Here is a 112,897-nt window from a genome sequence, read left to right as displayed (position 1 = left end):
TCACTTCAGTGAGATCAGGTGCTGAAGGCAACTTGCATAGCGGAATGAGGTGGGTCATCTTGGAGAATCTGTCAACCACAGTGAGGAATACAGTGTTGCCTTGAGAGGGAGGCCGGTGACAAAATCAATAGAGAGGTGGGACCATGGTCAATGTGGAATAGGCAGAGGCCTCAGTAGACCAGCTGGGTGGCATCTGGAGGGCTTTACTCTGGAACAGGTGGCACTTGCTGACACAAACTCTCGTGTGTCCTTTCTGAGTGTGGGCCACCAGAATCCTGACTGGACCACTGCTAGAGTCTTGGTTATAGAGTCTAGGTGACAGAAAAGTTTAGAGCCATGACAGAACTGAAGGACTTTAGACACCATTTCTTCAGGAACAAACAGAAGACCCTTAGGACACTGAACTGGAGGTGGTTGTTTCTGATTACTCCTCTCGAGCAAGGTCTCAATACTAGTAAGAGCTAGCCTAGTCTTGGAGGGAAGGATGTAGTCATGGTCAACAGAATCAGAAGGACAGACAGAAGACTGATGAAGTCTAGAAATGGCATCTGGTTTGACATTCTTGCTGCCAGGTCGATAGGCCAGGGTGAAGTCAAATCTGCTAAAGAATAGTGCCCAAGTGCTTGAAGTTTGGAGGGGATGCATTTTACGGCAAAGCCTATTATAAGCCTGCCAATATTTGCATACCCTATCTATTTTCCTCAAATATCAACCTATTGATATAAAACTAATCTCAGCAGTTCATAGAACTGCTCTGATAATGTAGAAAAGGTGAAATTCCTCTTAATTCTTTATTTCTCCATGTTAGCAGGAGGATGCATTTTTTGGCAATATGGATTATGAGCCTACCGATACATGCATGCCCTATCTAGTTTCCTCAAATGTTATCCGATTGATATAAAACTCATCCCAGCAAGTTCGTAGAACTACTCTGATTTTGTAGAAAAGGTAAACTTCCTCTTTACTCTTTATTTTTCCATGTTAGCAGGGGGATACATTTTACGGCAAAGCCTAATATTAGCCTGCCAATATCTGCATGCCCTCTCTATTTTCCTCAAATATTATCCTATTGATATAAAACTCTTGCCAACAGTTTAGGGAACAAATGTGATTATGTAGAAAAAGCTATTTCACTCATCACTGTTTGTTTCTTCAAGTTTGGAGGGGACGCATTTTCATCAGACACTAACAAAAATCTGTCAGTGTCTGACATTTTACTTAAGTGTCTCAGTAAAGACATTCACCTTTACTGAGACTCATATGTCTCAGTAAAGGTGCAAAAACCTTATTTATTTCAATTAATCTGCAAAATAAAACCCTCCATTTTAGGTCTTACATGGTTAAGCAATGTTATAATGTTACGAATATCTTTAAAAGTTTCCTCTTTGGTCATATTTCAGTCCACTTTCTCATCAATATGCGAGAGTTTAGCAATGCGCTTTCTTGCAATGGGATGTAATTCTCGGCAGGCATGCATTTCTTGGCATAAGACTTGTTACACAGTTTTATGTTATTTTTAATGACCAAGAGGATCTTTTTTTTCAACTTTTGTCACTTAAGCCTGACAAAAAACAGTTAGTAACCAAATAGTTTTTCAACACATTTTGTGTATTTATGATTTTTCATTGCCAATATAATAGGAGGAAATGTGGCTGGTAGCAGGGCACAAAGATTAGACTTTCTGAAAAGATGAGTTAGGCTTTCTGCAAAATCCCATTCTAATATTAAATATGGCAGATTACTGGATAAGAGAAATTTCTGGTTAATTATTTTTTCACAAAATCTGTAACTGTGCTTATTCCTCTCTTCATCAACAGCATATCCTGTGATTTTGGACACTCTTGCTCATCTTTTGCTGAAGTTATTAGGGTGGACCATTTGTTTTAGCTTCCAGAAATAATCCGTTCCCCCTCCACAACAAATAACAAGAAATTAATTTACCTGCAAATCTTTAACTGCATTTATTCTTCTCATTATCAACAACAAATCCTATGAATTTGGAAACAGTTGCTCTTTATTTTTCAAAATAATGTTGTAGAAAATGATCATTTGATATTTTCAAATCCAAAATCACTTAAATATGCATTTTGTTTGTTGATCTTTATGAAACTTATTTTTCCGTCTAAATGTTTATCTACCGATTTACAAATATTTTGTAGATATTAAACAGAGCACCTTACAACCATGGCAAGGAATAGATAATTATTCTGTTGCTGTATATCCAATTGTGACTGAAATTGTCGTTATTACTGTTATGTATCCATAGATTTTCTTGTCTTATGAGTTAGTTTGTAACCATTTTGTCTATGTAGTATAATTTATTTGTTGGCTCTTTAGCACAGTATATTAAACAGGAACATGAACAATATAACATAGTTTTAATTACTAATTTTTGATAATTAGGGCATTGTAAGTATGTCATTAAATTGAGACAAGGTATCCATGTTCTTACCACTCCTTTTCAACTGGAAAAGGAGTGGTAAGTTTATTATTTTTGTTCTTGGTTCTGTATGCACGATTTTTTTTTCTGTCCTACAGATTGCTTGTTTTTAAAAACCTGTTGGAAATAAATCAAATATTTGTTAGTTTGAGCACGCTAACTTGGAGAATAGTGCTGCTGTAATTGTTTATGTACTAGAAGTGAGCTAAGGTGGAATAACATATTTGTGTCAGGTTTTAAATATTTATTATGAAGCAGAACAAAGAGAATTCAGGGCATCGGCTAATTAATGTATGCTCATTGTTGCTCTCATATCTTGTCTGTTAACAGACGTCCTCGATAAAGAAACCCGTAAAACCCTGCATTCATTAATCTTAGTGTGCTAAATAGAGCATGTTGGTAGCGTGGGATATTGAAGCTGTGTAATAGCGATGTAATATTAATGTATATTAACCATAACTTATCATTTCAGGAGTACAGTGACCTGCGCAGTTCGGTGGACACGTTGTGGCTGCGCTGCATTTGAGAAAGACTGACATACAATGTATTAGTGCGCAAAAAAGAATTTGCAGTGATCTGTGTAGATGTCTATTTAATTTAATTTCAATACAAACGTGTTTCCCTGTCTGATACTGTTTCATTCTTTTAAACACCTCCGTATTTAAAATATTTTTTAAAAGGCAGGCTATTCTAATAAAAAGAATTGTGCATGCACCTGCCATAGCTTTCCATTTTAAACGAATAGGATATTCTGAAAGGAAGTGATATTTTTGTAGTTTTGCCGTGTATATAAATTGTTCCAATGATATGCTGAGCATAAAAGATTCGGTCTCGTCACTCAAAGAATGTTATCCGATGATAATAGTTAACATTAACACAACCCGCTATAGTTTTCGATTTGTAAACACGACGGAAGACAGACAGCTATCTATCCGTGTTACGGTAGGAACGTCTGACGAGGTAGCACAGATAGTCAGTATGGACCTAATGCTCTACCGTGGGATTTTGACACTGCTCACTAATGACGAACTAAAGCAGACTGGACGAGTGGTTCCAATAGGAGGCGTGTCACTGGGCTTCAGAGGGGGAGAGCGGTCTCACAGCAGTAGCAGGGAAGATGGCAACTCTCGCATCTCTCACCCAGGTAACGACGCTGCAATTTCCCCCATCATCTGACTCAACAGAAAGCACTACATAGCAGTAGTCAGGCATCAACAAATAATAGCATAAGTGGAGTTTACAGAAAATACGAGGAGACATTCTTATAATGCAGATAGATTGTGATACTAGGCCTGTTCCTTGAGCGTTTGTTAGCGGATTGATTAGCATCCACTGACACTGGGTTCTACTGTTTATGTACATACACACGGCGTTTTTCAAAAAAGATGATAGCTGCTCATGTAAGAAAAAGTGTCACCATAGACACCAAGCCTGTCCCAAGGTTAAAGGCTAACACAGTTGTACTGCTGACTCCTAAAGTTAGCGTTGCTCAGAGGCTAGGTTAAAAGGATGGAGTAACATACCAGGAAGGGTTAAATATGATACGGATGGGAGTTGAATGTGTGCTGTACATGATGCTTCATTTCATATCTATTATGCTGATGCATCTTAAAAATATGTATTAACAGTGAACTGTCGTCTCATCTTGATAGAGTGAAGTGAGACTCGGTTAAACTTGCTAGTTGCGTTGCAGCTGCATTTGTGCCTATATAAACAAAGAAACAAAAGAGTGAAAAGAAGAATGTGGAATATGGCCACATAATGGAGATCATATCAGAACCAAATAATGTGGTTTGAATGCTAAATTAAGAATATCCAAGTCAAGTTATTTTGAATTGCTTTTGCGCTTGTGATACTATTACAGTAGATTAGCATAAACCATATGTCCTCCAAATAATGAGTAAATAAAGCCTGTAAGTGATGCTGAAGATGACTATTCCTAAGCTGCAATGATCACCCAGATAACACAATATGAGTGAAACAACATTGAATCTATGTTGAAGCCTAACATTGAAATGAAATTGATACTTACATGTTGAGTCAATGTTAAGAGTTTCAACCATAACTGACACTATATCAATGTTGATTCAACGGCTATCTGATTGTGGAACTGCTTGCAGGTTTGAGTTGATTTTACGTTGAATCAGTAAGAAATCAAAGTTGATTCAACCATCATTTGACTGTGGATCTACATGCACATTTGGGCTGATGGTGGTCTGAAAGCTAAACAAAATAACCCGAAACTTTAAGTCAACGAGCTAGCGGTAGACGCTGGGTCTGCTCCCGCTGTTGGGCCGCCGCTAAACGCCACTGGTCGTGATATTTCTCAGACGGAGCTTCGCTTCTGCTCCACCCGCAGTGAACTCTGACACCGAACGTCTGCTTAAAGCTGTAGCATGCAATTTAAGCAAACAAAATATTTTATATATGTATTAAAATTTTCGCTATGTAATAACGTAAGATAGATAATCTCTGGAAAAAAATATCGATGCCTCTTCCCTGTTTTCTGCAGAATTACTCCGCTCGGTCAAAAACAACCAATCAGAACCGACATCAATCCACTAGCTGTTCTCTCAGGAAGTTTTGATTCAGTAACTCGGGATTGTTTATTTTGATGCAACCTGGATTTGACTCTGAATGAATAGTTCGTTTTTCTTGCTTTTTCTTACGTTTCACTGTAATAAAATGTTCTGATCCAGAGCTCAAGGAGGGGATCGGGAAGGGAGGGGGGCAGGAGGGAGTAAAGAGGGGAAGGTTGGGAGGACTGGGGTGAGGGAGGAGGGTTTAAGACCAGGTGAGTGGGGGGAGGAGGTGAAAAGTGGGGGAAGGCTTGGGCTGGGCGGCTTCCCTTTGCTGTGAGCACAGCACGAAATTAATAACATCTACATGTCCAAGTTTGATTAAGTTAACGGAATTATTCTGCGGCGGTAGCGCAGCTTTTTACAGGTTATGCATATGACCTGTAAAAGAAAAGTCTTTTGCCCTCCAGCGTTGTTCGCATGCACAAAATTTCCTTATGTAAACAATAACATGCAGGTGGTATATATTTGTAAATATGATTATGATTAAGTTAGTGCCTCACCAGCTACGAACCTCACCGCACGTCACTGATATATGTAAATGTAAGTGTCTTTGTGTGTATGTATGCATAGTATTAGCCTATTCAGCTTTAACATCACAAATGTTGTTATTGATTGTCAAAACATTTTGCGATAGGTGGTGAGTGGGAATCCTGTTTATGAAAACTTCTACAGACAGGTAAGATGATGACCTTGCTAATGTGACTAAGCTTGTTACTACTTTTGAGAAATAAAAGAACATAGCTTATGGTGCGTTCACAACAAATACATTATGCGAGTCAAAAACGCAGCCGACCCTTCACGCATCTGCAGTTTGACGCAGACACTTGACATTTTGCTCTACACATAGCGTTTCATACGTCAGGTTGAAACGAGGCAGGTGGAGGCGTCATCAGATGCGTCAAAATCACCCATTTGTTGGACATATTTGATGTGTCAATTGCTCAAAATGCTTCAAATTGCGCTGCGCTAGATAACGCGCCGTTATCCCTCAAGGCGCCTCCACATAGGCTGTCAATGTAAACCAGACGCGCAAAATGCGTTTGTTGTGAATGCACCATTACATGACTGACTAAAATTTCTGTGGATATTTTTTAAGGTGGATCCTGAAAACACTGGCAGAGTAGGACCAACAGAAGCAGCACTATTTCTCAAAAAGTCTGGACTACCTGACAGTACATTGGGGAAGGTAAGCTATGTTATGCAGTTAAGCTATGCAGTTAAGGGGAACACACATCAGAAGCGCAGCAGTGAAATTAACACCTCTTCATAAGAGCCTTTAACAAAGATCAGACATGTAATGCTGAGTCTGCTGAGACAGCGCAGCTTACCGGACTCCATCCCAGAACGGTCCAAAGAGTTCTGTATGTTCTGTCACTATATGCCGTGCTATGGAGTTTCATCTGCTGTCCTTACACTGCTGGTGTAGGTTGTTGTGTACAAAAATATAGGGGTGCATTTTACATAGAGTTGGGAGAATAAATATTTGATACACAACTGATTTTGAAAATGTTCTTACTTGTAAAGCATTTAGAATTCTATAATTTTTTATCATCGGTACTCTTCAACTGTGAGTGACAGAATCTAAAACAAAAATCCAGAAAATCACATTGTGTAATTTTTAAAATTATGTAATTGCATTTTATTTCATGACAGCAGAAAAACAACTTATATTTGGTACAGATATCTTTGTTGCAAATTGCAGAAATCAGGCATTTCTTTTACTTGCTAACTAGGTTTGCACACAAGGCAGCAATGATTTTGAACGAGTCCTCCAATCAGATCTTCTCCACATCCTTCAGATTTTGGGTCTGTCACTGGGCAATATGGATTTTCAGCTTCCTCCAAAGATTATTTGTTAGGTTCAGGTCTGGAGACTATCTAAGCCTGTCATGATGGGTTCAAGTTTCTTTGCCCACATACAGAACACACTCAGGAGAACAGGAAATCAGATAAATAAAGTTTATTGTTACAATGATGAAAATGTGAGAATGTGTAGTTCATAATCCTGTAGAAGAAAGCCGGGTTTGTCTGTACTCTGGAGAGCAGTGAGGGTGAGATGGTGAGTTTGAGGTATGTCAGACCATTGAGGTTTAGAGAAGAATGGATTGATCTTACTTGAGCTGATGAAGATTTTCCGCCATGGGGGGGAAAGTACTGTGGTCTCTGAGGGAATGGTCTCCTGTAGGGGTCTTTGAGATGACCCAGGTTCTGATGAGGTTCAGACGGTGAGTTTGTTGGAGGTGGATGGCGAAAGTTGTGGTGGAGGGTGGACAGGTAAGTTCAGGTGAGGAGGTTGAGGAACAATCCGACTGCCAGCTGAGAATCCAGGAACAGTTTATGGTTCAACTACAGAGGCGAAGAAGGGACTCGGGTAACCAGTGGGTAACAGTCCACAGCGTCACGAGGGGAATATCCAGAAAACCAGGAACTCGGGCTTCACTGAGGTTAAATCCAAGGCATCACTAGGAAACATCAGAAGGAGAGGAAACAAGACTATATTACTAGAAGTAATGTCAGAAACATACAGGGAACAAACTCAGAGGAGTACCATAACTGGCTAACACTCAGGTGTCGAAGTGCTGGCAGCCTGCTCTCCAAATACTCCTAGATCAGTGGTCCCCAACCCCCGGGGTGGACCAATTGGTACCAGGAAATAATTAAATATTTCCGTTTTATATGTTTTATGTATTATTTGAGTCTGGAGGAAATTTTATTTTGAAACTCTTTTGACCAGATTCTCTCATTTACGTATTGTGCGCCAACATTGAGCCACAAGCAGCAAAAAGAGTAAGAAACAGATCAGATTATTTGGAAAGTTTCTTTGTGAAGGGAAAAGTCCCAGAGAGGAGACAGGAGAATGGATTTATCCCGGTATGTTATTCCCACATTCCAAGCCCGCACTGAAGCTTCAAACTGCTTCTCCACTAGAGACCAAGCACCCTGTGCATAAGCAACACTTCAGGTGTCATTGTTTCTCATCACTCCCAGATGGGACCGTCTCGTTGCAGAAAAACAAGTGAAACACTCCCATTAATTTGTCGTTATTGTGAGTTAAATTTTTCACGAAAATAAAACGTTTGTTTTTGTGGCGCATCTGTATCTTATTTTGAAGGGATGTGTAAACGTTACCATAGCGACCCGAGTCAGAGAGCGTTAGGGCAGTGGTCGAGACAAGGTGAGTAGAGCTCATGAGTCCTAAGTCTGGTTCACACAGCACGATTTAAGGATCGTCGGCCGATTTTCCAAACCTCTGTGACCACAGAGCTGATAAAAGTCCAACAGATTCGATCGGTTCGTGTGTCCAGCCACACGGCAGGAGCAACACACCACACACAAACCAATTCCACTCACGAACATCCCGATTCCTGAAGAAAATCCCGTAAAACCCCCAACATACCATATGTGAATTTAGAGTAACAAACATGTCTGACGATATAGAAGAAGTAGTGATAGTTTGTGGACTCATTTTAAGTGATAAAAGACGAAACAAAAAGAAAAGGTGTTTGATAAAAGATGGCTGGAGCAGCCACTCTATTTGCTGCACTAAGATTTGGAGGCGAGTTATGTTTTCGTACTTAACATTTTTAACTGAATAAACATAACCGCATATAGTAAACATATATGAAATGACCTTTACATATAGTAATAAACATTTCTACATATCACCTCCAATGTCCACCGGACTCTCGGTTGCGCCAGGTCAACTGTTTGGGATTCCCCTCTGTTCTTACGTGACCCCGCTTTCTGATTGGCTACCTGTCACATTAAACATTCAACAGGCTGCGTTCTCGATCCCAGTCAGGGAAAACCCCACAGGCTGCAATAATCGAATCAATACAACGCACCACCACGTAACACGCCACACACTGCAGGACATTGTAAGATTGTTGTAAAGGCAAAATTGTGGCAAAAAATAAAATAAATAAATAAAAGGCTTTAGCAGGAATACCAACATGCAGTGGCTTTAACCGACAGCCACTACCAGAGGATTCCTCTGGTCATTATCTTTCATTAGAGCCTCATTGATGACTGTATGTTGAAGCACTGAGGAGTTACAGTCATGAGAAATTTGTATATCAGGTGTCCAAATGACATTTCTTTTTTGATCAATCTTGAAATCCATGAGCAGAATACTTTATTGTACAGATTTATTGTATTTTCCAGATCATCCATTCAACATTCAAATGTGGATTTACAAGAAATAAAAAAAAAAATCTAGGTGAAGCAAAATGTTTCAATTTCTTTTGTGTTACAAACATATAAGCTACAAACTACTTACAGTTAAAGTATTTTTGACTGAAAAAATAGAAAATTTGGCTTTTCATCTTCATAAAGAGACCAAGCTTTGTATGTTGTCCAAATTGTTCAGATCAGCAGCTGATTTGATTTGGGTTTACCTTTTCAGGTGTTTTTGGTGATTTTGGAGGTGAGGGGTAATGTTGCTTGTGTTCCTGGTCGATTAGTTTGTAGACGGTAAGGCCAGAGAGTATGTATTGCCATTCAAAAACCTGCCCTACTGCCTTCATTTTCCAAAGCTCATCTGTGAACCAGGGTGCTGAGCGGGTGAAGGTGACTGCTCTGGTTTTTACAGGAGCATGATTGTATAGGAGGCTACTCAAATGGTTGTTGTATAATACACAGCTTCATGTGGGCCTCATGCATAAATTGGCATGAGTGGCAAAAAATGTGCGGCCTCATATTATTATTAGATTTTATTATTACAGACTCAGACTCCAGATTACATAAAAAAGAAAACAAAGACAACATAAGAATAAAAAGTACAAAAAATAAAAAATACAAATAAATGACTCCTAGCCTTACAGAAGGCAATCATACCAATGTCTCCAGAGTACAAATGAGTATTTTACTGCACTATATTTAACATTTGTCAACAGTAGTATAATTCTATTATTAGACTGATTTAAGCGACAAATAAATTTATACATAAGCTTTCTTGTTAATCAAAGTGCAGATACAAACAGTTCACTGGCTCTGGACCATCTGGGTTTATTTAACAAAAGTCTTAATGCATCATTATAAGCCACCTTCAATCTTTGAAGACTGGCTTTTTAAAGCTGCACCACAAATGTGCAGAATACAATGATGTACAATATGATCTAAACAAGTTCAGTTTCACTTCATCAGAACAGAATCCACATTTACGGACAAGAATATTTGCCTGAGCGTATAACATTCGAACCTCATCATCAGACAGACAATCTGTCAACACATGGCCAAGATATTTCACTTTAGTTGAGACATTCAATAAAGTCCCAGACAGTTTGAAATTTGGAAATAGTCTATTTTTGTCCTTAGTGCAACAGATCAAGATGGTGCTTTTTGAAGGATTGAATTTGACATCAAGTAATTCACCATATGCTGAACAGACATTAAGCAGCTTCTGAAGACTTGGACTAAAAACCACTAGGTCATCAGCATACATTAAATGATTAACAATAGTATCACCAACCATGCAGCTGGTTCTGCACAGGTTTAGTTGCTTAGAAAGATCCTTCATATAAAAGTTAAACAAAATAGTAGATAAAATGCTTCCTTGTCTGACTCCATTGCTGACATGAAAGGATGCAGACACACAGTTGCCTCATTTCACTTGCATAGTTTGATTAGCATACCAGTAGGACAGACATCTTACTATATACTTAGGAACACCAGCTTGGCACAATTTTAAAAATAATTTTCTATGATTAACACGATCAAAAGCCTCAGTGGCGTCTAAAAAACACAGAAAAACTGTAGAATTTTTGCTGTTATAATTTTTCAGTAATTCTTTTAGGCCATATATACAAATATAGGTCCCTTGTTTGGACTTGAACGCAAATTGATTGTCAGTAGACATTACTATCTTTGCAAATTTTGGCAAAAGAATTAGTTCAAAGACTTTAGACTATTAGCTAGGGCTATAGGTCTGTAATTATCAGAACTGCAAATTTTACCAGCTTTGTTTTTAATCACAGGAAGTAAAAGAACCTTCATCAAGGATTCAGGAATAAAACCAGGCATAATAAAACCAGTGAAACACAAGGCAAGCAGAGGGACAACCCTTGAACTGGCAAATTTGAGATGTTCAGCTGAAATAAGATCCATTCCTATAGATTTATTTACAGACAGTTCTTTAATTGCTTGATAGACCTCGTGTGTTTTGATAGTTTCTACAGTGCTAACTTTGTCAACTTGGAAGGGTTCACTCTGTACACAGGTGAATAACTTGCTGTAGTGGTGTTGCCAAAAATCTACAATCATATTCACCCCAGAAACACCATCAACAGTGTAAGGGAGAGAGGATTTATTGTTATTGATAGTTTTAACCTCGTTCCAAAAGGTTTTTGTATCCTTTCCTAAAAGATTTTTTGCCAAGGAATCAGCCCTCATGGTTTGCTCATTCTGTTTAATGAAGCGTAGTGCATATTTGTATTTTGAAGTGGACAGCTTTTTCTGCTCAAATATAGGGCCCTGTCTAGGTTTACCTGCTAGAGCCCAAGATGTAGTAGCTTCGTGGGCTTCATGGTGGAATTTAGACACATATTTATTCCAACCTGGTCTATTTTTAATCTTTACATTACTTTTATTATAAGGCAGACTGGCTCCCATTAGCGCTTCAATTGTGTCAGAATATAAACTAGTTATATTGATCCTATGTTCAATTTTAGAGCAGTTACAGTCTGTACAAGTAACTGCCTTTCTTGGTAAGTTAATGATAGATAACAGTTGATCAGTTTGGGCATAATAACAGGCTCTTTGTTCAGTAGATAAAGAAGACCAGTCTATATGCATCTGTTTTTGAATACTGTTCTTATTTACAGTTGCAGGTATATGATGAAATCTAATTGATACGTCGAAGGGGATGTGATCAACAGTGGACACATTGTATAAGATATTAATATATATCAAAGCAGCATGAGCATCTGCTGTAGTGATACAATGGTCCATCCAAGACAGTATACCAGGCTTCACTTATAGAAGTGTAACTTGCAGCTGGCAAAAGTTCTTTACTTGACAATATTAAATTAAAGTCTGTAAAAAAATGAATCACGTGTTTAGCAAACAGCGAGTTTTTATCTGAGATGTCTGCATTCATGTCACCCAGGACATAGATTCTTTTTGACTTCTCATTTTGCATAAAAGAGCTAATATAAGCAGGTTTACTAAGGTATTCTTCTTCATTATGATGACATTCATATGTAGCATAGACATTTAAAATAATAAACTCTTTGTCAAGTTGTTTCACGTGTACTGCAACACACCAGTCCACACCTAATCTCATGACATTTATCACTGAGTCCAGGCTTTTTTTCCATAATGTAGCCACCCCTCCTGGTATCCTTCCTCTTTTAATTCCCAAACTGAGGTCAGTAGTAGATTCTTCAGCACCCAGGAAACTGTCATTGATAGAGTTTAGTCCTTTTAAATCCTGTTTGGCTAAAAAAGTTTCTTGCAAGCACAAGATGTTGCAATGTAGCAACAACTGGTCGACAACCAACCGGCGAGCTTTATCATCTGCACTCTGCCCTAAGCGCAGGCCACGACAGTTGTAAGAGATGACTTTAATGTCCATAAATTTTTTATGACTTTGTGCTCACACCAGCAGTAGGCGCGCATATGTCCATGGATAAAAGGGCAGCATTTGCACCGATCATATTATACGCACAAGTAAGCATGTATAAAAATTAACTTTGTGTCAAAGTTTGCTCAAATATACAAACACTCTTTCCCTGGTGTGAAAATGTGTGGCAGCCACAACAAACTCCAAAACGTCAGAACTCACCTAAATACACTGAAATCTGACTAGATTCAGTTATTTAGACCAAGAAGCACCAAACCTGATGTTTATTTTATGACTTTAATGTTTTATTGTTTAAACGTAAACTATAAAACTGGACCGCATTTATCCTCCGACAATAAGCTAACACGCACACAAAATAAAAATAAAAGGATGTGAAAACCTCACAAGAATGTAAATAGCACTTTTCCTCAGTTTCTGTCTCATAAGGATGTATCGCATTGGTCTGTACGCCAAAGAGCATGAAATGCATCTATGGGGTCATTTCATTGTGACTGAACAAGGAAACAGGGTTGGATGAGCAGATTAACTCCAAACAGGTTTGATTATTTTAAGGTGATCAAGGTGTGGAGATTCAAGTAGCTGTGCAAAGGTGTGCAGCGTAAATGAGGAGAGCTTTGGCTCTGATGGAGAACATCACCAAGAGAAGGATTCAGAGGGAGCGATTGATCAGAGATCATATTGATCTGCTGGGAAATGTTGATGAGGGTTTATGAGCGTCTAGATTAATCCAGACTGATCATCCTGGAGCTCTGAGCAGAACTTAAAGAAGGAGCCGTGTGGTACTGGTACCGGTCCAGCTACAGTCATCCTTCAGTCCAGCCAGGCCTGCTTTGTAAATGCGCCTTATGGACAGAAAGCATCTCTATTCTGTAAATGAACAACTTATCCACATGATTCCACTATTCAGAATAAACGTCCACATTCCTCACTCAAAGACTCTCTGACTCTCTGCCTGTCTTTAAATCCTGGCAGAACGCTCTGCTGTTCAAACAGGCATTTGCATGATCTCTTTATTTCAATTCTTTTTTTATTTGGATTGTTTTTCTTTAAAATGTATTATTTTTATTTTTGTGAGGTGACCTTACGTGTCATGAAAGCACCTTTTAACTCAAATATATAGTTATTATTACTATTAGAAATATTTATACTGCTACAAACCAGGACGTTGCCATGGTTATTGCTTCACCTGGTGACAGACCTCTAGGTATTTATATTAATTATATATTTATGGGTGGTGACAGGGCGGACCAGCAGTTGTGCTCAATTTCCTGCAAATTAGGATTTAGAAAGAAAAGGTGTGTGTGCACGGCTTTATGCATCTGAATTAGTTTGCACGCTGCATTTTCTAAATTTACACCAAATACACCAAGTTTTAGTGTGAAAACCTCACACTCTTTTATGCATGAGGCCCCTGGGGATGAAGAATGCATGAAAGATGCCGAATGTCCACTGCCCAAAGATCTGTGTTGATTTTGTTTAGATTTCTGAAACCAATATTAAGCTTATGCTTGCTTGCATAGACTGCATGATGATGTCGACGCCATGGAAATGACATTGTGGTCGGATACCCCTTAGTCATATATACGCATATAATGTGTCACAAGGTGTGTGGTAAAGAGAACATTTTTTCACCTTCCCCTCAGGACAGAGAGGCAGTGAAGTAACAACCAATTCAGTTAATTATTTTGTTTTATTTTGTGTGTTTTGTCTTACAGATTTGGGATTTGGCTGATCCTGAAGGAAAAGGCTATTTGGACAAACAGGTGAGGAAGGAAGTCTGTACTTTTTAAAAAAGTGGTAACACTTTATTTGAAGGGGTGTGAATAAGACTGACATGACACTGTCATAAACATGACAAGTGTCTTGTCTTCATGAATATTTATGACTGTTGTCATAAAGTGTCATTCAGTAAATCATGACATTTTTAATACAAAGTTGACATTCAAAATGTCTTTGTTATGACAACTTGACATTAACCAAGAATCATCAGATGTCATAATAGTAGTCATATTAATGTCATTAAGTGTTATGACACTGTCAAAAGCTTTAACAAAACAGTAATAAATATTTCCCCCTACCTGAAATAAAGCGGAACAAGTAGGACCAACAATAAAGCTTTCAATAAGCTTTATTACACTGTCAGATGATTTAATAACAGTCATTAATAATTCCTTTTCCATAAAGTGGAACAAACAGCACCAGTTATCAAGGTGTCTTTAAGAGTTATTACAGTGTCATTAATGTTAACTCTTACCTCAAGTAAAGTGGAACAAGTAGGAATAGTTATAAAGATGCCATTAATTGTCATTACAGTGTCAAGTGCTATGTTAACATAGTCATTAATATGAAGTTTTATCTCAAGTGAAGTGGAAAACACTGTACAACTTATAACTACCATCATAGCTGTAGAACAAACCCTGTGTACATTGGAATAAAACAAAACATTGCTTGTTCTTCAAACAGAAGGTTTAACTTCTGGTCAGTTTATTGTAACTCTGAAATACTAATTGAAAAACTAAAACAGAATTACTTATTCTTTAACTTAAGAAAATAGGTTCTTTAAACAGTCCTAACATGTTTTGCTTTGATTGCGTCAGCCATCTCCTTCGTTATAGCCTTCCTGTAAGCTCTGAAAACAAGGAGATCTTCTTGTTGTCTTCATTGCCTGGAAACAGCTCTTTGAAGGTGTCCGGAAATGCTCAAATTACAGCTGTTCTTGCAATAGTTAATCATGGTGAAAGCCTTTTCATGAATTCAAACTTGGTGAATCTCTCCTGGACATTCTCATAGTGGGTGATGACTCAACCCACTGTGGTCACTTCAAAAAAGGAACAAAAACAATAAACAAAAACTGTAATGTGATCTTAATTCAGCATTTATTTAAATGCCATTCCAAAAATGTCCCTTGCAGCACACTGTCAGAATGGTAGACTGGCAGACAAATGTCTAAGTAACATGACTGGTTGTTATAAAGTGCAATACAAGTATTTCTTAATGCAAATAGCATAATGACTAGAGCACATCAAAATTATTCTGATCAAATATTTGTTTGGCAGAAATACATACAGCCTGTTGTTATTCAAAATGCATCATTTAATGTATAGTTTTAGGTACATGAATGGATCTTTTCACTTAATGAGCATTTGAAATGATCTCCTACCAGATACTCTGGTTTATGGCTTAAGAAGTTTATTAATAAATAATAAGTAGATTAAACACCAGTTTTTCATTTGACAACAATCAGCTGTCTAAAATGTAACTTGTTAATTGAACTGGTGGATGTTGATTCCTGCTCCCCCTTCCCCACTTACCTGTCCCCTCACCCTCCTACACCTGGAGAAAATAGTAGCACAAAAATGACTTATCTTGGGGAATATTTTATCTGCTTCTTTCTCTTTGGTCAAACAGGGACTTCTTTCTCCCGTGGCTGGTCCTCATTATCACCCTCCACTCCTGTAGCATGCACTGTAAAAAGTAATAAGTTCACTTTACTTAAAAAAAGTTAGGAAACCGATTGCCTCAAAATCTTCAAGTAAAGTAGCTAATTCATTTTAAGGTGTTATTGCTAAAAATAACTATGTTTAGACCACTCAGATAAAGGCAGTAAACTTGAGTGCCGTTAACTCAAAATCATTAGTAAAGTTTACTATAAAATGTCAATTATGACTACTTCAAATTGTGAGTTATGTCAATTAAGCAGTACTCATAAAAATAAGTTATACTTACACGTTTAAGAGTTCACATTACTTGCAAAATATCAGGAAACCAATTGCCTTGATATGTTCAAGTAAGATGAACCAAAAGTGTTAAGTTATTGGAACGAAGAGCCAACAGACAACAGTTTGAATGGAAAAATTTTTTTAATAATTAAACAAGTTTACCTTAAATACAAGGTTCTCAAGTGTGGTTACATACACACTAACCTGGAAACAAAGTTTTCCAAAGACTTTTTTAAGGAAAAAAAATGACACAACTTTTTTTCTAGGGTAGCCTTCAATCTAATATTGAATCCTTCAAATGGCCCTCAGTCTTTAAAACTTTGAGAATCCCTGCTTAAATGTCTTTGTTGACTGGTGTGAAACAAAAACTCAATTCTCAATACTAGAGCCCAACATTTATCATAACATTGATAAAGTAAATAATGAAGTAGTGAAGTGAAGTAATGTTTCTCCTCATTAACATAAAACCATTTAGTAGTCTGCAAATGCAATGATGCTCTCTCCAACAAAAAAAGAATCAAACAAGAAATAAAAATCACTTTTCCAATAAGGGTAAAGGTATCAACGTTGATCCATAATGTCACATCACATTCACTCATTGCATCAGAAGATTTTTGAGTGATTGTATTTTTGGTTTTAGGGATTTATGTCAAGTGACAGAAGCACCCTTTGGATGAAGTCAAAGGTGTACTTCAGTTGTTGAGGGTACTCCAAATTCAGAGAATAAATAAGTCCAAAGAGCAAGCACATGGCATGTGGAAGATTCCCAAGATCATTCATGACAAGACTTCCTTCCAAAATGATGGCAGTACTTGAAGACTGGAGGTGCAGTGAGTCAGTGGAGGCCTGCCTGTCCTCAGGAATGATGGTCAGGATCCCAATGGGGGTGTGAGACACGTCTGGGTCTTCGCAGTCCTAACAACAATAGAAGCAACACCACAATTACATATCAACATAACACTTCTTTAGGGTGACCAGACGTCCTCTTTTTCCCGGACATGTCCTACTTTTCAGACCTAAAAAAATGTCCGGGGGGAATTTAAAAATCGTTAGGGATTTTGGTCAACTGCCTCAAAACACATTACATAGCTTACAGTGCATTGTGATTACATTGCCACTCCGTTCCACTACTCCATTCCAGGTTTCTTTGTATGGCAAAGAAATCGGTAGCACATGTACACACATGTTCCCCCCCGCCCCCCGTCTCCCCCATCTCCACCCCCCGTTGGCGCATGTGTGTCCGCCGATTCTACCCCCCCCCCCGCAAACAAAAAAAGAAGTGTCCTCCTTTTCAGAAACCCAAATCTGGTGACCCTACACTTCTTCATCATGGCTGCTTCTCCTACAGTTTACAGCTGTCCCACCTATGGCAGTCTACTCATCATAAGCCTTCTATAACAGTACAGCGGCTTTTTTAACCCGTCAACATCTTTATCCTTATCCCTTTTCCTTTTTTTGTTTTGCGCGGACAGCTTTTTGCTCTGCCGCTCCATCTTGTTGCCACTAAATAAACATGATATTTTCGACTAACGTTAGTCCCAGGCATCGCTAAATCATTACACATAAAGTTAACCTCAAAACCTGGACTTACGGATGAATTATACGGCCGAGATAACGAATATAAGTTTGCTAAAAAACAGTGGGACTTACCGTGACAAAACTTAGCTGCAGCAACCGCCGTATTGTTGACAGTTTGGCGTTTCTTTCAAACACGTCATCACTCGTCAGTGTCCAATGCGCATGTGCATTCAACGAGAGCTGCCGAATGATGCCGAGTTTTTTGCTGGTTATGCAGATGCGTTTTGCTCACTCATAACTCCAAGTTCGGGTTACTTGCTGCTGATGAGTTTCATTACTTGCCTCAGTAGAAAGTTGTCTTTGCTAAGTTTAAGTTAGTATAGTCAACAGAATAAGCTGGAATGAGTTCAGGTCACTTTTCTTTTTGAGTACACTTTACTTTTACATTTTACAGTGTGTCTTCATAACCCACCTTGGCCTATCCCACTCCCCACCACGTGTCCTTAGACTAAAATGGGTCTTCATGTGGCTAAAGTTGCCAAAGCAAACAACACAAATACACCATCTCACATCAGTCAAGTTGCTAAATAAAACACATAAATGACAACTTTGACTAACATATTAGCTTTTAATTTGTTAGATTAAAATTGGAGGGAATAAACCTATTTACCTGCCTTTAAAATATGTTTAATATTAAACGCTAACCCTACAGTAATGGATTTTAATAACTTGTGTTAGGTTGGCCCCACAAGATGGAAGATTTCTTCTTCACCAACACACTGCACACCTGTTCATGCACTGCTGCCTCTCACTGGTGAATATGGTGTATTGCACTACTTTAAATAGCCTTAAATAATGTTTCAAATGCAAAGTTCACAGGGCTGTGCAGAGACCTGTGGAGGGGCAGGGGCTCAAATTTAAAAAGGGGCCACATTGGACAAAAACTCTGTACAACAACACAGCAACAACCCATATTAATCAAGAATCTAATTGGATCCTACTACATCATTGCCATCATGTGGGGAAATCCAAAGTAAATATAGTCTAAAATTTCCCCAACAGGTATAAAGTTTCTGTTTCTGCTGCTGACAGTCCTGGAGGGCTGAACTGATCTGAGACTGTAGCTGTTAAACAGATCAGAGGAGAGAAAGTCTCTGGTTATAAAGTTATGAAATAAGCAAAATTTCTGCCATTTTGCTAATTAAGCCCTAATAATATCTATTTAACCTCTACAACAACTTGGCTGCAGACTGATTTATAGATCCAAAAACTCAAAGAGGTTAACTCTATATAATAGTTTGAAGTTAGTACCTCTGAGACCTAGAATTATAAGACTGGGATATCAAGGCAAAGAAAACTCAGTAGCTGCTGGTAGGGGCCATTCAGGGGCCTCCAGACACTCAGGGGCCCCTAGAAATTGTAAGACAGGCCATAGATCTAAACCTGTAGCATCATTTATAGAGAATGACAATGTTATTACATTTTATTTAATGCATTCAGCTGGGAAAAATAAATAGTACATTTAGAATTGAATTAAGAAGTTTACTTTGTAAAAGTTTAAAGAATCATCTTGATAGTTTGATTGTTGTGTTACCAAGGCTACAATATGGTGTAATCTTTGTGTTTGAATTGGGTTTGTTCACAAATACATTACAGCAAATAACCAATAATCAGTGATTGATTTTAAACTGGCCAATAAACCTGGTCTCCATCTCACAGACTTCACTTTATCTATATTTAAACATGTTAGTGATGCTGAGGTTCTTAGTAGGATGGGTTCCGGGGCCAGGGACGTTCTGTCTAAGGCCCCATATTACTTTGGGCCGGCCCTCCATGAACAGCTGCAGCGATGCGCATCTCTGGAATCTACCTGGAATCCCCCTGGTGGCCCCTGTCAGTCCTCCGATGCTTTGGAGACATTTTGATTCATCTCATTGTGGCATGTTTGGCTTTTTGCTGCGGTTCTAGTTATTGCTACAATATTTTGTCTGATGTTTATTTTGTGAACTCTAAATGCTCTGGGCCGAATCTTCCTTTAACACTTGAGGTTTTGCAATAACTTCTATTTACAGCTGCGAACCTCCAGCCCAGATCCCGTCAGCAGCGGCTTTAAACCGCCTGGTAATGACGTGAAGGAAAAGCAGAGTCAGCAGGTGGTACCACATGGTACCGGGTGGTACTGGGGCTTTGAGCTGCGTTGCGACTCGTGGTGACAGTCGGTACCGTGTCTTATATCAGGATGTCTGATATAAAGACAGACATTCTTTATATCTGTCAGTGGGACCGACTCAAGCTGGCTGTAGCGAACCGGGCTTTTAGCAGAATGATAAAGTTAAAGTCAGAAGTTTTCTCTGCAGCTGAAGCATTTCTATGTTTAGGGGTGAGGCGGGTTTTGTCCCACTATTGACGATTATAAAAATATAAATAGAAAGAGTTTTTCTAATGTCAACATCAGACCTACGTTTTTATTCACAAACCAGTACTATATTAAAAAATACTCTTGTCAATAATTTGATAGTTAGAGGACACAGATCCGCCCCCCGTCTCACCATGGAGCCGGTGTCTGAACAACGTGGAGGCTCTGAGAGTCATTATTAGACAGAGGGCATTTTTACTATTTTTACTAAATTATTATATTTAGCTAAATATTATTGCTGAGGGGCACAAACAGGCCTTCTGACATACAGATTAAAAATAAATTATTTTTTTTTTGAAAAATAATTAAAAAAAAAACCTCAAAAAGGGCACTAGGGGCATCAAGAATAAAAAGGGCAGGGGCTCAAGCCCCTTTTGCCCCCCCACGTGCCTGAAAGTTCGTAAGTGCTTTGTAGACATCTTGCTGTGAAACTTCAGATCAATTAGAAATTTAACACTAAACAAAATGGCAGAGCAAGATAATATTACCAGATAAAGCTACATAATTTTTTGTTTAATTAGTAAAACCTTTATAACAAATTTATGACAGATCACAATTTCTTGGTTGATGTTAAGTTGTCATAACAAAGATATTTTGAATAATATCAACTTTGTATTAAAAGGAGCTGGATGAATCTGGGCAACCAATCGGGAGGTCAGAGGTAAGTGTCTCCGACAGGAATGAAATGTGGGCTGGAGCGGGCAGGCAGGTGAGGTTCGGAGCTGCAGGTTGGATTACGGGTTTAGGAGCCAGGTTTATACCATGAGGGAGTAATCATTCGGTGGAGAGGTGAGGTCTGAGAGCTCCTTAAATCCTCTCTGGCTGATGATCCCACAAGCTGCAGGTGCTCTGTTCCAGGCCGCTCCCAGCAGAGAGCCAATGGGGAGAGACACTTTCAGAAACCCAGATCCTGACAATGTATTTCTTATTCAAATACACATTCCAGTAAGATATGTGCAATCTGTTTTTCTTTTGGCAATATCATTATTAGGTTGCGTCTGATACAATTTTTTTTCTCATTCAGGGATTTTATGTTGCTCTCCGTTTGGTGGCCTGTGCGCAGAGTGGTCAGGAAGTCAGTGTTTCTAACATCAACCAAACTGTCCCTCCTCCACAGTTTGTAAGTGAAAAGATCTTCATAGCACACTATTTTTCATTCTTTTGTTATGACTAAGTCTTCAGCCTTGTTTGAATCGGAAGGTTTAGATGTTAAGAATTGTAATGGTCTTCCACAAGGTGTAAAAGGAGATAAGAAAAAATACCTGACATATCAACCCACCTCTGCATGAAAAGACCGGATAAAATCTACAGAAACAACCCTGTTTTATTTCACTAATAAAAAGTTATTTATTAAAGCTCAAGATGTGCCAGTACAATCAATTATTGTCTTAAAACTAATGCGGTCAATCAATTACAAAATTTTGTCAGATTCACCACACTCTGGCACTGTGATTAATCATGATTAATCACTATGAGTAACTTTGTAAGTGTAACCTGGTTGTTGTTATAATTACACAAAATGTCTTTTTTTGTTGTTGTTTGTATTGTTCTCTACCTGACCGAAAAGCTGTCATTGTTTTGAATGTGTTACTTTAAGAACGGTAGCCCCTCCTTTTTATTTCTTCTTCTATGGTTTTGTCTTTAAAATGTTTGCGTCTCTTAGCCCCTCCCCTTTTGTCATGTTGTCCTGCGGGAGAGGTGTGTCCTATTTATTTTCTATCTAAATACTTCCAGTTTATTTGTAGATTTATTAAGTTAATTTCTGTTATGTATTTTTGTTTGTGTAGGACTTGGAGCGGGCAGCTTGTAACAATTGTTTTTCTGTTGAATATTTTCGTCAGGTATGTTGTATAAAAAAGATTTATTTTATTTAATGTGAGACATGATCGCGCCCTTTTGTCATGTTGTCCTGCGGGAGAGGACTTGGAGCGGGCAGCTTGTAACAATTGTTTTTCTGTTGAATATTTTCGTCAGATTTTCGTCAGAATAAATCGTTGAAAGCCAAAAAGAGTCACGGCCTGAATAACATCTAATAACCTGCACAACGCAGAAGGGATCCGGTTACATAAGCTTGAAATGTAAATATGGTCACAGTTAAGGGTTGTTGCTGGAATAGTGCCCTGGACAAGACCCTTTTCTACTGCACGCCAATCATTTAAAAGTAATTATAATATTTTTTGCAGCATAAAATAGGTAATGCAGTCTCCTAGTAGTCAACAGCAACTTAGAGAAACTTACTTCACTATTCATGTATACAAGTAGTAGCAAACTTTTTCAGCGGGCTATTGATAGATAATATATATTTTATTTTCTAGTTCTTGGGTGCCCCAGACCTTTCTGATGTCACCCTGGGCAACTGCCCATAAAGCCCATACTAAAAACCCCAACTGTATGGACGTTTCCAAAACATGTTTTGTTGCTCAAACCAAACATGTCAGAAGATTCTCAGTTTTCCAGGTTTTTGTGTTCGGGAAGGTTTAAAAGAAGTCATTTTGTTTATACAATTAACAAAATTCTTGTGTTCTGGACTGGCCACAAGAATCTTTTTAGGTTCTTGTGGCCAGGGGTAGTAGTTAAACTACTACCCCTCTCCCAGATTTCACTAAATCTAAGACTTCTGTCAGCTGGTGCTGATGTTTTTAATAGCAAGAGGGGCCCTGGGGTCAAATTCTGGTCAAGGCCTCATTCAGCCTTGGACAATTGATCAATTCGGATTAATCACAAATAGGGTGTTTGGGTATTTTATGAGCAAATCTTGCTCATCTATATGGGATTAATTACTACGGAGCCCTTTAGAGCAGTGGCCCCAACCATTGGGCTGCGGACCAGTACCGGTCCGTGGACCAATTAGTCCCGGGCCGTGCAGGAAATAATCATCCGTTCTATGTATTGAGTCTGGAGGAGCTTTTATTTTGAAAATCCTAAACCGGATGCGGTTACGTATTGCGTGCCAACATGCAGCAGAATGAGTAAGCAACAGCAACAGTAACAACAGTATCGGTGTCGATCCTCACAACACGCACCTCCTCCTCCCCACGTAAGAAACAACGACATCTGTCTAGATCCGTACAGCGCCCCCCCGCCTCCCCCACCCCCCAGCCCGCAGGTCGACCGGTCCGCTGTAGTAAAGAGTTTGGGGGCCGCTGCTCTAGAATACATGGAAAAGAATTTCTTTTGCGTTACCTTGCAAAACTTCTGCATTCCCTCGCAATACATTTACTGCAGTATTTGGCAGTCTACTCTGTATACAGTGACAAATGTCAATTTAAAATGTTGAATATATACATGTATTAAGAGCATCATCAGTGAAAAGATGTTTTTACTGACAGTAAGGTGTAGATTGTAATGGTGAACAATGGGCTTGTCTGTTTCCCTCGTGTTTCTTCGTTCTTTTACACATAAAAATAAATGAAAATTTAAATAAGAGAAAAATTGCATACCACGGATTATGCAAATGAGTTGTATGTTTTTGTTGTTGCATAATCTGAATGTGAATTTGTGCATTAAAGACAAAGACTATTTACAATACATGCAAAGCCTCTTGACATGTGTTTGTCTGATTACAGAAGGATACCAGCAGTCCGTCTTTGAGCAGCACAACCTCTTTGTCTTGTGAATTGCTGTGGGCTGTTAAGGTATGTAAAGACAACAACATAGTCGTGTTAACAGAATATTTTCCGTATTTGGCTGGTTTTCTTTTTAAACAACAAAAGATTTCATAACAGAGGCAACTAAAATCAATCAATTAAAAAAGTTCTTTCTGAATATCATCTCATGGACACTAAACTAAATGCGTCTTTCTGGCCGGGAGCTGAGAGCGTGTTGAAGAGTTATGGTTAGGAAGTGCATTCCAAACTTTGGTTAAAATTTCACGTTTAATTCCAGACTCCATTACATACAGAACAGAGAAAAGAGAATGCAATGTTGAGATAATCAGCTTACAGTCTAAACAGAGGAGCCAACAGTTTATCTTGAGGAAATAAATAAAAGTACAGAAGTTAATTAGATCGTTACATACGCAGTGCGCTGCAGAACTAATGCAGATTTGGCTCCTCCACTTCCAAGAATTAAACTTAACTCACCTGCAGTTTTGACAAACAGTTTTAACAGTTCTATACATAATGGAGTCTGGAAATAAAGGCGCAATTTCAGCCAAAGCTTCCTAACCAGATGCTCCAAAGAGCCTGGACCATAACTCTTTAGCATGCTGACAACTCCTGGTAAGAAAGACGCATTTAGTGCAGTGTCCATGAGATGATATTCAGAAAGGATTGATTTTAGTTGCCTCTGAAATGTACTCTGTGTGGAAAATCTATGATGCCTGCCCTTGTGTACCAGTGAATGTTGTGAATTATAACATGAAGGACGGGCTTAAAATGTTTCCGTGATTTAAAATAACACGGTCAAACATTCCGTTATATATATATATATGTTACAGGGTTTCAGATGATGTAGCACCGTCACCCAATGCAGATGAAGGGCTGGAAATAAATGCTGCCCATTTATTTCTGTTGATCCAGCATCAAAATGTTATTTTGATGTTGTTGATCCAACATTTTGATGTTGTTATTTGCAGAAAATGAGAAATGGTCTAAACAACAAAAAAGATGCAGTGCTTTCAGACCTCAAATAATGCAATCATTATTAGAACGGTTGAAGCAACCGTTCTAATAGAGAGAAAGATAAATTTTTCTAAGATAGTTGGTCACAAGGGAGTTAATAAAAAAAAAAAAAACTGCCAGAAAAGCAGAGAAAAGTGGATCAACAATCTACAGCTAAAAACAGGAGGTGTGAAAACTAACAACATTGTTTGCCGTGACACTTTCTAACATGTAACGATCGCATTGTTTAAATTGTATTTTCAGATGTTTTATTGGACAGTTACTTAGAAAGCCAAGCATTCATATGTAAGGTAAAATATGTTATTTTTATGCCTTAGCTCAGGGGTCACCAACATGGAGCCCGCGGGCACCCGGTCGCCCGAGGGGACCTTGTCAGTCGCCTGCGGAGCAAGTACTAAAAACAGCCATTGTCCTTAGGCAGCACTGCCAAAGAAATGATTTAATTTAATGTTTTTACATTTAGTTAATAACATTTGTTTATATTTAGAGTTACAAAAAACATTTAAAATAAATTGCTTTATGCAGAAAACTCTATTCTCTGGTTAAAGTTCAGAACTGCGCAGAAGCCTGCAGGATTTTATCGGAGGGCAGCAGCGCCTACTGCTGTATGGCTGCTCCAACTCTGGTACCTTAAGATTTTCCTTGAAGTAAAAAAGAAAAGAATAATTTCTGATTTTTTTATTATCGAACCCTCTTTACGGTTAACAAAAATGTGGATAAAAAAAAAAAGATCTAATGTGCCAAAACATCTGACTCTGTGGAGGTCAAAGGTCACGCCAAAGCTTAAATCTTATTGGTCAGTTTGCTTTTGTTTATTTGGCGGCTTGGTGCTTTTTCTGTAAGCTAAAAATGAATGAGCAGAGTTTGAACCTCCCGTAGTTCTAAGAGCTGTTTGGATCCCGGTTGAGCTTTTTACCGTGTCGGTTCTGGAGGGTCGCTGGTTTATGAGCTTCTTTAATGTTTCCTGAACTGGAGAGCTGATGGGTCACCTGTTAACTAACATCTGCTGCTCTTCCTGAGCGTCGTGCTAAGACTGTGGGTTAAACAATTTAATCTAGTTGAAACGCTCCCCAAAAGAGTAGAAATTAATCAAACATTGTTGCTTCACCTTCTCCTTTGGACGTCTGACACCACCTGAACCTGGGAATCAACATCCTCCTCTTTCCGTGGATCTACCAGGTAGGCTTCGCTTCCATGTCATTATTATTTAGCATAGTTTGTGTAAACAAAATAAAAAAAAAGATGCGCTGCTTTAGTGGTTTAGGTTTGTGCGATGCGCACATGATGTGCGTTGCAGAGGTGGTTGTGCTCTTGCAGGTCAGGTGCAGTGATTGTTTTATACATACCTGAAGATCTGTCTGACTTTTTTTTTTTTACATCTGCTGGTGTCAGCCAACAGGTGACCTGTCAGCTTTTAAGTTTGCGAAACCACGAAAAAAGCTAAGAACCCGGCGAACCACCAGAACCGCACACTGTAAAAAACTCAGGTGGGATCTTAGAACTACGGGAGATTCAAACTCCACTCATTCCTTTTTAGCTCACAGAAAAAGTAAACTGACCAATAAGATTTAGGCTTTGGCTGCCTTTGACCTCTACAAACTCACACTGATATGGGCTACATACAAGATGTTTTGGCAAAAAGAACTTTTTCTTCTCTCCACAATTTTGTTAATAGTAAAGAGGGTTGGATAATAAAAAATACAATAACTTTTATTTTCTTTGTTTATTTAAAGGAAAATCTCACAGTGCGTCCAGCTGTACAGCTGCACCAATCCAGACTCTTAGTCTCTAGTGGGAAATTTAGAAGACACACAGAAGAGCTCCAAAAGGGAATCAAACTTAAAACTCTGAATTAAGAACTTCTGATCACATAATAGCAATTAACCATATCTGCCATGGTAAATCATTACGTATAAATATTGTCAGTAGTCCCTAACATTAATATGATCAGGCAGCATGTAATCATATATACATATATGTATTATTGTTATAAAGGCTGAGCCAAGAAGATTTATGTCTGTATCAAACAAGTAGCCCTTCATGTTGCTCTGGACCCGTGAAGTAGCTCCCAGTCTCAAAAAGGTTGGTGACCCCTGCCCTAGTGTGATTGTCCTCAGAGTGCTACTGTTGTTACCAGCTAGCTCAGTGCTGAGTCCCGAACAGAAAAGGTAATGTTTATTCAGTGGGACTTTCATGCTCGAAGAAACAAAAAGCTAAATAAATTAAATATAACCTACCCAGCCATACAGTCACAGTGACCTGTGACTGGTCCCCCACATGGTCCATGTCTGGCCACAAATATGAGGTTTCTTTAGATCTGTGTGAATTGTTGACCTACATTGGTCCCGAATCCTACAGCGACTCAACAGTAATGTATAACTCCAGCATGAATTTGGGTTTACAGAAGCTAAATAAATTATTTACCAGGAGATCTAAGGACATAGAAATAACATGGGTTAGTTCGTTGTTAGCAATAGCATCGTTATCATAGGCTAATTACTTAAAATAGCACAATTCACTATTCACTCGGCAGAAACAAGTTGACAGCCATTTAATGGTTCTTTTGATCCTAAATTTGACCCAACTTGAGACTAAATGATTGTATTCTCCAGGCTTCTGAAAGCTTTCTTTAGGCTCATTGTATAATATTGACTCTTCAGCTCCAGATAGTTAGTTATGTGAATCGCCTCGACACCAGGTAAATCCTCAAGATTATAAGAGAGATCTTTTTTACCAAGATAATACGGATCATATCCTAAATATATGCATAATTTTTTTAGATGTCTTGTCTGGTTCAGCCTATTTAGGACATTAGCTACTCATTGTGACCAATTTGGCTTTGTTTTGAACAGGAGAAATCCCTTTCCTGACCTCCATCTAAATGTTGTGCGTCATCCAGGTCACGTATCTGAGGACAACCACCCTAGGGCATAAAAATAATATATTTTACCTTACAAATTTTACCTTACACACAAATAAATAAATAAATAAATCCAGGTCACGTGTCTGGCTATCAGAGTGCCAAAAAAGCACTCTGAGGACAGAGTGCTCAGAGTGCACACTTGAATCCATAAGTTTGCATACCCCAAATAAAAACATTGACATTTTTGTCACTGTCTGAAGTTAAATCCAGCCAAACATTTTATTTCAGATTCATTAGAAAAACAAAAATGACACCAGAGAACTTAGCAAGAATATTGTTGGAGAATTTTTTTGTAACTTTCTTCAAATGATTGTCTTGAAATAGTATGTCTTCATTTTGCGTTAACCTCCGCAAACTTCTCACAAGTTTGCTGGAGTTTTGGTTCTTTCCTTCTGATCAAACTTAAGGTTTATAGACCAGCTGACGTACATGCGCGTTTTCAGTTCTACCTACTACTTCTCAATAGGCTTGAGATCAGGCCGTTGTGATATAAAGCTTTTTTCCACAATGTCGTATTGGGGTGCTATAACAATACCCTATAATTGTCATAATTATAGCATTATTTTGGCATAATTATGGCTATACTTTTGTGTTAGCTTGGCCATCACAAAGGCCATGCCAGAAAATGTACTTTCTTGTCTTTAAGTGACTTTATGACAACTTTGACTATATATTAAAGATCATTTTCCATTTGGAAGACCGATCTGTGCTCAAGCCTATGCCTTTATGACTGATCTCTTTAGATGTTACTTTAATAGTTCTACATAATATTCTTTTCTCATGATGTCATCTATATTATGAGGTTTACCAGTTTGTCCTTTCCCTCATAGTCAGGATGGTACAAGCATCTCTGTTTTTCCTTCAAATGTAACAATGATCAATATGGCCAAACAGTTCCACTGTAGTTTCATAGACACGGAACATGTCTTCAAAAATGAAGGTGTTTGTTCCTGTGTGCATTTAGAAACTGCTATCTGGCTTTTGATGTAAAGGCTTCTTTCTTGCCTCTTTGGAGATAACACACATTTCAATATGGATACTGACAATGTCTTACCAGCTTCAGCCAGCATCTTCACAAGGTCATTGGTTTTTGTTCTGGGGTCAATCTGCACATTTTGGACCAAAATACTTTCTTTTCCAGAAGCCATGGTACAGCGTGCTGGAGTTCTGCTTGTGTTGCTATAGGTCAGTGATTTAGCAACCCTGGTCCTCAAGAAACACTGCCCTGCATATTTTAGATTTTCCCTGCTTTAATACACCTGATTCAACTGATTGCAGTTCAGCAATTGCCTGTTAACCTGCCATCATTTCAAATCAGCTGGGCTGAAGCATGGAACACCTAAAATGTGTAGGGCAGTGTGTCTTGAGGACCGGGGTTAGGAAATACTACTATACTACCAGACTTCGCTGGCCCTTCACCAGCTAGCTGGGCTTTGCTGGGGTTACTAGGTGAGGTGCAGTGCTTGCTGATTTGTGACATTACACCCAGAAGGTTTTTGAAACAGCACATTTTCCAGACAGAAAAATCCCCCAAAAAACTCACTGGCCAAAAACAAGAAAGGTTTTCTCTGATTTAACTTCAGAAAGTGAGCAAATGGTGAGGTATATGTCCTTATTTGGTGTAGCTGGTTTCACCTTGATATATAAATATATATGTAACCAGTTGATTGTCTGAAATGTGGTGTTCTTACCCCTTTAGCCTGAGGAGAAGAATAAATTTGATGGGATTTTTGAAAGTCTGGTGCCCGTCAACGGCCTTCTGTCAGGAGAGAAGGTCAGACCAGTCCTCATCAATTCCAAGCTACCTCTTGATGTCCTTGGCAAGGTATATATGGCAGTTCTGAATAGCTTTAGTTCTAATCTATTTGGAGTGTCCATTCTATGGAAAGACATGTTTAAAAGTCACAATCAAGGTGGAAGCCCATCCCTCGTGGCATGGAAGCAGCAGCTATATACTGGCTGATCAGACCATGAAGACACAATAGAGGTAACTAAACAGAATACAGTCACTAACAAAAAATTACAGTACAGCTAAGTTTGGCTAAACTAAACACCCAAAAATAAAGAAATAAAATAAGAAATAAATTGTGCATTCTTAGGTCTTACTGACTTAAGAATGTGGCCATGGGTTTGGCCATCACACTAACCTTCTATGTAATTTTCTGTGCAGTGGTTTCCCAGCTAGGCATTGAAAGCATTTGTCTTTAATGTATTAATGACATTAAAGGCTAAAAATAAAAATTACCTTATTTTGCCATAGATGTACAGTGGGGAAAAAAGTAATTAATCAGCCACTAATTGTGCAAGTTCTCTCAGTTAAAAAGTTGAGAGAGGCCTGTAATTGACATCATAGATAGGCCTCAACTATGAGAAAACATATTTGGAAAATCACCTTTTCTGATTTTTTTCCCCTCCCCTCCAGGGGGTCTTTTGTGGGCTCTAGTGTCCCTTATATGACGGTGGGCTGACAGAGGAGGGGGAAGAGGGGGGAAGACATGCGGCAAATGTTGCCGGGTCCGGGAATCAAGCCAGCGACGGCCACGTGGAGGGCTCAGGGCCTCCAAGTGTGGGCCGCGTTATCGCCTACGCCACCACAACACGCCCCCTTTTCTGAAATGAAAAAAAATGGTCAGCATAGAAGCCTTCAGGGGGGATCTAGATTCAGCAGGGCCTGGAGAGAACACTGGGTAAATAATGGCAGGGTGAAGATGAGAATCCTATTAAAGGTGAAATCAAAAGTTATCTTACGGTTTTGCGGTGAGAACCGTAAGAGATTGTAGGGATGTTGGATTCTGCTGGTGAGATCATTCTAGGTTTCAATAGTCCATGGAGTTTGACTTGAAGGAGTTTTGAACCAGGAGTTGCTTGCAGGATCTTTTCATGGAAGAGCAGGCAGGCAGTTATCACTGAGGCTGGAGAATGAGAATGTTCTCAGGTAAGTGGACAGCCACCTGAATACACAGGGGACACACAGGTAAAATAGCTTTGGAAAACACAGAGAGAAACTTAGATCTCAGAGGGCTTGAGATTACCAGAATAGATTAATAATCAGGCGTCAAACGCTTCTCCAACACTTTTTTATATCCAGGAGTCTGCTGCCAATTGTCTACAGTTGGCAGCAGCAGCTCTGCTCTCTGCAGCAAAGATCCTAAAGGAAACAGGAGGTCTCACACATGCACACAAACACTTACGCAGCCTCACCAACACCACCCCCTACCCCTCAACAGCTGCCACCTGGCAGTCAAGCCGAACAAGATGGCTAAGTCTTCAATAAGGGAAGGATTCAAAATAAATGAACGAGGAACCCAAAAGCATTCCTTGGGACCGTATTCCTCCCAGTTCACTAAATATTGGAAGCCCCTGGCCCGACGGGTACATCAAAAATCTTCTTGACCAGCTTAGCCGGATGTCCATCAATATCCAATGCTGGTGGAGGAGGTTTGGAAGGTGGACATAATGGACTGGTAGCCACAGGTTTGAGCAAAGAGACATGGAAGACAGGGTGAATCTGCAGGCCATCAGGCAGTTTAAGGCAAACAGATGGGGCTGAGGACAGATTGAATTTCAAAGGGACCAATAAACCTGGGCGAAAGCTTGCTAGAAGATGCTTTGAGGTGAATGTCCCCAGTGGAAAGCCAAACCTTTTGTCCAGGTTGATACAAGGGTGCAGGAACCCCTTTGCGGTCAGCCAGACAGCAATTCTGAACAGAAGTGCGGTCTAGAGTGGCAGAGACATTGTTCCACGTGTGCCTACATTTGCGAATGAAATGACGAACAGAGGTGACAGACAATTCTTTTTCATCAGCGGGAAACAATGGTGGATGATACCCCAATGAGGCTTCAAAAAGGGAGAAGCCAGTTGCTGAGGAGACATGAGCATTGGGCGCATATTCCACCCACAGAAGTTGTGAGCTCCAGGAGGAGTGTTGGAAGCACACAGACAACACAATGTAGATTCAAGCTCTTGGTTTATCCTCTCAGTTTGGCCATTGGTTTGAGGATGAAAACTCAGGGCCACATTGGCATCAAGGGCATTGCAAAATTCCTTCCATAAATTGGAGATGAACTAGAGACCCCTGTGTCAGAGGACTTCACATGGAATGTCATGAAGGCGAAAGACGTGTTTCAGGAGGAGTTCACCTGTCTCAAAAGAGGATGGCAACTTCTAGAGTGGAACTAGGTGACAGGCCTTAGAGGCTGGATGGCTTATACCAAAAATCAAGGGCCACATGAGTCCAGGGGTGTTTGGGTATAGGAAGGGAGTGAAGAAGACCACTCGAAAGCTGGCAAGTGCTCCTGGCGCAGACAGGACAGCCCAAAATCCAGCAGCCTGCTGATGAGCCAATTGTCTACAGCTGGCAGCAACAGCTATCCACTTTCTGCAGCAAAGAACCTAAAGAGAACAGGAGGCATAAATACTCACGCAACAGTTCCCAACAGACAGAGGCTAAACGCTTCCTGTAAGTCTTCATAAGTCTGGCACACATTGTAGCTGGTATGTTAGCCCATTCCTCCATGCAGATCTCATCTATAGCAGTGATTTCATATGGGCTAGAGATCTGGAGACTGGCTTGGGCACTCCGGGACCATGAAATGCTTCTTACTAACCCACTACTTTGTTGCAAGGGCAGTGTGCTTGGGATCGTGGTCACATTTAATCTTCAATGCACTTGCTGTTGGAAGGAGGTTTGCACTAAAAATCTCACTATACATGGCCCCATTTATTCTTTCATGTACACAAATTAGTCGTCCTGGTCCCTTTGCAGAGAAACAGCCCCAAAGCATGATGTTCTCATCCCCTTGCTTCGATCAATTATGGTGTTCTTTGAATGCAACTCAGCACTGTCCTCCAAACACGACAAGTTGTGTTTCTACCAAACAGTTCTACTTTGCCTTGACCATATGACATTTTCGCAGTACTCTTTTGGAGCACCCAAAAGAGTACTGGGTGTGCTCTTTTGCAAACTTTAGACAGGCCCGGGTATGTACCAGCTTAAGCAGAGGAACATATTTGACGCTACAGGATTTGAGTCCCTGGCAGCAGCCTTTGTTATGTTAGCCTCCACAGTGACCTGAAGTGACCCAATTACAATTTTTTTGAGATAATGTAACCTGTATCTGACCTTTTCATGATAGTCTGAAAAGTACAGGTCAGATTTTTTTTCAAATGCGACCCAGGCCACTTGAATATTCGATACGTATCCGATCTTTTCAAATGTGACCTAAATCCTAATGGCCAGAACTTTCCTGAACATCACTGATACTCAACAAATGTCCCTATTCTGCATCCTGATATTCACAAGTGGGAAGAAAAACAACAAGTATGATAATCCATACTTGGATTACCTAAGTAATCCATACACAGGAAGATACCAAAACATATAAGTTCAGATATTAAGATATGTGTAACAAATATGAGATGCCACAGATAAGGCCTGCTTAAGATGTTGAGGAACTATTCCAGTAGCAAATTGGCTACTGGAATAAGACATCAATGGGCATGGGAAGAGAATAAGGAACTGTTGGAATGCTGCAACTCTGTTAACCCTAGCCAGTGGGTTACATGAAAAGACTGTGGGAAACATGGATGCTTCGATACCAACAGTCTAAACTAACACTAAAAAATCTAGTAGTTCAGTGTTCCAACATCCACAAATGAAAATTTATTTTAATATTAGGAATCCAGGAGATGCAATACATAAATGGTAAGGAGCTAGGACACAAGGTCACATGGAGGAGATCAGAAGTTGCCACTTCCTCCCACCCTCTGCCCACATCTCAGTGAAAGCTCTGTCACCTCATTGCCATTGTTGATACTTTGGCGCCAATCCTGCACACCTCCCATTGGCGATGCATTTGGGAAATCTTCTAAATTACCTTTAGTCCAGTTCAGTATGAGTCCAGTGGCAAGTTTTATGAAGTTTTGCCAAAATCTGACCTACCAGACAGGAGTCATTGTCACTTCCTGTTTTGTGGCGAAACAGGAAGGACTTTCTCTAGGCTTTTGAACATACCATTTGTGGTTATTAAGAGTTAGTGGATAATGTTTTAATTTTAAATCATACACAGGGAGAAGCTGAAGGAATCATCCAATAATGCTCAGTTTCTTCTCTGAGCTTTGGTTGCCTGACTGAATATTTCTTGGTTAAGCTGTCACCATTCTGATTACTCACCTCTAACTGTTGGGAACTGGGGTTTATGCTCTTTGTGGGGATCTTCTGTTTGCCTGCTATTTCCCTTGTCATCTACTAGATGGTGCCTATCGGCTGCATTTACCTGGAGGGTGTGCCTGCTGTCCGGATTCAGCGTGATCAATTACCTTGTCATCTAGGAGTATATGAGGAGTGGGCTGCCAACACTTTGACACCTGATTGTTTGCCAGTTATGGTACTCTGAGCCTCTATGCGTCTGCTCTCTGAGTTTTCTAAGATTATCTTGAGCGATACTTTCCTGCTGAATTGCCCTCAGGTATTTTCTTGTGGCGCTTTGGATTCAACCCACTGTGTATCTTGAGTTCCTGGCTTTCTGGTTTCCCCTCGTGATGCAGTAGATCTTACCCAGTGGTTGCCTGAGTCTCTCTTCACCTCAGGTCAGCTGTAGAATCATTGACAGTTCCTGGTTTCTTTGCTGGCTATCGGGACCACTCCTTGCTTCTTCTCACAAGAACTTACCTGTCTGTCCTTCACCGCAAGACTCTTCCATCTACCTCCAAAGAACTCTCTGTCAAGATCACACTGTAACTTGGATTATCTCAAGATTCCCTGCAAAGAGACCACAACCCTAAAGACCACAGTACTTCTCCCCCTGGTAGAAGCTAACCACTTCATCAAGTAAGATCATTCCAGTTCCTCATAATTCAACTTGTCCAACTTGCCATCAATCTCACCATCTCTCTCCCACTGTCTTCAGAGTTCAGAAGACTCCGGCTTCCCGTCCACAGGAGAAGAATCACACAATCTTATATTTCATCATTATTAAAATAAACTTTATCTATCTGATTTCCTGTTCTCCTCATTGTGTTCCTAATCCTAAAAGACATGACACTAAGTCTTTTTTTCTCGTCTTTTTCTTTTTACAGTTTTGCTTTCAACAAATTTTAATCCCGGATCTCATTGACTCTCCTCCTGTTTATTTCACATCATTAGGTTTGGGATTTGAGTGACATTGATAAAGATGGCCATCTGGATAAGGATGAATTTGCAGTGGTGAGTATTACTAATGTCTTTAACTTACAAACAGTAATTATAATGGGAACAATGGCGGCAACGGTGGTAGGAGTTTGTCCCTCAATCAGTGAATTGCTGGTTCGATTTCTGTTCTCCTGCCGTTGTGTCCTTGGTCCCACCTTGCCTTTCTGGTGGTCAGAAGGGCCAATGACACAAAATGGCTTCTGTCAGACTGCGACAGGACAGCTGTGGCTACTATCAAGTAGCTTGCAATCATCAATGTGTAATTGTGCCCATTGAGATCTGTTTGATATAAAAACGGCATAAATAAAATTGATAACTTTCATGTTTCTTCAGAACTTTTAGAAGGGGGAAGGGCAGAGTGAGAAAAATTGTCAGTATGTCCTCCAGCAGTTACATGTGTGACACAATGACTACAGTGCCAGCTCAGGATAACCCAAGCTACTCTAATAATAAGCTTTATCAAAAAGTATCAAAGTTTTTAATCTTAGTTAAAAACTGTATATGAGTGTCTTTGTTCTTATGTACAGACATTTTGACAGCCCTAAAGGTTTTTTGATACTTGTGCCTATGTGTAGACTTGAAGCATTTTTTGATGTCTGTGGTGCATTTGCTGTTACAGAAAAACTCTTTATGCAACTATTAAAGAAGATTATGTTCTTTCAGGCCATGCACCTTGTGTATCGGGCCTTAGAGAAGGAGGCCATTCCCGCCCTCCTCCCCTCTGCCCTCATCCCTCCATCAAAGAGGAAGAAGAGCCTCTGCTCAGTGCAAGGTCCTATTTCTGGACTACCAGCCAGCCCCCCACCACTAAAAGACTCACTACATTCCACACCCTCCCATGGCAGCATGACATCACTCAACAGCACCGGCAGCCTGTCACCCAAACACACTCTCAAGTCAGGACTGGTAATAAACTCTCTCACACTAATGTACCAATACTAGGCACCATAGCAAGTAAATGTACATTAACCTTTGTGACATACTTGACTGAACAAAGAGAAACAAAAACTTCTGTGCATTATAGATTGTAGTGAACATTGCAATCTTCACTACAACCTATAATGCAAGATTGCAGTGAAGATTGTAAATGAGAGCAGCAGGCAGAACTAAATTAAGCCCATTATAGAATAAAAGCAAGCAGATAGTATTTTATTAATTGCTCTACATTTTTTAAGTGCAAATTGAAGATTCTGTCTGTAAAAGGTGCCAGACAACAAATCCAATTATGCCTCCATTATGAAATCTGTCAGTTTTCTATTGTATAAAGCTATACAACAGAAAACGTAAGTAACTTAACTTAAGTAACTTAAGTAAACTCTTTAAAACTTAAGTAAAAAATGCCACTGAGTTGTTTGTGGAGCTGTATTGCCTATGGAACTACCTTGGTCAAACTTCCAAAAATGAACTGCTACAAACCTTCTGTCAAATGGATCAGAAATGTAATGTCAAACAACTGGGAAAGAGGAGGGAGAATTGATATTTGTTTAAACACTGCAAATTACAGAAACAAAAATCCTCTTCTGCACCATGAGATATAAAAACTTAAATTAAACAATTTTAAATAAAATAAAAATAACAATAGTTGTTGATGTGTGAGCAGAGCATTTTACCACGAAGGATTAAAGCAGTGCTGAAGGTGAAAGGCGGTCCAACTCGGTACAAGCAAAATGTACCTAATAAAGTGGCTGGTAAGTGTATTACTGGCATAATAATCAACTCTAGCTGAGCAACCCTAGGCGCAGCTAGACAGGCAGGAGAAGGTGGTAGTTTTTCAAAATAAAGTAAAATTTAATGTTTTATGACATTTAAATTCATTTCAAACTCTGATTATGGTTAGTAAAAGTGCAGAAATATAGAATATATTTATGTATATGTATATTATGCACTTTACATTGTTTTAATAAATAAGAACAACAAAAAAAGCTTAATTCTGAAGGTGTGGGGCTTTCATTTTGTAGTGGTGGTGCGCCGCCCGCAGCATAGAATTAGATCGAATAGATCGGCTTTTATGGATCGACGCATTGTCACTGATACCCAATCTAGAATTTTTATAATATTGGGATGATGCAGATATTAACAGCAAATCGGTGCAGATCTAATTTTGAGGCAATTTTCCACTTGTGTGACAATATTCTGGGTTCAATCTGGGTTTTGCCTTAATCATGTGTCATTCAGGAGTCAGACTTGTGTACTGTGTGAACACAACTGAAAATATAGTGCTGTGTATGCTCAGTAGTATGTAAAGAATTTGATTTATAAGGACCTAGAACAAACTGCAATCATGGCATTTCAACAATACAGCACAGCAGTGATTGTCAGTCAATGAAGGTCTTCAGACAGAGTTTACCTTACAAATGTTTTGGGTATCACTAATAGTCTACATATAATAATCAGATCCCCAAAACATTCAGGTGCCATTTTTGGTATGGTATTAAAAAAATTTTTTTGTTGCTTTTCAAATTGTCTTTTTCCTCTGAATTTTCTGTTTAATGTTTTTCACCTTTAGATGTATGTTGAGCATTCACAACTATGGAGAATAATTTGGTCAGTGCTTATAGAACTTTTATGTTGAAATCTGAGATGCACAAGATTAAGAAACAACACCTATGTTGTTCTGTTGAGGGAGGCACAACATAACAAAAGAATAAACAAATGCAAAACGTTAAGCATCCTATGCAACAAACAATGAGTGACTATTTAAATGACAAAATTAACTAATTAAAATCAACTTGAAACAACAAAGTCTCCTCCCTTCAGTCTTTTATAAAAAGCAAACAGTATGCAAAAGGCAAAGAACTTTGCACAGTTTTTCCCCACAAAACAACCTTTGATAGTTCATTAATGCTGTTGGTTGCAAGTAATGATTGCTAAATAATCACTAGCTAATGCTATACTTGTTAACCAGTATAGGCTATCAATTTTGTTTATCTATGTTCAAAAGTGGGTAGTACATTTACTTAAGCAAGTTTTTGTGAAAAAGGTACTTATAAGAGTAGTTTTACTGCATTCTACCTTTTCTTTTACTTGAGTAATATTATTATTGCTACTCTTACTTGAGTAGATTGAATTTGTATTTCAAGAAATACCCATTAGACCAGGGGTGTCAAAGTCAAATGGACGGAGGGCCAAATCATCAAAATTTATACATGTCACTGTTTAGGGCCGGACTGATCAATGTCCGCCCTCAGGATCGAACGGGTTGTGAGGATCGGACGGGCGGGGTGCACAGAGGATCGAACGGGTGGGTGGGGGCAGAGGATCGAACGGGGCACAGAGGATCAACGGGTGGGTGGGGGGCACAGAGGATCGAACGGGTGCGCTCAGAGGATCGAACGGGGGGAGGTGCATCTCGCATTTTTTCAGACCGGGTGCCGGCTTGCGGGCCGGTTCTAATAATAAATCAAGATCATCCCAGGGGCCGTAGAAAATCTTCTCGCGGGCCGGATGTGGCCCGCGGGCCTTGACTCTGACATATGTGCATTAGACACTGGAAACATTAGACTCTTAGATTTCTGCAACCTTTGAGGTAATGTTTAGGTAAAGTTGAGCATAATTCATCAAAATTTTATACATGTCACTGTTTATATTATTTTATTGGGTTTTTTAAATGATGGTTGTAAGAGCTTTGCTCTACTTCCTCATGGGGGCAGAGTGATCTTGCCATGGCATCATGTCAACTGAGTCTAAGATAGATATTAAAGGCTTTATTTAGATTGTGTCAACATGAACTCTAAAGTACCCACTATAATTACCTTATCAATATTTACTACTAAATAAAAAAGAAATCTGAGATATGACCTAAAAACTTAAAGTGCCTGGTCAAAGATGACACACAACAAAAGCTGTTTTAGTGCTTTGCAACTCAGATCAACATACTGGGCTTTATTGGTTATTCACTCCATTTTGTTATTGCTTTCGCCCAATAAGTTGAAAGTGTGAAGTAAACTCTTGGCTCATCAACATTGTCAACACATCACTTTTAATTTAATTGTTTAAGTATTGTTAATGTCTTCCAATAAGACATCATTACCTAGTTAAATTTCCTGTCAGTTATAAAACATTTTTACATAAAAATCAGTGGACTGCTCTAGCACCCCTTCCACCAGGCTTAGCAAGTTTTCTGGAGGAATCCCCCAGAAAACAAGAACATACTTTGGGTGTATTTTAGACCTGTTGAATATGCATTAATTTTGCTTAAAATAGATGGTTCTACTGTTTTGTGAATTTCACTCATAAATAATATTTTAGGGATAAAGTAACTTGTTCTTAGAAAAACGTAAACTTTCAAAAATATATCTTTTGAACAGGTGTTTGAAGGAAACCAAATCTCCTGGATCATTTCACTACAAAGAGCCATAAGTTCCATTGCTAATTGACAGTCGATGCTGGTGGGTGAGGTTATTGTAACGTAATGGAACAACTTTTGGTAACACCTCCAGGTTGTTCTTCATGGAAATAATTCTTCTGAAACTTTGAAAGCTGTTTTCTCGCTGATTTTTTTTTTTAAATTGTGGAAGAAGGGAAGTTGTATTATTTAGGAGAAATATATAGCTCTGTGTGAAAAGTGATTCCTCCTAAACTATATAACTGGTGTTGTCATCTTCAGCAGCAAAAACTGCAGTCAAGCATTTTGCGCTAACTTGCAATGAGCATTATGGAGGAATTTTGGGATACTCATCTTTGCAGAATTGTTGTAATTCAAACCTCAGGGCTCTGGATGGGGTGTATGGCTGCAAGATCTCACTTAAGTAAGAAAGGCCCATAGAGATTAAACACTTAAAATTAATCAACAAAACCTTAAATTTTATTCTAAAAGCAACAGGGAGCCAGTGAAGGGTGCGCAAAACCAGGATAATAGATTTACACCTCCTTGTTTTCGGGCATTTTGTACGCTCTGCAGTCGCTGCAGGGAGCTCTGGTTCAACCCTAAGTACAAAGAGTTACAATAAACTAAATGAATGCATGAATAGCCCTCTCAAAGACAGGCAGAGGAAGATTTTATCTTAGCAAGGTTCCTTATCTTAAAACATGTCCCTCCCACCCCCTGGAAATATACAATATATTGGTAGTTCAGGAGTGTGTATAGCCGAAATGTTTTTTTAAGTCATACTGAACATAAGTCCAATTTTCGAACATTAGTACAGCTTTGAAATAAGCCTTAAGCCTGACATATATCTTTCTATTTCTACAAAGAACCAGAGCGTTTCCTGGCCACAGCCAGACTGACAGCATCGACTATGAGGAAGACATTGTTGCACTGGAGTAAAAGAAAATTGGCACAGAATTTTTGAGAAGATGGTATTAAATACTCTACACCTACAATTATATATGTATTAATGTTTAAGTGTGCTACGCAATCAGTGTGTTCCCTTAATGCTGTTATGTTGTTGTCAGCATATCTAAGTAAAAATCTTAGAGGAGATTAATTCTGGACTCCCAGCATCAGAGTGGGGCCACCTACCCCCACTCTGATGGATGAGGTATCTGTGGTGAACGATGTCATCCAAGGTTTCTCTAGAGGTGTGTTACATTGATCAGGGGCCTCATGCATAAAAGAGTGTGAGGTTTTCACACTAAAACTTGGTGTACTTGGTGTAAATTTAGAAAATGCAGCGTGCAAACTAATTCAGATGCATAAAGCCGTGCACACACACCTTTTCTTTCTAAATCCTAATTTGCAGGAAATTGAGCACAACTGCTGGTCCGCCCTGTCACCACCCATAAATATATAATTAATATAAATACCTAGAAGTCTGTCACCAGGTGAAGCAATAACCATGGCAACGTCCTGGTTTGTAGCAGTATAAATATTTCTAATAGTAATAATAACTATATATTTGAGTTAAAAGGTGCTTTCATGACACGTAAGGTCACCTCACAAAAATAAAAATAATACATTTTAAAGAAAAACAATCCAAATAAAAAAAGAATTGAAATAAAGAGATCATGCAAATGCCTGTTTGAACAGCAGAGCGTTCTGCCAGGATTTAAAGACAGGCAGAGAGTCAGAGAGTCTTTGAGTGAGGAATGTGGACGTTTATTCTGAATAGTGGAATCATGTGGATAAGTTGTTCATTTACAGAATAGAGATGCTTTCTGTCCATAAGGCGCATTTACAAAGCAGGCCTGGCTCGACTGAAGGATGACTGTAGCTGGACCGGTACCAGTACCACACGGCTCCTTCTTTAAGTTCTGCTCAGAGCTCCAGGATGATCAGTCTGGATTAATCTAGACGCTCATAAACCCTCATCAACATTTCCCAGCAGATCAATATGATCTCTGATCAATCGCTCCCTCTGAATCCTTCTCTTGGTGATGTTCTCCATCAGAGCCAAAGCTCTCCTCATTTACGCTGCACACCTTTGCACAGCTACTTGAATCTCCACACCTTGATCACCTTAAAATAATCAAACCTGTTTGGAGTTAATCTGCTCATCCAACCCTGTTTCCTTGTTCAGTCACAATGAAATGACCCCATAGATGCATTTCATGCTCTTTGGCGTACAGACCAATGCGATACATCCTTATGAGACAGAAACTGAGGAAAAGTGCTATTTACATTCTTGTGAGGTTTTCACATCCTTTTATTTTTATTTTGTGTGCGTGTTAGCTTATTGTCGGAGGATAAATGCGGTCCAGTTTCATAGTTTACGTTTAAACAATAAAACATTAAAGTCATAAAATAAACATCAGGTTTGGTGCTTCTTGGTCTAAATAACTGAATCTAGTCAGATTTCAGTGTATTTAGGTGAGTTCTGACGTTTTGGAGTTTGTTGTGGCTGCCACACATTTTCACACCAGGGAAAGAGTGTTTGTATATTTGAGCAAACTTTGACACAAAGTTAATTTTTATACATGCTTACTTGTGCGTATAATATGAGGCTGCACATTTTTTTGCCACTCATGCCACTTTATGCATGAGGCCCCTAGAGACCAACCTGAAGCAGCCTGGTGGAATTGTTTCAACAAGTACCACACACTGCACTTGTGTGGTACTTGTGTGGTACACATCCGCTTTATGGGTGGAGTTCAAGAAAGACCCCATTGCTGAAGAAAAGACATAAAAAAGAACACTTGATCGTCGCAAAAGAGAACCTGGACAAAACTTAAGCCTTCTGGACAACGTTTTATGGACAGATGAAACAAAAGTGGAGCTTTTTGGTAATTCACACAAACAGTATGTTTACAGATGGCGCAATGAAGCCTTTAAAGAAAAAATACCACCATACCAACAGCCAAGCATGGTGGAGGATCCATAAAGACTGAGGGGCTGCTTTGCGGCATCTGGCTCTGAAGGCCTTGACCATATCACAGGCATCATGAAATCAGAAGATTATCAAGCAATTCTAGAGCGAAATGTCTTGCCCAGTGTAAGAAAACGTGATTTGAGGTGAAGATCCTGGGTCCTCCAGCAAGATAACGACCCAAAGCACACATCAAAAAGCATGCAGGCATGGTTGAAAGGGAAAAAATGGACTGTTTTAAAATGGTCAGCAATGAGTCCTCATCTCAATCCAATTGAAAATCTTTGGGTGGAGCAGAAATCTGACATTGGAAAAAGGAACCCTGCAAATGTACAAAGCATGAGCATACTACAAAAGAAGTGTGGGAGAAAATGCCACCCGAGAAGTGCAAGAAGCTTATAGATGAATACAAGAAACGTTTGGAGGCCGTCATTGCTGCCAAAGAGAGTGCATCCAAATATTAAAGAGGGGTGTCAATAATAGTGCTGGTTTTCTGTTTTGTCCTCTGGAATTAAAATATCTATGTTGCAAATTAAATTAATTACTTTGAATTGCTTTGTCAGCAGGATCTTTCAGTCAGAAGTCCAAACATTTTGAACATTTTCATTTATTTCTGAACATATTCACGAGGTTATGCAAAACAAGAACAAGTGCCAATAATTTTGAGCAGGGCTCTACCTGGCGTGTTACCTTGATTCTTTGATGCATGTTTAAGATATCTTTTAATCTCATGTGGCAAAACACCTGGGTGGACCAGGCTCCACCTTCAAGGCACATCTCCTCCTTGGAGCTGGATCATTACAACAGATGATTATAAGAGCTACTTCTTAGTAAAATGCTGGTAAAATTGTTCTTAAAGGGTTAAAAGAGGAGCAGTGTTATGATGACTTCCTGTATTTGGGGGTTTCAAAAGAAGCAGGAGTTTTTAAATTTTAAGGCATCAAATTTCTTTTAAGTCATATTTTACATATATAAATAGCATTTTCATAACAATTGAAGGGAACAGTTATAATAATGCCCCTTCAGGTTATTTTATTTGAAATACTAGACTTTTCTAAATAGTTGTGAACTTTAGCGATTGTTTTGTTCTGTATGTACAAACAAAACAAAACAGTGTTTTAGACTGATTGACACTTAGAAGTTCAAAAGATCATAAAATATGAAGTTACATGCATGTTTTCATGTTTTAGCATTCACTGAACTGGGTGGTGCCATTGTCAGAACGTGGTCGCTATGATGACATCTTTCTGAAGACGGACGCAGATCTGGATGGCTTTGTCAGTGGACAGGAAGTAAAGGATATCTTCATTCAATCTGGACTTTCTCAGAACATCCTTGCACATATATGGTAAGGATAGGTGGTCGCTATCGTGTGTTTGAAAATTGAATAGACACTGGCAGTCTAGCCCTCTCTACCAAGAAATTCCACTGTGGCAAATAACAGTTTTTAAACGTTATCTAAAAAACCTGGAAACCTGTTCATGTGAAGTAGATGAAATTTGGATGCTAGTTGGGACTTTAAGTCATATGTTCTTGCATTCTCAGTTATTTTCCGAACAATTTGGTTAAACTTGTAGTAACAACTACAACTACCATACATGCACCCTTCCAGACCCCCTCAAAAAAAGAAGAATATTATGAAAAAGTTTATTTTTTCTCACTCATTTCAGAAATTATTCTATAGATTATTTTGAATGAAGAATATTAAGCCTCAATTTCTTGTAGTTTTGATATAGTTTACAGATACAGAAAATCCTAAATTTGGTGTCTTACAAAATGAGAATATTATTAAAGAAATAAATATACAAATCCATGCTATAACACTCATTAGGTAGTATTAGGGTTATTCAATTAAGATGAATTGGGCTCTCCTTGGGCTGCCACCTTGTCATGGTGGAGGGGTTTGAGTGCTCCAATGATCCTGGGAGCTCTGCTGTCTGGGGCTCCATGCCCATGGTAGGGTCACCCAAGGCAGACAGGTCCCATGTGAAGGGTCAGACAAAGGGCAGCCTGAAGACCCTGATGATGTATAATAACTTTGGACTCGACGTTCCCTTGCCCGGACGTGGGTCACCGGGGCCCCACTCTGGAGCCAGGCCTGGAGGGGGAGCACGACGGCGAGCGTCTGGTGGCCGGGCTTTTACCCATGGAGCCTGGCCGGGCTCAGCCCGAAGAGGAATCATGGGCCCCACCTCCCATGGGCCCACCACCTGTGAGAGGGGCCAACGGGGTCGGGTGCATTGTGTTATGGGTGGCAGCCGAGGGAGGGGACCCTGGTGGTCCGATCCTCGGTTGCGGAAGCTAGCTCTTGGGATGTGGAATGTCACCTCTCTGGTGGGGAAGGAGCCGGAACTAGTGTGTGAGGCTGAGAGGTTCCGGCTAGAAATAGCCGGTCTCACCTCGACGCATGGCTCTGGTTCTGGAACCAGTCTTCTTGAGAGGGGCTGGACATACTTCCACTCTGGAGTTGCCCAAGGTGAGAGGCGTCGGGCAGGAGTGGGCATACTTGTTGCTCCCCATCTCGGCGCCTGTACGTTGGGGTTTACCCCAGTGAACGAGAGGGTAGCCTCCCTCCGCCTACGGGTGGGGGGACGGGTCCTGACTGTCATTTGTGCTTACGGGCTGAACGACAGTTCAGGTTACCCACCCTTTTTGGAGTCCCTAGAGGGGGTACTGGAGAGTGCTCCACCTGGGGACTCCCTTGTTCTGCTGGGGGACTCACGTGGGCAATCACAGTGAGGCCTGGTGGGGCGTGGTTGGGAGCGACGGCCCCCCCGATCTGAACTTGAGTGGTGTTCTGTTATTGGACTTCTGTGCTCGTCATGGATTGTCCATAACGAACAACATGTTCAAGCATAAGGGTGTCCATATGTGCACTTGGCACCAGGACACCCTAGGCCGCAGTTCGATGATCAACTTTGTCACCGTTTCATCGGACCTGCGGCCGTATGTCTTGGACACTCGGGTGAAGAGAGGTGCGGAGCTGTCCACTGACCACTACCTGGTGGTGAGTTGGCTCCGCTGGTGGGGGAGGATGCCGGTCAGACCTGGCAGGCCCAAACGTGTTGTGAGGGTCTGCTGGGAACGTTTGGCGGAATCCGCTGTGAGACGGAGCTTTAACTCCCACCTCCGGCAGAACTTCGAACACGTCCCGGGGGAGGTGGGGGACATGGAGTCTGAGTGGACTGTGTTCCGTGCCTCCATTGTCGAGGCGGCTCATCTGAGCTGTGGCCGCAAGGGTGTCGGTGCCTGTCACGGCGGCAACCCTCGAACCCGTTGGTGGACACCTTTGGTGAGGGAAGCCGTCAGGCTGAAGAAGGAGTCCCATCGGGCCTTTTTGGCCTGTGGGACTCCGGAAGCAGCTGATGGGTACCGGCGGGCGAAGCGGCATGCGGCTCGGGTGGTTGCTGAGGCAAAAACTCGGGTGTGGGAGGAGTTTGGAGAGGCCATGGAGAAAGACTTCCGTCCACCATGCGGCGTCTCAGGAGGGGGAAGCAGTGCAGCACCAACACTGTCTACAGTGGGGATGGTGTGCTGCTGACCTCAACTCGGGATGTTGTGGGCCGGTGGGCAGAATACTTCGAAGACCTCCTCAATCCCACCAACATGCCTTCCATTATGGAAGCTGCGCCTGGGGACTCTGGGTTGGGCTCTCCAATCTCTGGGGTCGAGGTCGCCGAGGTGGTTCCAGTTCCCCTGGATTGGCAGACCGGGGTGGTGGTCCCCCTGTTCAAAAAGGGGGACCGGAGGGTGTGCTCCAATTATAGGGGGGTCACACTCTTAAGCCTCCCTGGCAAGGTCTATTCGGGGGTTCTGGAGAGGAGGGTCCGTCGGATTGTCGAACCTCGGATTCAGGAAGAGCAGTGTGGTTTTCGTCCTGGTCGTGGAACACTGGACCAGCTCTACACCCTCAGCAGGGTCCTGGAGGATGCATGGGAGTTCGCCCAACCAGTCTACATGTGTTTTGTGGACTTGGAGAAGGCGTTCGACCGTGTCCCTCGGGGAGCCCTGTTGGGGGTTCTCCGGGAGTATGGGGTACCAGGCTCCTTGATACGGGCTGTCAGGTCCTTGCACGACCGGTGTCAGAGTCTGGTCCGCATTGCCGGCAGTAAGTCGGGCTTGTTTCTGGTGAGAGTTGGACTCCGCCAGGGCTGCCCTTTGTCACCTATTCTGTTCATTACTTTTATGGACAGAATTTCTAGGCGCAGCCAGGGTGTTGAGGGCATCTGTTTTGGTGGCCTTAGGATTGCATCTCTGCTTTTTACAGATGATGTGGTCCTTTTGGCTTCATCGGGACGTGATCTGCAGCTCTTGCTGGAGCGGTTCGCAGCCGAGTGTGAAGCGGCGGGGATGGCGATCAGTGTCTCCAAATCCAAGGCCATGGTCTTGAGCCGGAAAAGGGTAGAGTGCCTTCTCCGGGTCAGGGGGGGTCTCCTGCCCCAAGTGGAGGAGTTTAAGTATCTCGGGATCTTGTTCATGAATGGGGGAAGAAGGGAGCGGGAGATCGACAGGCGGATTGGTACAGCGGGCGCTGTACCGGTCCGTCGTGGTGAAGAGAGAGCTGAGCCAAAAAGCGAAGCTCTCGATTTACCGGTCGATCTACGTTCCCACCCTCATCTATGGTCATGAGCTTTGGGTCATGACCGAAAGAACGAGATCGCGGATACAAGCGGCCGAAATGGGTTTTCTCCGCAGGGTGGCTGGGTTCTCCCTTAGAGATAGGGTGAGAAGCTCAATCATCCGGGAGGGACTCAGAGTAGAGCCGCTGCTCCTTCACGTCGAGAGGAGCCAGTTGAGGTGGCTCTGGCATCTGGTCAGGATGCCTCCTGGACGCCTCTCTGGTGAGGTGTTCCGGGCACGTCCCACCGGGAGGAGGCCCCGGGGAAGACCCAGGACACGCTGGAGGGACTATGTCTCTCGGCTGTCCTGGGAACGCCTAGGGATTCCTCCGGAGGAGCTGGTGGAAGTGGCTGGGGAGAGGGAAGTCTGGGCCTCCCTTCTGAAGCTGCTACCCCCGCGACCCGACCCCGGATAAGCGGAAGAAGATAGATGGATGGATGGATGAAAACACATGCAAAGGGTCCCTGAGCCTCTAAATTGTCTTAGTAGGCTACACAATCAAAATGAAGACAGCAGACTTGACAGATATCCAGAAGGCAGCCACTGACACCCTCCATAAAACGCATATCCTACTGAAGAGTACTGAATCCATGCAAATTTATAAAAAATTTAGAGGAATCAGAAAATGTGGTAGGAAAAGTACATCAAGAAAAGGGGTAACTGAAGCACTCATTTCAAAAATCCTTTGCTACAAAGAGAAATTAAAGAACATCACTCTGCTTATTATTTCAAATTAAGCTAAAAATGCTCAGAGTAACATTAATTGGAAAGACTTGCTGATGGCAGGTCTTGACTACAAGACTACAGTAGTTAATAGTCTTGTAATCAGTGACTATTGTTAACAGTTAGTACTGCTAACTGTGTTAACTATAGTTACGAGTTTTTATAGGTGCCTTGTTGACTCTTGTAGTTTGGATTTTAATGCTGCTTAATAATGTAAAATGTTTAATTTACAGCGATTGGGACTGCAAAATTTGTACTAAATAATATGAATCTAGTTTTAAAGCTTTTTTTTTTTTTTTTTTTTTAAATGAAGCTTTTCACTAATTACTAAGAAGTGAAAATATACACCTGGGAGAACCCTACCGCCATTGCTTTGTCTTTGTTTCAGATGCATTTTAATATGTTAAGCTCGAGAACATAAAAATACATGCATCCAAGAATCTTCTCAGCTACATTGGAAGATCTTCTGACCAGGTGTAAAGAGATCTGGACAGAACAAGCTGTTCTTCTGGACTGGAGTCATTTGTGGAACCAGGAACAAAAAAGCTGCACACACTTCCTTATCAGCATGTTTTTTTTAACTAAAGGATTTGTCTGCATTTCATTACAGTTAAACTTCATTTTCCCCATTGTGTTTAGCTTTTTTTCATCAATCATGTTTCATATGAAGCCAATATTTTATAGTAGAATATTGTGAAGTTTATATCAGTTGGCTAACTTTTCTGGATATTTAGGTAAATGTATTGAAAGTACAGTTTCAAGAAAACATATGGTGAGGTGTTCCGGGCACGTCCCACGTGACCCAGGACACGCTGGAGGGACTATGTCTCTCAGCTGGCCTGGGAATGCCTTGGGATTCCTCCGGAGGAGCTGGAAGAAGTGGCTGGGGAGAAGGAAGTCTGGGCCTCCCTTCTGAAGCTGCTACCCCCGTGACCCGACCCCGGATAAAGCGGAAGAAAATGGATGGATGGATGAATGTTTTGGCACATAAGAAATCTTTCCAATTACAAGTTAATCATTTATTTAATATATATAAATGCATAGACGTAATTAAGAATATCGCCTCATGGACAAGTCTTGCCTTTTGTCGCTGGCAAGATGTAGGGCCGCCATCTTGGAGCGGTCAACCACTTTCTTCCAGTGTACATAGTACATTGTTTTATTTCTAAGGTAAGCTCTTGTGTCAGATAATCTAAATCAGTGTTAGGGAATAATGAAAACTTTTTAAGATAAGCCAGTTTGTATGCTTCCTGCTCCATTCTCCACCTTGAAATAGACAACTGCTGCACTAGTTTTCGTTGGTGTGTCTGAAACATCCCCTCCGCCCTCCCCCCCCCAAAAAAAACACACAATTCTCTTGTCTTTGCTGCTGAAAGAGAAACTTCAGTGTAGGGTCTTGGAATCTTCAAGCTAGTTAGATCTTTCAGTGAATCTCGGCAAATCATCCATTGTTCCTCCATCATGTCAGGAAGGCGAGAATCCCAGTCTACTCTTTGCTGTGTCAACTCTCTCAGAATGTACTTCCCTTGGATGGTCACAGGAGCCACAAATCCTAAGGGGTCATACACACTGTTTACCATAGAAAAGACTCCTTGATGTGTAAAGGGTTTCTCTTCTTGATTAATTTTGAATACAAGTGCATCAAACTCCAAGTTCTAATTTAGTCCCCAGCTCCGCTTTTGAGGAAGAAACATCTGAGGTTACGTCCAAATCCTTCAAGTCGTTTGCATGGTCTTCAGCAGGAAAAGCTTCCATAACTTCTCTGTTGTTGGAAGCAATTTTGTGGAGCCTCAAGTTTGAGTTTGCTAGAACATCCTGTGTGTTCTTCAGCAGACTGACTGCACCTTTTACAGTGGAAAAGAACTAAAGTGCATTGTCCACATAGAAGTCACAGTTGACAAAGTCTTTCACTCCAGGGTCATGATGTGGTTCTCCCTCCATCGCAGCTTGCCTAAGGCAGTAAGTAGCAAGTGCTGGACTGGGACTGTTTCCAAACACATGTACTGTCATGTGGTACTCAGTGACTTCCTGTTTAGGGTCGTTGTCCCTGAACCAAAAGAACCGTAGAAAGTTGCAAACCTTTTCTCTCACAAGGAAGGAGTGATACATTTGTTTAATGTCTGCAGTTATGGCAATGGCTTCTTTGCGAAACCTCAGCAGAACACCCAGGAGTAGATTGATGAGGTCAGGACCCTTCAAGAGAACATCAGTTAGAGACACCCCCTGATGCTTTGCACTTAAATCAAACATGACACAAATGTTGCCAGGCTTCTTTGGGGATTAGACTCCAAAAATAGGAAAGTACCACCGTTCCTGGTTTGGTTTGAGAGGAGGAGCAACTTCAGCATCTCCGTTTTCAAATATTTTTTCCCATGAAGGAGAAGAAGTGTTGGCTCATCTCTGGTTTCCTGTGTGTTTGAGAGAGTGGAATCGCTTAATAGCCTGCTGTCTGTTATCAGGGAGGTGCTGCCTTGGCTGTCTGAATGGCAGAGTAGCTACCCAACTAGTACTAGGATTCTTTTTTACTCCTTGTTTTATTATTGCCATGAAGGCAAGATCTTCAAAGGATGAAGCTTGTTTATTATCTTCACTGGTAAGTTGGAACACTGTGCGATATAGCTCAGCATCTTCTACCTCCTAGACATCTTTTGATCTTTTGGGACCATATCTCTCTTTAACAAGTAGAACACTTGGACAGGGCTCAAAAATGGTTGTATGAGCTTGTTCTAGAATGTTGGTGAAATATGTGTTTACACTGAATGGCTTATGAACACGCCCAAGACAGACCCTTATCAGCCCATCTTTCCCCCATGGTGCCTGACCTGGGTGTAGAGCAGATGAGTGTGTGTCACTGCTGCATTCAGTGGACTTAACAATATTTTGACAGTCTCTGGCAGTGTGTGCTGAGGAGTTGCAACACTTGAAACAGATGACATTCTCTCTGAGAAAAGTTTTTCTTTCTTCTAAAGGTTTCTCCTGAAATGCACAAAACTTCTATAAAGTGGGTGTTGTTATGTACACTGTAAAAAATTAATTTAGGGGGTTATCAGATTAACAAAAGAATATCATGTACTTTTAACTAAATAATTTCATGTTTCAAACAAAAACATGATACAATCATGTTGGATAAACAGAAAATTCAACAATTTCACGTTTATAAAATTTAATCATGCTGAGATAACATGATTCATTATAGTCAGACTGATATTGTGCTGAAGCCGAGTGAGATCATGGGATATCACGCGAAACAATCGTTTTTGTCTCAACTAGAATAACGTATCCAAGTTGAGATAACGTGATTCAATTTAGTCAGGTTCATTTCCCTCTGAAGAGGGTCTAGTGAGATCAGGGGATCACGAGAGATTATGCGACAAATTGTTTTGCTCCTGGGAAAACTTCAGAGTGGTTTTCGTTACACATTAAACTATAGATATTTATTTTCTCTGTAGGGCACTATTGGCATTTAAGAACTGCACTGATACAGTTCTTAAATTTCTTTCAGCATTTAAGAACTGTAAATAAAGTCGGTTTTTTAAAAAGACTTTTTTAAAGAAAAGTCCTTGAATTAATGTAATTAAACCATGAAAAGGATTTTCACCTGATTAAATAGCTTTCTTTCAGCATGAAACACGTTTGTTGAGCTAGCTTAATTTTCATGAGTTGGATCAACTTAATAATTATTGTGAAGGTATCACTGTAACATATGTTGGTTTCTCCAGCGTACTGTGGTGGTGCAGGGGTTTAGCACACTGCACGTTTGGAGGCCTTAGTCCTCGACGCAGACAACCCTGGTTTGACTCCCGGTCCTGGCGACCTTTGCCATGTCCTCACCCTGTCTGCCTACTGTCTCAAAAAAATATGAGCCACTAGAGCCGCAAAAACTCTTCGGATAAAAAAAAAGAAAAGTTGGTTTCAACTAAATTGCCATTAATCTTAGTCAAGTAAATTATTTGGTCCAAAGCGTTGCAAATTAGTTGGGCTGGTTCTTTTAAATTACATTGAGTCCAACTATAGTAAATGAGTTTAATCAACCTTAATAAATTATATTGAGCCAACACTTTTGCTTTAAATTGGAATAACCATAATATATTAAGTTCAGCCAACACTTAATAGAATAACCGTAATAAAATAAGTTGACCCAACTCATTTTATTTAAATTAGAATAACCATAATATATTAAGTTCAGCCAACACGTTTGATTTAGAATCACCCATAGAATAACCATAATAACATAAGTTGAGTCAACACAATTGCTTTACATTGGAATAACCTTAATAAATTAAGTTGACCTAACACATTTGCTTTAAATAGGAGTAACAGAATTACATGGTGCTGAAATAAAGCAAAGTAATCAGGTGGAAATCCTTTCCATGATTTTTTTATGTTCATCCAAAGAGGTATTTTTTTCAGTGTATAGGACACCTCTTATCTTGATCCTCCATGTTTTTTTTTTGTATCTGTTATCTGAGCACGCAGCAGCTGATATTTCGGTTTTGTGAACTGAGATTTCCCTTGTTCCGTTTTTCCATGGATGTCTTTGTATGTTAACTTGACAAAGAAGTTGAAGCTCAGATCATTCCTTATTTATGCTTGATTGTGGATGAATGAGACAAAGACTGAGAATGGGGGAAGGGTACACAATGTATTTGTTTATAAGAAGATCCATGAAAGAGCCATTTTTCTTGTATACCATAAGGTAATTTTTGTGTTATTGCATATGCACCTCTGGGGGTATCAAGATAAGAAAGATCTCAAACAAATTTTTCTCAATAGCTTCAGATGCACCATAACCTCTGTCATTGGTGAATTAGTTGAGTGAGCAGGCTGCTGGGAGTTACCACGTCGGGATGTGGGACGAGCTTCCATCGTGTTGTTGATGTCACATGGTGGCTGATTTGCAGTGGGACTGTGTGAAGGCATTAGAGAGTCTTGATTATCATTTTCTTTGATTGTTTTGTACTGGTGCTCCATCTGTTGAGATGAGATGGTGTTGACATCCAATGTCATCAATGGGTTAAGGCTTTTTTGCTGTGTTTTAAAAATATTAGCATTAGCAATATAAGATAAGGACCCAACAAAGACACAGAAACACAGGTGGCATTAAATACACAGAGGGTAATCACAGAACGAGACACACCTGGGAACAATCAAGGGGTAGGCAGGAGAACACGGAGACTCAAGGCACAGAAACCCCAAATAAACACACAGAAAAACTCAAATCAACACAGAAAAAAACTCAATCTCGACGGGAAGGTCACCGCTATGTTTTTCCTTCACTTGCTCCTATCACCGCTGAGTTAAATCTACTGCACTGCACAGAGATGCACAGCAAACAGGAGATTAAGTTCAATACTGCTAACGTAGCAACAGTAGCTCTTCCATTTCATGTCTGTTGAGGTTTTAATAAGGGGACACAGAAACTGTTTTGGTTGGTCCAGTTTGTGAGATGAGTTTCTCAGATCTCTGTGCGCATTAACTCTGGCTGACTAAGTGGACAAAGCATTTGATATGGTTTGATGCTTTGTGTAACTGGAAAAATTGTACTAAAAATAATGAAAAAATAATATAAAACCTGCGTGAACCTGCATGAACCTGGTCGCATGATGAGGTTAGCGCTGGTTCTTTACCCACTAATGCACCGACCAACCTGGAACACTGACATCAACTTTACAGGAAAAACAGAGCCACACGCTGGGCAGCCTGTTGAGATGTAAAGGCCACATAAGGTTTTGTTCACAAAGATGAATCATTCTCACAGCTAGATCAACGTGCATCTCTGAAAGCGTGGCTGAAAGCGCGGGAAGCAACACGCAGAGGCTCGAGCTGTGTGATTGGTCTGCTCCCAACTTTAAATGCATAAACTTTAAACCTATAAATCTTTTAGAAATAAATCTGCTCCACAAGTGAAACTCTCAGAACACTGGAGACTCTTGCAATCCAGCTTTAAGATTAAAACAATTTATAAATTAAGCAATTTTTAATTATTTTTATTTTTTCCCCCAATTGTTAAATTTTCTAACAATAAAATCAAGCATTGCTTAGCCTGGAAGTGATCTAGTGAATCCTGGTGGTTTGCCAGGCTTATACAGTTTCTACTGTGTAAGAAACTACAGTATATGTGCATTGCAATACACATTAGAAGTAAGAAAATGCCATGATTGCACTCTAAGCATGCCTTCAGCAATCTGCAAAAGTTACAGATCAAACTTCTCTGATATAGTAAACTACAGTGATCGAACTAAACATAAGTAAATAATAAACAGTATCCATACAGGCAATACCATGAAAGACGAAGGATGTATATGAATTACAGTCATCAAGCACCATGTAAACATCCATAGATTTCCTACTTCCTGTGAGTTGCTGAAGTTACGCCTGCAACAACACTAACAGCACACTCAGCTTTGTTGCTGTACAAGTGCGTAGAGGAGGGGCAGAATGGGACAATGAGGAAGTCTTCCGCCGGATCTCTGGGGAGATGACTTCAGCAGGAATTTGCTTGATATAATGATTCTCACCCACTTTCAAGGAAGCATTTTGCTCAATACAAACACAATCAGGGCTTGAGTTTTAATAGGTCTGGATTGAAGGGAGTCAGGCTGGGCTCTGCAGTGCAAAAAGGTCTCATATGGATTCCAATTACCATTTACCAATGCAAAAGACAAGACATTATTTTGACCTTGTCAATGCAATAAGCTTGCAGTTTCCACGTTAACAAATGATTTAAAAATTTGGGGCAGCAATATGGCGGACCAAGATTCTGTTGCTATTCACCAAATTGACCAAAATAAATGGTAATGTTCATCTATGGCTTGTTCATCTATATCACTTAATCATAGGACCTCAATGTACTTTACACTACCTTCAGTCATTTCCCCAATTATTCACCCATTCATGCATACATTCACATACTGATGGTAGCAAGCTCCTGGGTAGTAGATATGAGGTGAGGCTGCTCTGCAACAGCGCCGTCAGGCCCTCTGACCACCAGCACGCAAATGTGTTTAAAGTGTTTTGTCCAAGGACACAATGACAGAAGCAGACAGAGTGGGAATCAAACCGACAGCCCATTAATTCCGGGATGAACTCTACCACTGCGCAAGTTCCTCGCTACCTTTGTCTAATCTAATGTTTGCTATCAAGGAGTTTATTCCAAGTGCAAAGCACTGTGAATAAATAACTTCAGGTAAAAATCTTTTATATTTGTGTAAGATTTTTAAAAAAAAAATATACATTTGTACAAATACACGCAAAGTGTATTTTTAAAATGATTGTCCGAAGTATAATTTTAGAAATATATTTAATTAGAAATTAAAGCGTATTTTTGAAAAAATACACTTTAAAAAGTGTACCAAAATACATTTGTAAAGAGTTTCAGAAGCATGTTTTTAAAAATGTATTTATTTTACACTTTTAGTATAATCTTAATACGTATATCTGCTTGATAACATACTAAAAATGTACTTCAGAAAAATACAGTATATTTAAAATATACTTAAATATATTATTTTTTTAGGGGCTGCACAGTGGCACAGTTGGTAGAGCTGTTGCCTTGCAGCATGAAGGTCCTGGGTTCGATTCCCGGTCCGGGGTCTTTCTGCATGGAGTTTGCATGTTCTCCCTGTGCATGGTGGGTTCTCTCCGGGTTCTCCGGCTTCCTCCCACAGTCCAAAAACATGACTGTCAGGTTAATTGGGCTCTCTAAATTCTCCCTAGGTGTGAGTGTGTGTGTGAATGGTTGTGTATCCTGTCTGTTTTCTGTGTTGCCCTGCGACAGACTGGCGACCTGTCCAGAGTGAACCCGTCTCTCGCCCGGAACATAGCTGGAGAGGAACCAGCAACCCTCCCGACCCTATTAGGGACAAAGGGTGAATAGAAAATGGATGGATGGATATATTACTTTTTCACCAGGACTCTCCAGTTTAGCTGTGCCGCAGTAAGAGGAAGTCTTTCACTGGTGGAGTTGTGGAATTTTAAGGTCCACATGACATTACTGTGTGTCTTTCCTGAAACTCCTCTTTCTATTGCTAGAACTAGAGTTAAGAGTGTATTGTTGAATTACTATGCCAACCTCTGGTAAATTTTACATGGCCTTGAATTGCACCTTATAAAGTTCAGAGGACCCTAAAACGCACACTATACCCAGTCATTCACCCATTCATACACTGTATTCAGTCTTTCCCGGGACTGGTGACCACTTTCTCGCAATTCTCTTTACAAGTTGTCTCTGAACAAGGGGGTTTATATTCTGAGCAGGGAAAAGTAAAGTTGTGTCTTGATTTCCCTAGTGGAGGTCTTGCTTTGTAGAGATATACAGAGATATACTAACTGGTAGAGCAGCTGACAAACTTGAAATTCTGGCAGCATAGCATCTCTGCTGTAAGGCATGATTAAAATCACCAGATATTGCTACAAACGCTTTGGGGTGTTCTGTCTGTTGCTCAGTAACAATAGAACTTATGGCTTCACATGTACTGTCAGCCATAGCTGAGGGAGGGATGTATGCAATTGCTAAAGTGGCACTGGTGAACTTTCTTGTTAAATATTATGTTGGAAACTTACTGCCAAGAGTTCAATGTCTGGACTGTAGAGACAACACTTTATGCTAATGTCCTGGAGGACACCATCTGTTTTTGATGAGCTCTGCTGATTCACCTCCATTAATCTGTTTGTTAAATCTTTGTCTGCTCATATAATCAGGAAACCCAGCAGAGGGACGTTGGAGTTGGAGATATGACCTGCAGCGATATCTATGTAAAACAGATACTACTGCATTTGAAATAACCTTGGCTTAAAGTTCATCCAATTTGTTAGCTATCAATCTCACATTGCCCATTATGATTGATGGAAGTGACAGTTTGAACTTCTTCCCTCTCTATCCTCTTTGCTCCTGCTCTGCATCCACGCCCCTTTATAGCTCCCTCTGGGATTTGTGGCTTCAGTTGTGGTATTATCTCAGCATTTTTGTCCCAAGGATCATCACTCTTCCCAACACAGTCATTGTTGACCTAGGACAACCTGATGTTCTCATCCTAACTATGAACACCTGCCACCTGAACCTGGGAATCTCCATCCTCCTCCTTCCATGGATCACAGGGGTAGGCTTTGCTTTCATGTCATTATTCAGCATAATTTGAAAAAATAAGAAATAAAAAAAATAAACGAGCAGGTCAGCTGTTTTAGTGGACCATGCATGTGTGGCCTGTATTAGTGTGGTTTAGGTTTGTGCTGGTTTTGTGTGACGCACACATGATGCGTGATGGAGAGGTGGTTGTGTTTTTGCGGGTCAGGTGCAGTGATAGTTTTATGCTACCCTCCGATAATATCCTGCTGCCCAAGAGCAACAATTGGCAGGTAAATTATTGAATAAGTTTTTTGCTTTTTTAAAAGAAAGAAACGTATTGCAGTATTTCCACTAATGCAAATAATAAATTCTAACCATCACCCCTAGAGTGAAACAAAAACTGTGATGTTTTTGCCTTTTCTGGAGATTATTTCCAAGATCTGAGTTTTAATTATGTTAACTTAAGGCTCTTACCATATGCTTTAATTTGTTTGCTTCTGGGTTAATCCAATGATACAAGATACAGGAAACTGTGAAATAAATTGAAAAGGATTTAGATTTATTTTCAGCTTATCAGAAAGTCTTCCAGTGCAGTTGTGAAGAGACCTCCAGGCATGCTTTGTATCTGTCCTCTAACTAAATGTTTTAAAATGTGTGTTAAGCAAAACAAAGACAAAACAACACAGATATATTGCAAAGTTTCTCCAAGATTCATATTTACACTTCTTTATAATGAATTGACTTTGTACTTGTATAGTGCATTACCAAGTCCAGAGGATCCCAAAGAACTTCAAACTACAGTTTCATGCACACACTCACACCCCGATGCTGCCAAGCTACCGGATAGTAGCCACAGATGCCCCGGGGCAGTCTGATACGACAGTGAGGCTGTCATGCACTAGCGCCACCAGGCCCTCTGACCTCTACCAGCAGGCAATGCGGGTGAAGTGTCTTACCCAAGGACACAATGACAGAGGTGGGTTGAGTGGGCATGGAACCAGTAACCTGATTGCAGGGTGAACTGCCATCATCCCCACCTTTGCCGCAATGAAAAGGTGATGGTGGCGCGATAAAGAAAAGCTGCACTGTTACTGAAGAACAGTGCAATAAAGTCCAGATAGTTTAATACATATTTTACACTCCCAATCTTTATACACTATCACACATAGGTTATTAAGGTCTGGGTTTCCAAAAACTAAAGCACAGCTGTCAACACACAAAAACAATTATCACCAATCTGAGATTTTCCTAGCAAACCAGAATTAAAGATGTTTGCTCTGCTTCCTTAAAATAGTCAGTATTATTGTAGGATAGAATTTGGTTATTTTTAGGGTAGGCAGATTTCTGATCTGACGTACTTCTAACTATATTGTAGTATTACAGCCGAGCAAATTGTGCCAATTAATGTTACCCCCATGGTGCATTTTTACCTTAATTCTACAATTCTAAGCTTCTCATAATTAGCAGAATGATGTTCTGCTGTTTTTTTGTTTGTTTGTTCAGTTAAAACATATTAAGCAAGTTGAAAAGAGCTTATAAAGTCTACGAACCTTGTTCCTTTTTATTATTCTGCCATATTATGTGCCTTTTTGGAGGCCTAAACATATTCAAAAACTCACCAACCTTCACAGAAAATTGTCCTCCACAAGTAATTTTTGGATTTCAGTTAAATCCCCCTTAGTTTAGGGGTCCTTATAGTGCCACATAAACTACTGTACATTCAAGAGATCTGAAACTCGGTACATAGGTAGATCTTGCCAAAAGTCTTTTTGTTCACTTAATCTTAAGCCTCTGAATGTCTGAAAAAGCGATATAAAATGTTATTATTTTTAATCTTAATACCTGCATTTGATCTGTTTATATTTTGAGCTTATCAGCTTCATCTTTGGACAGTATGTAGTTGAGGGAAGGGGATTAAAATTGATCCAAACCTTGTTTTGACACATGACAAAGCAGACGAAACCCGTCATGATCGATACTAATCCAACCCCTCACAGGAATGCAGTGCAATATTTGGTGGGTGTGGCCTAATTCTTCCACAGCACTCCCTAGAAATAAAAAAGAAAAACAACAAAAGAAAAAACAGCCCCAATCTATGCTTTGACCGACGAGCATGAAATTACATGTGTAACTTGTCGGGTCCCACAAAAAAGTCTCTTTGATTGACGGTCCAAACCCAGCAGGCCGTCAGTTAGTTTGGATCATGGTGAACTACTGCTGCAACTTTTTACCTGCAGACTTCCCAATTACTCATCACAGTCTTGAACGTTCAATGATCAAAAGTTATCAAAAGCTTTTTGCAGCGTCACACCATGAGGATATGGCCAAACCTCAAAGTCTGACCATTTGACATGTATCCTCTGGGGTAAAATAACTTCCACATAAACTTTCTGGGAGTCATAGCAAAAAGTGCCCAACACATTCACTTGGTCAAATGGTGACATCACCTTAGCCCCATCCCCTTATAACAGAAAATCGTAAGGTCATCTTTACCTTTGGTCATCTTCCCTTCACTCTCATTTATACAGATTTCAACCTTTTGGATGAAAGAACATTATGATGCTGCATCCTTTCCTCCTTTCCTTTTTTATGTCTTGTGGCTGGAATATCAGAGCAGCAGAATAGCAAATTCCAATCTCTTGCTTGGATATGAATGACCGTTGTTTTGTTTTCTTTATGTAACCCATTGGGCTCCCAGCTAGGAGAGTTTGTCAACTCTTTTACCACTCTTTTTAGAGAATTGTCTGATGGGGACATCTAGACATTTAGGACAGGGAGGATGTAACCCCCTGGCTTCCCAGGAATATATATCTGTTGTTGTTGTTTTGAAAAATAACTAATTTAATGTATGCAACTTAATATCTTAAATTAATAATTTCAAAGTCTTTTGGTAGGAGTTTGAAATGAGCAAGAGTTCATTAAAAAGAAAATAAACAGTTGAAGTATAAAGTCTTAAAGTATTATGTTCTGTCACTTTAGTTAACAAACTATTGTACACTGTGGATTGAGAACGAGTGGTGAGTGGCGTCAGTATCAGGCCTTCAACTTGGGTTTATTGACTATACTGCCGGCTTTCATTTGTTTTGTTTTTTTGGTGGGCCCACTAATTAAAAACTGTCAATTATTTTCTGTGTATTGGGTTAAGACTAAAGGACTTTTTTGTGTTTGGGACTATTCAAAATAATTTAATAAGCTTTTAAAAGAAAGGGAAAGTCCCTATTTATAAGCCAGGTGGTTGACAAAGCTTGTTGTATTTTTGTTTATTTGTTTTTATTTTTCAGGTTATTTGAAGGTTAAAGAACAGACAAAAGGGTGATACCTGTTTTTTTAAGTTCTACCCTTTCAGCCAGACATAAGGTCTGCTGGTGACCATATTTAGTGTGATGGTATATTTTCACATGTGGTCTACTTTAATTTTCATTCTGAAGTTTGGTAAATAAATACTTTGCCTTTATAAAGCCTCATTATTTATGGGTCAGACATAGGCAGTTCAACTGAGTTTAATTCTTTATGACAAATCAGTACCTGGTGGCTCATGGGAAATGTAGTGGAACCAGTTTCTTGGGGTATAACATTAAATATATAGAGCACTGAATATAGCCTTAGATACCAGAAAGCACTACATAAATGGAGGCACAAATAACAACCCTAACCCTACCAAAAGAGTTGGAAATTATTATATCTTATTTTAAGGTATTAAATGGCATACATTAAATTAGCTATTTTTCAAAACAACAATAACATATATATATTCCTGGGAACCCAGGGGGTTACATTAATTTTTTTGGTTTTGGTCTAATGGCCTCTATTTCAAAGTGCTAGGACAGGAAAGTAGGTAATGAGAGAGAGGGAAGACATGCAGAAAAGGTCACCTGGATGGGAATCTAACCTGCGACTGCCACATCGAGGACTAATACCTCCTTATGTGGGTTTTGCTTAACCCCTGCCCCACCACAGAACCCTGAATGACCTTTGTTAACCTCTATAGAGGCAAACAGGAATACTTTGGAATTTGACTCCTCAGCCCTTGACTATTCCAAAAACTAAATTGGATGCAACACTTGATCTGCTACAGACTTTTTTAATTTGTCATCAGGGGTACTGCTACCCACATTGGTGTGATAGTTCAGGACATCACTGAAGCCCCACCCATTGATATCCTCCTGCTTCTCCCTGTGTACAAGACTGAAATTGTCTATTAACCCTTGATAACCACACATGACATGTTCAAAAGCCTACAGGGAGTAGAGATAGAAAATAAGTTAAAGTACTCTCTTGTTTTTAGCATTTTTGTAACAGTATTGGGATGACTGTTAAAAACATTTTTACACTTTTTTTGACAAACTTTCACAGTGACATAAATTGCACCTGAAGTAACTGGAATCACTTGGGTGATCCTTGTTTTTTTTCTATTGGTATGCAGAGCCATTCTGAGTAAAATAAATGTAATTTTGTTAGCTCTGTATTCTCTTGCTCTGCAGGTCGTTGGCAGATACAAGACAGATAGGCAAACTGAACAGGGAGCAGTTTGCCCTTGCGATGCACCTCATCCATCAGAAAGTAGGCAAAGGTATTGACCCACCCCAAGTCCTCACTGTTGACATGATACCTCCGTCAGAGAGAGGAACTCCCATACCTGTAAGTAAATAACACATTTTCACCTGATTCTGTTTTAACTAAATTTATCTTCAATGTGCAATTTTTAGTACCAAATATTGTAAACATCAACTTCAACAAGAGTATGAAAAGATTTGTGTTAAAACCAATAGAAGTCTGTAATAGGATACATACATTTGGTATATTTTGAGGAGGGCTGCACAGTGGAGCAGTTGGTAGAGCTGTTGCCTTGCAGCAAGAAGGTCCTGGGTTCGATTCCCGGCCCGGGGTCTTTCTGCATGGAGTTTGCATGTTCTCCCTGTGCATGGTGGGTTCTCTCCGGGTTCTCCGGCTTCCTCCCACAGTCCAAAAACATGACTGTCAGGTTAATTGGTCTCTCTAAATTCTCCCTAGGTGTGAGTGTGTGTGTGAATGATTGTGTGTCCTGTCTGTTTTCTGTGTTGCCCTGCGACAGACTGACGACCTGTCCAGAGTGACCCCGCCTCTCGCCCTGAACGTAGCTGGAGAGGAACCAGCAACCCTCCCGACCCCATTAGGGACAAAGGGTGTATAGAAAATGGATGGATGGATGGATGGTTTTAATGCATGCACACACAAAAATGGCCTTCAATGGTGTAGCGCTACACATTCTCGTTGGGTTCCGGTTGACATTCTGTGATCCAATTCACAATGACCTACAAAGATCTGCCTCCCTGCCACGATCCAGTCCTCCTCGATCACTGACTGCTTGCCACCGTATCCATCTGGTCCTTTGCTGCCACAGGCTAGTACTTGTTGTACTATGCAAAGTCAATCCCAAGGATCTTCTTTGGAGTGCAAATTCAGAATTTATTCTATTTAAATGAAACCATTTGTGAACAAATCCAGTTATATCACCATACGCGGCAACAGTAAGTAAAATGTAAGTAAATGAGGCTGTGGCCTCAAATAGTTGAGGCCACAACCCCATCTAGTGACCAAAAACCTAAAAATACACATATTTGGCTCTTATAGTTTGTTTGAATACAATATATTTGAGATTATTACAACAAATACATCCTCATTTGTTAGTTATAGCATTATAACTATAATCACTACATGCATGCTTGGTGTCATAGCAAGGGGATACAGCAATCCACACCAGCTGCATTGATTAACAGCAGTGAGTGCTGCAAGTCATGCTGGGTTTCCTTAGAAACGTTTTAATCTACTTAGATTAATTAATTGAGTATACTGTGCTGTTTGGCTTGTTTATCTAGGCCTATGGGCCTACTGAGTCTGTCCTTGAGTGGTTACCATATCTTTATCCCTCACTGTTATGCTATCGGACAGGGGTCTCATTCTACAGTCCTCGAGGGCTGCAGTCCTGCAACCTTTAGATGTGCCTTTACTGCACAACACCTGAATAGAATAATTAGGCCATTAGCAAGGCTCTGGAGAACTGATCTACACAAGGAGGAGGTAATTAAGTTATTTCATTCCAGGGTTTTGTACCTGTGGCACATCTAAAAACTGCAGGATAGCGGCCCTCCAGGACTGGAGTTTGAGACCCCTGTGGTCTCAAACTCCAGTTAGATTTTACAGTAGGAGAATTCTCAAAAGCTTCTTATACCAGTCAGTCAATTGTTGGGGTATGTTGTAATATCCAGAATGGCCAGATGGCCTTTCTTGCACCATGTGTACTTATTCCTATCATTTTGGTGTTCTCTGTGTTACAAGTACTGTCCACTTTAGCTGCCAAAATGTAGTGAAAGGGTCATAATTCTACACCATAACCAATCAGAGGTTACCTCACCCTGTACATCACAACAAAACTTCTCAATCTTTATACATTTTCATATGCGTGCACACTACAAGCTCTAATTTACATTTATTACAGGTCGAAGAACCCAACTCTAACCTACCCCCTCAGTGTTGGCATAATGTGGAGCCTGTGGACTATATTAAATTGAGTCTCTGTGCACATTGCATATCAATATATGCATATTGGTATTTTTTTAAGAATGATGCCAAATGTGGTCCTCAATATTCCATTCTAAATCCATTTGCCATTGTCTATGATTACAATAAAAGTCTAAATTTGAGCCAAGATTCTCATAGACATGAGAGATACATTTCTAATAAGGATGTCTTCTAGAAACAATGCCTTTGGGGCAATAACATTTTTATGTATAAAACTCCTTGATTTTGTTTAGTATATTGGTAACAACATCTTTTTTTCTCTCTTCCTCTCTTTTTTGGCTCCAGACAATGTCTGGATATATGACTCCAGTAGGATCAGAGATGGTTGCTCTGTCAGAAATGAGAAGGGTGAGTTTTGTCTGTTTGGCTCTCCTGTATTTTTGCTTTTTTGTTTCATAACGATTTATACACTTAAGCACAAACTTATTTCTGCCTTGTAAGGTTTAGGTAAGGTTTAGATTCAAAATTACTTAAAGCAAGAATTACTTTTAAAAAATGTACATATACATTTTGTTATAAAAATGGTTTAAAAAAAACCCTTTGCAGTAATGAATATAATTGGCATTATAGCAGTTTCCCTAAAATGAGCATGTTTCCACTGATACTTTGACCATTTTTCCTTTTTTTGATAATGAGATCCAAGTCTATCATGCTTAAAGGTCCTTTGCAGTTACTTCTTCCATAGATAGCTCTATCTAAATTTGGGCTGTGTGTATATGATACATACACACACACACACACACGCACACACACACACACACACACACACACATATATATATATATATATATATATATATATATATATATATATATATATATATATATATATATATAATCAGAGGTCATGCTAGACTTTAAAAAAAAAAAAAAAATTCATGTTCTATTTTTACCTGTCAAATTAGAATCACATTAACATAGGCTATTTAGCATTTTTATACCTGAGTGAAGTTCGCCCCCCACCTTCTTCAAAACAGACAAAGTTGGTGTCAAAACGTTTGTGCAGCAAAAATGTTCGTTTGTGCTGCCATCATCTAAGTCAGGGGTCACCAACCTTTTTGAGACTGGGAGCTACTTCACAGGTCCAGAGCAACATGAAGGGCTACTTGTTTGATACAGACATAAATTTTCTTGGCTCAGCCTTTATAACAATAATACATATATGTATATATGATTACATGCTGCCTGATCATATTAATATTATGGACTCCTCACAATACTTATCAGTAAGGACAGCTATGGGTAATTGCTATTATGTGATCAGATGTTCTTAGTTCACAGAGTTAGAAGTTTGATTCTCTTTTGGAGCACTTCTGTGTGATTCTAAATTGCCCACAAGTGACTGAGAGTCTGGATTGTTGCAGCTGTACAGCTGGACACGCCGCATCACTGAGTACCTTGACATTTTCCTTTAAATAAAAAAAAGGAAAGAATAGTTATTGTTTTATTATGTAACCCTCTTTACCATTAGCAAAATTTTGGAGAAAAAATATATTTTGTGTCAAAAGATATTGTACACACAGCGGTGTATGGTCTGTAAGGGGGCAGGTGAGGCACACCAAAGCCAAAGTCTTATTGGTCAGTTTGCTTTTGTTTATTTCACGGGTTGGTGTTTTTCTGTCAGCTAAAAATTAATGAGTGGAGTTTGAAACTCCTGTAGTTCTAAGATCCCGCCTGAGCTTTTTACAGTGTGCGGTTCTGGTGGGTGGCCGGTTTATTAGCTTTTTTTGTGGTTTCGTGAACTGAAGCTTAACGGTTTGGACAACATGAACCCGAAAATGATTTCTTACTTGATGGTTTAGAACCTATATTCCTACACTGCTTATCAAAATACCCAAATGCTCTGCTTTTAATGGGTGGAGATTTAGACATTCAGGGTTGATGTAATGCTGATCACATTTACAATAAATGAACTAAGAATGTCAATACAGTTACATTTGATTTAATGGTTTCAGCATACATAAATTAAAAGATTTTAAATGGTTTAATTTTCAAATTCAATACACCAAAATGGTAATTGCTCAATCAAACATGTGAGTATGGCTAACTGTTTTATCCTGGTTGTGTTGCACCTTCAAAATAAAAGGACTCAAGTTGAAGATTTCAAAATCTAATATTTTTCGCAAATGCGGTGAAATTCATTGGTGGGACTAATGCGGTTCCTGCCCCTATGTGACCATTTATTAATAAAAAGTTATGTACTGCTTGTTTCTTGCTGCATTAATATTCATTCTTTATCTCTTTTTCTGTCCCTTAGTCCCTCTATTGTTTACTACCTCCTAATCATTTGGTTTTCTTTTATGATCAAAGTTCACTTTCCAAAGGTTCTCACTCCCTTCTTTTATTTTTCTGTGTCGACAGGACAGCTCTAGTTCAGTGGGTTCAGGGGAGTTCAGCGGCATCAAGGAGCTTGATGATATTAGTCAGGACATAGCCCAGTTGCACAGGTAAGTGGTACTGTTAGCACAATAATAACTGCAAATCAAAATGATATGTCAGACAACTTCCATTCTAACTCGATGCAGTGTATCTGTACCTACAGTGCAATTTTGCCTTGGGAAACCTGACTGAAAAATTCACAGATACTCATTGTTTTAAGGATATAAAGAAAGGTTAGATTAATAACAGTATTTATGTGTTAGTTAGCCGTGATAACATTATTAGTCATTGTCAATTCACCATTCTCTAACTGTGTATAAAAGAAACAGCCTCTGATCAGAGAGTAAGCCTGCTAGCAGGAGCTTTAGTCACAGTTAGGAAACAGATACGCCACTGCCTGTTAGTGCTGTAATGTTAAAAGTTTCACTTTCTATATTAATGTAAAATCACTGACATCTTTCAACACTGTTGTTTAGTAAAGCATTTTAAATATTGACTTAAGCGCTATCTGCCAAATACTTTGCATATTCTGATGTGATTCACAATTTCTCTTTTTGTTTTGTTGTGTCCGTCTTTCTCAATAGTAGCCTACATAACAACCTACCATATCTGGGATGGTCTTGTTCCTCTGTCCATTGTAGGTTCATTTTACAGGGCAAAACAAAAATTTTTATAGCACAAGCCTGCACTAACAGAGCACTAAAAAAGTACCGCTCGCAGGTTTGTTTTGGAGCAACATAGGGGAATGGTGATCTAAAAAATAATTTTTAATATCTCAGAAACCAAAGCAGCACAAAAGAAAATTTTAATGGCACAAAGTGGTTAGCACTAGCAAAGTGCTAACCACTTTGCTAGTGGTTAGCACTAACAAAGTACTAACCACTCAGGCTGTTAGCTGCAATTTTTCACGTGGGTGAAAAATTGAGGTGAGGTGAGGTGGGTCACTCACCTCACTGATACCTCTCCCTCAACTGTTTGGGAAAACACTTCATTAACATTACTGATTTCTATCTTACTCTGAATTATTAGCTATGAGGTTGCAAAATTATTTATATACTTTACTGGAGTTGCCACCTTTCAGAAATGAAAATATGGGATGCGCACCACAGCCTGAGTTGGACTTCTCAGAACGTGGTGGAGTAGCCGGTGTGTGATGTTTTGTTCTCTAGGCAACCAAAACTGCAGGATGCTCCAGCAGCACAGGAAAACAACATTTAGCTGCCAAATTAAAAACCATTCTGTATTTTCCATGACAGGTGGCAACCCCAGTCTATACTATAAGAATCTGATTAAGATTAGAGCCTAAATATGTTCTATTTCCAAAACAAAGGCAACGTAATGTTAGCCAGCTAACAAATTACTATTTTCCTAGCATATCAATTAATGCCTAGAAAAGACAATAACATGTACTTTCATAGTCAAACAAGTATCATTCAGAGAAGAATTTGTCCCGTTTAGATTATGTTGTCAAAGAAAATTTTTTGAAAATTGTGATATATCTTCAAATCGTACTTGTGGCAGATGCTTCATACACCAGAGACTGCCTAAACTCTATCCTCCTTCCATTCTGACTCAATTTACTAATCAGTGATGATTAGCAAGTTATGAATGATTTACTAATTTCTGACTCAATATAACTTAATGATGTTTCAGCTTCCTTTTTTGATGTACAACGTCACTGGTGAATAGGCCTGTCACGATTGCAAATTTTGCTGAGCGATTAATTGTCTAAAAAATTATTGCAATAAACGATAGTATTGTTTGTAGACCTTTTTACACTGATTTAATGAAAATGACATAATAATACATGCGATACATGCATGACCAAAGATAGATACACTTTATTTTCAAAAGAATATTTAACACTGGAACTGATAAAATAAACAAAACAACCAAAAACAAAAATAAAATGGATTCAGAGCCTCTATTAACAAAAATGTACTTGAATAAAAACACCAAAGTGTAAATAAATACTGGATTCAACCAAAAGAGTGCAGATTATAAAGTCTGTAAGTAAGATTTAAATAGAGAAGATGGAACATCGACTACCTGATGCAATAGTTCACACTACATGTTAGTTCACACCTACATTTTCCCTTTATGGCAATCTTAGAACTTTGGTCGTTCTAAGATGTGTTACTGTAGATCGTTGTGGCCCCTCTGATCTAAATCAGGGGTTTTCCCCACTGGGAGCTTAACGCAGCCTGTTGAAAGTGACAGGTAGCCAATCAGAAAGCCGGATTCTCCTCCATCCTTACTGAGGGGAAATTACAGAGGGGAATCTCAAACAGCTGACAAGACGCAACCCGAAGTCCAGCGGACATTGGAGATGATATGTGAAAACAACATTAAAGTTTAGAAAACATTTGGTGCAAAGAATATAGAAATGATGAGGGGAGGAGTTGGAGTGAAATTGTTACACAGTTGATGAACCCGGTAACTTTTCAGCTGTTCTTCATTAACATGACATAAATAGATTCTAATACTGGTGACACAAGCCAATTGCCACTGTTGTACATCTTAAGAAATACAATTAATACATGGGGTTTTTTAACTGTCATGTGTGACTATTGTGTTAACAATACAGGTCTTATTTTTTCAGGTTCACTTGGAGCTGCAAATGCTGGAATTCTCCTTTATAACTTATGTTCAATTGCAATAAGATCATGAAATGGAGCACTTTCATCTTAACTTACTAAATCATCAGTCAATTGATAGGTTAGTGTCAATCCCTCAGTCGATCGCCTTTGGAGATGCTGCGGATGATTGCAGACCTGTGGAAATTGGCAAATTTTATTAAGAGAACATTTAAAGAATTGTATGCTTTGGAATGAAATTTTGTTTCAAAACTAAGGATGTCACAATCAGGATTTGTTAATTCTCTGTCCAATACTTTCTCAAAAGTTATATGCTTCTGTTAACTGTGTGCATATAGAACTGGAGGTTTGCAAGGAGAAAACATCTTCTTGCTTAGAAAAACATGAAGGTAATTAGTTATTATTAATTAATGTTTTTTTAAAATAACCATTTATTATTTATTCAACGGTTTCCATGGAATGCAACAACTTTCAGCTCACTTAACTTACTAGTTTTAAGGAAAATAGAACATCAGAGTCATATTGGCATATTGAGTGACTTCCTCTGGAGTCTTTCCACCTGGAGAAGATATCAAAATCACTAGGATCTCCATGGATTATGGTTGGGCTCAGAAATAAATAAATCTGTAAACCACCACTCCCCAGCCCAGGGGGGCCGCCTGGAATCTTGGGCCCCATGACAAAAAATTAATTTGGGCTCCTTCTCACAGCTGCTGTTACAATTTTTTTGAGTCTATCTGACTCATCAAAAATGTCACAATTTTAAAGCCTTGCTTTCTTTGGTCCAATACTGATACTGGCACAATATTTACTGCTCATGAATTTTACGCTTACAGTATGTAAGAAGGTTACTTAATTTTTCTCTATTAATATTAGATTACTGAAATGTCTCTCCCCACCAGTAACAGTCATAGGCAACATGCAAAATATACATGAAACAATCCAGACTTCTCAAAAAATGCTATATAATTGCATTTTATTCCAGCTGCAGTTTATAACTTTAATAAAAAATATGTTTTCTCCATATTTGATAAAGCTGTCACCATGTCGTGACAGTTTGTCTCGAGACAGATAATCTGTGAAAACAATCAATCTCCTCCACCTGCTTCCTGAACTGCTATTACTAAAGTAATGCAACATTTTGACCAAAACAACCAATCACAACCAGGAGGAGGGTCTTAGCGCTGTCAATCAACTCATTCATTCACTGCTAAATGTCCTGATGGTGGAAAAAAAAACTTTTTCATACAACTACAACTACAGCGTAACAAGGGGAGGGAGGATGAGCAGCCACTTGACAACGCTAAAACCCACCTCTTGCCTCTGATTGGTTGTTTCTAGATAGCATTGGAGAAAGCAGATGAAATACATTTTTCAGATTATCTCTATGCCATACTGTCGCAACATAATGACAGTTTTAACAAATACATATGTAAAAAAATATTTTTTTATAAAAGTTTCATACTGCATTTTTAATTTCACTCGGGAGAGGACGGGTCAGGAGGGACGTAGGTTAGAGCTGCTGCTGACTGACTCATCTGTTGTTAAGTGTCGTAAAAGGTACAGGTAGTAATTAAATATATGAATGTGTGAAACCAGAAAAGTAGCTGAGCAAACTATGCTAATGGTTGATAATCTCACAAAATCTCCCCACCTCTTTAGGATGAAAAACTGGGTTTATAAATTGACACTTGTCTTTTTTTCTCTTAATGCTCTACTTTTTTTAAATCTGACTTAATATTTTTTCTTAGCAGCATAGTAACTACCACAGTCGTTCTTGTCTTCTACTGTCTGCTGCTGAAAACCGTCAAGAGCGCTAAGCAGGAACAAACCATTTCTTGCAGATCCAGGGGGATTCAGGGCAAATATAGATGTGTGCTTTTTGGTTTGGGAGTGGGAACATTTAACTTTTACTGCTAAAAACAATTTTAGAAAACATTTTGTAATTGACAGGGCCCCATTTTATTTTTAATTTCTCTGAAAGAAAAAAAAATTGTGGAGGGCCCCCTGTCGTTCAGAGGCCCTTGGTATTGTCCTGACTGTTCCCCCCTGTATGGCGCCCCTGCCCCAACCTACTCCTCAAAAGAGGGGCTCCTTCTCTCTACAAACAAATATGTCCTTGCTGATAGTTGCAGAATTTATGTCACACAAGAATAAGACTGAACCATCTCCTCTCTTCTTCTTGGAGCCTGTGTGGAAGGGTTCAGACCATCAACATGAAAAGGTGCTGCAGAAGTTCATCAGAGCAACCGTAAAGATCATGGGCTGCCAAATGTGACCCCCTACCGCATCTGGGAAATCTCCAGCTCTTGATGCCTCTCCAGAGTCTAGAGCATTCTTAAAGTGATCCAGGAGTAGATGAACATGTTGGCCTAAATATGTTGTAATTTTCCTATTAACTAAAACAAATTACTGTTTGTGATATACCAAAATTCATGATTACTTCAAAAATATAAACCTTTTGTTATATTTTTCATTTATATTGCATTTGACTGGTGTAATTTTAGATAATGTCCCACTGTGACACTATTGACTGTAATAAAAATAAAAAGTGAGGTGAATTTGGATAATTTCCCACATGAAAAGAAGTGCGAAAACTGGAGTGAAGCATACCTTCCAAAGGACCTAATCTGTGCCCTCAACATTTCTCTCCAGAAGACTTTGTCAGTTTTGCTTGTACAAATGACTCAAAGTCTCTAATAGCTGTTCAGGGTCCGATCTTCATCCAGTGTCAGTAGTGGTTTCACTTTGAGTACCACCAGCAGAATAGGCCCAATAGCATTTCAAGTAGTAATAGCTCTGTTAGCCCTGTTTGTCTTAGATATTTCACCCAGCATCTGTAGCGAAGTGCCAGGTTTGGTAACAGCTGTGCTGTTTAGGGTCTGGCCTTGGTCCGGATGGATCGGTGGTTTCAGTACCGGAGGCAGTCTAGCTCCGTTAGCATATCAAAGAGCTTCCAGCTCTGCCTGTCTCAGCATGGCGCACGGGATTTATTTTTTAGTCGTTAAGGTAACTATCACCTGTTAGCTATAGAAGTACTTACGTTGTCCATTCGTCCACCCCCATTCGTTCGCTCCCCCTTCCCAGCACTCAATGGTACTAGCCCCCCCCTCACTCTTCTGTACGTTTTACCCCCCCTCGCTCTGACTGTAGCAGCGGACGACTAAAAGTTTCTGGTATTCTCAGATCCAATTCATTCATTGTTTCATTTATGAAGTTGAAGGTAGCAGCAGCATCAAAACACCAGCTCCTACTGTTGCACACTTAATGATTAGTCAGTGTGGTTTTTGCAGGTTCTTTTATTTGATGAACGCCGTTCATGTTAACAAACATGTTTCTTGTTAACAAACAAGAGCGACAGTGAGCACCACCGCTGACCAGCCATTCGTGCGCAAAATTGACGTTGGTTCGCTGAGTCAGGCGTGCTCACCGCGCTCTCTGTGCCAACTGGTAGCAAACTGCTGTAACCTCCAGTCAAGAAGTGCAGAGAAGTGGGGGTAGAGGGGTTGGTGTACCGTTAGAAGAGCAGGGCTGAAGAAGCAGGGGGGTCAGGGGGTCGGGGGGTCAAAGGAGAGATGGTGAGGGGGGCTAGCGTACCGTTGAGTGCTGTGGGGGAAAGCGGATGGACAGCATATTGCATGAAGGGGGAGGACTGTATGCTAAATCCCCGTCCTCCCAGATATGCTGTTTTATTTATATAATCATTAGTAATTTCCACTATCAGTAATGTGTCTACCAGAGGATTCCTCCGGTCATTATCTTTCATTAGAGCCTCATTGATGACTATATGTTGAAGCACTGAGGAGTTACAGTCATGAGAAATTTGTATATCAGGTGTTGTCCAAGTGGGCCATTTGTCCAAATGGCCCACTTGGACAACACCTGTCCATCCATCAAAACTAAACATGTCCAAAATGACATTTCTTTTCTGTGCTATTTTGATCAATCTTAAAACCCACGAGCAGAATCTACAGATTTATTGTATTTTCCAGATCATCCATTCAACATTCAAATGTGGATTTACAAGAAATAAATATAAAAAATCTAGGTGAAGCAAAATGTTTCAATTTCTTTTGTGTTACAAATATATAAGCTACAAACTACTTACAGTTAACCTCTAGAACCCGACGGACCCACCGGTGGGTCCAGCTGCCACGTGACCTCGGCTCGCTTAGGGTGTAAGACTGAAAAAATAGAAAATTTGGCTTGTCATCTTCATAAAGAGACCAAGCTTTGTATGTTGTCTAAATTGTTCAGATCAGCAGCTGATTAGATTTGGGTTTACCTTTTCAGGTGTTTTTGGTGACTTTGGAGGTGAGGGGTAATGTTGCTTAATTTCCCTTTGGGACAAATGAGGTATTTTTGAATTGAACTGAAATTAGTTGCTATTCTTTTGACACACCAGCTTATTAGTCCAGTGTGCAACATATGCCATCCAAATGTGCTAAAAATTGCATCTAGTCCTTTATGCATGTCATAATTGATGTTTTATTTATTAATTTTTGTATTATTACTATGCTGATTTATTTACATGTGGCAAAGTGATTTTATTGTGTTTTTGTCTCAGGGAGAAGTACTCTCTGGATCAGGATATTAGGGAGATGGAAGAAGCTATCAGACAAAAGAGTGCTGAGGTGCAGGTGAGGACATTTTCACAGTGTTCCACATGTCTATTTTTTTTAAATTAGGCTACTATAACATGAAAAGCTATGAGTTCATGGATACAGTTACATGTAAAGGTTGCAATGGCTGTGACTGGTTTTTATCATTTTTTTGTTTTAATTAATGATCTATCAGGAGATGCAGAATGACATGGACAGAGAGACAACCAATCTGCAGGAACTGGAGGCGCAGAAGCAAGATGCTCAGGACCGTTTGGAGGAGATGGAACAGCAAAAGCATAAATTGGAAGATATGTTGAATGAAGTACGCCAGAAGTGTAAGGAAGAATCTCAATTGGTGAGGAGAGAAGAACAAATTATTAGTCATAACTGTATGATTTTACAGTTAAGATATGAACATGTACTGCAAAATAATAATATTTTCATTTGCTACATATCAAAAATATACAGTAACATTTGCCTGAGGACATTAACAAAGATGGGCAATTATTTTTCCAAAGGAAGCAACATGAGAAATTTGAATTTGAGTCACCTATAAACATCTTTGCTTACTATTAAGTATAAATTTATGTGTCACGTAGTGCCATTGTATAGCACAATCAAGTTGTTATAAAATTGCTATATATAAAAATTTTGACTTTGTAATTTAACACTTTGAATTTGGGCCGCTGTTTCTCTAAAAACACCTGCCTTTTATACACACCCTTTTTTAGAGGAAATGACCTGACAGGGAGGTTTTGAGGAAAATAATTGATAATCATAATCCAAGTTGTCGATGGAAAATATGCAATCCTGACAGCCATTACCCAGAACATACAAAGGGCCAAATACAATTTATTACATTTACAAAACTGAAAAGGAGTCTGGAATAACGCAAGAAATGAGCTGGACTGCAGCCCAGCTCATGTCTGGCTGAATGAAACTGATGGAATGAAACAAGAAGTACCACGTTAGTCAGCACAAAGGTAACGGGTAGTAAACATCCCATTTTTTGTCATAACAACACTTACTGATAGACAAATCAAGTCCTGTAGTGGTAGATTAAGCAAATAACTAAACACAAGCAAATAAAGAAAAGTATACTTAGGTATCCTCTTTGTCATGAATGCTGCTTTAAATAAACAATGTAACATATTATGTGGAAGTAATCTGGCTAACGGCTTAATTCAGTAGTGCCCAAAGTGGGTCCTGGAGGGCCGGCATCCAGGACGTTCTAGTTCTCTCCCTGGTGGTACCAACAACCTTTTCAGCTTGTCAATGTTCTTCTTAGGCCTCTAATGAGCCATCATGTGATCCAGGTGCGTTGAACCATAGAGAGACTAAAACATGCAGGATGCCGGCTCTCAAGGACCGACATTGAGCACCACTAGCTTAATTTATGGCAATAATGTATTTGTTGGTAACAATAACTAAATTATTTATATTTTTGGAAATGTATTATTATTAATATAATTATTTTTATCATTAATAATAATAATAATAATTTCATTGTACAATACAAACGAAAAAAATACTTCCAGTGTAAAACATAGACTCTCCAAGCACTTATATAATTTCTTATAAATTCTTTTTGCTATAGATCTCAACTCTTCAGAGACAGATCCATTCTCAGGAGTCGGATTTGCAAAACCAGGAGGAAGAGCTTAGCAGAGCAAAGGCTGACTTGGACCATCTACACCAGGAGGAGAGACAGCTGGAACAGAGCCTGGCTGCTGGCAAGATTCAACTGGAAACCATCATTCTTTCACTGAAGTCGACTCAGGACGAAATCAACCAAGTAGGAGTCATTCTCTGTTTTCTATTTTTGATTAGGCCTGTCGCGATGAACGATAAATCAATTAATTGCACGATAAATTAAAACTATTGACATCATTTTAATTACCAGCTTTATCTCTTTGTTTCTTCTGGATGTTTTCTCTTCCTGTTGATGACACTGAATGAAAAAAGACTCAACTCCGCTGCTCTCCACTGACCCTCCCTTCCTCATTTCCTCAGTGTAATGTCCAGTTCACACTACACCATCTTAGAGCTGTCGGCCGATTGTCGGCCCATTTTCAAAACCTGAGAGATCACACATTAGCCGACAGAAATCCTAGGTATAACGGTTCCATCGGGTTCCATTGTGCCGTGTGGTGTCCAACAATGGGCACAAAATAATGGCTACAAGTCCAGTGAACTCATTTTAAAACCAGACATTAATCAATGCTTTACTACAATCTCCCTGCAGTGCATGTGGCTCTAGTGTCAGTGTAACGTCCTGACTGAATGAAAATCATTAGAATCTATTTATGTCACGTTAATGAAGAACAGCTGAAAAGTTACCGGGTTCATCAACTGTGTAACAATTTCACTCCAACTCCTCCCCTCATCATTTCTATATTCTTTGTGCCAAATGTTGAATACGGACTACTGAAGGGCAATATGGTTTACAGACTTCATAATCTGCACTCTTTTGGTTGAATCCAGTATTTATTTCCACCTTGGTGTTTTTATTCAAGTACATTTTTGTTAATGGAGACTGAGAATCCATTTTATTTTTGTTTTTGGTCGTTTTGTTTATTTTATCAGTTCAAGTGTTAAATGTTCTTTGGAAAATAAAGTGTATCTATCTTTGGCAGGAAATTACATGTATTATTACTCATTTCCATTAAATCAGTGTAAAAAGGTCTTCACTGAGGTTATAAATAGAGCCATTTCAGCTAACCAGAGTCAGAGAAAAGTGAGCAGATACGAGACGGGGTGAGTCAGAAAAACTACGACAATAAAGCGCATAAAGACATTCAGAAAAATGTGTCAAACTAACCGATATGTTAATTACCACACAGTAATGTGTGGCTACCCCACCTTTAGGGTAGCTAAAGGTGGGGAGGGAGAGAAGTTAACGTGATGAGGGGGATATAAAATAAGGTAGTTTTCCAGAAAAAATGGGAGACTTGACAGGTAAAACAGAGGAATGATGATAGCCCGTGGAATTAATAATGAACACGTTTTGAGATATTTTAGTAATAAGAATAATTGTGAATTTCAAAAAAATATATAGAATAAGAAATAGAACAGTTAGAAAATAGTTATTGATGCCATTTAAAAATGTCTAAAAATGACTAGATATCTTCACTAAATACTATCTGGGGCAGTTGTAGGCAAAATGTGGAAATGTTCAACACCAGAAATGATTACAAGAACATTAGAGTTGTGTAGTTAAGGTTTGCTGTTAGTAAAATTTACTTCAAGTGAACTTATTGCACTACACCTTTGTTAAGGTATCCATGTGTTAAGTTAAATTATTCTGTATACGTACATATGTATGGTAAACTTATTGTCAGTAAATTGGTTTTCATAGAGTTAAGAATAACATATGTTTTATGTAATTTGCTTGTACTGGTGGGGTTTGTAATTGAAAGAAGAAAACAGTGGCTGGTGAAATGTCTGAATGGTCTGTAAAAAGATTTTCCCACCAACCACTGTGGCTGATGGAGAACATTTTTATTTTCTACCTCTGCTACCAATTTAAAATAAAAGAAAATGCCTAAAGAACTTGAAGGGACATTCAAATTCAAAAATACGTAATTGATCCCGACTTTATCAATATTGTTTCATATACTTTATTGAATACAAGGGCATTCATTTTCATTTACTTAAGCAGTTGACGTCAGACTCCTCAACAAACAACCTGCTCTCACTTGCTACTTGTTTCAGTTCAACTGTTAATAATTTTTTATCTGTCCAAAATACATACTCACATGTGAACAAAATTGCTGATACCCCTCTGTTAATGATCAAAACCACACAATGATCATTCACATATCTTGAAAAAGACCAAATAAAAATGTGCTCAAAATTAATTAATGAAAATCAGACATTGCTTTTGGAATGTGGTTCAATAGAATCAGTTGAAAAATATCTTGTTTCCAGGCAGGAAAACAGTGAAACAAAAGTCCGGTTTCCATGTTTTTCCCTTTTCAGTCATGTGATTGGACATTACATCCAATAACGCAGCAAGTTCAAACCATTGCTAAACAATTTTAAGTAACTTAGATTCAAAAATTCTAAATATCTGTCGTTTTCTCGGTTATGTTTATGGCCATACAAGATGGCGCTCATATCCCTACGCCTAGAGCAGTGACGTCACGTTCCAAAGCTCTACTGGAATTCCTCTTCTCACCAGGACCTTCTCAATTCCACAGGTATTATGAAAGGAGAGGGGCTCAGCGTTTGCCCATCAGGAAGGCAGTTCAGCTCCAGTTGATGTTCATGTGAATAGGCGAGTCCACCTGAGTAAAAGGTAGACAGCACCAGCATGCGTGTAAAAAGTACATTTGTCTGGAAGTGGTTAATGATGAACAGCCAAAGACAGGCCAACATCATTACATCGTTAAGGTCCTCAATTTGTCCTGCCAGGAGTTCAATAGTAAAGCTCCCACAAAATACACTCCTGATCAAAATCTTAAGACCAGTCCAAAAATTGCAAGAATTAGCATTTTGCACTATTGGATCTTAAGAAGGTTCTAAGTAGAGCTTCACAATGTTAAAAGAAGAAATCAGCGTAAGAGACAAAACCTTTTGAGCGGGGAATTAATTGAAAACTGCATTTATACTCAAACATGATTTTTTCAGCTGATCAAAAGTTTAAGACCATAGCTCAAAAAAACCCGAAAACCCCCCAAAATAGAAATCAAAGTGTCAAAAAAAAGGACTCAGTAATGAGTAGCTCCACCCTTCTTGTTGATGACTTCAAACAATTGTTTAGGCATGCTTGATGCCAGTGTTTCCAGGAGGCTAGTGGGAACGTTGCTCCACAGGCATGTACAGGGGGGGGGGGGGGCAAATGGGGCTTGCGCCCCTGCCCTTTTTATCCGTGATGCCCCTAGTACCCTTTTTGAATTTTTTTTTTTTTCAAAAAATTTTTTTTTTAATATTTTTTATTTTTAATCTGTATGTCAGAAGCCTATTTGTGCCCCTCAGCAATAATATTTAGCTAAATATAAGTTAGCAAAATAAACTAGTCTGGCTGCCCTCAGTCTAATAATGACTCTCAGAGCCTCCATGTTGTTCACACACCGGGTCCATGGTAAGGAGGAGATGGGTGGCTCTGTGTCCTCTAACTATCAAATTATGGGCAGGAATATTTTTTATACATTGGTTTGTGAATAAAAACGTAGGTCTGATGTTGACGTTAAAAAAAACTGTATATTTTTATAATCGTCCTTGCAATAGCAGGACAAAACCCACCTCGCCCCTAAACACAGAAATGCTTCGGCTGCAGAGAAAACTTCTGACTTTAACTTCATCATTCTGTTAAAAGCCTGGTTCACTACAGGCAGCTTGAGTCGGTCCACCGCAAGTCGCAACGCAGCTCAAAGCCCCGGTACCACCCGGTACCACCCGCTGACTGTTTGCTCTGCTTCTCCTTATCTTTTCTAGCAGGCGGTTTAAAGCCGCTGCTGACGGGATCTGGGCTGGAGGTTTGCGGCTGTAGAAGTTATTGCAGAACCTCAAGTGTTAAAGGAAGATTCGGCATTTGGAGAGCATTTGGGCCGAATCTCGGGGCCGAATTCACAAAATAAACATCAGAGAAAATATTGCAGCAATAAATAGAATCGCAGAAAAAAGCCAAACATGCCACAATGAAATGAATCAAAATGTCTCCAAAGCATCGGAGGACTGACAGGGACCACCGGGGGATTCCAGGTCGATTCCAGAGATGTGCATCGCAGCAGCTGCTCATGCAGGGCCGGTCCAAGGTAATATGGGGCCTTAGACAGAACCCCCCTCCCTCCGGAACCCATCCTACTAAGAACCTCAGCATCACTAACATGTTTAAATATAGATAAAGTGAAGTCTGTGAGATGGAGACCAGGTTTATTGGCCAGTTTAAAATCAATCACTGATTATTGGTTATTTGCTGTGATGTATTTGTGAACAAACCCAATTCAAACACAAAGATTACACCATATTGTAGCCTTGGTAACACAACAATCAAACTATCAAGATGATTCTTTAAATTTCTACAAAGTAAACGTCCTAATTAAATCCTAAATGTACTATTTATTTTTCCCAGCTGAATGCATTAAATAAAATGTAATAACATTGTCATTCTCTATAAATGATGCTACAGGTTTAGATCTATGGTCTGTCTTACAATTTCTAGGGGCCCCTGGGTGTCTGGAGGCCCCTGAATGGCCCCAACCAGCAGCTACTGAGTTTTCTTTGCCTTGATATCCCAGTCTTATAATTCTAGGTCTCAGAGTTGCTAACATCAAACCCCTTAGAACTTTTTTAGATCTATAAATCCTTCTGCATCCAGGTTGTTCTAGAGGTTAAATAGATATTAGGGCTTAATTAATAAAATGGCAGCAAATTAGCTTATTTCATAACTTTATAACCAGATACTTTCTCTCCTCTGATTTGTTTAACAGCCACAGTCTCAGATCAACTCAGACCTCCAGGACTGTCAGCAGCAGAAACAGCAACTTTATACCTGTTGGGGAAATATAGATTATATTTGCTTTGCATTTCCCCGGATGATGGCATCCAATTACATTCTTGATTAATATGGGTTGTTGCTATGTTGTTGTACTGAGTTTTTGTTCAATGTGTCCCTTATTTAAATTTGAGCCCCTGCCCCTCCATAGGTCTCTGCATGGTCCTGTTGCTCCAAGAGTTGAAGATGGCTTCACGAAGGGCATCCACTGTCTGGAACTGATGTCCATTTTTGTAAACTTCCCTTGCCATCCATCCCCAAATGTTCTCAATTGGGTTTAGATCCAGGGAACATGCAGGATGGTCCAAAAGAGTGATGTTATACTCTTGGAAGAACTCCTTTGTCAGGCGGGCATTGTGAACTGCAGCATTGTCCTGTTGAAAAACCCAATAATTACCACACAGACGAGGGCCCTCAGTCATGAGGGATGCCCACTGCAACATCTCCACATACCAGCTGCTGTTTGACGCCCCTGCACAACCTGAAGCTCCATTGTTCCATTGAAGGAAAACGCACCCCAAATCATGATGGCGCCCCCACCACTGTGCCGTGTAGAAAACATCTCAGGTGGGATCTCCCTGTCATGCCAGTAACGTTGGAAGCCATCAGGACCATCAAGGTTAAATTTGTTCTCATCAGAGAAGACAACTTTCTTCCACCTTTCAATGTCCCATGTTTGGTGCACCCTTGCAAAGTCCAAATGGGCAATTCTGTGGTGTTGAAGAAGACGTAGCCTTTGAAGACGTTTTTTGTTTCTGAAGCCCTTCTCTCACAGATGCCGTCTGATGGTTATCGGGCTGCAGTCAGCACCAGTAATGGCCTTAATTTGGGTAGAGGATCGTCCCGTGTCTTGACGGACAGCCAATCGGTTCCTGCGGCTCAGAGCTGGTGAAATTTTTTTGGGTCTACCACTTGACTTTTTTGTTCCATAACCATCAGGATCATTTAAAAAATGCAAAATGGGGGCATGCTCCGGTGGCGTAGAGGGTAGCGTGCCCCACCTTTGGAGGCCCCCAGTCCTCGATGCGGCCGTCGTGGGTTCGATTCCCGGACCCGACAACATTTGCCGCGTGTCTTCACCCTTCTCCTTCCCCCTTTCCTGTCAGCCTACTGTGGTATAAGGGACACTAGAGCCCACAAAAAGGACCCCCTGGTGGGGAATGAAAAAAAAAGAAAAATGCAAAATGACTGTCTTACTGCGTCCAACCTCAGCAGCGATGGCACGTTGTGAGAGGCCTTGCTTATGCAGCTCAACAATCCTACCACGTTCAAAGTCAGTGAGCTTTCTTGCTTTTGCCATCAGGAGGTCTTGACAGTGTAAAGACTTCACAGAAAATGACATGGAAACCAGATGTTTGCACAGCTTTTGGCTTTTAAAGACTATGGTCTTAAACTTTTGATCAACTGAAAAAATCATGTTTGAGTGTAAATGCAGTTTTCAGACAATTCCCTGCTCAAATGTTCTTGTCTCTTGCACGGATTTGTCCTTTTAACATTGTGAAGCTCTACTTAGAGCCTTCTTAAGATTCAATGGTGAAAAATGCAAATTTTTGCAATTTTTGGACTGGTCTTAAGATTTTGATCAGGAGTGTATTACAATATAAAATGAAAAACAAATCACAAACAGAAGCTGTCAGAGTAGCACTCTCAAAAGTGGCAATGGCAGTGAAGAGTGGCAAATTATTTTGCTATATTAACCTTTAATATTTTTTTTACAATGTTTTATGCAGCTGTGTAAATCTCAAGTATCTGCTTCGTTTCATCAATACATCACCTAATTGCAATATTGCTTCAACATTTTCGGACTGCCGCTGTGTTAACAGCCAACTCCCCTCGCCAGCAGTCAGCTGACCAGGCGCTCCAGGGAGAGAACGCCTGACTCCCAGCACGTTGTTTTAAAATCTGCCTCTAGTTTTCCCCAAATGAGTGGAAGTTAAACACCATTATTATTCAGTCATGTAATATCATGTTATAAAATGTTTGGTTTACTACAATATTTAATTCATTCCTGAGTAAATCAGTTTGACTGATTAAAGCTAAGCCTTCGAACATAGTAATTTTGTTTAACTGTAATGTCTTACCTGAGATCTGGGAAGTATATTTGAAAATGAATAATTTGCCTATATTCATTCCTTGCAGAAATGTGTTGTACATGTTTGAACATTTTAGAATCAAACTAACATTTCTTTTTTTACTATAGAGCAGCCCCTACTACAAAAGGTAAATATTAACACAGAAATCGGGACTAATACATAGCTAAATAACATACTTTGGCGCTATTTTCTTTTCTTTCACCGCTCTGTGCTTCACGCAGTCATGGTTGCTAGGAAACATAAGTTACACTAAGATAGAGGCAAACCAGCTGGCCGAAGGCTAGACCTGTCCGAACTCACAGCGTTTCACTTCCAGTCATCGATATTCACGGCCTTCAAAGGACCCGTCCTAAGTAGACCGGGAACTTCAAAGGATGCAGACCTTGAGTCCGGACACAGCTAAAGTATGTGTGGTTGCACGTCGAGGGTTTGTCGTGGCGTGTTTTGTGCATCTGGCACTACGCGGTTGAATCGTTTTGAATGTTTTGAGCGTTCGACACGCGTCAGGCATGTCCATTGCAGCTGACACTGGAGTCCGAAAATCTGGACGTTTTCCATGGGACATGGCATTTCAACCAGTCAGCCTGTAGGTTGTGTCCTGTCATCGGATGTAGGCACCGATGCAGGGTAACAGGTCATCAAACTGGGCTCAGGTGAGACAAAAACAGCACTGATAGCAACCCTTGTCAGGAAACAGCTAGCTTGTGAAGCTCACAAAATCTTTGAATCATCTGGTAAATTCAAACACATGCCCTATGACAACATTCTATTGATTTCAGTAAACAAAACCTTGAGACAATTTCATCCGCCATTGTTCAAATCAAATCAAATTTTATTTGTATAGCACATTTCAGCAGCAAGGCATTTCAAAGTGCTTTACATCAAATCAAACACAAAAACACAATGCAACATAGAATCAACAATAAAAACACAACATCAAGTCAGATTCCGTCAATAAATTTGTAATTGATTACGTTTCAAATACAATCCTAAACAAGTGAGTTTTTAGTTGAGATTTAAAGGAAGTTAGTATTTTACAGTTTTCTGGTAGTTTGTTCCAGACTTGTGGTGCATAGATGCTGAATGCTACTTCTCCTCGTTTGGTTCTGGTTCTGGAGATGCAGAGCAGAACCAGAACCAGAAGACCTGAGAGTTCTGGAAGGTAACCAGGAGAAAAAAAAAGGCATCAGGCTCCAATGCGCGTCATGCCGTTATCAACTGTCACCGTTGTTTGATCAACAGATCAAACACAAAATGTTCAACAAAGACATCAGAGGCTCCATTAAGATTGCAGAAGCTGTCACTACATAATATTTTTGTGCCACTTTCTCAATTTCATCTGCCACAGCACGAGACCGTCAACAGAAAACAATGGGTCGTCCAAATGCACATCTAGAGCAAAATATCAAGATTCTGACTTCAAAGTGTACATGCATGGAACTTGAAGCATTGGACGCCTTTTTGACACACAAAATATGTTCAGTGTGAATACAACATAAGAGAACTAAGCAGCAACTTAGGCCCTCCAGGCCTTCAGAGGCTTCCAATACAACTTGAATTGTAACACCAACCACAACTTTATTGCATAGATGAGTTTTATTGTGTTGGTTATAAAAAAAATTTAAGATGGTTAAAAAGATATGCTACACTTATTCTTTTGTATTTTTCTTGAGCTACTTAAATTTTCACATTTATGGATGTTTGAACACCTGAAAACATTTACTCAGCTACACAAAGAAAGCGGTTCAGAAAACATGGCTGTGAAAGAAAGGGAAGGTTTGGTATGAATATGTGTTTTTGTATTCTGCAGGCTCGCAGCAAGTTATCCCAGATTCAGGACTGTCAGCAGGAGATGTCTAAAGGAATTGAGCAGTACAGCAGCACCTTAAATGGTACCAATGGAGGCAGTATGACAAACCTGGCCGACATGAGCGAAGGCTTCAATGACAAAGAGAGTGGAGGCTTTTCAGCTGCAGGGAAGGGAAGACAGGTCAGAATATTTATACATCCCATTGTAATCACGTGTTCCTATTTTAATAAAATTGTGTATTACAAACATTTAAGATGTAATCTTTTTTCACTAGGATTCCTTATTCTCATTAATTTTCATCAAGTCTTCATCTCATAAGGTGTTTTTAAATGTTGGAAAAAAAATCTTTTCTTCTCTTTTTCTTACTGCAGAAAGGTTTTCATAGTTATACTTTTCTAATTCATCCATATTTCTGTGCACTGACAGAAATATGGCTATTGAAAATTGTCTTTGAAAGACTTCCTTCAACTTAGTGCTTTTTGCTCCTGGTAACATTACATTAGGAAAGATCCTAACAACCAAACCACAGTATCCCAGGGTTACTTAAACTCTGCCATCGATTAAGGTGCTTTTCTGTGGAGAGAAGAGGAAGTTACAGTTCTGATGGAATGATATCATTTCTGAAACTGAAAATGTAATGATAGTATAATTATAGTTGTGATTAGAAAATATGTCTTCCTCTTCACTAGGCTGACTACCCTAACACTTTATTAATTGTTAGTCCAGCTCTTTGGCTGCTTGAGGCAGGCTTAGGGTTAGGCTTAGTTTGATATTATTTTAGTGACTTCCAGGTTTTACAAGTAAAATAGTAACAATTAACTAAAACTTAGTCAAGGACTAAGATGGGAACTAATATACACTTGAATTCTGAGCTATAGTCATGTCTTGTGTTGCACTGATACCTGCAAACTGCTGCTGCCATCCATGATCCAACTTGGCAGCATTTTTTTTCTAGTGTTACATCAGATTGCTCTGTGCTCTGTAGATTGATTAATTGATAAATTGTTTGATTATTTTAATTTCAGATATGTAGATATTAATAACACAATCTGGATCAAGCTATGAGGATTATCCAAACAATTTATAGACTCACTGAATCCAATGAGGGAGAAAGAAAGCTGGCTGAAGTCATTATTAATTTTAATTAAATTAGTATTTTTTATGAAACTATATGAAATGTAATTTTTCAATTTTATTCATTTTAATTGAATTTACTTTTATTAGGATTTGTTATTATTACATTGCATTTTTCAACATTTCATAAATAAAGAACATGAAAAATCTGTGATACAAGGTCAAAATAAATTGCCAAATTAATCCTCTTAATAGAAGTTAATTGGCTGGTGTAGAATGTAGCATGCCAAAAAACATATCTGTTGTTCCTTGAAAAATCTGTATTCAGATGTAAATGAAAAGCATAAAATGAGTTTAATCAAGAGTAGATGGCATAACCACGTTGTAAGCCAGCCATACCTTGTGTTGAAGAGTTGAAGAGCTCTACTGATAGTCTTTGGTGTCTATGCATTTACACAATCCAAAAAAAATCTTTTATCATGTCACAGGAAGATATATTCAAAGTTAAGCCATCAGTGTTCTACAATCAGCCTCAAGACCTTCAGTCGGACCTTTTCAACGCTGAAGATCCATTTAAAACGGACCCATTCAGAGGTTGTTGCACCCTTTACTTTTCCCCTCTCCCTCTTTGTATTATCTTGTCTAATACAGAAGGCAACTTCCCTGCACTAATTTATTTTACTGTCCCATTTCTTGGATTTTCTTATTTCCATACAGAATTTTGTCACTTTTTTATTTTTGCTAATAGATTCTCACTTTATGTTTTCTTTTATGGTACATGTTTTTTTCTATTTTAGGTGACCCATTTGAAAGTGACCCATTTGGAAAGGCATCATCTACATCGACAGGTACTTTTGGACAACTTTTATTTTAGAAACTAATCAAGTCAGATAACTTCAGTGCAGTCATTGTTGTCAGTCTGAAAAAAATAAAAACCTTTGGAAGTCCAGTGTGAGACACTTGACTTCGATCTAAACCAACGTTTTTTGCCTTTAAATGATGTGGATCTGCCTCCCACTCTGAAATTCTTGGAACCACCAGTAAAGCTACAGTCTTCAGACGTTCTGGTCCAAAAACAACTTCAGTCTTGTCAGAATTTAAAAGGAGAAAGTTTAATGTTAATGTCCTCAAAGAGACCCAGTGGATTGGATTCATCAGGTTTTTTGAATAGACAGATGAATCCTAACATGATTGATGATTTCCTATCTAAACTTCACACCACTCTAACAATCAGGAAATCATTGATCCCACCCTTTATTATATATTTGTAAGCAAAAAAAGAGAAAGCTTGGAACAAGAACATAAAACTTGGTAATAAGTTTATTTTCACAGAATCAGTTGTTTGTATTAAGCTCACAAAAGTGATGACAGTTCATTGCTGTATGTCTATTCTCATTTTAGTCAGGAGATCCTCATAATTGCACTTAGTTGTATTTTTATTCATTTTTATTCCTTTTGGGGATTAAAACACCAAGTTATTTCAGTGTGGTTTTGTCCAAACTGCACAACGGATATTGAAAATGTTCTTGTTGAATAGTTAACAGTGCATTCTTGCCACAGTGCATGTTGATGTTTCTACATTGTGCCTAAATACATCAACTGTGTGTGGCTGACCTTAGGAGAAACGGTGTTAACAATGACATTTATTTCACTAACTGTGGATATCCTGTCTGCTATGGTGACAATGAAAATAACACTAAATAGTTTTGTTGTGAGCCTAAGCTTTGGGGTGCATAGACATTGCATCAGCAATGGGATATTCTTTACCTTTTTTGGTCGCACCTGAATAATGCATAATTATATGTTCCAATATTTTGCCTTCAGATCCCTTTGAAGGAGATCCATTTAAAGAAGAAGATCCATTCAAGGCTTCATCAGAAGATTTTTTTAAGAAGACTACAAAGATGGATCATTTTTCCACAACAGACCCTTTTTGTAAAAGTGCCACTATACCCTCCAAGGTATTTGGAATGTTAAGACTACTGTACAGACTACCATTTTTAACTTCTGTTAAAAATGCTTCCTTAATGACTTAATTTATTCAGAATCTCACTGTGCTTATATTGACAGTTGTTTTTTCTTGTCTACAGCAAACAAGTCACTTTGCAGGAGGTGACCCATTTTCTACAAACCACCAGAAACCCAGAGAATCAGGTACAATTAATCATTACATTTTATCTTTGCACCTGTAAATATTGTGTACACTAGTTTCTTCTTTCTCTGTCAGAGTATTGCTCTAGATTTTGGATAATGACTGATCTGAGTGTTGCGTTACCTAGGCTACATACTGTCTTGGTTGTATCCAAACGTTCATTGCGGTGTTTGTTAAAGCAAAATTTGCCACCAAGCACGCCAAGTCTGACACTCCTTGTTCAGCTTTTCACTTAATGCAGATTAATGTAATATTAATATTACATTATGTAATATTACTGTGTTTTTTTAGATTATTCATTGTCCTGATGTGTGTAGGAGTGGACCCACAGCAGCAGGCAGTAGACATAGTTAATGTGAATATTTTTAATGAAGAAAATTAAGTAGCAAAAATCCAAAATCCAGGTGAACAAGGACATTCAAAACAGAAGGAGACAGGAGACACGAGGTTAACAAAGGTAGTGACTAGCAACGTGGTGAGCAGGGTAACGAGACGGAAAAAAATAGAAAGACAGAGAGAAAAAGATAAAAGTATCAATTTGTAACCCAGTTGTTCTCTGAGAGGTGGGTAGACTGTGTGAGATTATCAACAATTCAGCATAGTTAGCATAGCTACCAATGGCAGCAGATAAACATTTTTCCTGTTATTATAAGTTGTTTTTGTCCTCCTGTTTCCGATTGGTTGTTTTGGTCGGAACGTTGCATTACTTTGGCCAGTAATAGCAGCTCAAGGAGCAGGTGAAGGAGATTCATTGTGTAGCATATTAATGAAAGGTAATATACTATTTTTCCCAATAAATGTAAATGGATTATGACCACTAAGATCAATGAGTTAGTTTTAGTAGTTCAGAGGATAGGTGCGACTCATGAAGGAGCAGACAGACTAGAAATTTGCAGTTGCGGGTGTCTTGTATTTATATTGTGAAAAATGATATACATATTTACAACAACATCCAATTGGCCATAAACAAAAAAAATGCGCAAAAAGAAAGGGGAAAAACAAAACAATAACCAAAAAACAGGAATTATCTATTCCACAGTTCCAATTGTAAATGAACCCCCACCCTTCAGTCCATCTACCCCAAGCTGGGGTTGATTTGAGGTCCCAAGCAAGGTAACTGACGTGCTTGGTGCAGATCCTGTGCTGACAAAAGGTCAGATCAAAGTGGAAACAAGATTGTTCGTTGCTACCGGCCTGGCAGGAGAAGCAGAAGTCTTCCAGCGCAAAGTGCAGTCTTTTCTTTCCTGAAGCTCTAGCTTGCCATCATTCAATTCCACAGTTTTACAGTGGACAGTTTCCACAGTCCACAGTTTTATCTCACACAATGGTTTTTCACCTCCATTTTGGTTCGTGGTAGTTGGCTCCTGCAGCTCTGCTCCTCCCGAGTCCTAATCTCTCATACTTCCCTGCTCCAACTAATATACCTACCCGAATGGGCGGCGATGGTACATGTGACACTGATGCCCAATAGCGATTGGCTGAATCGCTGGCGTTATATTAAAGGTATCGCGAGATTGAAGATGACGGGGACAGGGAGTTGAGAAACCGGATAATGAGGAAATGGGAGTTAAAATTTACACCTGGGTTACAATTGTTTTCACTGATTATCAGTCTCATAACAAACTGGCACAACATGGTGACAACTTTAACAATCATAGAGAAAATATATTTTTGGTTAGTTATGTACTGCAGCTTGAAGAAGTCTGGATTGCTTCATGTATATTTTACATGTTGCCTATGACTGTTGCTGTTTCAGTAATGTAAAACTAATAGAAAAAATTAAACAGCCTACTTGCATACTTTATGTGGACTGTTGGATGTAAAATTCATGAGCAGTAAATATTGTGCTGTTATTGAGCAATAGCCAGCCCCACCTTAAACCTCACAACTACCATGGACTGACCAGCTCTCTGTCTAACGCAGGGGTGGGCACTCCTGGTCCTGGAGGGCCGGTGTCCTGCAACTCTTAGAGTCTCCCTGGTCCAACACACCTGAATCCAACAGCTGAATCACCTCCCAAGTGCAGTCAGGTTCTCCAGAGTCCTGCTAATGACCTCATTATTTGACTCAGGTGTGTTGAAGTAGAGATGCATCTAAAAGTTGCAGGAGACCGGCCCTCCAGGACCAGGAGTCCCCACCCCTGGTCTAACGGGTCCGGAAAATCTCTAAACCTTCAAGTCTTACCCTGAAGCAGGTCTAAGAGAGAGATTCATCTAGCCTTTAATTACCTACATTCCAAGAGTTATAACCTCTTTCAGTTTAGAAGCAGTCAGCTGAGTAGCCCTGGCAACTGCATAACTTCAATAACCACTCTTGTTAACGGTAGCTCTCTCCCTATCAACAACGTGCACTTGTTACAGACAATTTTTAGCGGCTCAACATAAACCCCAGGGTCATTATTTTACCAACACTAAAGGAACTTCTGAAACCATCACATTTCTAGAATCATGTTCATAGGTTTTACACTAATTAGAGGAACCGAAATCAATAAATGACTCAATTAATTTCACTGTCCACAAATCTCATTAGAATTTTAATGCATCTTTAATAAACAAGCTTTTAGAAGGGGTAAGTGACAGACAGATTAATTATCAATGATTACAAATTAAGAATAAAAATTTTAATCACTATAAACCATCTTCTTTCTATCCTGACTTCTTTCGCTAACCTGTGTCACTAGCAGGGTTTTGGGGAGCAGTTCAACTCATACCCAGATGATTAATGATCTCGGCAACAGAAAACTTTGATATCCTTGGTCAGAATCTTTGTCTTTGTACGACAAAATCCTCTTCTTAATAGAAGCAAAGCAGAACTGGTTGTTGTCTTCTGAACATTCAGATCTTCATCACTTAGTGACCTATGTCCATTCACCAGGTCTATTGCCGTAGCCTTGAGATCCTTGGGTTGAGCACAGAGCGGTGGTCGAATCAGAAACCAGGGTTGAGGGTCAATGGGTCTTGTCCCTCCTAGTAGTGCGGCGTCTTCACTTCTTCGTGGTTCCAGGGTGCAGTCCTCTGCTGATCTTCTGTCTGCATCTTCTTGTTAGTTTGACTTCAGCACCAGAGACTAAGAACCCTTGTTTCTCTTTTCATGGGTTTGTATGCTCTCTCACCCCATAGTTGTGTATGGGGTGATGGCTTACATGACTTCTCGAACATTTGATGGCTTCGTGGAAAGTGCCAAACCCTCCCACAGCAGTTAACACCTTGCTCACTTCCCCCTTTTTGTTGTTTGTACACTGGCCATCTGGTCCCACTTCCCTAATCTGGTTCAGAGAAAACTTTCCAGTTCCTGTTTGGAGGAAGATAAATTCTGATCCAGAATTCTGGATTAGAATTTTTCTTTTTGTGGGTGAGGTGAGGTGCATCTGCCAGGGGAACTGAGGTTGGGCTACTGGAGCCTGGAAAGGTGACAGGAGGAGGAGGAGTCTGGTCCGGGATCCGATGGCTGGAGGATTCTCTGAGGTCGCAGATGGGAGAGTTGTTGGAGGGCGGGCAGGTAGTCTGACAATCTGTAGGGTGAGGAGCGGGTCTCTGCCAGTTATGGATGGTATTCTAGAAGTATCTTCAGCGGAGGTTCTTGGGTTTGGATCTGAAGGCAGGTTACACAAGGGGTACTTCTCCATGGCACCACGAGAGGTATAGCGTTAGAAGTTAACACTCAAGCACTGGAGAACTGGCCGCCCACTCCTCTTATGCTGGCGATGATTATGCCAATTACATACAGTGGGCAATTTAATTTTTTGTCATGGGGCCCAAGATTCCTGGTGGTGCCCCTGGGGAAACCATAACCGAACCCAAATAGAAATAAGGCTGACCTAACAACAATAATAACTAAGGAACATAGAGCTAGGGTGCTTGCCTCTCAACCATGCTGCTTCCAGCTTGCTCTGTTTTGATGCCAGCCGATTATGTCATCAACAAGCATTTTTTTTGGTTAGCCAGTAGACTACAGATCTCACAGGCCAAATTTCATTTCTACTACATACTGTATTATTACTTTCTGCAAGGTTTAAAACTGTTTTTTTGTTGAAGTTTTAACCATTCTTACGACAGTCTTTGTCAATTCTGTCACTGATGTACTATAAGTAGTCATGGTTGACAACCTGCACTAATATTTACGCTCAAAGATGTTCTGTCAAGTCAAGGTCATATAAAACTGACTCATTCATATCTTTATAAGTCTTGTTATGTGCACTGTCATGTTGGAACAGGAAGGCACCATCTCCAAACTGTTCTCACAAAGTTTGAAGCTAAAGTCTTCAAATATCTGTGATTGCTGAATTAGGAGTTTCTTTCACTGGAACACTATTATCATGTTATTTTCAGATCTGTTCACAACACTGGACCCCTTTGGGAGTAGTACGTTCAATAGTGCCACTAACAGCTGCACTGGCTTTGCAGACTTCAGCCACATGTCAAAAGCCAGAGACCCCTTTGAAGGAAGGGCCAACTGGCTTCCAGATTATCAGAAGGTATGGTACTCATGTTTCATATTTATTACTTTATGCAGGTTTTTATATTGCTCAGAATGAAAAGCCTAATTCAAATTGTCGCCATGAACAAGTAGGACCAAGTTGTTAATATTGTTTGATAAAAACGAAATTGAGATGGTTTAACCTGAAGTCACAAATAAAATTTATGTAGGCCTTTAATCAATAGAAATATTTAATTGTCCATAGTTGACTCACAATTAATCATAAATTAATTGAAGGTTTTTCAAAATGTTCTAATGTACCAGAGCAATTTTTTTAAGCTTATTATATTTCTTTAACTCTTCCAGATTCTTAGTGCGATGCTCAGGATGAACAATGAGGATGGGAGTGTCTTGTCTGTCAAAACCACACACACACAAAAATCTCACCAGGGTGAGGGGGCGCTCTTGAGCAGTAATGGAGTAGACCTGTTTTGTAGAGCTCTGTGTCACTGCCACCATTCAACATTTAATTACTGCTCCAAAGTTTTTCATTTTTTCACTGGATATATTGCAACATATTGCAGTTTTGGTTGATTACACCATGCCAATGAAAGACAAAACCCAGAAGTGGACAGCTCAGGCAAGGTTAGCTGTGAGCAACGAGGCTAAAGGGGTTGCAATTCTTATCAGCAAGTCCATTCCGGTTATTTTGACTCCATATCTGCAGACTCAGAGGGGAGTCTGAGTCACTGGTGAAATCAATTCCATCCCAGTGGCTCTTTTAAGTTCTAATTGCGACTGCTCGGATTTTTTTCTTTTTTTTTTTTTGAAGATTTTTGACGTTGTGGGACACTGCAATAATCAATTTATAGGAGGCAACTTCAGTTGTTATCTCTCTATTGGATAGGTCCTCCAATAAGGTTGCTTCTCCTCTGAAATCAGTGGCAGTTACATATAATTTCATGAAGTCACTAAATTTTGTTGATATCTGGCTCTTCAGCATCCTTTTGATCGTAAATACTAATTTTTTCACCCACACATGACCAGAATTGGTCACTTTTTAATTGATTCTAACTTAATTTCATGTATTATGTATCACAGCATCTTAATTTCAGATCACGCCCCTCTTCTAACACAGATCCATTTTAACCTTGATGCTCCTTTGTTTAATTGGAAATCTATCACCCCCTCAATTTAAACAAATCCTTTCAAGACTATATCAGCCAAGACTTCAAGTTTTCTTCTTTTTAATGTCAATGGAGAAGAATCTGTCTGTTTTTGGGAGTCATTTAAAGTGGTATAAAAGTGTAACATTATTTCTTATCAGTCTTCGATCAACAAGGCCAGATCATGGCCTCTTTCACATATTGAGGCTAAATTGGGAGTGTTGGAGTACAATTATCAGAATACAAATGATGAAAGGCCGCAGACAGTTGCCCTCTCTCCCACAACTGTCTGCCAGGCTTAGCTTTGTTTGTTTTTGTTTATTTAAATATACAGTACAGACCAAACGTTTGGACACACAGTTGTGTCCAAACGTTTGGTCTGTACTGTATATATATATATATTTTTTAATAAACTGTTCTACAAGCATCTCTGCTGCACTGAATATATCATTAGCAGGACAGAATCATTCCTGAAAGATCAAATTATAGTTGATTAATCACATTGGCTGCCTCGCACGCTGTTGCAGTTTGATCTCTGAAGTTTACCATTGTGCAGATTGCACACCCCACTTTTCACTCAAACTAGACACGGGCTTACCTGTATGGACGTTTATATCAATACCCTGTGAGGACTCATGTTTGGAGAATTTTTCATTAAGGTGGGTGTTAAGTTTAAAAGCAACTTTGTTTTCTCTGTTTGTGCAGTTCAATGTGAACCTCAAATCACTTTTAGAGGTGCGTTGAGCGAGCAGTGGGAATAATACATCTTTGTGAACAAAGAATTATGTGCGCCATGTGCGTTTATATCTCACACGCTACCCAGTGCGGGTCTCTATGTCTGCTCTGATAAAGTTCATGTATGTGTTCCAGGTTAGACGGTGCGTTATTGTGCCGGAGGTTCAACCTGTGGAGGAAATGTTACACTTGCCTCGTAGTCACACAGCATGCTGGTTTTATTTTTGTTTTATTTTTTGTGGCAATATGAAGTCGTAAAAAGTGCAAACAATGTGGGGCTCAGGGAGCAGCCTTGGCGACAGTCCCTTCCTAATTGTATTTTATCTGATAAATCCCCATTAATCTTAATCCTGGCAGAGGGTGACTCATACAGAGACCGAAAGCAACCTATAATTTAATTATTAAAGCCAAATCTTTCCAAAGCAAAATAAAGATAGTTCCAACACAGAGTCAAACGCCTTTTCTGCATCTTATTTATGCTGTACAAATAAAACTTGATTGATTGATAGACCCAAAATGCGTTGAGGAACTGAGCCCTGTCGCACCTGGGAACACTAAAAATTCGATTTTTTAAACAACCCTGTGGCACCTGTTTACTGCATAATCCACTCAACCGCACTGCCATCAACCTTCACACCAGCCACCATCAAATGTAATTATTTGCATGGTGAAAATAAATAAATTTCACCATGCCATTTTAAAAATAATGTGAATAAGAATAACTTCATGCTTGATATTTATGGGTAAAAAAATACTAACAATAATAAGCTTAATATGTTGTCCAACAGGTGACCTGAATCCAGTGATTTTTTTTTTTCAGGATTAATATCTATGAAAAAAAAATCTGTTGATTTCTACAATTTTTTTCTGTTCTAGCCAGTATTTGTAGATGACCCTTTCACCAGGAAAACAGACATGCCAGCTCTGCCACCTAAAAGAAGTATACCACCAAGGCCCAAACCACCCAGCGGTGAGTGCCTTATCACATGGTCAACTGCTATAAGCTCTTTTTCTTTTTTTTTTTAAAGTCCAGTTTTTGCAAGTCCTTATTACCTCATAGAATTTCTCCAACCAAACTAAACATATCACATAATTTTCAAAATGGAAGCAGCTTTGGCTTTTATTATGTAAATACAGTACTGGTCGGTTAGCTTTATTCACTACATCCATTTCTCAGCCATGGGTTATCTTGTTTTGTATTAACATGGATTCTTAGACAGAAGATACTTCAGTTGATAAGGTTCCATCGAAATCAACCATTAGGTAAATTGCCAAGCACTCAAAGAAACATGTTTAGTTGTAGAAAGCTTCAAGGTGTCAAAGAGAATCTTACACTAATATAAAACCTGAAGGAGTATTCCAGTTAGGAGTCAGATGAAGGACTGTCAAGAAAAAGGCAAAGCTTGAAGACAGATTGACAATTTGCAACTCACATTTGTCCTTTCTCTCTCATTATCAATGAAACAATGCCAGAGCTTTTTGACAGACAGAAAGAAAACTTGAAATCACTCAGAAACCCCATGGGAACCCAGGACAAACCAATCTCTATTCAAGGAGTGTAGACACTTTTCTTGTTTCATTGTTTATTATATTTTGGGATCTCTTGAAAATGAGCTGAAGTATATTTTCAAAACATTTGACAATTTTTTTATTATTATTTGCCTTGAAACATTTGTTTTGAATTGGGATATACAAATAAACAGAATCAAATCAGCTAGACATAATTGTGTTTTAGTCAGATGTCTTCCTGTCACTTAGATTTACACTTACATTTTATGTGGTTTCAGTTTTCCTGTCATTATTTATGGGATATCAATTTGTTTTCCAAGAAAATGCATCTGTCTTGATTATCTATCTATTCATTTAACTGTATTTTGTCTCCAGGTACAACAACACCAGTAAGCTTTATTGCCCCAGCAGATCCTTCCAAACCATGTGATCCTTTCCAGGCTTTTGGTGCTGATGTCATAGACCATTTCCCAGCTAAAAAAGGTCTAGGTGACCCATTCAGTGGAAAAGATCCCTTCATCCCATCATCAGCATCAAGTAATACTCCTAAAGAATCTACCTCCGGTTTTACAGATGTCAGTTCCGTAAGTTGAGACTTGGTGATACTGTTCAACTGTCAAAGCTTGCAGAGATATCCAACATGTATGTATTTGTTGTAGACAAGTCAAATTGGCATAAAAAATATTTATTGAGACCCATAGGTTGAAAATTTTATTCTCTTTGTCCAAGCAACACAAAACATTGCACATAAAGAGGGATACTAGGTGTTCCTGTCTTATATTTCTATTCTTTTAAGCACATGCTTTGACCCACAGACTATAAAGACATATAAGCAGTAAAACTAAATACTAGCAGAAAAGTGGACAGTTTCTCCCAAGTGATTTGACAAAAATATACATTTCATCCACACATGCACATGGCTTGTTGCACTTTTGAAGAGCATCATCAGAATCTGTTTTTCAGTATAGCAGCTCTGTTACTTCCCAAACACATCACTGCAGCATTCACTAATGAGACTGTGTGCTCCTGGCTCACTGATTCAAATGATCTAGTTTTAAAAGTTGGCAAAGTTGATACCAAGGTATTGGAGATCCTAACTGTACTGTTATTCCTACGTGTTGGATACGTCGTGTATGTAAACGTAGATCAACAGCAAGCCAAACTCAATTTTTCTGAGCCAGGTAGCTGAGCGTCTTGCTCCTTTATTACTCTTCTTACAATTTTACACAGTTGTAAAGGAAGCTCAATGAAAGGGTTGAGTGAAACTATAAAAACAAGAAACAGAAAATAGATATGCATTAACTCTAAATGCACAAAATAAACTTCTAATATCACAAAACATAAATTACAATTAACCTTAGCTGTTGTTAAACAGTCACAAACCTTACAATGCAGAAAAACCGATTGGCATATGGCTAATCACTGGAAAAACACTTTTGAGAAACGCTCTTTAAATAAATTCTAATAAAACATATAACACCAACAGAACACAAATTAAACTTACAGCCATTGCTTTCGGAGGTGTTGGAAAACGTTAATGACACAGGAGGCGAAGTTTATACATCAATAGCAAGCTTTCTTTCCGCAAGCACCTGCTCCAACTGCCACTGCTACTCACAATGCACTGCTAACTTAAAATGCCCTTTCAAAATAAAATACAGTTAAACCAATGCTGTAGAAGTTTCTTTTAAACTAAATTATTAAGGCGTACTACTAACTACTAGCCTTGGGCAGAACACTCCCCGCCTGGCATTCCTGATGCCATTACTTATCATCAGTCACTTCAGACTCTAAGAGCATAACAACATCCAAGATAGGACGCAAATAAGTCTTAGAGATGCCCTGAGATGATGTCCTCACTTCCACCTGCCTGACTTTTCCGTCACTGCTTGGAAAAGTGGTTGTGATGATGGCCATTGTCCATTCATTTCTGTGTGCTTGAGGTTGCTTCAACAACACAATGTCGCCTGGCTGAAAGTTGCGGCGCGATCTAAGCCACTTTCGTCTTGATTGAAGAGTGTTGAGATATTCGTTCTTCCACCGACTCCAAAACTCATTGGCGAGTGCCTGCAATTGCTTCCACTGGCTTTTGAGCATGTCTTTTCCACAAAAATCTCCTGGTGGAGAAGGAACATGCTGCTTCTGGGTCAATATCATTGCAGGACTTAGCAGGAATGGTGAGGAAGGATCCGCTGAGATAGGAACCAAGGGTCTTGCATTGACTATAGATGATACTTCAGCCATTAGGGTGCAAAGCACTTCATGCGTCAGACGAGTGTGTTTGTTCAGCAGGAGCATGGAATCCAGTATTCTGCAAATTACCCCAATCATCCTTTCCCAGACACCACCCATGTGGGAGGCATGTGGGGGATTGAACTCCCATGTGCAACCGTTAGCGTGGAGATAGTTGACAATGTTCGGAGGGGTTTTTGCTTGATTGTGTCATACCAAGCTCCACACTTGCTGCAATGAAGTTGGTGCCCCTATCTGATCGCATTTGTTTTGCTGGACCTCGAATTGCAAAGAATCTGCGTATCACGTTTATGCAGCTGCAAGTGTCTATAGATTCAATGACTTCAATATGTACACCTCTTGTGGTCATACATGTAAAAAGTATTGCCCACCTCTTACTTTGTGCTGCTCCTCCTCGTGTGGGTCGAGTGACCACTGACCAGGGGCCAAACATGTCCAACCCTACATACGAAAATGGAGGGGAAGTGTTGAGTCTCTCAGTTGGAAGATCTGCCATCTTTTGAGTCTCTAGTTTTCCCCTGATTTTCTTGCATTTTATGCAATGGTGGATAACAGAAGAGACCAGTCTTTTGCATCCTACAATCCACAGAACAGCACATCGATCGATGCGTTCGGCAGGGCTCCCCGACTATGGCGAACCCTGGCGAATGGGCACGGGAACTGCACGAGAACATCTGTGGTGGTGAGGGGGCGTTGGGGTTGAAAGCCCCGTGGTTACCAATAGGCCGGAGCGGCGCTGAGCTGCGAGGGCTGCCTGACGCCGCTTGCGGCTTTAATTTGTTTTTCTTTCTTATATTATCTTGGGATTTTATCTTCAAAAGAAAGACAACCTAGGAACAATCAAAGACTAAAGAGAACATTTCTTTTCTTGCCCCCTTTTTGTAATATGTAACTATATATTTGAGCAGAATTAATCACTTTCTTTGGAGTTCTTCAATAAAAAAAGTAAAAAAAAGTTCAGAATCAATGTCGCTGAGTTTTACTGTTAAAAATTCTCTCAAATTGGATGTGGTTCAATAAGTAGTCTCTGGCACAGGGGTTATGCACAGCCCACATAAGGAGGCCTTAGTCCTCGATATGGGCATCACAGGTTCGATTCTCGGCCTGGTAAACTTTGCTGGATGTCTTGCCTCTCTTCCACTATCCTACTTTTCTGTCATAGCACTTTCAAGTAAAGGCCACTGGCATGGTATGAGGGAAGACATGAGAGGTAACAGTCCGTTAAAAATCTGTGCTTCTTTATTTAGCTACAGCATGGACATGAACTGCTTCATATTTGAAATATGATGGGGATTATTATACCCTTTTGAAACTTATCAGTCTCAGGATCTAAGATGCAGCTTTATTTCACATCCCCTGGAAGTTGTTCTCACAGGAATAGGTTGTGAGAGGGAGGATCCTGAGGAAGGGCTTGCTACTGGCTGGTTTGATGGTGGTTCAGATGGAATGGTCACCTCTGTAGCTGGGGATCTGCAGTCCTCCTGTGGCACTGCAGGCTCAACAATATATCGTGTTGCAAAAGTATCAGTCTCAGGAACCCCCTGAAATTGACGCCTGTTGTGTCGGGTTGGCCATTTCTACGTGGTAGGAGCTCATCTCCTTAGACTTGCTGATGACTTTGGGAGGCGTTGTCCACCCTTTTTCCCCATCAAGTATCACTCTCACCAAACCAGAGTGAAGTTCGGGGAGGTACTGCATGTAAACAAAGGTCTATTTGCCATGATGGAGCTCAATGTGCAACGCTACAGGTAGATTACTAAAGGATTGTGTTAAAAATAATGATGGAAAACTGACTTAAAACCAAGTCACTGAAAAGAAAAGCTGCAGAATAGCTTCTACAATATCTGCGGTTGTAGAAGAATCTGTAAGAATCTTTAGCTTTGGCATCCTTTAAGGAGACCAAGTCTAGGTTGACTGGGTTTGGCATCAATATTTTTTCCAGTACAGGAAAAGTGGTGCTTATGTGTCTGCTAGTCATACGTTGCACTGGACTGGCACCTGTTGCTGCTTCTGGTGTGGAGCAGTAACTCATAAGGGCTAAGCAGGGGTCAGGCTGTTTAAGGATGTACTTATGATTTCTGGCTGCTTAGGACCCGTGAAGTAGAGAGCTCTCTGCCATAATGCGATAATGCAGCTGCTCTATGCACTAAACCGGACTCTTAGTTGTACCATGTCAGCTGTTTGGGATTCCACCCCAGCTTTCATCACCACAGTTACTGATTGGCTACCTGTCACATTCAACAGGTAGCATTCTGGTTCCCAGTCAGGGAAAACCCCACAGGCTGCGATAAAAGGGCCAAGACAATCAAACATGTTGAACATTCCCAATTTTAGATCAGAGTGGTCCGACATTCTATGTGACACACCACACAGACAGGATAATCGTACGATTATCACAAGTGATAATCTTAGAACTTGGAACGTTCTAAGATTGTCATTAAAGGGAAATTGGGGCAAAAACTTTTAAATTGTATCATGTGACCTCCTCTCCACCCATCCCTCTGGGCCACAGTAACATTGCCAAGCCTTGACTGGTCCGTGGTGAGAAAAAGGTTGTGGACCACTGCCACAGAGTACAGGAGCGAATTTACCTTCACCTCTCCACTCTCTCTGTCAATCTATTCCGCCATGTTGACCACTCCCAGGCTGCGTAAAATCAAAGGACTCTGGAGGTCCAAACTTTGCCATTGTGCTCTCTGTGTAGGCTTTTAAATCCTTAATGCTGACACCATGTCATGGGATGAGGGAAGACATGAGAGGTAACTGTCAGTTGAAAAGCCGCACTTCTTTATTTAGCTTCAGCAAATGGCAGTCTCAAACTGTGGTCCCAGGACCACTGGTGGTCCGCGAGGTACTGCATGTAAACAAAGGTCTATTTGCCATGATGGAGCTCAATGTGCAACGCTACAGGTAGATTACTAAAGGATTGTGTTAAAAATAATGATGGAAAACTGACTTAAAACCAAGTCACTGAAAAGAAAAGCTGCAGAAGCTGGTGTAAAGAAAACAACTCCAGGACTATTTATGATCAGAGGAAGCTAAGTTGTAGCTGCTAAGTGCTGATGTGTCGTTCACTAGTGATTGGATTCCTTGAACGGCTCTATGCTGTGAACGGTAGAACTCCACTTAGTTAGTTAGAACTGTTCTTTGTTTTTTTATTAATTTGCTTACCTTTGATGCTCTGTTTACATATCTACAGCTATTGTTATTTTTATTTAATTAAAAATCATTAAATTAATTCAATACAATTGATAGAAATGAGTGTATTATTTTTATATTTAATGGTGCAGAAAAGGATTTTTTGTTTCTGCTAGAGCAAATCAAGTCTATTTTGTGCTTCTAAATCACAAATAGCCCTAATTGTTATTAATGCACATAACACTTGAACCATTTTGTTTTTTATTTCTAAGTGTTTGACATCATTGGAAAGCTTAGACTTTCAGAATCCATAACTCAAAATACCCAACTAGACATGTTCATGGCTTTGTTGTGGCCAGTCACATTTACCAAACAGCACCACTCTTGTTCATCCTAATAAGTTAGGACAAACAAAGAAAACAGCAATACGGGAGTTAAGAGACTAATATTTTCATTTCAGGTTGCATCATAAATTAAGATGTGTTATCGCAGGGAAATTTCAGGTAAGGTGAAATTTGCTAAATTGTCCTCAGCCTGAAAAGGTTTGAGTAATACTGGCATAAGGTAACAATATAAACTGCTTCTTATTTGAACTAGTTTCTCTGTATCCCTCATGCTCCCACAGTGGTCATGAAACCAAATAACCATTACTCCAGATATACATAGAAATAGAAACTAGTCTCACAACAGCCACTAAAGCCAAAAAACCTTTTAAAAAAATTAATTCTCACAAATTATGGAGGTAAAATATAAGAATATAAGAACTTTGGAGAAATGTTCCATGTGAGTTGACATCTTCTTTGGTGTCAGAGTTGAACAGCCTCACACACACTTCCTTAGTCTCTCTTTCGTTGCCTTTCTCAACATTATTTTTGCTTTGTTTGTTTGTTTTTTCTCCCCTCCAGGGGGTCTTTTGTGGGCTCTAGTGTCCCTTATATGACAGTAGGCTGACAGGAAAGGGGGAAGGAGACGGGGGAAGACTTGCGGCAAATGTCGCCGGGTCCGGGATTCGAACCTGCCACCACTGCATGCCCAACATTACTTTAGTTTTGAGGTAAATTTGCTCTTGGACTTCTGCTGTCCTCTTCATCTCACAGCTGTCCAGCCTTTTGAAACCTTTTGGTAAAAAGCAGTATATTACAGCAAATAATCAAAGCATGTGAAAAAGTATTGGCTTATAGCTCAGAAATAACAGCATTAAACTGTAGCTTGGATGGGGCCCAAACTTAACTGACATACACAGCAATTGTTAAAGATGAAGACACATCTTTCCACAGGTTTGTGCTGAGATAGATCAAAGACGAGTCAGCAGTTTCGTCTTTGAAAGTCAACCAAACTTTAATAAATTGCTAAAGATGTCTTTCAGAAATCAGACAGAAAAAAATGCATACAAAGATTCACTCAGATCTGATATATATTCTAACTACCTGCAGTTACATAGATTTAAACCACACCTTACGCTGAAAAACAAACTGATTCTGAAATATTACCGCTTCATCTGGTTGCATAACTAATGATAGTTGGTTACTTTTAACAGTTTTGGTTTTATGAATCATACTTCCTAAAAAAAGAGTTGTTAGTTCTGAGATTCTGCAACTTCAGGTGCAAAACCTGGAACCACACTATCTCTGGTTTCTTCAAGCTGACCAGCGCAGGAATGTGCAAACCTAATATTCCAGAACCGAGGAGCTGTGACAGTATGCCATATCATTATAGCAAATCATACTCAGTGAATTAATATAAGCTTCAGTAACTGCAACATATTGTAATAAAAGTCTAAATATAATCCCACACATGCATATACATTGCTCACGACCCTGCAGGCTGGCAGCCAAACAGCATTGTGGATGAAACAAGCTATTTTTGTTTTAAGGTTTATGAAGTTGCTTTTTATAGAAGTTATCATTTGTAATGCATTAAAAGTTTTGAGAACTATACACCAAAATAAAATATGCAAATAAAAATTTGTGCAAGCTTTTGCATACACCACAGTATTTTAGGGAAACTTACATTTCAGATATTAAATGGGATGTTTTTTTTCTTGCTTCTTAATATTACTGACTGTAGAATTTTCTAGCACAAGACACTGCAGTATCACCACTCAACTGTCAGCCCTTTTGTTTGTTGACCCTGCATGAACTTGCTGTGTATGGGTGAATGCGTGCATGTATGTTGGCGTGTGTGTGTGTCTGTACTTAGTGATCAGTGTACCTCTTTGTTCTTTTTTAAACACACTTTTAAGTTCTTGCAATAGAGCTTCCAGCACACATCTAAACAGCTATGACTGAAAATCTGGTCCCTTATTTAATGTGATAGGCACGCTTCTTGACACTCAAGGACATAACAAAATACACAAAAAATTTTTTATAAATTCAACCTTTATAAAGGGTGACAACTAAAACTATTTGTTATTCATTAACATTACTTATTTCAATTAGATACATACATCTACATAATAGTATTTATGTAATGTAAAAACATATTGAACAAAGATTGAAGTAAAATTACCGCAGCAAATTAGCTTAGCATAGAGTTGGCTCCTTTGGACTAATTGTCATTATGTCATATTTATTACATCTAAAAGACATCTCCAAAATTCCTCATTTTACACAATATGAATGCGTAATATAAATTGTATACAGTAGAAACGGTAGAAATTTGAAATAGAACTCTGCAGTCTACTGGCTGCAGAGTTCTTGTTGATGATGCAATGGCTGACATTAAGACAGAGCAAGCAGAAAGCTTGCACTGTGGCAAGAGCTTGTTAAAAAGACAAAAACATTAATTATATGGACCTGGATCGGGAGCGCATGGTCACGGTCAGACAGTGGGAAACCAGGAGCGCACCGGGACCCACACAAGGTAAAACTCCACAAGGTAAAGACCAATGGACTCTGCTTTTTAACCTTCCCGCTGTCTTAGCAATGCTAAGGAGGAGAAAGGCAGATGTCACAGTCAGACAGCAGAAAAGAACCATGAGACAAGGTGACAGACTGACGGTCTTTCCGAAACCACAAGCACAATACTAAAAACCTCGTAGAAGCACACGTTGTAAAAAACAGAGTAAAAAAACATGTGGGGTTTAAATTCAAATTCACTTTGGAAATGACTCTCTTAAACACTGAACGTGTGTGTGTATATATATATAAGCACACACATATAATGTATGTACTGTTACATCCAAAAAGGGCACAACATATTTGAGGACATAGGCAAAAATGAGGGTTCAAAAGAATTATTTGATTTTTAAACTCTTGAACTTTTCTTTTGGTTCAGCTGCTTTGATTTTCTGTGGAGAAAAAAGAGAGAGAGTTAAATACCTTCAGTTCCCCGTGTCCCAAAAAAGAGAGGATAAAACAAAACCCCAAAAGTATTAACAGAAAGTTGGACCTGGTGAGCCGATCAAAAAGAACAAAAGGGGCACAGCAGGGGGCCAACCCTGCTGGTATGAATACCAGGTTGGCCTGGTACCTGCTGTACCATTCGACACTAGGCCCTAGTAGTACCGGACCAAAGCAAAAAAAGAATCTACTGCAAAGAAACAATCAAAAAAAGGACAACCGGTCCCCCAGGCCAAAATGACAACGACAACAGCAAACGAACAAAGGCTAACGCATGGCAGGTTGGAGACGTCAACTGGACTGGAGACGAGCGCACACCGCGTCAGGACTCATCCTCAGTGGAGGTGGAGCGAGCGGAAGGGCAGATCTCCACACGTGGAAACCCAGCCTATTTATAGACGGGCCAACAGCACCACAAATGAAACAAATCAAGTTAATTACATAAAAGGAGTTATCCAAACTCCTAAAGTATATTAAACTAATAGTCATTCAACTACAGTCAATACAGAAAACAATCTAGAAAAATAAATAAAACTATAATGTGCCCAGAACACATAACAGTACTGTCAAATGAATTTTATGCCATATCACATATTCCTATATCCCTATTACTCAATTACGTTCCTGTCTTCTCTTCCATTTGGTTGTTCATCTTTTTAAACAATTTTGCACAAACCTATGATAGTAATTTGAGATATTTTTTATACATGTATGTATTCCAAGGTCCTTGTGTGTCAAGACTCAAAAATCATTTTGGCACTTATGCGAGACCAATCGTTTAATTGTTGTTGACTGTTTTTTTTTTTTTTTTTTGCAATTCAAATTATTTAATTGTCTAAAGCAGTGGTCCCCAACCAACGGGCTGTGGACCGGTACCGGTCCATGGACCAATTCGTACCGGGCTGCACAAGAAATAATTAAATATGGCTGTTCTATGTATTGATTGTGGAGGAGCTTTTATTTTGAAAATCCTAAACTGGATGCTGTCGGTTAGCCGGGTTGACCGGTCCGCTGTACTAAAAAGGTTGGGGACCACTGGTCTAAAAGACAACTTTAATTGTTTTTTAATGCTCATATGTCCTAAATAATAAATGTGAATATGTATTTCTTTGCCTGTTACTGGCAAAAATTAACCATCTTTTTTGGACGCATGAATGGCTGGATATTATTTTGCTGTCTTTTAATAAACCATCTTAGTGAAACAGCATTCTTGTAATTTAACACTGGCACCAAAGAAAAAAAAGTTGTAGCACATTTTTGTGCTTATTACTTATTTCAATAAATTCCACATATCACTCATTCCGTGTGAGCATGACACAGCTCACACCCCAGAGAAGAAAAAATATCTTTCAATTAATAGATTTCAATCAATATGCTATTTGTGGTGACACTTTTGAATCAATGCCACATTAGACATGCTTTATTAATTTTTCTTTTTACAGAGGACATTCTCCCTGATTATTTTTTAAATAGATTATTTCTACTTAAAGGGGTCATTGATTGTTGTGTTTCCACTAACTTTCATTTTCATAGCACCACTTGTAGTTGCTAACATTGTAGGTAGCAGTAGTTTAGTTAGTAGTTTATTAGTTATAGTTTTGAAAACCTCTTGTTTAAAGCAAGTGGAGTTGCTTTCAGAATGAAACTCAATTTCAAGTAGTATTTAAAAGATGTTGATTTCTATTTCTTTTTCATGTCTGTGTGTCACTGAAAAATGTAAATAGTTAAATCTGGTAACTTGACTGATGCTTGGTTTTTAATTTGTATGTGTTCTTTGCGCCTCTAACAGGACCTGATAAAGTCAAGGTAAGAAATTGAGCACACAGAGAGATTCACATAAAACTAGCTTTTAATCAGAGTTGCTTTTTTAATATTTAAGTATATATTAGATGTATTATAGAGCAAAAAGAAAAATAAGCAAAAAATTAAGCATTGAGGATATTTATAAAACAAAAAACCAATCAGATAACTTTTACAAAATGAACAAAGAGTGTCCCATTTTAACATTGAACCAGCTGCCGTCAGCAGTTGTTTTTTTGGGTTTGTTTGTTTTTGTCCACCTACAAAAAACTAAACAGCACTGTTCTTACAATTCAGCTGCTCCAATTTATGGAAGTTAGGAAATGAGGTATTTAAAGCTGTTTTTCTGTTGGAATATAAAGTATGGTCATTTACATTCTGGTCTTCTGATCTAGTACTTGGTGTCAACCTTTACTTTTTCACAGAAAAATCATTTTAATTTATTTCAATGTATTTATATAGTGTCAATTTCCAACACACATCATACACACCATCAGGTGTCACCAATTGTCATTGTCAGTCACCCGCGGAGCAAGTTCTAAAAATAGCCGTTGTCCTTAGGGAGCACTGCCAAAAAAAAAAAAAAAAAATTATTTAAATGTTTTTACATTGAAGTAATAGCATTTGATTATATTTTATTATATTTTTAAAAAAGGAAATTATAAAAACATTTAAAATAAATAGCTTTTTGTATAAAACTTTCCAACGGTTAAAGCTCAGAACTGCGCAGACGCCTGCAGGATTTTATCAGAGGGCAGCGGCGCCTGCAGCTGTACGGCTGGACCTACTCTGGTACCTGGAGATTTTACCTTTAAAAAAGAAAAGATTTACTTCTGGAATTTTTATTATCAAACTCTCTTTACTATTAGCAAAATTGTGGAGGAAAAAAACTATTTTGTCAAAACATTTTTTACGTAGTGAGTCTGTGGGGGTCAAAGGGTATGTCAAAGCCTAAATGTTACTGGTCAGTTTGCTTTTGTTTATTTGGCGGCTTGGCGCTTTTGCTGTGAGCTAAAAATGAATGAGTGGAGTTTGATCCCACTCATAGTTCTAACAGCGGGCGTTTGGGTCCCGGCTGAGTTTTTTACAGTCTGCGGTTCTGGCGGGTCACCGGATGGCAGAGATCTGCTGCCATCTGAGCATCTCAGACTGTGGGTCAAACTAGAAGAAATGAAATCTCCTTCTCCTCCTCTGGACGTCTGACACCTGAACCTGAATCAACATCCTTCTCTTTCCGTGGATCACAGGGTCGGCTTCACTTTCATGTTTTTATTATTTCGCATCGTTTGTATAAAAAAAGAAAAAAAACCTCAACTGCCTTTGTGGTTTAGGTTTGTACTGGTTTTTCTAAGGTGGTTGTGCTCTGCCAGGTCAGGTGCAGTGATAGTTTTGAGCAACTGTCAGAACCGCGCTACTCTTCTACTTTTATAATAGTAAAAACCTCAGGCGGAGTCTTAGAACAACTGGAGGAGCTTGTTCATTTTTAGCTCAGAAAAAGCGCCAAACCACCAAATTAACAAAAGTAAACTGACCAATAAGATTTAGCCTTTTGCGTGCCCTTTGACCCCCACAGACTCACATTGATGTGCTACATACAAGATGTTTTGACAAAATATTTTTTTTCTCCACAATTTTGTTACTAGTAAAGAGGGTTAGATAATAAAACATACAATAACTTTTCTTTGCCTTTTAGATTTAAAGGAAAATCTCAAGGTACTCACAGTACGTACAGCAGGAGGCGCTGCTGCAACAATCCAGACTCTCAGTCACTTGTGGGAAATTTAGAATCAGACAGTAAAGTTCCAAAAAGAAAATTAAAGCGAAAACTGAATTATAGCAATTAACATAATAGCAATTAACCGTATTAATGTCCAAAGTGGCAGAGCAAAATAATAAAAGATAAAACGTATACTTCATTACCAATAATAGAAACCAGATGTTTACCTGGACCATACTGTGATCACACTACTAATATTTAAAATATATAATGTTTATTTATTAGAAAACATTATAAATATATTTAAAATGTTTGTTCACAAAAATGGTACACTAAATATACACTAATCAAGCATGTTTATGTTACATAAAAAGCTGTATTAAGTATTAAGTTTACCTTTTATTGTTCCAAAAAAGCATGTGATAGTATACTTGGTACACTTCAAATTGTGATCTTCTACAATTTAATTACAGTTAAAATACATTGAGCACAAAATGAGTTGTTCCTAAATAACATGCTTCAAGTTAAATAATCCTAAACAAACTTGAAGTATACTGATAATTTGTCTTTCTTCAGGTATGCTAGGATTTTACATAGTTAGCTATTTATTTATTTTAAGCGCTCTGCCATGACCAACTGGGGGTTTAAGTAGACAGAGCAGAACAAACTGATCTAGGAGTAAGAATCTCTTTTAGCTGTCTTGTTAGATAAAACCACTTTAGTTCAACAGAATTCCTGTGATTTAATAAGAATGCTGTTGAATTATACTAATTCTATGTTAAAGAACATTTAAAAGTTAGTAACAGGAGGAGTAGTATCTCAGCCAATGAATGTGTGAGCTGAACAGAATGCTGAGGGATTTGGGGGGGTTTTATGTGAAAAGGGACACTGAAATAGAAAAAATATGATCTCGCTTCATAATTGCAATTTTGCTGTTTCATTTTAGATCAGCTGAATGTTTTTAACTACATTTTGTGGACTTCCTGATAGCAATGTTTTACAGGAGCCTTGAAATAACAAATGCATAGACTAGTTTTTTAGTGTGACTCCTGGACAGGATATTTCTCATGTTGGAAATATTCCAGAGGTTAAAGAACTGATTAAACTTTTAAAATTATGTAGATTTTTTTTAATTAAATTTAAACTTTAATCATTAACACTTTTATAACAAATTTATGATAGACCACGATTTCTTGGTTAATGTCAAGTTGTCATAACAAAGATATTTTGAATAATGTCAACTTTGTATTAAAAATGTCATTATTTACCAAATGACACTCTATAACAACAGTCATAAATATTCCTAAAGACTTACTCATATTCATGACAGGTGTTATATCATGTTTTTGACAGTAAACATAAATGGCAACACTTTGTTTGAAGTGTTGCCATTTAATTTTCAAAACTGTTCTCCAAAGACAAGAACTTTTGTCATGTCAGAATTTAAAACTAAATATTTGGGATAATCAAGGTTTTAATGTCTGCAAGATGCCTGTAATATACCTAATTGATTGGATTCATCAAGGCTTATGAACAAATAAAGTTGAGTATCATAAGCATAACAGTGAAAATGCTGTTTGATGATTTTACTAAAGTTTTCAGTATAGAAACTGAAAACTAGAACTAGAACTAGAACTATATCAAGAAGCATCACTGAGAAGAAAAGAACAGAAATAAATGCCCTATCTGAGGCCATGTGAATATCATTAGTGACTGTAATGTCTGTGGTGGTTGAAAAAAAAATCCACTAAATCTCACAAACTGAGCAACGATAATCTGATAATGTGCTCAAAGTTTCTGGTAAATTATTGTTCTATTCAGTTGGAATCATATTTGTCTTTGTAAGATTTGCTTTTTTTAGGTTATTTTTTTATCTGTTTGTTTGTGGAAAGTTTACCATTGTAATGGGTTTGCTCTAGTACAGTACAGAAGCCACAAATATAACACATCACAAAGTATTTTATTTTGTATATACAAAGTGGAAAAGCTTATAAAAACATTTCTGATCATTTTCAATACTGCTAGTACAGAGAGGCAGACATGCTATCATGCTTCTGCTTCATAAGATGTAATATATTATGCTATTTAATGAATTGTTATTATTATTATTATTAGTAGTAGTAGTAGTAGTATTATTAAGTAGTTATTTTATAAAGCATCTACTTAGGAATTTAAAAACAAGACTTTTTCTTGCTAAAATAACTGGAACTTGACCAGTGCTTATGTCTTAAAAGGATTTATGTCTCTCTTTTTCCAGTTTGGTAACGAAGCTCAGCAACTTGAATGGGCCAAGCGAGAGAGTGAGCGGGCCGAGCGAGATCGACTGAAACGGCTCAGACAACAGGAACAGGAGGACCTGGAGCTGGCCATTGCCCTTAGCAAGGCAGAGATGTCTAATGCATGACATCTAAATCTAACATGCATCTAACTCAGATGACATTATAATACAAACACATCTACACACACGCACACACACACACAACCATGCACCACCATACTTAAATAGCTGCAAAACCTGTTTGGATGCATGACAAAAAAGTGATTTAATAGATGATATGAAGAAGAACTTTTGAAGGATGTATACACTGTGTATTAATTACCACTTTAGTTCTGGATATCAAGGATGATCCATGAAGTAAGTCACGCAGACAAAACAATTCACCAGGATTTGAGTCTACAGCAGCTCTTTTTCTGGTACTTTCACAATGTGAAAACACAGCATGTCAGTTAACCTGGAATTGAACAACAAAGAAACTAACAAATGTAGATTCATGTCATAGTGACAAACTGATGGGAAGAGTGTTTTCTCTTCCAACATTTGATAGAATTTGGCATTTAGATTTTGTGCATAATGCCACAAAAAAGAGATTTAACAAGAAAATAATCAGGTTTAAGAAAATTAGATGATTACTAAATACTTGATTACTTGGTTATGTCTTACTAATAACAATCAGTAAGACATAACCAAGAGGTGAGATATCAAGATTTTAAGGACTCTAAAATCTTTATCTGATATACAGAAATGAGGTAGATATTCAATTTTTCACTCTGTTTTTAGAATGCTTTCAAAATAGCTTGATATTCCTCTTTGTGCCACACAAAATTAGCCCAGAATCTCAAGCAAGACAGAATTGTTCAGAGATTCCAAAGTACCAGAGCTCTGTTGAGACATCAGCCGTTGAAATCAGTCATTTCCATACAGCTGTGGAGGACTGCAAGGCACAAACTCAAACTGAGTTGGGCACAAGCCTGCCAGGTTGGGCTTGTGCCTCCAAATCTCCAAAACTAGTGAGAGGACACCACAAGCAGGCCAGGAAAGTCCTGCCCAAAGACACAGTGACTGAGGAGGACAGAGCAGAGGTCAACCTGTGTTGTCCCCCCCACAGGTTAGAAGGCAAACTCAAACCTCCTGAGTCACCATTCCCCAATCCCAAACACTTTCTGATTTAGATCAAATATATTTGTATTATATAAGATTTTATTCATTATTTTTTAAAATTCAAAATTCAACAAACTTTGCAATATTTGGTAGAATTGCTCTGTAAACTATATACAGGGTCAACGCTAGTAGAATCTGTTTTGTTAGTATGACAAGAATGAGGCAGAAGGTTAACATGTACTTTACTTCACATCACAACTTGCACATATACATTGGTTAATATGTTACACGTCAAGATAACTGTACACAACATCTCCCCCTTTTGAGGAAGAGAAAGGAAATAATCCATCATCAGTTGAGATCAGAGCAAATTTATTGTTCTATGTAAGGATTTTGCTCTATTTGCCCCAAGCTTTAAATTTTTGGGATAATATTTGAGAAGTCATTTTAATAATGTTGCATAATATTCTTCCCTCACGTTGTTGTTTGTTGGGATGTGCATCTTTCACATCTTTGTGACTAGAAAATGCTAACCTAAATAGTAACAGTCATTTTTTGACTGGCTATTAGTTGAGTATTGAGAAATGTGAAGTTCAACATAGAGCTGGCTCTATTTTGGGATGCTGTTCTCTGGCTTGCAAAATAATGCAGCAATGGCAAAACACTTAGACACAGTTGGATCAGAGAACAGAACATGTCTCCAAAAATAAACCGTTTGTTCCAGAGTTTATTAAAAAAACTATATTCTCACCTTTCCTCATCAGGTGGACTTTCACCTGATGGACTACAGTCCACCTGATGATGGAGTAGAACTAGTTTTGTCTTCACAAGGTTTTTGCTTTTATTCTGTGGTTGCAACACATGTTCATCTTTGGGTCACAGAATGGTCAGGATATTTCCTTGCTGTACTTGCATTAATGTTTGCTTAGAGAAAAATTTCACTTTCAGGCACCTAGAAATAAGTGATGGATAAACCAGACAAAATGGGGTCTAGAATTCTCATATTGTATATCTTGAAGATTTTGTTTTAGATTTTATCATAGGTATGATGTGTGTTTGAAGTGATGCCAATATCCACAAGGTGATAGGCAGAGGAACAGTTTTTTCAGTCTGAACTCCTGACTCTAAAAAAGTAGTAAAAAAAACTTTTTTGAGAAATCTTTTTTTTACTCTGGTGTTTAGCAAATAAAAATAATTTTGGTAAAAAAGGAACTGTTTAGTCTGATTTAACAACAGAAATTAAAAGGGGGCAAATTTAGCATCTTTCTGAATGTAAATATCTGGTTTCAACTGTACATGAATTCCAGCTTGGCTGCATCTTGGAATCATCCCAGAACAAGTTGGGACATCAAAGCTGCAAACATTTGTCAGCTCGACCCTACCCTTCACCACAGAGTGTATTTATATACAGCAGCCAACATCCTGAACCCCTGAGGATGACTCTCATCCCTGCAAAGGACCCACAGGATATCTGGGTTTCTCTGCTGAACATTATGTGTGTGACCCACAAAACATGTTCCACAATGGACTTTCCTCAAGCCTGGAGTTTTCCCCTTCACACTCCTAAGTATTGCATTCCAGGGTAGTTGGTATGTTCTTTGGCAGTATTTGTTCTTTTTTTGTTGTTTTTCTGAGTAAGCAAAGTGTGCAAACCTCAACAAGTGCTACCCTTTCATCAGAGTTGTGACTTTATTGCAGGAACTTATATTAGTTTGTTTATGTGTTTTTTTATAACTTGCTGCATTGAAATTACTACAACAAATAGTCCAGGGACTGGAAATTCAGTCTGAGGCGTTTTCAGATGGTTAGATATCAGAGAGTTACCAAAGCACTATTTTTGGTGTGTTGGTGATACTGTGTAATATCAGGAAAACATGCAACAATATGGTGAATGTTGCAATAATGATGTGATTTATAATGAAAATACAAATAAGTAAATAGTATTGCCATTTTTGGTTCATAGCAGTACTAGCCCCCAAATAATGGGTCCATTCAGTGCAGTCTGATTCTGGGAAAGAAAGAAAAAATCTATTTCAAGGTTTGTAAAGGTTTTGATTTTCTGTGATTTCTACGTTTTGACATGGGAATGCATCATGAATGACCTTCCCAACTCTTTACCTTTTAAATCATTTTCTGCTGCATTCAACAAATGTCACAAAATACTTTAGTAGAGTGGGGAGTCTGAATGCATAGTTATTCAATAATTAGCTCAATTTCAAGCAGTTCCTCACAGTATGTGTATTATGTGATATATATTGTTCTGATCTAATAGGTAAGCATTAGGGATGGTATGTAAAAACGCTGTGGCTCCATGGTATATACAAAAATGTAAAACATGTAACATGATCTTAAAACATAGAAGCTCTATTTAGAAGTTGTTCAGCTAAAATGTCATTTCAAGCTTATAGCTATTTTTGACAAAATAAGCACTCTCTGGATTTAGTTTTTATATTCTCCCGAGCTGACTTTCCTACAATGCTGGTTAATTTCAGTTTTGGCTTTAATTTACCTCAAAATATGCTAAACTAACTTACTACAGTGAAGAATATGAATTGAAATCATTTTGGTGAAAGATGTTGAGGAGACCAAACACACCTAGAAGTGGTCAGGTTGTGTCTGGTGTCTTTCCCTTTGCTCAGCATTTAGTAGAAGCACCCTTGAGCTAGTACAGCCATGAGTCTTCTTGGGAATGATGCCACCAGCTTGTCTCACCTGGATTTGGGGATCCTCTGCTATTCTTCCTTGCAGTTCGTCTCCAGCTCCCTCCGGTTGGATGGTGAACGTTGGTGGAGCCATTGTCAGGCCTCTCCAGAGATGTTTAGTTGGGTTTAGGTCAGGGCTCTGGCTGGGCTGGTCAAAAATGCTCTCAGAGTTGTTCTGAAGCCACTCCTTTGTTATTTTAGTTGTGTGCTTTGGGTCATTGTCTTGTTGGAAGATGAACCTTCGGCCAAGTCGGAGGTCCTCAGCAATCGGGTAGAGGTTTTCTTTCAGGATATTTCTGTACTTGGTCGTACTCATCTTTCCTTCAATGCAAC

The 112,897-nt window shown here is 39.2% G+C and overlaps 1 protein-coding gene across 5 annotated transcripts; it reads left to right on the top strand.

The window, feature by feature from the left end:
• The first annotated feature begins 3,271 nt into the window (after positions 1–3,271).
• Positions 3,272–112,459, top strand: eps15l1a (epidermal growth factor receptor pathway substrate 15-like 1a). Of its 5 annotated transcripts, XM_044128358.1 has the most exons (26): positions 3,272–3,584; positions 5,657–5,698; positions 6,119–6,208; positions 14,320–14,367; positions 21,282–21,377; positions 23,824–23,892; positions 29,502–29,627; positions 34,948–35,007; positions 35,656–35,898; positions 43,427–43,584; positions 61,125–61,281; positions 63,487–63,549; positions 65,562–65,647; positions 72,744–72,816; positions 72,974–73,135; positions 74,378–74,575; positions 83,183–83,362; positions 84,745–84,850; positions 85,054–85,104; positions 86,081–86,217; positions 86,347–86,410; positions 90,737–90,882; positions 93,602–93,695; positions 94,610–94,771; positions 104,756–104,772; positions 108,741–112,459. In XM_044128358.1, the coding sequence occupies exons 1-26, from the start codon at positions 3,558–3,560 to the stop codon at positions 108,885–108,887; spliced, it is 2,802 nt and encodes a 933-aa protein (XP_043984293.1). In that variant the 5' UTR covers positions 3,272–3,557; the 3' UTR covers positions 108,888–112,459. The 5 variants fall into 5 exon arrangements, 4 of the variants coding, with proteins under 4 accessions (XP_043984293.1, XP_043984296.1, XP_043984295.1 ...); XR_006371816.1 differs by lacking the exons at positions 104,756–104,772; positions 108,741–112,459 and having other exon boundaries at positions 3,273–3,584; positions 93,606–93,695; positions 94,610–94,657; XM_044128361.1 differs by lacking the exons at positions 3,272–3,584; positions 5,657–5,698; positions 6,119–6,208; positions 14,320–14,367 and adding exons at positions 20,931–21,046; positions 21,116–21,202.
• The last annotated feature ends 438 nt before the right edge of the window (positions 112,460–112,897 follow it).

The sequence above is a fragment of the Gambusia affinis genome, linkage group LG10 (assembly GCF_019740435.1).
Source record: "Gambusia affinis linkage group LG10, SWU_Gaff_1.0, whole genome shotgun sequence".
Classification (NCBI taxonomy): Eukaryota; Metazoa; Chordata; class Actinopteri; order Cyprinodontiformes; family Poeciliidae; genus Gambusia; species Gambusia affinis.
This window is presented reverse-complemented; position numbering and strand designations above follow the sequence as displayed.

What these genes read in the sequence shown, in the direction of transcription:
- eps15l1a (XM_044128358.1), top strand. Translation starts at nt 3,558, where the DNA reads ATGGCAACTCTCGCATCTCTCACCCAG. An exon ending in CTGACAGTACATTGGGGAAG is followed by an intron (nt 6,209 to 14,319) that starts GTAAGCTATGTT and finishes TTTGTCTTACAG; the next exon opens with ATTTGGGATTTGGCTGATCC. An exon ending in AAAAGAGTGCTGAGGTGCAG is followed by an intron (nt 72,817 to 72,973) that starts GTGAGGACATTT and finishes ATGATCTATCAG; the next exon opens with GAGATGCAGAATGACATGGA.